A 144179-nucleotide genomic window follows, 5' to 3' on the forward strand; every position below is an offset into this window, starting at 1 on the left:
CAGCGGTAGAGCGTCAGCCCAGCGTGTAGAAGTCCAGGGTTTGATTCCCTGCCAGGGCACACAGGAGAAGTGCCCATCTGCTTCTCCACCTTTCCCCTCTCCTTGCTCTCTATCTCTCTCACATCCAAGGCTCCCACATCCAAGGCTCCATTGGAGTAAAGTCAGCCCAGGCACTGAGGACAGATCCATGGCCTCCACCTCAGGTACTATAATGGCTCCAGTTGCAACAGAACAATGCCCCAGATGGGCAGAGAGTATCGCCCCCTGGTGAGCATGCCTGGTGGATCTTGGTCGGGCACATGCACGAGTCTGTCTGTCTCCCCACTTCTAACTGCGGAAAAATACAAAATATATATATATATATTTTTTTTTTCAATGTTCATGGGGAAGAAGTGTTTCTACAGGGAAGATCACTTTGGGGGGGGAGGGATTTGAACTGAGCCTGGAAGAATAGGAAGGATTTGGATAAAGATGGTTTGTGAGAAAAGACGAGAGTGCAGGTAAGACAGACATGTCTGGGAAATGGCTGGGAGTCTCAGTAAACTTTAGAATACATAAAGGGCAGCCGTGAAAGCAGCAGTAAGAGAGGTGAGCTGGGAACAGATCTTGGAGCAGCTTAAAAATTAAGACCTGCCCAACTTGTGGTGGCGCAGTGGATAAAGCGTCGACCTGGAACACTGAGGTTTCTGGTTTGAAACCCCGGGCTTGCCTGATCAAGGCACATATGGGAGTTGACGCTTCCTGCTCCTCCTCCTTCTCTCTTTCTCTTTCTCTCTCCTCTCTAAAATAAATAAATAAAATATTTTTAAAAATTGGGACCTTATCTAGAAGAGAATAGTCACTACTGAGGATTTTAATCAGGGATTTGACATCTCCAAAATATTCAAAACAATGCTAGAATCAAATGCTCACATAAGCTAGAAAGTTTGTCTTCATTTTCTGTTTTAAAGCTATCATAAAATATAAGAAAATTTTTCTCCCTCTAATTTGAGTAACTAATTAGCATATGGAGGATTAAAATGTTTGAGGTGTCATCAATCCTAGGTTCCACGTCTGCCACAAAAACATCACGCTGTTATGGATAAAGGGCAAATGAAAATATATTACCAAGAAATTAACGACTAGCTCTCCTGCTTCCCTGCAATGGCCAAACTTTATTTAACAAAGGAAACTTTCACAATCATCACCATAAATTTGCTTTCATTCAGCATTTAAACTCTGAACATTTAAACTCTGTTTATTAATTTAAAAGAAGTAAATAAAAATATCTGGTTTGGGAGCCAAGTCCTAGAATTTCATAAATGATCCTGTCTAAAAATTGTTATGGCTGAGCAATAAATCCCTGGAAAATGATGCTTATATTTGTAATAGAAATGTCACCAGAGCCTTAAATATAGCAGCGCAACCTGTCCCTATTACTGTGCAGCAAAGTCAAGTTTGTAGTTGATTTTGACTGGTATCTCCTACAATGCACGCTGAGTTTGGTGGCATTAGACAAGATCTTTTTTTCAATTAAAATCTTAACTGTAATCTAATTAGGTTATAGATCAGTTTTCTCCATTTATAATTTTTACACTCCCATTTTTTTCTTTTAAGAGCAGATGAATGTGTTCTTAGAGTACATTATTAGTAAATAATGGATTCAGCAGTTGTTACAATAGTTATTGGAACTCAGTATCTTCCAGCTACAGTTAGATGATGAGAGGTAAAAATGAAGACATCTCCAAGTCAAATTTTTAACTTATACAGAACTGAAATTCTGATTGTAAGGGTGCTGATGGAGATTCTACAGCTGTTATGAGACTGTGAGTCAACATTACTTAACAAAGTGATGTGATGATAATTGTGGTCTTCGTTATGGTATATAAGTTAGTAAACCAATTAGATATACATACTTAATAAATTTAGCATTCAACATTCAAAATCTAGTTAATTATCTGTTCCTGGAGACATGTGGAAACAGCACTACAGGCTTCTGTGCAGAGTACAATAATAACTGTATTTGGCAGTATGGATTCAAAGTTTGAAAAAAAATTAATTGACAAGTGGTTTCAGAGATTCTACCAGAATAGAGAACAACAGAGTTACGTTTAATTCGTGAGCTGGCAGTCTATGGTAGGAACATTGCCAGCTATAAAAAAATAATAATCAGAGGCCCATGAACTGCTCTTTTAAAATGGTTACATTAAAACCCAGACACCTGTAGTTTTACTAGTTGCTAAAACGGCTTATAATAGCACATGCATGAAACAGATGTGTAACCAGAGCTGCAGTAACTGGTTTTCATTTGAAAAACACAGGTGAACAGTAGACAGAAGGAGGGATGGAAAACCAAGATCAGTACACATTAAAATCTAACGTTTAGACACATTAAAATCTAACATTGCAGACTGCATGTAAACTTTCTAAAGCATTTTTTATTAACCATATATTGGATTGTCTCTTGTCTGCTTTGGAAATGGATAGTCTATGTTTCCCAAAATGATCTGCTGAAATTTGGACAAGATAATAATGACTGATTATCTATTCTCTAAGAAGTATTCTTCAGAATACTAGTCTCACTGAAATGATCATCAATGCTATGTAGGGAACTTAACAGACTTGAAATTTTTAGGATTGATTTTTTTCCTGAGGTTTTTTTTAAACAACATTATTTAAAGGTCTCATAAAAATCGATATTAAAGGATGTTTCCAGCACTTTTGTTTCACTTTAATTTCTCAGAAACAAACAAAAAACCATGAACCAGGGTCTCATTTCTAGCATCCTGGTGTTTGGTTGTTATAAAATTTACAGTATGGTGTGTGGGTTCATTTGGGACTGAGTCACACAGCCCGGGACACAGCGCACTGAGGAAGTCATGTGAAACATTGCACAAATACATTTTTGTCAGTGTTTGGTTGGAGAGCTGGGATTCAGCTAAACTTTAGGGGATTGAATTTTAGTTCCAATGTTCCAAAATTCTGGTTTACAACAACATCTGGGATGTGGAGAGTGGATCACTCATCTTGGAATTCCTTAGAAAGGAAAAATGAAATGCAGACAATAATAACATTCAACAAGAACGTCCTTCCAGAAATCCTCATCACACCTGGGATGGAAACTTTGAGCCAATGTTTCTTTTCAGATGTCTTAGAAAAGAAGTGCAAACAGAATGAATGAGTTGGAGCAAACAGGCGTCTATGTGAAAACCTCTCTGAATTGGGAAGGAAAACAGGATATGTGTTCATGCTCCCATAACTCATCAGGAAAACTCATTCCAAGTCATTCCCAGGGATGATCTACTCCCCCAGAAGACCTTATCTTTCCACATTTTTTCCATTCTGAAAACATATTTTTTTAAAAAAAGAAGTAATTCTTGTACTGGAGATGCAGCCTCTTGCAAAATGTGAATGAAAGATTTTGACCTGGAGATTGGTATAGTATTTTTAAAGGGCTATATAGCTGTTCATTCTGCAGCCCTAACAATTCTCTGGATTCAAATGATTCTTCGGGGACTAAAGCTCCATTGGGGATGAGGAAGATGAGGTGTAGAAAGCACTTGCTAAGTCTTCAAACGAAAGTACATACAGCCAATAGAGTCAACAAGACAAAGCTGTTTGGACATATTGCAAAGTCATTTTGGATATTTACACTCTATCTGTTAAATTTTCATTTATATTCTGAAAACTATGCTTTTGCTTCAGGAGCTTGCAATTTTGGGGCACTCCTAGGAGTGTTATTAATTCTTTGTGACAAATGGTATAGCATTTACTGCTCAAGTGTTCCGTGGTCAATTGGTGAGTCAGAGCATCAAAAAATTTAGCCTTCCTATAGTTTAAGATTGTGCATCTATCTGGTTCTGCTACCATATTGGGTAGTAGTTCTCAAACCTGGTTGTGCGTCGGAATGACAAGTGGAGCTTTATTAAAATACAGACAAAAGGGTTTCATCCCCAAATTTTTTCATTCAGTTGGTTTATGGCCTCTACATCTGAATATTTTCTAAACATGAATGCATACATAATTTTCAATATGTAATTTGAACTGAAAAACAGCAATAAAGAGCTAAATGTTTATCAAAACACTGTTCATGAGCACTTGCAAAATTAAACTTATAGACCCATGAAAATGAAAAAGTATTAAGTTTATTGCAGATTCGTAGGTCCTTACTGACTTGTATGTTTAAAATGCATAGGAATTGATGGACAATCTAGAACAGAGGACATAGTAGGCAATGTAGGGGTGGTTCCCAAAATTCATTGTACCAGTGGCCCTTTTCCTGTCTCACAGATAGTACTGTGATGACTAGCAGTCACAAAGACTATGATGGCAACTGGGTCTCAGAAATGTTCCTGGGAGGGTTTTTCTTTGACTAATCCAGAAGGTATATTTCTAATAGCAATGACTGGGAGATAGCATTCAACAAGGTCATAGAACATAGAACAGAACTGAGTAAGGCTTGATAAAAAAGAATCATACAATCAAGGTCATCCTAATTTAAAAATATTATTTACTTTTGTCAACAGATGGCCGTTTTAAGTCTAATCAGGATAAAAAGAAACCATAAGGTATCCTACTGACATCAAGAGTAAAGGTTTATCTTATCCTCATATGCTCTTCCTATCGAGGTATATGTATTAAGTGTGTCATGGAGATTTTGTTTTGCTGTGTGACCAGTAACCAATTATGAAGCATTTGTTCCTCATCTCACAACTCCTTGGTAGTAATTATAGAAATCCAGGTTAGATCTATAGCAGGAACCAAAATATTCATGCCCTAAGGAAAACATCCAGCCAATCTTTAGACATGTGGTTTGCAGGTTTTTGTTTTGTTTATCCATCAGATACTCTGACAATTAATAAAACCATTATCACATAATCATAACTTTTAAACCCACATAAAGAGGATTAATGGATTAAAATTATTTATAGAAAAAATAGATATAAAACACCTTGAAAATCAAAGATTCTAATGTTACCCAACTCCCAATTATTTTCTTTTCCTTTTTTTCATTAATGGATAGAACAGCCCCTCATTTCTACTTGATTTTTTTAAATTAATATGTTTACATCAAAGTCAGATTATCTTAAAATCTTTTCCTTCCATGAAAAAAAAATTATTTCAAAACTGGAGTTTAATAATTTTTCATTATTGTTAAGTTGAAAGTATAGACTGTTGCAGTCTTTCACCAGCTTATCTTAGAAAGTTATATACATATTTTTATGGTATTGAATATTTCTTTTACCTCCCAGTGAAAACAATCTTTCCAAAGCTCTTACTTCATTGAGGTGCTACGGTGAAGACCCTCTATCTATACCTTTTATAAATGTGAGGAAAAAAAGACAAAAAGACCTCTGCCTGATCGTAGCTTCTCTACCTATGAGCATCATCTGGTCTTGTACAACGTGACCCATTCCCTACATAGTAGCTCTTTTGTAATTGTCTCACCTTGAATTTATCTTAAAACACCAATTTCCATAATAATTTAATGCAGCTGTTAAGACATCCTCTTTCTTTTGATCATTGTTATTAATGACATGCCATAACATACGCAAGGCTGGCAGTCCTGACTCCTCCTCTTACAGCCATTGTGCCTGTGCCCCGTGCTCCCAGCCCCGGCCTGCCTTGGCACCCTCACAGCGTAGAGAAGGCTCATCTCCTACAGAAGTTCATTTCCCAGTTATTAGTCAAGGACTCAAGAGCTCTGCGGGCAGCTCCTCTGTGGCGTGCACAGTCAGAAAAGAAATTGTTCCTCATTGGTCCCCAGAGAAGTGGCTTGGCCTCAGTTAGAGTCTTCTATTTGCTGTTGAGTAGTTTATGGCAGAATCCTTAATGCTGTTTTTTGTATCTGTTCTTCTCCTCGATATTTTGAAATCACTGCTCCCTACGTGGGTTTTCCTTCCCCAAATCTAAATGTGTCAAAATAAATTGGTAAAATCCTTAAGGTTTTAAAATAAAAAAATAAAAAATATTAACCACAAATAAGATAAGATACAATTAGGGGTCAGAGATAAAGCACTTTGTAAGAAAAAAAAATGTATGTAATACCAGAAATTCATACTCTTACCCTAAGGCACAGCCTCTAATGCCTTATTTCTTTCCATATTTTTTAAACAGGTAAAAAGCTTTAAAATTCATTATCACTTTTGTGATCCAGAAGATGCTATTCCAGGGAACTTTATTACCTATACAAATTTTTTATCTGTTTGCTACAAAAAAAAAAAAATCCGGTTGTTTAAACAGATCAGTTCATGAATAGGTTAATGTAGAAAATATTTTATCTTTGGGAAGAGAGCTGTTGACGTTGCAGTTAACACAAAAGTTTACAAACACGTTTATATGGCTTGCATTTGAAGACGTCTTCTTGACTTGGGGTAAATTATTTGATTTAGTGCACACAAATGATTGTTGCAAAGATTTATTATTTGGGAAGTCTTTTTTCAATGAAGTGAAAGACTGTATGCTCCCCAGTGAATTCTTGTGAGGAATATACTAAAAAAAAATTCAGGCTCTGAAATAAGAAAGTTCTTGGAATTGTTTTTTCCGGTTAAAGCCAGTCCAAAAATTATGTCATGTTTTAATCGCAAAGCATTTAGATAAACGACATAAGGTAAATGTCTCTGCAGCAGCCAAAACATTATCTTAGTTCTTGATTTACGAAATATTAATGTCATTTTTGTGGCAAGAAACCTTTTTTTGCTTTAAGCATCTCTTAAAAAAAATGTCAGAAAACATTAACAGTGCTGTAAAAGTGTTTTTAAAGGAGCACGTCAGCCATGTCTTTGAACTTCTGTTTCTGTAATAAGTCAGCCCAGGACACGGAGGTAGGTTGGCAAGGTTTCCGAGTCTGTGCAGAAGGTCACTGCTGATCATGCTCCTCTTTGGCATTTTTTATTGTCAAAAATATTAACTCCAAATAAACTGCATGAAAATAAATAAGTAAGTCCCAGAAGAAAACTAGGGAAAAGGAAAGAAAAGGAATGAAGCTTGGGCTTTCAGGGAAGTGAATATTAGAGGGAGATGGTAATGGCATCAAAACAGAGACCCTCAGTCAGAAAACCGCCTCATTCTACTTGTTTTAATGTGACCATTCAACAGGTCTCATTTCCTTAACACGGAGGAGAGGTGCAATGGTCAGGGGAGAGATCAGATGACCTGGAAGTTGTTTTCTGACCTTGACTTTCACAATTTCTCTCATAGGAATTAGGGAAGGGAAACCAATGGGTTATCTGTGAGTACTTTTTGCCAAAAAGTAACTTGTCTTGTGAATTGCTGATATTTAAAAATGAATGTTACTTAGAAGATTTTCCACTAGAAGAGTGAAGCATGAATGAGATACTTTTCAACTACTTTCTAATTCCTTAAAAAGAAATTGTCCCAGTGCATATTCGTGGAAGCCCTGCATCAACAATTCTTTGCCCTAGGAGTGGCTATCCAGATGAAGTCAATTCCCCATCCAACACCAAAAAGATGAAAGCATGAATGGGAGCATTTTATAGCTAAGCTTAAGAGGAGCTTCCCCAAATAGAAATAAGCTATCATTCCCAAATACATGGCGGACCATGGCAAAACTTCGGGATTGCAATATCAAGATTAATTCTGATATTTTCTTATCCTGCCATCCCACTCCTGAGATTAAATCATGTTCAAGTCTTGAAATACACACACACAAACACACACAAACACACAGGTGTGTGTGCATAGAAATCTGTAGGCATATGTGCATATATTATATATGTCTATGAACACAAACACATTATGTGTTTTCAAGAGTGCTTTAATGTTACGTGCATTTCATTCAAACAATAATGCCCCTGGCATGGGGTTTTCCTGGGGTCTGATGCCTAGCTAGTAGCAGATGATAGACTTTGCCCCATTAATTCCAGGATTTTGTTAATCTCTAGGACGTGCCCTTCCCTGGCATTCTACCATTATGGTATTTTGTTTTTGTTTTTTATTTAAAATACATTCTCTACAAGCCCAAAGGACACAGACTAGTTTTATGGGAGGTGCCATTTCAGATGGGTCCTTCCTCTCTCTGGATGGCTTTTTTTTCCCAATGAAATGGCATGAATTCCATCTCAGGAGATGAATCAATTTGTAATTATTGTTACTATATACTTTGCTTAAACTACTATGAATCAATCTAGTCAGCAGGGCCTCACAGGCAAAAGTTTCCTCTTCTCTATTTTCTTCCCAGGTTTCCAAAGCAAAGGAATGGGATGTGAATGAAAAAAAAAAAAATCCATGCTGCATTTTTTTTTAATTGCTGTACAGGCAAAACAGGTGTTGAAATGTGAAACCCTTTGGAGGAATTTTCTCTGTATAACAAATCAGTGCTCACGCTAACCTAAAGTAGAACTGGCTTTCACATGGAATGTTCTACAAAAGCACTGCCTTATTGACATTAGAGCCATAGACGACTGTCCCAAAAAGACAAAAAAAAAAAAAGTATACTGTCGCTTTAAGAAAAAATAAACTAAAATATGAACTACCAAAAACCCTGCCATTTCCAGCCTGGGCTTGATTAATGATTTTTCTATCTAATAAAAGGTTCACAAACCATCTGTTTTTCTCCCTAATGCCTTGCCCAAAGGTTTTTCGTTCCTATTTCAGGCTCGGGGCCAACTGACATTCCACTCTTTTTTTTTTTTTCCCCAGCCTTGTAAACAAACCCTTCTCTCTTTTTAATCTTCCAGTGCTGTTTCCTACCCATCGTTATGCATATTCATTGCGAGTAAACATTTTTAGTGTCTACACTTAATCTCTTCCACTGGCAATTACTGTTCTATGCTGTTTTGTAATGCAGAAGGGCCAACGCTTTCCGTTCTAATAACAGCTGGGCCGCAGATGGGGCCTGCAGTCATTGTAGAAAATAAAAATTTACAAGATGCCAGTGGAATTTATTTCAGTTTTATGGAGTCACAGGAGGAACCTTTCTGTTATCCGCCTTCAGTGAAATCTGTAGGCACAAGGCAAGCTTTTTGACATTTAATCAAAGGGGGGTTCAGGTAGGGTCTGGAACAACGCAAGGAGGAAAGCAGGTGGATCGTATTAGGCAGTGCCATGGTTAATTTATTTAGAAGTGATTGGCTTAGATGTGTGCAGCCAATATTTGACATCATGTATATATCTTGTTTAGCATCATGCCTCTAAATCGTTACCACTGGAGAGACAGTGAGCTGTCACTGTGGACCGAACCAGGTGTTTGGTCGGGTTGCTACTTAGAGGTGCTGATGGGGATGGCACCGTGCTCACCGAAGACGAAGCGTTTTGAGTGGTTTCGAGAAGTCGATTCATTTTCGCTTCACCGCACCGTTCTCTCAACTGCTGTCAGGACTGCTTCTGCGTGACCTGGGAGTGTGCGAATGGGCTTTGGAGTACAGGCTGCGACCTTTCCTTTCACAACGTGGCCGTGCTGGAAATTTTCCGGCCTCTGCCTCAAGTATGTGCAAGTGGATTTATGTGAAAGGCTTGAGTGTCGGATATACGCGGAGACACCGACGCGGGGTGGGCTGCACGTGGAGCAGGGAGTGGGTTAGGCCCTCACTGCGACTCCCGCAATGGGAAAGAAACTGTCACACAGGCGACCTGTAACACTGCAACCCCGTTCACACACTGGGCTCTCTCTCTCTGGAAGGATGCACTGTGGCTCTTGAACACATCCCACTGGGTGTCTTATCCCGTACCCCTGCCTTACTCCCAGCCCTCTCCCCCAAGATGTGCAAAGGGAATCCAGGGAAAGTCATTCAAAGATATCCCGCGTTTAATTAAATACAGGAACACGGGCTTCTGCACTGGGTGGAACCTATGCCAAAGGTGCTTATGTTTTTACATTTGGGGCCCTTCTTTGCCACACACCTTCAGCTGGTTGCCTAGCAACCATAAGAGACCCACTGAGCATGCTCACTGAGAGGCCTAATTGCTATAAATTTACTTTTGTTGTTTTTTTTTAAGCCCATTAACCAAAATAGGATGTTTTCCTTTTTGAAGGACAAGTAAGGTCTGCGTAAATTTGAAAGGCATGAGAGGATATTTCAATACCAAAACAATTCATTAAAGGCCTGTGCCAGGCATATATGAAAGTACATATAACAAACGTAAAAATTGGAGCAGATCGACATTAAATAAAGTATAAGTTCATATTTATTCAGATTTTTATTGACTCATTTCTTTTATTCTCTCTAGCGTTTTTGTTTGTGGCTCCCCCCCCCCCCAAGAAGGTCATTGCATAAGAGAGGGGGGAAAGTAAAATATTATGTCATATTATCAGGCATAATAAGAAACTTTATTAAAGAATTTAAATATTTTATACGTTAGGTAACACGTTTCTTTTCCATGCCCTTCCTTCCTTCTTTCCTTCGCGCCTTCCTTCTATCTTTTTAGAATCCGCTAATGGTTTCAAGTCTAAAGTTAAGATTTAGCTTCTATAATCTTTTCACAAAGGGCAAAAAATTGTTTTGTGTGCCTCAGAGAGAAAGGCACTTTTTCTGCCTTCCAGACAAAAACACATTTTATGTTAGGTTAACCCGATCACTTACTGAAATCTCCGCAGTTGCTTGATCTTTCCCAACGTTCAGATCTGGAGATAAAATACGCTTAGAACCTTAAGTACCTATTGAACTAGTTTTGTTTCTAAACCTTTTAAATAAAATTTTATATAGTATAGATTTCCAGGATTCCTTCTCTTTTTTTCAAATGTTCCTACTCATTTTGAAAAATTAACTTGACCTATTTTGCACGAATCTAGGGGTTTTAATAAAGGACATGCTTTCTAACTAACTCCATGACCTTGCTGCATGCCCAGTGAGTCCTGTAGAACCAAATGTGACACACATATTTGTATAAAACTGCTTTCAATGCTAGGGACACTCACAGAATACAGCTTTCACTGCCCTCCAGGAACATGTAATATCAAGCAAAGGAGATGAAATAAACTCATGCGGTGGGAGCTGTATGCTTATCTAAGCCTTCGATGTATCACAAGTGCCATCTTCTCCTCCACTTTCCACCCCAAGTCCCCACTCTGGGGTTTTTTGCCTTCAGCGACATGGTATTCTGGGTAGAAAATGTTGTCCTGGTGGTGCTTCTATTGTCTATCCCAGAAGACTACCGAGCTGACTTTAAGTGCATGGTACTGTTTCCCTACGGATAGATGCGCACACGTGCAATGCGCACGTGTGTGTGTGCGCGCGCGCGCGCGCGCGCGCGCGTGTGTTTCCTCAAACACTAATAGGCCTTGTTTATGCATGAGCTAGTACTTTTACCATTTACCATTCCCTCAGAGACAGCCAGCAGAGGGAGCAAAATGTAGCACAGGAGCAGTATTCTCTGATGTTCTAGCATCGGAAAGAATTCTGAAAGACATACCGTAGAAGAAATTAATAAAATCAAAAGAATTCCATTCTATTCTGATTAACCCTATTATGCAGAGAAGCAGGTTGGGCACTGTGGGTAATGAAGAGCTAAGCGAGGCTAATTGGTGTGGTCAGGTGACTTGGGACTAGCGCTGGTGACTACGATGATATAAATGGCAAAACAGCACTTGCTTCCTTTTTCTTTCCAAAAAACTACTAACAAAAAACATAAAACACACACAGACATGTATATACAATATGTGTGTGTTTTTAATTCTGTGGCTGGAAATACTTCTGTTCCATTTATATAGTTTCACATATGTTCTTTAATGTGAATATATATATATGCTCCTCGGGGAAATCTTTCTTCAATTTCATTCATGTCGACAACTTCCTTCTCTCTCTCCTCTCTCCCAGCCCTCTGTATCATTGGTCTCTCTCACACACATATAAAAGGACACACACAGTCACACACACACACACACAAACCGAAACATTTTTAGTCCTCGATGCTTCAGAGTTACTAAAATGTTTTGAGAAGTCAGTAATCTTTCCATTTCTCTTTTATCCCAAACCTAACAGGTGACTGGCCGAAAGTCCCCATCCCCTGCTTCATGTGGCTAGCTCACCACAGCTCTCGCTGCTCAAAATTTAAATCGAATATGAACATTTGGGTATAAAGTAAAGAGCAAGGAGTGCTTTTATGAACAGAAAGAATTGAAGCAATTGTTTGGTCTTTTTTTTCTGCACTCTCAAAGTAAGAACAGAATTGTTTCTCCTCACCTGTAGTCATTTTCCTATTTCAGTGCATTGATGATATCAGGACCCATGTCGGTTTTAAAGTTTTCTCAGCCTTAATCTCTAGAAGTCATGTAGAGTGTGTCAAATTGGAACTCCATTCCAGCAAATACATCTTCACGTTTCCGTGCAGTCAATTCCATCACTCATTAGAATTTAAGGATCTTAAGCATTTTTCCCAAAGTGTATAGATTTTTTCCTTGGTCTCCACTTTCATGCGTTTCTGTGTTTCTTCCTTCCCACCCTACTCTCCTAAATACTTCAAAATTTATATTTTATATCCCCCCCAAAATATTCTATTGGTTCCAACTTATACAAATCTCTATAATATAACTATCCCCAACCATTTTTTTAAATAAAATCTGACATTTTGACTTTGGATAGAGGAAAACTTGTCCACCAGACTGATCTGTAGGACTCCGAAACCTAAGGAAAGAGTAATTAGAACACTCTCCCCTTGGTTAGAAAAGGAAACTCTGTACTTTTCCAGTTCTACACAGAACAGTACAAAGAGAGCAAGTAATATTAAATTATCACATTTCTCTGTATATATATATAATATATATAATATATATATATGTTTCTGACTGCACAAAGGCAAAGGAAAAATTGAAAGTTTCTACTAGATGCTTTCGAAGTCTCCAAGAACTGCAAAGTAGCTTTGCTTCCGAAAGTGCATTGAGCCAGTCCTGACGCTGTCTAGCACCCGTGTTTGTAGAAATCAAAAACCTCCAAATAATTGGCAAACATTTTCTTTTATTAAAAAGGGGGAAGCACATGCATGCCTACTGGTTTATTAAAATTCACATTCCTTTAGGATATGGATAGCTTGTAATTAATGCAATTGTACAATCGTTAAAAGCCACAGATAGAAGAATCTCCCACTGGCTGGATAGATAACACAAATTTTCAGATTTGGGGTAAAATTTGTATATATTTTTCTTCTACAAAAACAAACATTTCTATGCAAATTTCATTAAAAATAGACAAAAGAGAGCTTAACTGGAGAGATGAAGTCAGATGTTTTTTATTATGGGTTTGAACGCTATAGACTTGGTTACTGGATAGGTTTTATGGGGGTTTTTGTAGTAGGAAAAAAAATCACGAAAATATTTTAATAATGCATACCTAATGTTTATTTTCTTATTAGTAATTGTTATGAAACCAGAATGCCTTGCCAGCCTATCTGACTGCACCTGTTACTAGATATTTCCAAGAGACTCGCACACCAATTTTGCCTGAGTGCACTGGGTGTATTTCCCATTGTTTTGATTGTACAGTCAGGGCACAAGCAGTCTGCATTCAAAAAAGAAGGCACATTTTATTCAGAGAGGAAAGTGATGTCCTTGGAACTTCAACCTTAATGAAACACTTTTTAAAGAGGACACACTGATTGGAATGGGAAGGGATCCAAAGAGAGACATCCGGAGAGAGAAGGGTGAGTGTATGATAGGGAAGAAAGAAAAATGGATTAGATCACCAAACCAAAACGATAGTATCCCAAGAGACTTTTAAAAAATCTGTATGAAGTCATTACAGGCACACGGCATAACGCTGTGGGGTGGCTGCCGGCTCCGAGAGTACACGGAAAGTTTGCCCTCAACGCTGGGTTTCTGCAGAATTAATTCTAACTATTCCCTGTAGCCTTAAGAGTTTTCAGTCCCAAATTGCTTAAATGATGATTAGTTGAAGTTCCTCTGACTAATTCTGGCAGAAGTAACATTTCTAGCTGGTTGGTTTGGGCATCAAAATATACCAATGTCTTCGGACAGCTGTACTAGAGAGACACCCTTATGCTAAAACCTGACTCCAGCACTACCCTTAACAAAAATAGCACATTTCCACTCATGCAGAACAGTGATTAGACTTTCCCAACACAACTCATACTTTTTAAAAGGCACGTCAGAATTTTAAAGTGCATTAAATAAAGGGCATTGGCACATTAATGCAGCTCTCCTTGAAGAAAGATGCAGCATAATTTCCGCTGAACCATTGCACAAATCTTGAATAAAGAAAGTTCTTAAAGTGGGGGGGGGGAGACACACATTCTTGATGTTGAGAACAGTGTCCTTGGGAATTAAATAACTTGTATGTATATAAAACTAAGCCTTTGGGGTGCTTTGTTTCACATACTGAAGGCAGAGCATAAGTCCCCAGGGGACGGTTGTTTTGCTAACTTATTTTAAACATTCTCTGTCCACCACAGCTGTTGCCTGCATGGTAGGTGTATACAGGACACTCTGCCCGGTGATCATTTTTAAAAAGGGATGTTACTTGCTTCTACATCAAAATATGCATTTATAAGAAACAAATGGCTTTCTGTATCAAGGGCTTTCAAAATGACCGTGATGTCGTAAACAAGCTGGAAGAGTTACAGAAGCAGTGTGACAGGTGGATTAGCGCCCTCTTAGCTTTGGCTCTGGCATTCTCCTCCCTGGCAGAGGTGAAGATGTCATTTATGCCACAAAAAGATAAGGCTTCTGTGCACACAAGGCACTGGCATTATGTGGGCCCCCTCCCCCTGTCTGCAATTTGATGTCACGATCTTCATGTCTGTTAGAAGTGACACTGAAAATACAAAGTGCGGTGGCACAGGAAATCCAACCCCAATTTTCTCGGCAGTTTACCCAGGCTGGGAGAAACTTCACTGGACGGCTGCAAAAGCACCCGTAGCAGTTGGAGAGATATGTTCAGCACATTTTATTCTGTGGGCAAGCACAGTCTACAGTTTAAATTCTTACCAAAAGGATACCGAGATGAAGTGGGGAGAATTCTTTTTATGAGGGAAAATAGTGACAACCAAACACCTTAAGAGTTTTTATAGCCTGTTTGGGTCAGAAAAGAAATATCTGTTTCAGCTCTACATCTTTTTTCTATTTCCTAAACTGATGTCAGTTATACTTATTGTCAGTTTGGAACACGTAGAAAACAAAACAAAAGAACTTTGCTGCGAGCAATGTTAATAACAGCTCTGGCCTTCTGGACTGTGGATCTGCTCCCAGCAAAAAAGAAAAAGAAAAAAGAAAAAGACCTGGTAGCTAAGCCTGCCCAGATGATTAAGCTGGAAAAGTTACTAAAGTTCATAGTTTGAGTAATGGCTTTCACCTGTGGGCTTCCAGCCACACTCAATAATCTTGCCAGGGAGAAACCCACAAAGTGCTCAATAGGATGCAAGTTAGCCCCCTTGCTAAATCACAGGTGGTACCATCTTGCCTGGTCATTGATGTTCTTTTATGCCAGATAATTTCACTGGCTTCTTGCTCTTAAGAGCTGTCATTTCTTGATTCTTCTCTACTTTATTCCATGTCATTTCTCCACTTATAACTGATCCAGATTTCCTACTAAAATCATAAACTGCCCAAACCTGGACCAACCAAGATAGGGTAAGAGCAGATGAGGTCACCAGAAATATTTACTGGGCACTAATGGTTTCCAGTCCTGGGTGAAGATTTAAAAAAAAAAAAGTAAAAGAATGTGTTCTAGTCCAAATTCAGGCATCAAAGCCCAAAATGGTTATACCCCTAGGGAACAGGTATCTGCCCCATCACTGCGGCTCATAGCCAAGGCAGCATAGGACAGCTCTCTTGTCATGAAAACATGGCAGTTTACAAATAAACAGAGAGAGTTCATTCCTCATGTGTTGAGGTGATGTATAGAATTCGGTCAATGCTGAAGTCACAACATTACAAAAGAAAGTGCTGTGGGTATTTTTCAGCCTGTTCTAAGGAAATGGAGATACTTTTTAAAATGAAATGAAACAAAACTCAAACAGCACCAGAAAGAGCTTCTTTTGAGCAAGCCCTTTGAGATGGCAGAGACCAAGGCTCAATTTCCCTTCCCTGAGAAAACAAATTGCACATTTATCTCAAGGGACAGATTACAGATTTTATAATTCTGATAGAACAACCGTAGCATAGCCTTAGCCTCCCCCATGTGTATATGTTACCGTGGGAGGCGGGGGGAGTGAGATATGCAAGTCCCATTAATAACAGCAGTTGCATGCTTAATTTCACGTGCACTGCACTGAAGAATTACCTCTTACTGTCGAAGATAAGATTCAGGAAAAAGCCTGAGAAGTCGGGAGCTCTAGCTTCTCAGTCCCTATGTGAACAAAGAGCTGGAGGCTCCAGACATTAGCAGACAGTTACTGAGGGCAAATACTGAGGTTAGTGGATACTCTTGGGGTGAATTTGTAAGAACAACTCTGAGGTCAAGGTTCTGCTCACAACAAAGGGAGAAAAGTGTCAAAACCTTGCAAGTCTTTTTACTCACAAACAAGAGGAACACCGATTTCACCAAAACTTCTACTTGGAAATATGTAACGATGGGGCCTACCAATATGCTGATCTAAAAAATGAATTATTTTATTGTTCCTTACACCATTTTTTGACACTGTAAATATGACTGGTTAAGGTACTCTTGGCCATATTCATAGATTCATAGAATTTTAGAGCTGAAAGGTGTTTTTGAAAAATTGTCCTACTTTTAGGTAATTTAAATTTAGTAGTTAATTGAGTAGCGCATTTAAATGAAATATAAATTATTTTATTTTTATAAAAATAAAAGCAAAAACTGTTTCTCCTCTAGGGTGGACAACTCACCCCAGGACCTTTGACCAGGATTTTCCTGGTGAGAGTCCTGCCTTTTAGGGAACTCTTCTGTTCCAGGCAAACCAGGACAGCTGATTACTCTATAGTGCCCCCTGAAGTCCCTGTGCCTATTCATGGCACTGGTTTTCTCTGGCTCCAAATCTCAAAGTCATCTTGGCCTCTTGTCCCCCACATCCAAATACTCAAGAGTTTCTGTTCGTTTTATGTCTGAATGTGCCCTTTTCCTACCATCTTTTCACCTCCACTGTCCAATACCAGTTCTAATGCCCTTGATCTTCATCCAGAATTGCTGTGAGTCCCCTCTCTCTTCTTACTAGTCCCCTTTGTCATTCAGCACCTGGTCTACCCATGAACCTTTGGAGATGACTTTGCTATATGCAAAACCTTGTGATCCTGGAACTCAGTTTAATGACTCTTATCCTGTCACTCAACACTTCAGTGTCCCTACCACAATCTATTTTTCTAACTTTATGATAGAGGAAAAACAGATAGAAAACTGGGTAGAAAATAGAAAGAGTGTGACCCATTCACGATTCTCTCCCACTGACCAGGAATGCTGACAAGGGCAAGCTGCTCCACCTCTCTGGGCTCTAGAAACCTCAGTCGTTCAGTATTGTCACCTTTCTTAAAGGGCATAGCTAGACTAGTTGATCTCCTGAACTTCTGAGTTTGAAAAGCTTAACAATTATTATTGGGTAGCTCTCTGTTCTAGAAACAAGCCGTGTTTTCCCAGCTCCGTGCATTTTTTTTATATGAAGTTGTGCCTGTCTTTATAACCACCCCCCCACTTGTCCCATGACTCCCCCCACCCCACCCTATCCAGTGCTGTCCTCTTCCACAGCCTCAGTCAAATCTGTCCACCTTCCTTGAATTTTCGTGACTCAATGTTTTTATTTCTCGGGACAGTGATTGATTGATTCTTGTTTGCACGATTGCTGTTATGTGCACACCCGCCTTTCCCGAGCTCTTGTGAGCTTCCAGGGACACGGATTCCATCTTCCTTGCAAGGCACCATGACGCGCTGGGTCGGAGTTGTTCTGAACTCAATCGTGTTTCCAGAAAAGCTCAGGGTCTGCCTGTTCCTTAGATTTCCCAATTGAGCCAATAAATTCCCTTTTTTGCTCAAGCTGGTTTAAAAATGTGTTTCTGTCACTTCTACCCAGAACACACTTCACTAATATAACCTTCAAGAAATTCTCATTCCAATGGAAGCAGAGAACATCCAAATTATTGCACTTCAACCGCTTCCACCTGGGGCTGGGGCCCTCTTTTCCATTACTGCGTTCGAATACGCAGGGCAGGGCAAAAGTAGCTTTACAGTTGTTCCTATGGAAAATAATACAAAAGTTAATAGATAATAATACAACAATAAACTCTGTGTTTCACATACTCACAACCGTAAACTTACTTTTGCCTCACCCTATATACATTTCCAGGAAAACAGTAGAATTTCTATTGTTTTAGGAAAACTAAACATTCAACTCTGTTTCTTCACCCAATTCAAATAAACACTAATATTGGTATAGTAAACACTAGTATTGGTATCCACTACTGCATAGCTAACTTTAATATTTTCAAAATGTCTTTGAAATTACTTATTTTTTAATGAAATGTTCAAGGTGGCTTTCCTTTTGTTTAAAAAAAATGATTAAATGTTTTAAAGAAAATATTTTTTCTTGCAGTTAATATTTATGAGAGAAACTTGTCCATTGTGTTCTTAGGTGGCCTTGAACCCTAAGTGGCTACTGATGGCGAAATTAATGTATCTAGGGTTGTTTTGAATGCCTCATTTGAGGCTTCTGCTCCTGTGCCAAGGGCAGAATTCCACAGCCTTGGGCCCCTGCTCAAGAATGTCTTGCTTTCAGGGTGAGCCAAGACTAGGTTAGGTGTCTGAAGAAGGAGCAACTAAAAACAGACAAGATACTTCAGGCTTAGGATCTGGGACTTCTCAAGGCCAAGTTCACACTTAAAAGTGCAGTTGGTGCTAAGACTTCAGCTTGTTTAAAAGGGCTTATCGGAGCCAATGAGAGGCGTTTTGGAACTAGTACAAATGCTAAATTTTGGGTCCATGAGCATGGAAGATTGAGTTGGCTGGTGAAACTCACCAGGCCACTCTTGCCAGTTTGAAAACACTCAAAGGGCAGCACCAGAACCTCTGGGCTGGCGGCAATGTCCCTGGCCGTTCCTGCCTGTTGGCCGCTCCGGAGACGAGAAAGCCATGATGGTAATGTTCAGCTGTAAACCTGCAGGCAGCCTGCTGGGCTGGGCACAAGCTGGAGCCTACGTAAACATTTTCCCGTTCTAAGCCTGCACACTGCGCTCCGCAGTAGTTGAATGCCCGCCCCTCCACGCTGGAACCTTGGGGTCTTCTCCAGAGTTTTCCTTCCTGGTCCCCCCTCTGTCCAGTCATCCTTTCACACAACACCCTCCCTAGCGAAGCTCCCCAGATTTGACTGCCTTCCCTCTTTCCTCTATCAATTCTCTAGCCACGTGCTGGGGCCAAGGTGACAGTCCTCCTTTTTTCTTTATTCACTGCCAGGACCAGTTTTATGCATAGACAAAACTGAAAGCTGCCCATGAAGCCTGATTTCAAGGATGCACGAACATTTTCAGGGACCCAGGACACTGTCATTGCCACTCAACCATGCCTGACATTTTTGCAAATAATAATAACATAATAATAATCACTAGCATAAATATTTTTTGTGTGCCCAGTGCTTGTATATATAGTAATGAGATGAGGTTTAAAGTTTCAAATTGTTTGGCAGAGGTTGTCCCATCTTAAGTTTCTACTAAGGTGGCAATGGCTGACTGCAGAATAATTCCTGTTACAGTGGCCCCTAAACATGCGGAAGAGATGAGTGGAGAAAGAGGAAGACAAAAACATCTCAAGGAGAAGTGTGTGTCTCAGTGGGCACAATCGCCTGAGAAAGGGGACATGGCACAGAAACAACAATTGACAGTATTGGCTATTTCATTCCAAACTGTTTCCCCCTCATCTACCTCTACTTGTTCAAACAAGCTATACACACTGTTTTCCAGGGGTGTTAGAATTCTCCTTCCAGTCCCCCTCTCAGACTGCTGTCACGGCTTCCCCATGAACCGGAGAAGTAAACCTTCAGAAACTCCCAGCAGCCTCAGCGGAACCCCTGTCACTCACCAGCACTTACCTTCCTGTGGATCACAGTGTGTGTTCTTCATCCCTCCTGCTTGTCCAAGCCCACGACACAAGAATCAGAAAGTGGTTCTGGACAGCAACCCTGTGCCTGATAGAGGTCACAGAACACAATATAAATGTATGTATAAGATGCATAACCTTTACATGCAAGACAAACATTAACTTAATATTGCGCTACTGTCTGCAGGATGCTTTAAAGGGATTAATTACATGATGTCTGCAAAGCAGTTTGAGATCCTCCAGGAAACGTGCTATATAAATACAAGGTATGATTATTTTTAGGAGCTTCTACTGCTGACATTCAGCATAGCATGAAAGAATGAAAAATTATCTCCATGTTCCCCGTCATGGTAACAACTTCAGCTTGGGGTTTAGGTTTAGGAAAATCCATTTATAGAAAGTGCTAAAATTATAAAATGTATTCCTTACATGAGCTCATCTATGTAGCTTGATCTATGAAAGAAGAGACCTTTTTAAGCACAAACTTGAAACATTTTTCAAACATGAGGCTCTCTAGGCTAAAGTAAGAAATTTAGAAATTAAAAACTCTTTTCCCTGAGATACTCAGGCCCCGGACTCCATCCAACTCCCTGCCTCCAGGAGAGACTGTATGTTTGGATGAGTGTCGACTCCTCCATTCTTAAAGTTTTCCATGGGGAGAGAGTCCTCAATCAACTTCAGCCACCTGTTTCTGTTTAACAGCCATGCTCCTGGGAAGTTCTTCCTAGTACCTTACTTAAATTTCTATTCTGAAAATATACATGGTTTCCTCCTATTTATCTTCAGTGAACCCAGAGTACCAGCAGTGAGTGACTTTTCTGTGTAATGAATATGGATGTAGTCTTCCTGTTATAATGTTTGTTGATAATTGTCCCCTTGTTTCAACTTTGGACATGAATGGTTCTGCCCCTAGAATTGTTTCCTTCCATGCTATTATTTCTTCCACATTCACCATCATGAACCTACTGATCTCTGGGAATAAAAGCTTCATGAGGACAGAGAATGTTTTCTGTCAGCTCACTGCTGGATGCCCTGTGTACAGAACAGAGCCTGGAACAGAACACATGCTCATTAGTCTATATTAAGCAAGTGAATCGAGTTATCAGGGTGATTCATTGAAGTTTCAGAGTGCTCAGCACATTAGCACGGGGGAAGTGGGCCTGGCTGGATGTTGCTGCTAGCCTGTCGCCATGTCTTGAGCGGTACCATTTACTCCTCAGTATCTGGACTCTGGGGATAGTGGAGCAGAGGTCACACAGTGGCACCCCTAGAGCTGGTTCATATACTTGGACTGTTTTACACCCTCACAACTTGAAATTTTTAAAAAATAGTTTGAAAAAATTTAAACATTGGAAAATATTCCTTAAAATGTATGTTTCTATCTTTTCCTAAAAACTCAGAAGACCCGACAGTAAGAAGACCCCATTCGCACATAACAGCGGCCTAGAGTGAGCAGCAGCTTACCCCTTAAACGGACGTTTGCTCTCCGGTAGCTCCCATCTGCACCAGGTGCGCTGCCTTGGGGTCTCTACACCTGGCCCTGCAGGCAGGTGAGGTGAGAGCAGAGTTGGGGATAAAACATTCAAATAAGCAGCTAAACTGTCCACTTCTCAACCAGATACGGTACCATTCCGGTGTACCCATAATCAGGTTATTTAAACCTCATAACACACTTGTAAGATCGGCACCATCATCACCATCATCACCATCATCATCATCATGACCTAACATAATTACATTATATGCAGAAGTAAACTGAAGTTCACACAAGCCCAGTAGGGCAGCGCCCCAGTCTTCTAGCTCCCTCTGCAGTGAACAGTTTCCTAGTCCAGGAGTCAGCAAACTAAACATAGGAGTCCTATCTGCTCTCCCGCTACCCTTTAGTTATTGATTATAGCCACACTCCTTCATCTACATATTGCCTAATGCTGCCGCCACAGCTTTTGAACTATAAATCTAAACAATTTACCAATTGGGTCTTTACAGGAAAGGTTTGCTGACCCTTGGCCTATGCCTTTGTTTAACATGAATATTTAAAAGGACCCTTAAGATACCATTTAGCACCTCCTCCCTTCTAGGCATGATAAAAGGTAAACCAAATCGCATTGACCATTGTCCCACTAATTCAGAAGCCTACTGTCACCGGAAACTTTACCTCGGCATCAGTGTGACCATGTTGTAATTCTAGTAATTCTATAAAAAACACACTTAGAATAGATGCATAATTTACCCTAGGGAACTTAATCAAAATTTGGACACAGAAAAATAGACAGTAACATAAATATAAATACATTCTATTTATACATAAATAGATACATACATATATAGCATGTATATATATACACTACATGAATACATAAACTAAGTAAATCCAAATGAGCAGAAAACAATTAGCAAGAAAGACTAGGATTGAACAAATCCTGCTAGAGGATGGGATGCCTTTTGGCTGTGTGTGGGTGTGTGTGTATATGTGTGCGTGCGTGTAAAACTAAATCTAGCTTAGAATAGATGTAAGACAGCAAATACAAGGTACATGGGTTGCCACAGACAACTTCCTCTTTGTCCCTCATGACAATAGTAAGGAATTGCCAACCCAATTACCGCCCTTTTACCTGCTCAGCCTTAATAGCCTTCAGAATCCTACCGAACACAGGGCTCCAGAGAGTCCACTAGGTTGTATCAATTGAGCAGAGCTGGCACACTGGAGAAAAGCGTTGACTTCTCTTGAGAAAAGAGATGAGCTAGCAATGCAAGGCAAGAGATTTTGTTCTTACCTCAATCTTATTTTTAGAACCTAAGTCCTTTACACTATTTTTATCCCTTGTCAAGGTGTGGGTAAAACGAGAACAAAGGAGTTAATGAGCTCCTGCTAGGTTACACATGCTGAACAATTGTAAAGTATTATTTTTATGGTGTAGGCACTTAATGAACATAAAAATATGAGAAATAAAATAGCAGGAGCTAGAAAAGGAAGGCTACCCTGAAATAAATAAAGAGTGCAGCTAGACATTTCCCAGAATGAACGCCTTTTATAGATATGAACCATTCAAAATGTCAACTTGAAAAAATATTAAAGTGACTGCTTGGGTTCAAGAAGAAATGAGACAGGGAAGGCACTGAAAGAAGATGATGTCATTGATGATGCAGAATTTAACCTCTTTAAAGTTCATTTAAGACACATTTATAGAATACCATCCACCAGGGAGGATAAACAGTGCTAGTTGCTTTTGAAAATACAGTGATGTATGAAGAGAAATTAGTAGTTCCCTTAAATCCTTTTTTGAAGTAAAGTGGAATGATGCTGTGAGTTTGGAACTGAAGTCAGGTGCTGGCTACAGATTACTACTCTACAGCAGATTAAGCACACAGGGTGTATTTTTGTCATGTAACTTAAAGTCTAGGTCAACAATTTTGATGTTGGTTCAGCCAATTGTTCAGAATGTCAGGGTCAAAGAGCCTCCAATCTTCTTGGCTTTTCTTTTGTGGTCCCAAAATAACTGCTGGAGCTCTAGCCAATACATTCAAATCTTAAGCAAAATGAGAGAAAGAGAAAAGCGGGAACAAAATATAGGAGCCTGCCATGTGAGTTTAGTCTTTGTGTGTGTGTGTGTGTGTGTGTGTGTGAGAGAGAGAGAGAGAGAGAGAGAGAGAGACAGACAGACAGTAAGGGGGAGAGATGAGAAGCATTAACTCAGTTGCGGCACTTTAGTTGTTCATTGACCGCTTTCTCATACATGCCTTGACCAGGGACAGGGGGCTTCAGCTGAGCCAGTGACCCCCTTGCTCAAGCCATAAGTTCAGGCTTTTAAAGGAACTTTTCCAGAAGCTCCTCCCGATGACTTCTACTTATTTTTTTTTTCTGAAGTTGGAAACGGGGAGGCAGCCAGACAGACTCCCGCATGCGCCCGACCAGGATCCACCCAGCACGCCCACCAGGGGGCGATGCTCTGCCCATCTGGGGCGTCACTCTGTTGCAACCAGAGCCATTCTAGCACCTGAGGCAGAGGCCACAGAGCCATCCTCAGTGCCCAGGCCAACCTTGCTCCAATGGAGCCTTGGCTGCGGGAGAGGAAGAGAGAGACAGAGACGAAGGAGAGGGGGAGGGGTGGAGAAGCAGGGGGAGGGGTGGAGAAGCAGATGGGCACCTCTACTGTGTGCCCTGGCCGGGAATCGAACCTGGGACTCCTGTATGCCAGGCCGACGTTCTACCACTGAGCCAACCGGCCAGGGCCAACTTCTACTTATTTTTAATGACCTTCTTTTTCTGCAAAGCAATCTGGGGAAAATGGTGTTTTATGCTTTTTTTTTTTTAAACTGGGCTCATTGCTGTCCAACAGTGTTCATTATTGAAGAGAAAGAGAAAAATGAATATTCAGTAATAATTAGCAATCTCAACCACTTGTATAAATTAATCTAAATAATATACATTGTCAGTTGTTGTAAGAGATTAACTTTTCTTTCAAAGAGCTTCACTTTAAATAGGGGAAATAAGACACACACATACACACACAACAAACTAGATCAGAATAGAAGGCATTTTATCATTTAGATAAACTACAAACTATTCCAAGGATACAGAACTGTATTATGCATACAACAAAATGTCACAAATGCCTTTTATTAGGTAGAGGGAGAGTGGCTAATTTTTATTTCCAAACATCCCACGACAAATATTTACTGAGGTAGAGAGAGAAGGCATCTAGAGGAGGGATGGCATGATTTTGTTTCCCCGTCTATTATTTTATTTTATTGTCATAACTACAGCGTTTAGAAGAATGGGAGGACACAATTAGATATAATAACCATCTTAATAATGACTCCACATGAACTCAGGTCTCATGGAAAAAAAGGCTAAAGAACTGAATGCTTAAAGTGGGTGCTGGGTTCAACCAAGGTGATAATTCTCTACACTCAACGTATATTGAATCATAGAATGCTATTGGGCAGTGAAAGTAATGACTATCTGGATTATCATTTATTGCCTCTCCGTCCAATTCATTTTCTGTTTTCTGAAGTTAGTCATTAGTGGGGAAATGCCAAAAATTATTAACAGCAACATAAGGTGGGATATGACACAGTGTGCCACCTGAATTGTGTGAGTCCAAGAGTTTAGGCACCAGCACCTTCTCAGTGCCCCCTGGCATGTGAATCAAATAGTCCTCTTTTAATACCACGAGCTAACAACTTTTATTACCGCACGTTAACCTGTCCAAATTGCTAATTTGCACTAACTCACACAATATAAGTTTTTCTTGGACCTATGGGTACTTTAAAAATATATGAGGGGCAATAAGAACAGAGTTGGGGACAAAAGCAGGCTGTGGATCCTGTTCTAAGTGCTCCAAAGTCCTCAAATTCTTTAGTGATGGCACCTGGTAGCAAAGGGACTACGTCTGCATGGAGACATAACCCAAAAAGCCACATTCTAAGGAAATGTTCAAACATGAACCATTTCTGTTTATTTTCATGGCGAGTTTATCTTTACCCTTTTTTTTTGTCAGTTCTCTCTCAACATAATAGTGTTCTTGCCATACCCAGCTAGCAAAGCAGTGTCCTCTCGATTTTATACACACACACACACACACACACACACACACACACACACACACGGTCAGGTGCCCGCTGCCCCTGCTGCTCCCTTTCCCATCAGCTCGAACACTGGTCACTACAGCCACTCGTTGGGAGGGCTGATATCCACAGATCTAGTCATCACCACTTCATGTCCTCTTTCTTTGCTGAATCCTTTTCCTTAGCACTTCTCTCTATCTGCACCACAAAGCACATATCATTGAGCTTTCTTGTAATCTGTTTCCCCCACTAGAACATAAGGTCCAGGAAGGCAGAAATTTGTTCTGTTTTATTTTCTACTCTATCCCCAGTGCTTGCAAATGAGGGACTATAGTATATAGATTGTCAATAAGCATTTGTTGAACTGTTGAACACCAACCAATATTTACTGAGCAATTACTACAAGGCACTATCAGCAGAGATAGTTTCTGGAGGGGAGTGATGTTCAATCTAGGAGAAGGGACAAAATGAGCACCAGATAAAAAATAATAATACAAGTTAAGATATGGCTGATGTCATACGAAATTCAGACAATGGAAGTGGAGCACACTTTCGGCTGGGCGGGACCAGGGAGGACTCAAGAAACAGTAAAGAACTGAGCGACACCGTGGAAAATGTATACAAGTGAACATGCAGAGATGGTTAAAAAAAAGACTAGGAAAATTCCATCAAGGGCAATGGGCCGCATGAGCGAATGGTGAACAACAGTGCCATTCCCTCACTGGTGAGAAACATGGTGATGTTAAGAGTACCGGCTTCCGGCTGACAGACTCAGTTAGACAAGTCCTCCTTTCCCACTTAATAACCTTGTCACCTTGAGCTAACCACTTGACTTCTCTGAGCTTCAGTTTTCTCATTTATCCAATTATAACAAAAGTAGCTGCCTCAGAGGAGAGTTCCAAGGACTAAGAAGACAATACGTGTAAAGTGCCAAGTCCAATGGCAAATAACATTTTTTGAGCAGCCTCTATGCACCAGGAACTCTTGTAAGCACTGGGGATCCAGCAATGGAAAATGTTGGACAAGATCTCTGTCCTAGGGGTGTTTCTGTGTATCAGCATAAGATAGATGAAAAGCACATAAGCCAATAAGTGAAAAATTACAGGAACTTACAAGTTTTACAAAGGAAATAAACAGGGTAATGTGATAGTGCAGTTAGGTGCAAGCTTCAACTAGCATGGTATGGAAAGGTCTCTAGGAAGAGGAGGCATTTGTCCAGAGAACTGCATGCTGAGAGAGAAGCAGCTACCCAAACATCTGGGGGAAGTACAATCAAATGCAAAGGCCTTGGGACACATGCAGGGTTGGACTGTCTAAAGTCCAAACTTGAATGAAGCGGTTGGGTGAGCCGCCTTTGGCTTGAGCCAAGGTGAACGGTGGTCTATATGCATTGTCACTGGATAGAGAGCAGTCAGTAGGTTTTACTCTGATTTGGAGGAAGTGTAGAGAGAAATGGGTGTGAATAAGACACTTGGAGGGCTTTATGAAGGCGGAGTGACACAATCTGATTCACGCTAAGGAACCCACTCTGAGGGCACAGCCTGCAGGGGAGCCTCTTGGCGGTGTGGGGAGACTGAGGTGGTAAATAACCCAGGCCAGAGGCTATAGGATTTGCCCCGGGGACATGGCCATGGAAATGGAGAGAAGAGCGGAGTTTGGAGTGTATTCTGACTGCAGGATTTAGGAATGGTCATGATCTGGGGAGCAAGAAGAAGAGTGATCAAGGCTAATTCCTAGTGTTGGAGATTAAATATCTGAGTAGATAATGGTGCTCAATGTATTCAAATAAATTTGGGGTCAGAGATGCATATTCAGAATGTAAGGATTGATATTTCTAATGGGACCCCAGATGCAGGCATTCACTGTCAGTGGGTACATACCTCAGGGGACAGGTCTGCCCTGAAGACATGGGAATCTGCCTCATTGTCAGACATTACCAAATGGAGAGGATCTTAAATGTGTTTTACTTGGGATATGTCTTTCTTGCTGCTCTTCATCAGGATTATCTGATAGACTATGGTATTTGAATTGTCATAAACCTTCATTTGAATTTTCAGGAAAAGTATGGGCCACACCTGATGATTGAGGAGACAATGAGATTAAAGGACATATGGTTAGGTGCTATTATTATTATCATCATCAATATAAAGGAAGGATATTATATTAGCTACCTGAGCACCGGGAAAATTGACAAGGTAAAACATAACACTTGTGAAAGACACAAAATCATTATATTTAAAATTATTCAAGGAGGAAATTTTGCATTAACTTTGGCTAGGCTTTTTCCGATAAGTATCAGCTATGTTGTACAAGGTTAAGCTCTGACAGTTATACTGAGTTTAATTTTGTAGAAATGGAATTCTATCCAAATGCTGCATCCCTTCCAAGTTCTAATCTTTCTACTAATACAGGGTAGTCAACCTTTTCATACCTACCGCCCACTTTTGTATCTCCGTTAGTAGTAAAATTTTCTAACTGCCCACTGGTTCCACAGTAATGGTGATTTATAAAGTAGGGAAGTAACTTTACTTTATAAAATTTATAAAGCAGAGTTACAGCAAGTTAAAGCATATAATAATAATTACTTACCAAGTACTTTATGTAGGATTTTTGCTAAGTTTGGCAGAATAAATCTTTATAAAACAACTTATTATAGTTAAATCTATCTTTTAATTTATACTTTGGTTGCTCTGCTACCGCCCACCATGAAAGCTGGAATGCCCACTAGGGGCGGTAGGGACCAGGTTGACTACCACTGTACTAATATGACATCTGTCTACGGTAAACTTTATAAAGAATATTCTAACTATAAAAATACCAATGGCACCCTGGCCAGTTAGCTCAGTGGTAGAGCATCGGCCTGGTGTGTGGAAGTCCTGGGTTCGATTCCCAGTCAGGGCACATAGGAGAAGCACCCTTCAGCTTCTCTATCCTTCACCCTCTCCTTCCTCTCTGTCTCTCTCTTCCCCTCCCGCAGCCAAGGCTCCATTGGAGCAAAGTTGGCCCGGGCACTGAGAATGGCTCTATGGCCTCTGCCTCAGGCACTAGAATGTCTCCGGCCGCAACAGATCATCGCCACCTGGTAAGCATGTTGGATGGATCCTGGTCGGGTGCATGTGGGAGTCTGTCTGACTGCTTCCCTGCTTCTAACTTCAGAAAAATACAAAACAAAAGCAAATAAACAATGGCAAAGAAAAGAAATATGCTACAAGGAAAGGAAAGCTATGATTCCTATTTGCTCCTGTTATCTAATGCAAAACAACGACCCATGGGTCTAATCCAGCCCACCACCTGTTTTTGTAAATAAAGTTTTATTGGAAAACAACCTTGTTCATTCATTCACGTGTTGTGTATGGCTGTTTTCATGTTTTTATTGTTATTACAGTGGAAACCCAAAAGCAGATGTGAGTAGTTGCAACAGAGCCCGTACAGCCTGCCAAAATTAAAATATTTGCTTTCTTATCCTTGAACAAGTTTGCCAACCCCTGAGCTAAGGTAAAGAGCCCAGAGGATGCAATGGACTCTCTTAGCACAATAGATCAAAGTGAAGAAAATGGAAAATTGGCTTAGCCCTGGTTTATACATGGTAGATTGCTCTGTGACTCTCTGAAGAGAAGAAAAGGTGACTTTTATGTGCTCCTCTCCTGTCCTACTGCCCCAGGCCACCACTGTCCCATTGAGCAGTCATCAGGAAGGAGCTCTAATAACTTCACATCCTCCAGAAACAGAAAATTGGCAATGGAAAAATAATAATAAAAAAAATTATGAGGTGTCTCCGAGGGACCCAAAGCTGTCACATGGGCTATGCACTCTCCTCACAGAAGGATGCAAAAAAGAAGGCTCTTAGCAGAGAACCTCATTGCTTTCCTATATTATCACTTCCACTTTGCACCCTCATAGCTTTAGCCCCAAAAGCCAAGATATTGCATAAATTGTTCAAGTTCCATGGCTTACCCAGGTTTCAGACTTTGGAAATGCTATATACATGTTTTGGTTGTTATTATAGTGAAAACCCATTAATAAGGACCCTCTGGGAGAAAGTTAGTAAAAATGACTTTTGGGGCGAACAACTGGGTCTTTCTTCAACCTCACACCCCTTCATTTATCAAACAAAGATGCTTAACTCTAAACTCAAGTACCAGCATGCCTCAGCCCCAGTCCCCTGGTAAAGGATTTCCTAACATGTCCTGAAAGGTGGGCAGTGAACTGATTTGATTCACACCCCACCCCATTGCAAGAGATTTTTCCAAAGATCTCCTTGCATCAAGGATACACTGAAGTGCTCCAGAGGGAAGAACAACAGTGCCTTTTATTTTGAGGACTCCACAAGGGCGGGTGTCCAGAGGGCAATCAGTGAGGCTGCTTTTATTTCTTAGAGCACGTCTCTGAACAATCCTGGGCACATGCGGAGTTTCCTTTCAGCTTGTTGGTGGCATCCCCCTGATTTCCAGTCTCTGAGCTATGGAGAAACATTGCCTTCATGACAGTGGTTCACAGGAGTGAGAGCTGAGCCTGATTTCAGAGAGGAGGCTGGGACAATAGTGTAGTAGGGAAGATGAGAGCTGGGAGAAGCAGGCGGGGTGGCGGTGAGGGACAAGATCCAGGGCAAAGGGAGGAACCAATTCCAAAGATGTTTGCAGGTAGAGTCAGAACTTGGTGACTAATTGACTCCCCATTTGGTGTGGAATGGTTCGAATGCCTCTGTGGTGTTCGGCTTGTGTGATAGTGAGAAATTTGATGGGTGTGGGTCACCTCCTGTGAATGTGGGATATGGATTAATCACATAGTCGGTGCCAACTCCAAGATTTGGATTGAGTCAACACAGAAACATGCAAAGAAGGAGGCTAAACGTTGCACTGGTGAAGAATCCAGTCACCATTTTTAACAACTGCTGATCCTACTACCATCCTCTTCTCATCTTTTGGCAATTTCATGAGTCACGGTCTCCCCACCAGCCTGGCTGGGCCACTCCTCTAGGTCAAGGACTGTCCAGGCAGGCCTCTAGCTTTCTGGTTAGTGTGACACCAAAATTATTCTTTCCTCGCATTAGGCAGCAATGTTTTGATAGTGAAGAATCAAGCACCCCTGTCTGTCCTCAGTGTGTGGCAGGGTCCCCAGCAATGGGCAGGCCCTCGATAGCGTGTGTCCATGTGAACTGACAGGAGGGAAGTGTGGTAAGGGAGCCACGCAAGAGGACTGTGACAACCCTTGATACAATTCATGCTGTGTGGTCAAGTGAGGCCAAAGCGCCTTCGCTTTTGCCAACTCTAGGAGGGCCAGTTTTGGTGAAACGCTGGTCAAAAAAAAATAGTCAAAAAGATAAACTGCTTTAGTTTCCGTCCACGTGGGCCCTGTGTATTTGCTCCACCTCCAGGAGAGAAGCAGAGGCCCATCATCCACCCCTAGATCTGAGCCACACCCTGCTCTCTGCAGCCCGGTGATCCCACTGCCAGCAGCCAGGCCCAGGTGGCGGGAGAGGTGGCCCCAGGTGCGGCGCAGTTCTGGGGGCTTCTCACCCCCCAGTGCAGGTCTTGGTCTTCCAGCTGTTCATCCAGAGGCGAGGAGACACTGTGGGCCCTGGGCCCCTCCGTAAGCGTGTTTCCCTGCCCGCTCGGGCTGGCACTCAGTTTTCCTCGGCATCCTGCACCCTGAGAGGCGGTCTTCGTTGGAGAGACCCCCAGTGTCTGTTGTTATGTTGGAGACTGACTTTCGTTCCAGACTAGCGGGCTGGGGAGACAAGACGGCAAAGTGACACAGCATGAACAGAACGCCGGGAACATTTTCCAAGCTTTTCTTCCCCCTCTTCACAGAGCTTCCAGAAAACTCCCTCCTTTGTGTCTTCCCCCTAGCTTCTCACCCATCTAGGAAATCTCAGGAGTTCTGCTTTGCTTTTGGGATGGCAGCATGTAGGGAGGCGTCAACAAAGTGACCACCGTCTTGTATGTCCTCACAATTCCTCATCTCCCTTCCCCCACCTGGACTCTCCATTTCCTTCCCACGTTTCCCTCGGGACACTCAGCTCATGATTTTAAACACATATTCTATTGCCCTGGCCCATGTCACCTTCCTCCCCACAGACAAATCGTAGATGCATGGCGTGCTCGCTGCCATCAGCAGGAAGTTTTCAGTTCAGAACACACATGTCTGTTTTTCTCAGAAGAAAAAGTAAAAAAATTACCAGCTTAAATAACACAGATGATGAGGTGTATCATTTTAAGTAACTGCAGTACCACATCCCTGCTCCCTAATTAAGCCAACAACTAGTACTCTATTTGGGGCCCAAATTTCTTTCCTTTCTCATGTTGTAGAAAAAAAAAAAAGTCCACCAACAGCTCCTTTTGACCTGAAAATTATTATGCTTTACTTTCAAGCCAAAGAAAATATCATTTTGGATAGCTTGAATCAAAATTTCTGTTATTCATGAAGGAAAGGTCATGAAAATGCAGTATTTCTGACTTAGGTTTAAAAAAAAAAACATTCAACTTTTGGAATTCCCTCCATTCAAAAATCACTCTTTAAAGAAATAATAAATCTGAACTTTTTATGCCCTTGGATTCCCATAACAAACTAGTCATAAGCTGTACTTGAAAGAATGGTACTTAAAATGTCACTTGAAGAAACTTGCTGGTTATATACCAGGAAATTCATAATACTAATTAACCATCTTAGTACTGCATATTATTAGCTAGGAATGCAGATACTATAAATAGTGGGCAATTGCAAAGTAATGCTTATTTACTACTGGAGTCTCTTACATTCTGGAAATCTATAATTCTTCAAATAAATAATAGGGCCACATTAAAAAATCAAACTCCATGATACATTTCATTCTTTTCCAAATTTTCTGTTAAGAATAAATTAATAAGTCTCATTTAAAAGTTGGTTCATGTGATGTTGTTAAAGTATCCCTTTGCTCTCCATGTTACCCTCTCTTAAACTGTTCCACTGCATGACGGAAATGAGCAGAAGAGACAAATTATGAACCAAATGTGTGCTTTAGTGAACTAACTGTATTTGTAATTTCACATTCCCTTAGGTTATAGGAAGTAATTAAGTGCTTTTGCTTGAAAGGTCACCTGGGGGTTGCGTGCAGTCCAGAAGTAAATTGTGAATAGAGCCATCAAATAATATTAGTGGATGATTTCAATTCTATCAAAAATAATTTAAAATATGAATCACTGAAGGTTAACTCACAATTATAAAGATCCACTTATAGAAAATCAGAAATAGGTTTACATAGCTCTGTATCCATGTAAATCTTGATGTATTAGACACGAGTTTGGCTTTAAGAGCTATCTCAGACCCCCAAGGGTGGACATAGCCCAGATGTGAACCTCAGAATCAGAACTGCTCACTCCTGAATCCAAAGTTGCATGCACACAGCTCAGAGGCTATGGAAGAGGTAGAAATCCTTTGTAAAGATAAATGCCCCCACGCCTGTGCACTTCCTCTCAGGGTTTCCCACCCATAAATGAGTCACAGAGCTCACTTTTCCAGACCCAGTCCCCCAGATCATGCCAACCAGTGAGCACCAACCAACCAGAATATTTCTAGAATTGCTACTTCTGTCCTGAAAGTCCTCACCAATCGCAGGAAACCAAAGTCAGTTTGATTTACATTTAAGTCGGAGCATATAACAGCCACCAAGCGCACCAAAGCACAGCAGGATATGAGAGATCACACCTAGACCACCCAAAACTCCCTGCACATGGCTGCAAGCCAACTGCAGTGCTATCTTAATCTCTCAGTCATTGCCCTACATTTTTCAGAAATGCATAATCACATTATGACAGGTGAACTGATATACTACTCCTAGCAGAACTATGAGCTCATATCCAAGTAACAAAAATGAGAGAAACAAGCCTATCTAGAGGCAGTCAGGGATGGTGGGGACTGCATAAACTGTAGAACACACTCTCCACCTAAAGAAGGTTGTTGGTCTCATTTTTCACCAGGAGATACCCTGCAGAAATACAGGCCCAGTTCGGCCAGACTTATTTTTTTCCTCTAAAGAACTAAAAAGCTGGATTTTTATGTGAATGCTCCCAATTTTTAAATGTTGGTAGGTAATAAAAAAAAATTTTTAATATAGGGTTAATCAAATAAAACACAACTGGGTACCAGATGTGGCCCAAGGACCAACAGATTACAGTGCCCAATTTATATAACTCATTGTAATTATATATAGTTCAAGTTATCAAATACATCAAATGTTATTTTGAATGGGTTTTTATAAGACAGCACGATTATTTTTCTGCCTCCACTAAATCTTATTTCTGTTTTTGTTCATGTTGCACTCTCGAGTAGAATTCAATGTTTTTAATTTGTGGGTTTTGATCTTCCGTTCTTGGTTACATTCTCTTAGCAGTTTGGAAGAGTGCTTCTTATTGTTTTACAACATAATCTTCCTCTTTAAACAACAAAAAAATATTTTATACTCTTTTTCCCCTCAAGATTGAAGGGGGAAAATTCTTCTCATTTACTCTGCCAAAAATGACTAGGATTATCATTGGTGTTAATAGAAGTATGAGGAGAAAATAGGGGTGAAATTAAATTTCTTTTGGTGTTTAGTCTTTTTCATGAAAAGAGAAGTGAAAATTCTGAAAAATGGTTAAAATTGTTTAAAAAATAAAGAAAGAATGTTGTTGCTGGTTCAACACCAGGCGTTTTTGGTGAAGCGATAAGATTTTTAAAAAGCAAAGCTTTTCACCAGGTGTATGACACCATTTCACATCGCCGTTTGGGTTTAAATGGAATGAAACTGGGAAAAGAATGCATTTTGCATTTGTAATTCAGTTAAATAGCTGCAACACATGAATTGGTCTGCTGGTAGTTCCCCATATGTTCCTTTAGTCATTTCAACATTTTCTGCACAACCAGTAAAAATGATCACTTTTCTATGAGACTTAACCTCTTAAAAGTCAGGCTTTTTTTTTTTTTTTTTTTTTTTTGCTTTTGGATGTATAATTACTTTTACCAGAGTAATTATAAACAAGTCTCTGAAAGTTATTCATCAAGTGAACATCATTGAATAATATTTATGTGCACCTGGGGATGACATATTACTCTTCCATGGCAGTGCCCCAAGTCTTAAACACCATACAAATGCTCACATAAGACATGGAAATACCACTTCCTCTTTCTGAGCTGTACTCTAAACTCCAAACTGATAGCTTAGTACCTATTTGTACCATCAAGCCACGAGGGAAAATGAATACATATTATTCCCAGGGAAAATCACTTTTATTTTTTACCTCAATGACTTGTGGTTTCATTTGCAAAACTCAACTTTTGATGTTATAGATAAGGTGTCCAAACCATTACCTGAACATTATATTCTTCAACTCATTTATACTTATAGATCACATACAGTCTCATAAATGTCAACATCGCTTTTACAGTATGATTGCCCTTGGGCCTGCCTTCTTAAAACCTATAAAAACAAAACACTCCATTGCTACATCATCAACAAGGGTATATTTATTACATAGCTAATATTTGGGCTCTGTGCTTCCGGAGCAGACGCACTGCAAAGATGGCATATAAACTCATCAGGTTTCTCTTTAAGTCAGGTTTGAGTCTTCTCTTCCCTGCTTTCCACATCTAATCAGCGGCCAAACCTACTAACTCTACATCCACAATATTTGATGCATTTATCTCTTGCCTTTCTTCACTGCCATTTCTACTACACTAATGCAGAATCCCGGGTGCATTCAGGATAGAATTCAGGGGCAAAGGTCATATGCCATGTCTGGATACACATGCCCAAAGCCAGGCTCCAACCTCAAGCCATGACTAAGCAATAGGTAGTAGAGTCATTTTCAAGGACTCTTCAGGCCCAGCGTGGAGATGATGATGATCAGAGGCTCCTCAAGGCACTTTGGAATGGCCGTCAATTTGAAGGAATATCTGGATGAGAAATCTCATCTTTCCTAAGACATTCCCTAGATGACCTCATCCTTTAAGAGATTGTACATGGGCTGAGGTCAATTGATAGGGTGAGATGAGGATAATTTTCATCTGAAACTACTGGGGGAAGAGGAGATACGTAAGGTTAATTGAAGAAAATACAGAGGGCAAGGGTTTGGGGCTTCTTTTCTGTTTCAGATCTACTTATAATGTAGCCACCTCAAAATCAGCCTGTGGGTCCAGCATGAATGGAGCCCAGAATTCCTAAAGCTCTTCTAAAAGGGGTTGAAAGCTTAGTGAAGAAAAGTGGAATGCCCAGAGATCTGGCATGATGAGATAGAGAGAAACCTTACAGTGAATGCTGGAAGTGATCTCCCAACTAGAAACCAAAAAGAAGTTATGCAGGCAGTAATGCAATGGGTCTGCAGTACCAGCAAGAGCAAAGGAAAGATCATGTTAGCCAGGGAGGGCTGTAGATCCCTAGTCGAGCTCTGACCCCTTGAGCCACAAATAAATCAACCACCAATCCCTTTCCCAAAAGCCAACAGAGGGACAAAGGGACATTATCCCCAAACCCAGAAGAACTGGAGGACTCTGACACCTTTCTCATCAGGGGGCTGAGTGAGCCAAGCATTTCCCCAGTAGACTCCAGTGCCATTTTGAAGGGGAGTTGAGGCAAGGGCAAAAATAATAACATTAATAAGAGGTAATAGTTTTTGAGAACTTACAATGACAGGTCACTTTCTGAGTATTTATGTCAACTCATTTAATTCTCCCAACAACTTTTGAGGGATTCTACTATATTATATTTCAATCTGAGTTCACATATGTAGAAACTGAGACACAGAGAGAGTGAATAATTTGCCTAATGTCACACAGCTCCTAAGTGGCAGAATTGGGATGCAAAACAGGCAATCTGTCTCTTACAGCCTCCATTTACAGCTGTTCTATGATGTCCCTCTTAAAAAAGAAGAAATCTTATCACACGAAATCTTACAAGATAGTTCAGAAAATAAAGCCTCTGTACAAAAACTAATAACCAAAAAATGAAGGAATCTTACCCTTCTTCAGTATACCCAGCACCATCTGGAAGAGGACTTGGAAAGGAAGAGAGGTACAGAAAAGACAATGATGATGGTGATAAACATACTGCAATCTTTCTACATGCCAGGCACTGTTCTGAGTGCTTTAGGTGCATTGATTCATTCGCTCCTCATGACAACCCTGTGATGGAGACCTGTGCTGTCCAATAAAACTTTGTGATAGAAATATTCTATTCTATGCTTTCCAATATAGTAGCCACAAGCTGCGTATGATTATTGGACTCTTAAAATATAGCTAGTGCAACTAAGGCAGTGAATTGTTACCCTCATTTCATTTTAGTTAAATTTCAATTCAAATAAGCTTATGTGGCTTGTGGCTATCACATTGGACAGCGCCAAGGTACGTATATTTTCTAGTTGCTCCACGAGGAAACTGAAGCACAGAGTGGCTATGTAATTTCGTCAAAGGTTAGAGAGCTAACCATTGGCAAGATCGTGGGTTAAGCCCAGACAGCCTGACTCTGGAGCACACTCTTTAATTCCCACATTTCTGTGAGAGATCCTGAGCAATTTTCCCAGAACAGTGAGCAGTACCTCAAAGTACTGTTTTGATGATTGGATAGCATACTTGATTTCTTTCTTCCCTCAGTAGTTGGGGCCAGATCTGTACCTAACAAAATAAAGACATGCATTTTCCTTTAGAAAACCATTATGTCTGCTCTCAACTATAATGTCTGCTCTCTGGTAAATATGATGTGTTATGAGGTTGTCCTGTTTGACCTGATTGTACCTGCATGCCCTGGATATAGAGGGCTGTCCAATTGTTACCCTGAAAGATCTATACTGAGAAGGGTACGACTCATTCATGGGGCAGCTGGGCCTGTCTATTCAAGGATGTAGATCACAAGGGCGAGGACCCTGCAGTCGAGTTGAAGGGAGAAGGGTGAGAGATCCTTATCAGAAATAACGGCTCAGGAAGTAGAGTGCCAGGGAATGATAAAGTAGAGCTCAAAACCCAAGCAAGACACAAAATTGGGGAGTCAAACTGGAAAACTTTCTCTTCAACCAAAGGCAAATCCTAAAATTGGCAGAATGCTCAGAACAGACATACTAAACACAAAATTAAAGCCTGTCCACCTCCCACTGACATCTTGAATGACTTTAAGCAAAAACCTTCCTCTCCATGGTTTAATGTCATCTGTGACCCAGTGACAATAAATATCTGTTTCCTTATTCTAAAGTCAGTGGCTTGTTTGTAAAGGGCTCTTAGCTACCCATGAAGGAAAAGAACAAAAATATACCAAGAAGTGTTTTACAGACATTAAGTATTCTTGTTATAATTTCTTGGATGCTTTAATTTGTTCATGAAAAAGAATGTGATTGTGCCTGGTTTTTCTCTGATTTCCCTGTGTCTCGCTTGGGGTTAGAGACAGTAAAGCTGAGAGATCAGTTTCTACGGATCCCATCTTGAAAATAATTCTCACTGGAAATTAAATCAGGGACCTTTTACTGAGGGAACTTGGGTTGAATAAAGAAATGTTCCTTTTTGGAATAAAAAAAAAAATCATATTAAATTTTTGAGAAAGCGAATCCAATAAGAACACCCTGGAAAACAAGGACTTTTAAGTGCAAGTTTTATCAAAGCAAAAGCAAGTCAACCCACTAACGTGCTCCTGTAGGACTAAATAAAGATGGTTAAAGATTTATTACGAGGCACAAAAACCAGGGGGAAATTGTGTGCCAACGGGGAGAATTTTGTAATTTAAAATGCATGTGTGTATGCGGGTGTGTGCGACATTTGTGAAATTTCAAAAAATGTTTCCGTTTTGCCAGGCAGCGCTCACAAAGCCAAACCTTGGAGCTCAGCACATACAGCACCTAGGCCAAAAGCAATCAGCAGTCCGAGCCCACACAACAGCACATTAGCAAATACGCCAGCTTCCCCTCCATCCCGCAGTCAAAGAAATGAAAATCATCATCTTGAATTGCACAACTCCCAGCACAAGAGAAACAAAAATGAAAGAAAAATAATTTAAAGGGCAAGTTATTCTTAACATTTGTGCATAACTGAGAGATAAGCTTCCATTTCTTTCAGTATAAAAGACAGGCAGACTGAGTTTCCAAATTGGCATCCATACAGGCATCAGCTGCCCTAGGAGAGTCAAGATTTGCTATTGTTACCTACCTTCCTTGGCCTGTAGGAACACTAACATAAGCCCCGGTCACCTATGTCGATGAATGGTGTAGGGCAGCAGTCAGCACCCGTTTTCTGTAAAGAGCCAGATAATAAATATTTTAGGCTATGTGAGCCATGCAGTCTCTGCTGTAACTACTCAGCTCTGCAGCTATAGCATGGAAGAAGCCATAGACAATATAGAAATGAATGGGCAAAGCTGTTCCAATAAAACTTTATTTATAAAATCAGACAGCAGAACTTTAGTTTACCAGCCTCTGTCCTAGTAAATCTGGTAAAGGAAAGAGTTCACATTTTAGATAATAGGACAAAAATAAGATTGATTGATATTTGGAGGAAGACATTTTATTTTTCTAAATCTGTGCAATTTTAATCTACTCTAAAGGTATCTAAGTCTATCTAACATTTTAATATAAGAACCAGAATACGGTGTAGATAAGATTTTAAAATCTCTAGTAAATGTCTGCTTTTGTTTCATCATCTCGTTTAAATGTTTCACCTCCAAAGGAGACTACCCTAAGCAAATTCAGTTATTCAATTTCTCTTTCTGTCACATTTATTCATAGATCAGTGTTACTTTCTCTGAATTCCTATAGCATAATATTTTGCCTAAAATATCAGTAGACATCTGAATAAGAGAGCATTGTCTTTCACTTGAGAAGTAATCAAAATCAGAATCTTAAAATATAGAGTGGAAATGTTAATCAGAGTTTAGGGGGGAAAAGATTTGGGATCTCAATTCCTAAGCCCAATTACTCAATAAAGCCAATTACAGATATTCATGAACTCAGAAAATTTACCACCCTTCAAAAACACTTATTCAAGAGTTTGTACCAGAAAAATTAAAAAACAAATCCAACCAGGAGAAAGACATGAGATTCAAGAAATAATGATAAGGGTTGCACAAAACTTATGATTAGATCTAAATGATTAGTCATGGTGCTTTTAAGCTCAATTCAATTATGAAGCAATAATTCCTTATAAAAAAGAGATAAAACATAAAATAAGTCAAACACGAGGTTGATGTGAAATTTCTATCAACACAGAGGAGGAAGTAGGAAGAAAAGGGGAGGAGGCAAAGTTTTACCATCTTGTCTTCTTTAAGGAAGAGGTGAGACACTAATGTTAGAAATTGATAAAAGGGAACATGTTCGAATATGTTTTTAAAAAATCAACCCCAGATGAATAATAATAGTATGTAAAGCTTTTAAAATAGAAAATAGAAAAAAAATAACAGTAGAGAAAACTCAATCACTATGGGAAAGGGTAAAAAAACTAATTTACATAAAAATGGGAAACCAACAGGGGATGTCAGAGTGAGACCAAATACTTCCATTTCCCTAGTAAATGGCAACAGATAAATTTTCCAATTCAAAGACAGAGAATTTCAGATTAGGTTTTTTGTCAAGCCAAATCTAGGCATATCTGTTTCCAAGAGATACGCCTAGAACAACATGATTCAGAAAGATCAAATGTAAGGGGATGGGCAAAGATATCACAGGCAAATGCTGTAATATAAAGCAGGAGTGGCAATGTGGTAGTTCGGCAAGGCAGGAAGCAATAAATAAGACAAAAACAATATAATCCACACAGAAGATATCAACTCAGTACTTCTGACACTCAACTATCAAACTACATTTTTTAAAAAAATGTTTCAAATCAAAAAAGCAATTGACAAATTTAACATCATAATAAGAAATTTTATTACAATTCTCTCAGAAAGTGATAGAAGAATCACACACACACACACACAAAGAGGATTTGAATAGTACAATTAATATGTTGGATTAATAAATATAAGGAGAACTTTGCAACAAAAGAAGCAGAATAAACATCCTTTTCAAATACCCCTGGAACATTTATAACACTAATGATATGACTACAGAAAGTATTCTCAAAACAATTTAATAGTAGAAATCTCTAAACCATACTCCACAGCTATGATACAATAAAATTAACATTTATTTTTGATTCATCATTGCACATATCTTATCTTTAGAAACAAAATCTTTAAAAAGAGGTAAATCACATTCTTTTTATTAAAAGTGAGAATATGGCCCCATTGCCCTTTGTCTTTTGTTTTGTTTTTTGTGACAGAGACAGAGAGAGACAGAAAGAGGGACAGATAAGGACAGACAGACAGGGAGGGAGAGAAATGAGATGCATCAATTCTTCATTGAGAGCAGCCTGGTCAAGGGAGACCTTTCTCAACCTTTGAATCTGTTGGAGCTGAAAAATAAAATCCTATGTGGCTAAGAAACAAAATGTATTAATGCCTGAAAACTCAAACTTGATATTTACTACATGCATAGGCTTTATAGATTGCTTCCATGCCCTGGGACTAATCTTCAGGAATCACAGAAGAATTTAGAAAATGAAACCTAACTGTTGTGGCTTACAACATATAACAAATGACACAGAAAAGAGAAATGATCACACACGTTTTCAAAAGCAGAGTTGTTTTTACCCTGACAGGGGTACACGCAACACCTTCAGCACTTCCTCCCACAATCTAGGATAAGTAGTTTATTTATTTCTTAAAGCCATTGCCACGTACTTGCGAAAAACAGAGTCAAGGGCTATGAACTTGACAGGGTTACAGACCAAAGGTCAGGGTGGGAGCAGGGGTAGCATTTTAAAATGGAGAATGGTGATAAGGTCGCTCAGACTTACGGGAAGTCACAACTTGTTTTTAAGCCCCAAGTGGCAGCTGTTTTGGTTTTAAAGGTTTACTGAAAGTGAACATTATCTACACCATGTTCATACAAAAATACAAGCAGTGTTTCCTCACCACCTGCGGCAGATGTTTAAGGGGAAAAACTGAGCTCACACAGCCTCAAGAACCATAAACATGATGACTTTTCCCAAAATAATACCTCCCTTCATGGCAGGTCCAGACTCCCATTTCAGGCCGGATCTCTTATCATGATTTGAACTTTGATGAACTGCTTCTTAACCCACCTTTGGCTATGAAAATGTCAGGTTTTATGAGCTAAATAGGTTCCATTCTGGTCAGTGCCTGAATGGACATGCTCCAAGGAAAATCCAAGTGTTGTCTTAGAAAGCAGTGACTCAGAAAGAGGTGTGTGTGAGCCTCTGATCTGGTTCAGGACCCAAGTTCCTGGCTACTGGGAGAAAAATGAAAGTAAATAAATATAAAGAAATATTTGCAGATGACCCTGTTTGGACAGATAACTTATCTTAAGAGGAGACTTCTCAAAGTGTCTTCCCAAGGGTCCTCAAATATAACATATGAGCTCTTGAAGTCTTAGTGTTTATAATATGCCAGTAGCTATATTTTGCCTCCTGGCATAAAATTATTGATTTGTTGCATTCTTCTTTGTTCCTTCATTTAAAACATGCTTTTCTTCCCATGCATTTTGGTCTTGTCTCATTAGTAGATTGATCTGATTTTGCCCTGGTAATTAAGAGTCAAGACTGGGAGAGAGAGTACTCTGGGTTTGTCACTTATGGCTTACAGGAGAGGAAGGGAGGGTACAAGGTGACTTGGTCAGGTGGAAGTGGTCTTGAAGAGCAACACTCTTGAAGGCCACTTTTCCAGGACAAAGGCACTCGTGGTCTCTGAAACCCTATGGTACAATATAATGTGACATGACATCGTATCACTATGATAATATTATGATGCATATATTGACTTTTTACAGAATCATTGGGAGTAACTGAAAGAAGGCAGGCACCTCAAGGTGCCTTAAAACATGCTGAAGACCCTCTGTGCTCCCTGAAGTCCTCGGTTTACCAGTGTCATGTTGGCATCAAAGATGGCATGTGAATTGATGATGGAGGCTTCACAGTTAATAGCCAATCCTCCTTCCAGGCTTCATTCCTAGGTAACATCCCTTCCCTGGACTTCCCTTTTCAAAATCCTTCCTTCTCAACAGGCTCACATCTAAGTGAAGAGAAAATTTTCTTTGTTTATATTCAAAAAAAACTAATTTTCTTCTACTGGAACGTGGTAGTTCAACTCTGGCCCATTTCTGATATGTCTCAGACCACAATTCAGGAAAACACTCAGCTTGAAGAAGAAGAGATTAAAGCTGGAAAGAATTTTAGAATCACTTCTAACTAGCTTCTGCATAAGGAAACTGAATGGGAAAGGGGCCAACTTCGCTCGCTCATTGGTGATAGAGCCAAGACCAGACTTCACAGCCTCTGGCTCCCAGAGCTTTTGATAACTGCATCCTATGTAGAGGTTGTTCATTGAAAAAACAGGCTTTTTAACACACTCTCCTTCCCCTCGGACCATGAGGCAGGTAAGGAAGGGCTTTAGTGCTCTTGATATAGATGTCTTTCTTCAACAGTCCCCTTCTCTGATTCAAGATTTATCATTCAGTTGAGGCTCTTTCTGTCTTGCAGACTTGGGAACTATTTTTTTTCCTTCTGTATGTCTGTGGTAGGGAATGAAGGCAGGAAGAATAAGGCCTCGTAATTACCCTCTCAGAAGCCTACTTCAACACAACTCACACTTGAAAGAAAAACATCTGTGGACACACATTGCACTTAGTGAAATGGTTATCTCTAGCCAATTGTAAAATAATATTTGCTTTGATGCATTATAAAGAAAGGTCAATAACAAGTCAAAATAAATAAATAAAACCAAGAACACTATAGCTTGAGAATCACTAGAAATTGAAATACATGTTAGATTCTGAATAGCTTAAGTAAAGGTAAGTGAGGAAAATAGCCAAGAACTGTTTGCAAAGGAAGTTAAAGGGTGAGAAAAAGGTGACTCCAGCAACTAGGAAGCTCTAGAAAGATCTCAATGTCACTGAGCAAAACGGTTGGATTTTCCCCTCATGTTTTTCTCCAATTTTATTTCAAGGTTGCCCTGATAGTCTTTGAAACTTGTTTTTGCCTTAATGTAATTGCTAGGAGAAGGGTCACCATAGCGATGGCTCAAGCATCATAGCTCAAGTTAGTGATGTACAAGTAAGTCTATACCATGGTTGTTGGTCAAATAAGCAGAATGCTGAAGGAGAAGCCGTGTTGGCAGAGAGAGAGAAGGTGTGCAGATGGGGAACCAGAGCTGAGGGGCTTTTGTGAGCTCTGTTGAGACTGGTGAGGCCTTTTATTCTAGGAGGAACCGGAGAAGATTCTCTTGTTTGTGAAATCAGATAATGTGTCAGGGCTTTGTGAGCTCTGAATGAAGAGGGAAGTGTTTTCCCTGTGTGATTGCTCATCGGCTGGTGTGAGACTTTAATAAATAATGGCCCACATTTTTGGGCCCCACTGTTTCTTTACTGTCTGTCCAAATCTAATGTGAACCTGCATGTGCACGGCCATGATGGTGGCAGTCCTGGCCGTACAAAGGTATAATGACCCCAAATCACCACATTTTCATCCTTTTTTATTTTATTTTGGGGGACTCACTTTATTTCTCACCCATTTTTGTTTGGCTTGCTAAGAAAAGGATTCAATGGCACTGTTTCAGGTCAGCCCTGTTACCTCTCTTTTCTTTCATTGTCTTTTTCAAAAGAGGTGGCAGGCGGCATTTTGGAAGGCCTTCGAACTATGTAGAGAAGAAGACACAGATTCTTCCTGCTCCATCACATACGTTTCATCGGGTGAGCTTCAGATTTTGTTTTCCAGTTCACTCCAGAGATGAGTTGCAAACCATAAGGGACACTGCTACCTGAAGAAAAGAGCAAAATTATATGGAAAAAAAATAGTAGGTCCATACATCTCATAGGCCAGGAAAAATACTGAGTTGAATTACACCCTATGAATTATTTACAGTATGTCTCTTTGCTAAATCTAAGCAAACATTCCACTTGCATTGAATCTACTGTTGGAGCTTTAACTGTTTATTGTAAAAATCAAGCACACAATAGCTCTTTCATGAAACATTTAGCTATATCTTTAGCACTAACAAATATCACACATTTATTATGAATGCTTCCTTATTGTAAAGCTAAACACTCAGTGCACAAAACTTTAAGCTCTATATTCCAAATCACTATGAACAAGATGTTTCCTCTCAGGCAATTTATTCTGGTGATGTGAAATCTTTAAATAAATAGTGACGCTAGTATTTTTAATAGCTGTTTCCCACCACATATTGCAAAGGAAACATTAACAAGGGCTGAATTCATAACTCAGCATTGTACAAGTCCCAGATTTAACAACCTTTATGGTGAACTATAAATTATTTTATACGCGAATGTTCTGCCACTTGCATAATTTCACCACCGTATCATGTTGAACAGAAGAGATAGCCTGTCTACAAAGAGCCCTCAATGATGGTGAGATAGTCTTACAGCAACACTTCAGAAGATAGGGTGGCACATGTCACTCATAATTTAACCAAGCCTTTTCGTTTTCTTTGATAAAATGTGTTTCTGAGATAACTGTGACAATAAGGCAGCTCTACTAAACACTTCTTCCTCCCTACACTTCTTCCTTTTCCAGTCCCATTGATCTGGGTGGCTTCCAATCTAGCAACATCCCATTCTTGTTCCATGCTCTTCTCCAGACGTTTATTCATAGCATGAAGGAGTACTTGTGCTGCTTTTGCTTAAAAGAGTGGCTATCCTCTTTCCCTTTTCAACAAAACCTTCCAAAAAGGGAGACTATTATATTTTACCATGTTTCTCTAAATGATAGTAATAAATTGAATGTTATCTGTATTTTACAATTGCATTTTATTTAGTTTGGTCATTTGAATTCACAGTCTTCGTTAGAGGAGAGTACATTGGTGCTACCACTTTGGAGGATAATTCCCAACATTTATAATGGAGAGCATTTCTGTGCAAAAGGCAATGACAGCTTGAAACATTCCGCCACTCATATCTATATTAGCTATCACAACTCTCAAAACAAAGTATAAAAAGATGTGTCAGCAGCAAACAGTCGAGGAAAGGAGTAACAACTTCATTTCACAATCTTCAAAATGTTGTCGCCAATGAAATAAATAAAAGATGTTGATGCCACTCTTCATCTCTCATCATCACACTCTTACTGTCCAGAAATAAAACTGAGGGGGGAAAATGCAAAAAGACAAAATTCAAAAACATCTCATGAATATTCCCCAATTCAAATAGAAGCATACTGAGGGGGTGGGTACACAGTCTGGGGAATTGGTAGAAATCAAATTCCATGATAGATTCATCCCCCTGAGGAATTCGCTAATGGAAAACGACAGTCACTATCTCTAGCAAGTAGAGTGAATGGAGCATTTAAATTTAATAAAACATATTTAAACTTCCATGTGGAAAAAAAGAAACACAATGAAAGGAAAAAGAGAACCTAATAATCACATGAATTAATTTCAATAAGAGCTAAAGGGGGTATAATAAAATATACAGAATAAAAAGTAAAGGGAGCTCACAGAATTGGGGGAAAATTGAGAACAAAAAACTTGAATTTCAAATTTACTAAAAATGGTCTAAAGAGCAAAAAAAAAATCTACATGCCTGAAAATTATATTGCTCATAGGGGAAATTTCAGCTAAGATACAGATGAAACAGACTAAGACATTAGAGAAAAGAAGGCAGATATGAAGAACCAAAAATAAAAAATAAAATAAAAAGATCCAACATAAAATAATTAATGTTGAATTAGAAATTTTTACACATCAAAGAGAAAGGTATTATAAAATACAATATAAAAACGGTGTCCTTGGCACAAAAGAAGGAGTAAATATGCAGATCATAAATGTAGACCATAGTCCAAGAAAATCTGATGGAAGAAAAATTTCACCAAGACATCCTCAAATTAAATGGTTAAGATCTAATGTGAAAAAAATAATTTCAGGATCTACACAGCAAAAGTAAGTCATTCTCATGGTGAGAAATGAAGGGGAATTGGGAAATATCCACTGCAATTCTCAATTCTAAAAGACAGACAGTCATGGGGATGTGAAGTAGAGCACAGGCAAATGTGTGTGAGACTTACCAAGATGATCACTTAGTAAGTTTTATAATGTCTAATCACTGGGTTGTACACCTCAAATGAATATAATATTACATATCAAGTGTAACTGAAAAAATTTTTACATGAATAAAATTTTTTAAAAAAACAATAAAAGACAGTGATGTCTAAAAAATTCTGAAGGAAAATGGAACCCAAGAATATTATACTCAGTCAACTTGTTCTTCATCTATAAAAGAGGTGAATCATGTTCTCACAAGCATTCAAGCACCTAGAAAAATAGCAATTTGATTCCTTCTTGAAAAGTATTGATGTCAATTAAATCCAGGTAATCAAAAAATGAATCAAAATAAAGAACTCAAAAATAGAAAAGACATAGCTTTAAAAAACTATAAAGTCTTAAGCTCATTAAATATAGAAACACAACAAAGAATAAGGTAATGATTATTATAGATTAGAGCATAAATAGATAGACATTAACAAATTTTTTAAAATAACAAATTTTGGAATTGGATGCCTAGAGGGTAGCAAAATGGAACATTGTGTAAGGTGAATTTCATCATCAATATTTCTAGAATCTTCCTTTTAATTTAGGAGAATTTTTAAAAACTAATATCTCTTGTGGCAATAAAACATCTATATAAAGTCTAGAGATTCTTGGCCCTGGCCAGGAGCTCAGCCTAGTGTATGAACATCCTGGTTCGATTCCTGGTCAGGACAGACATAAGTGACCATCTGCTTCTCCCCCCTCCCTTCTTCCCCTTCTCTCCCTCTTCCTCTTCCATAGTCAGTGACTCAACTGGTTTGAGTGTGGCCCAGGGCACTGAGGATAGCTTGGTTGGTCCAAGCATCAGCCTCAGGTGCCGAAAATAGCTCAGTTGATCCACACATCAGACCTAGATAAGGTTGTTGGGTAGATTCTGGTTGGGGTGCATTCGAGAATCTGCCTCAGTATCTCCCTTCTTCTCACCTAAAAAAAAATTAGAGATTCTTTCAGTTTTACTTCAGTTTCATTTTATTTTGTTAGATACAAATAAAAATGAATATATATATATTTGTGTGTGTGTGTGTGTGTGTGTGTGTGTGTGTGTGTGTATTTTTCTGAAGTTGGAAACGGGGAGGCAGTCAGACAGACTCCTGCATGTGCCCGACCGGGATCCACCTGGCATGCCCACCAGGGGGTGATGCTTTGCCCATCTGGGGCGTTGTTCTGTTGCAACCAGGGCCATTCCAGCACCTGAGGCAGAGGCCATGGAGCCATCCTCAGTGCCCGGGCCAACTTTGCTCCAATGGAGCCTTGGCTGTGGGAAGGGAAGAGAGAGACAGAGAGGAATGAGAGGGGGAGGGGTAGAGAAGCAGATGGGCGCTTCTCCTGTGTGCCCTGGCCAGGAATTGAACCTGGGACTCCTGCACGCCAGGCCAACACTCTACCACTGAGCCAACCAGCCAGGGCATACAATATAGTTTTTAAACTACATATGGGCCTTTTAAGTGAAATTTTATCCATTTAGCTTTCTTTCTACATAAGCACTAATTCAGGGTTTTTTTTCCTAATGTAAAAAAAATGGTTATTTCTAGAGAGTTGTGAATCAGAATATTTTTGCTCTTTTGAATTCTTATTTATTGCTGGAATTTTTATAAATTTGTGTAATTTTTCTCCAAAATTTTATTATGATTTTAAAAATCAATCATGTGTTATCCTAAACTTATTTTTTTTAATTAATCTGGACTAGTAATTTCATTCTACATATCTTTTTGCCTACATACACTAGTAATATCATATATACAAATATGTTCATTGGGACGACCTTAAGTATTCATCAATAGAAAACTGATCAAATAAATAATGGTATATTCATACAAAAATTATGTAACCATTAAAAATAATGAGGTCGATTTAAATACAGTGATATGGGGAAATCTCCAAGATGTATGCCATTTAATAAAATTCAACTGAACAGTGAGTACAGTATATTCATTCCTATTTGGGTTAAAAAGAAAATAAAAGTTGTACCTATACCTCCACTCCTGGTTGTAGGCAAAGAGAAGGTGTCAGCACACACAAAGTCTGTTCATAGCAGTAGTATCTAAGGAGAAGGGCTGGGAGACTAGACTGGGATTCTTTTTTTATTGTGTTCTCTTTGCATCATTTATATATTTTTTCATTAAATGCAATTACTATTTTTACCCTTTTGGGGAAAAATTGTTCAAAACAGAAAAACTTCACTGGTCATTTTGTTTTTCAATCTCTTTACTTAATGGAGGAGAAAGCCGAGGTAAAGGGCCAGTTAAGTGACTTGATCAAGTTCACATAGCTAACTGGAGATTTTAGTTTATATTTTCTAAAGCTGATGACAGTGCTTTCTGTATATACTGCCTCACACTTAGAACAGTATTGTCACTAAGATAACAACAACCATATATATCATCATAATACACAATTTACAGTCTTTCATTGGGATGCTTAGAGTTTTAATAATTCCAAAAGGGGCAAGTTACAACTCCATTAAGCGAGACTCCTGGGGAAACCTGTGGCATGTTAGATGAAACCAAATTGCTGGGAGTGGAAATAAACGTGATCACATTCTCCATTATTGTCACCCAGAACTGAACACACTGGTAGGTGACAGTAAATGCACAGATGGCTTCTACCTAGCTTAATCTCAACAGGCTTTTAAGACCAGTTTATCACTGTCTCAAAAAAGAAAGAACTTGAGAACCCATAAAGAAAGAACCAGTTCCCAATGTGGTTTTGGAATGTTTTCCTTTTAAATCTATCTCCATCCTCAGCAAATTCAAAGAGTCACAAAATTCTAGCATGGAGCATTTTCAAAAAGTGGCATCTTCTGATAAGCGTGTCAACACATGGACTTTACACACACACACACACACACAGTACAGATAAACCAATATGATTTTTTAAAATTATTAACTTTGTAGCCTCCTGTGAGGTATTTTGCAAAACCTTTGCCTGAAAAGAAACAGTCAAATCGTTTACAAAAGAATAAAGAAAGATGGCTTTGTTTGAATTCTGGCTCTGCCATTTCCTACTTAAACGATCTTGGGCTTTTGCGCTTGTTGGTTTCTAGCCATCAGTTTTTCATCTTTAAAATGAGAATAATAATTCCAGCATCTCAGGATTGTGCAGAGAATTGAATGAGATAAAATGTGCCCAGTGCCAAAAACAGGCTGTGTCAAAAGGAGATACAAAATAAATGTTAATTTCCCCCCTTCCCTAGATAAAAACAAGTTTAAAGGAATGTCGACATGTATGCTCGAAGAAAAATTCTGTATGTTGAACCAAATTTGAAAGAAATCAGCTTGAAATGCAAAGGAACTCAATTTATGAATGTGGTCATTCAGAGAATTGAAATTAAATACATTTCTAAATAAAGCCAGCACTATCAACAGAAGGGGAAAATGCATGACTGTACTGCTCGTTTATTTCTTGTTCTTATACTTGCTTCTTTTCTTATCATTATCAAATACTAATGAGGAAAAGTGATTTGGATTGTATAATTAAAATAAAGAAAAGGTCATTTTAGGTAAAGTATGTAAGAAATGTTTAGATAATTAGGTTGAAAGAAATAAGTATTTTCTAGAGACATTAATTGAATCCCCATAATGTGAGACACTAACACTGAAGTATCTCTATCCGACATAGGCTCTCACATTAGACCTAATACTCCATTACTTTCCAACACGAAGTATGTAATATTTAATAAAAATCTCAGTACTTTTAATCAATATATATTTGATTATTGTGCACACATATTAAGCACTACCTAAAGGCATATATTTATTTTACTTTTATAAATACACATACATATATATTTATTTACTACATCATCAATGTATACTCAGTAAACCAAAGTGTGTGTGACTCAAAAAACAGAGTTCTTATATTACCTCTAATTGTATATATAAAGTACTGTACTAATGGACTGATAAAAACCTTATTGTGTAGACTTAACAATCTAGCATGAAAGAAATACATGTCTCTAAAAAGAAAAAATATGGACATAAATAAATAGGAAAAAGAGGCACTAAGTATAAATTGAAAATAGAATTATTTTTCTTTAATATATCAAATTAGTAATATGACTTATGAGATGTGAAATCAAATGGTAATAATGACATGATACAGACCATGATACTAAAGAGTTGCCTTTAAATCTTATCCCAGTTGGCCCTGGCCAGGTAGTTCACTCAGATAGAGCCCAATCCCAATACGCCAAGGTTACAGATTCAATCCCCAATCAGGGAACATGCAGGAATCAATCAATGAAAGCATGAATAAATAGGTGGAACAACAAAACTGATGTTTCTCTCTCTCTTTCTCCCCTATCCTCTCTCCCCAAAATCAATAAAAAACAAATCTCATCTCAGTTGACAGGTCAACATTAGACTCTTGTTCTGGAGTCAAGGCTGTAGACCTGAATGAAAGCTGACTTTAAAATTTCAAAATCTTATATCAGTTGTCCATAGAGCTGTGGGTTTATTTCTGGGTTCTCTGTTCTGTTCCATTGATCTATGTGCCTGTTCTTATACCAGTACCAGGCTATTTTGAGTACAATGGCCTTGTAGTATAACTTGATATCAGGAAGTGTGATACCTCCCCCTTTATTCTTCTTTTTTAAGATTGCTGAGGCTATTCGTGTTCTCTTTTGGTTCCATATAAATTTTTGGAATATGTGATCTATATCTTTAAAGTATGTCATTGGTATTTTAATTGGTATTGCATTGAATTTATAAATTACTTTGGGTAATATAGACATTTTAATGATGTTTATTCTTCCTAACCATGAGCATGGTATATGCTTCCACTTGTTTGTATCTTCCTTGATTTCTTTATTAATGTTTTATAATTTTCCAAGTACAATCTTCCTAACCATGAGCATGGTATATGCTTCCACTTGTTTGTATCTTCCTTGATTTCTTTTATTGTTTTATAATTTTCCGAGTACAAGTCTTCAGTCTCCTTGGTTAAATGCACTCCTAAGTACTTTATTTTTTTGGTTGTAATAGTGAAGGGGATTGTTTTCTTAATTTCTTTTTCCAACTGTTCATTGTTGGTGTATAAAAATGCCTCTTTATAGCAGCACTGTTCACAATAGCGAATATCTGGAAACAGCCCATGTGTCCGTCAGAGGATGAGTGGATTAAAAAGCTTTGGTACATATATACTATGGAATACTACTCAGCCATAAGAAATGATGACACCGGATCATTTACCATAACATGGATGGATCTTGATAACATTATACTGAGTGAAATAAGTAAATCAGAAAAAACTAAGAACTATATGAACACATGCATAGATGGGACATAAAAATGAGACTCAGAGACATGGACAAGAATGTGATGGTAACAGGGAGTGGGGTGGAGGGGTGGGGAGGGGGCGAGGAAGGAGAGGGAGGAAGTTGGGGGAGGGTAGGGGCACAAAGAAAACCAGATAGAAGGTGACGGAGAACGATTTGACTTTGAGTGAGGGGTATGCAGCATAATCAAAGGTCAAAATAATCTGGAGATGTTTTCTTGGAACATATGTACCCTGATTTATCAATGTCACTGCATTAAAATTAATAAAAATAAGATTAAAAATGTCAAAATCTTAACTCAGGTAATAATTTGTTCTATAACACTTTAGCAAGCACCAAGTCAATGAAATTCACTGCCATTATTTGTCATAGGAGATAAAACAGAAAATAAATGAAAGTGTGCATCATCTTGATGTCTATAATCCTTGTTCATGAAGAATTATATAATAAAAATGTACAAAGTAAAAGTGAAATGAGAAATAAAAACAAAATTACTCTAGAATTCAGGGAAGGAAGAGACACTTTAAAAATGAGGTATAGGAGGGCATTGCAAAAGACATAAAATTTCATCAAAAATATGAAGAATTCTACATCATGGGGAAGAGTAAACATAGCAGAAAAGGTTACATGGAGAGGGATGTGAAGGGGAATAATGGTGGATGAAATGACAGATGAGAACAGCACAGTGCTACTTAAACACTGATGTGAAAGTATTCAGTCACTCCAAGGTGGAGCCAATGGAGACTGTAAAGAGATTTGAAAACCACAAGTGGAAGAATTTTAGGAAAATCATTTTGGCAACTGGAGTAATGTCTGGATTCGGGAAATGGAGTCTAGAAGTGGGAAGGATAAGAATAAGACTTCTGTGAGTCATTAAGAGACTGGTTAATTTGGTCCTAGGTAAGTATAAATTCACAATGTCTCCCTTAAATCCAATATTATGAGCAAGTGAAGAAACAGAAAAATGTGGCCCATACCAGAAGAAAAACTAGCCAATAGAAACAGACCCAGAGATGACAGATGATAGAAGTAACAGAGAAGGATATTAAAACAGCTATTATAAATATGTATAATATGTTCAAGGATTTAAAGAAAAACATGTACATAATAATAAATAGAAAATACAAAGAAGAATAACTATAACTTCTAGAAATAAAAGCACAAAACTGAAATAAACAATTCACTGAATGAGATTGACAGATTAGACACTATACAACAAAAAACTGAACTTGGTATGAAAATATAAACTATTCTATGGGAAGCACTAAGGAAGAGACACACCTCCCCCCCTCCCAAATCTCATTAACCTGAGAAAAATATTAATGTATCTAACAAGTGTAATTGGGGTCCCAAAAGGCAGGTAGGATGAAGAATAGGAAAATACATATTTAAAGAAAACATAGCTAAAATATTTCCAAATTTGCCTGAAACTATTATATAAACTCAAAGTTCCAAGAAGTTAAAAAATTCCAAGCAGTGTAGGCAAGGAATGGTGAGAGAACCAAGACATATGACAATCAAATTAACGAAAAGCAGTGAAGAGAGAGACATCTGAAAAGCAGTGACAGAAGAAAGTTTACATCATTAAAAAGGGAACAAAAGAGAAAACTGTCAGATTTCTTATCAGAAAATACGTAAAGCAGAAACTAGATTATGCACAGAAAAAAAATACAGTCAAATTAGAATGTTATGCACAGCACAATATATTTTAGTAATAATAGCGCAATAAAGATTTTAAGAAAAACAAAAACTGAAAGAATATTTTACCAGCAGACTTTCACTACAAAAATATTAAAGAAAGTTCTTCAAGCAGTAGGTAAATGATACCAGATGGGAACTGACTTTACTAAAAGGAATGAAGAACAGCGAAAATGATAAATTTGTGGAGAAATATAAGGAACTACTTTTTCCTGATTTTTTAAAAATTTCTTTAAAAGATAACTGACTAAAGCAGAAACAACAAAAACTCACTACGGGGTTTATAATACACAAAAAAATAATACATATGTCAATAACAGCACAAAGACATAGGGGCAGAAATATACTGTTGTAGGACTGTTGTGTTACATGTGAAGAGTGTAACATGACTTAGAGGCAGACTGTGATAAATGAAAGATGTGTACTGCAAACTCTCTAGTACCACTAACTAACAAACCAGTAATGGAAATAAAATAAAACATTAAAAAATAAGCAAAAAATTATAGGTAAAGAGGCAAAAAGGATAAAAAAGAAAACCCAGATGGAACAAATAGAAACAAATAGCAGAATGGTAGATTTTACCTTGACCATATGAATAATAACATTAAAAAATAAATGGTCTAAAATCTCCAACTCAAAGACATATAATGGATTGCTAAAATGAATAAAAAAATCAAGACTAAATTCTATATTGCCTATAAGAAACTCTAAGTATAAATATACAGATAATTTAAAGTAACAAGATTAAAAAATATACATGTACATAATAATAAATACAAAGAAGAACAACTATAACTTCTAGAAATAAAAGCACAAAACTGAAATGTACAATTCACTGAATGAGATTGACAGATTAGACACTATACAACAAAAAACTGAACTTGGTATGAAAATATAAACTATTCTATGGGAAGCACTAAGGAAGAGACACACCTCCCCCCCTCCCAAATCTCATTAACCTGAGAAAAATACTAATATATCTAACAAGTGTAATTGGGGTCCCAAAAGGCAGGTAGGATGAAGGATAGGAAAATATATATTTAAAGAAAACATAGCTAAAATATTTCCAAATTTGCCTGAAACTATTATATAAACTCAAAGTTCCAAGAAGTTCAAAAATTATAGGCAAATACTAATCATAAGAAAGTTGGAATAGCTATATTTTTTTTATTTTTTTTATTCATTTTTAGAGAGGAGAGAGAGAGGGAGCGAGAAAGAGACAGAGAGAGAGAAGGGGGGAGGAGCTGGAAGCATCAACTCCCATATGTGCCTTGACCAGGCAAGCCCAAGGTTTCGAACTGGCAACCTCAGCATTTCCAGGTCGACGCTTTATGCACTGCACCACCACAGGTCAGACGGAATAGCTATATTAATATCAGGCAAAACAGACTTCATAACAGTAAGAGTAACTTGGTTAGGAAGAGATATTAAGTAATGATAAAGAGTACAATTCATCAAAAAGATATAACCCTAACATATATTTTCCTATGATGGTTAGTTTTTGTGTCAGCTGGACTGGCAATGGATTACCCAGATTAAACATTATTTCTAGATGTGTCCAGAAGGGTGTTTCTGGCTGATATTAGCATTTAAATTGGTGGCCTTGGTAAAGCCAATTGCCTGCCCCCATGTAGTTGGGCATCATCCAATCAGTGGAGGGTCTGAATAGAACAAAAGGAGGAGTAAACAGGAATTTGCCCCTTTTTCACTGCTTGCGCTGGGACAAATCGCCTCATCTCCCATCCTCAGACTAAGATTTATATCATAGGCTCCTTGGGTTTCAGGCTTTTAGACTGGGACTGAGTTACATTGCTGCACCTCCAGCTTGCAGACAGCAGATCATGGGACTTCTCAGCCTCCGTAACCACATGAGCCAAGTTTTCATGTATATATATTTCCTATTGGTTCTGTTGCTCTGAAGAACTCTGACTAATAAAAACTTCAAATTACACAGTCAAAGCTAAAAGGATTGAAATGAGAAATAAATCCACAATTATAGTTGGAGACCTCAGCATATCTCTCTGCCATTGATAGAACAACTTGACAGGAAATCAATAAAGACATAAGTTTTGAGCAAGACTATCATCCAACTGGTTTAAATTGACTTTTATGGACCACTCACCCAACAGCAGCAGAATACATATTCTTTTCAAGTGCATGTGGAGTAATCACAAAGATAGATCATATTCTAGGCCATAAAAAAGTCTCAATATAATAAAGGGATTGAAATCTTACAGAGTATGAACTCTCACATAATTTAATTAAATTAGAAATCAGTAACAGAAACATACCTGAAAATTTGACATACAACATACTTCTAAACAACCCGTAGTTCAAAGAAAATTTAAAAAAAATTAAAAGTTGTTTTTAATAGGAAGAAAATGAAACTACATGTCAAAATTTATGGGAGGCAATAAATCAGTATTTGGGAAAAATTTATAGATTTAAGTGCTTATATTAAAATAAGTCTCAAATTGATGATCTAAGCTTCCCCTGAAGAAGGTAAAAAGAGCAAGTTAAACATAAAGTAAAAAGACAATAATAAAGCTCAGAGTGAAAATCAGTAAAATAGGAAATCGACAAGTAATAGGAAAAAAATTAATGAAACCAAAGTTTGTAATATGAAAAGATTAATAAAAATTATAAACTATTGGCCCTGGCCGGTTGGCTCAGTGGTAGAGCGTCGACCTGGCGTGCAGAGGTCCCGGGTTCGATTCCCAGCCAGGGCACACAAAAGAAGCGCCCATCTGCTTCTCCACCCCTCCCCCTCACCTTCCTCTCTGTCTCTCTCTTCCCCTCCCGCAGCCGAGGCTCCATTGGAGCAAAGATGGCCGGGCGCTGGCGATGGCTCCTTGGCCTCTGCCCCAGGCGCTGTCTGGTTGCGACAGAGCGACGCCCCCGGAGAGGCAGAGCATCGCCCCCTGGTGGGCAGAGCATCGCCCCTGGTGGGCGTGCCGGGTGGATCCCAGTCGGGCGCATGCGGGAGTCTGTCTGACTGTCTCTCCCCGTTTCCAGCTTCAGAAAAATACAAAAAAAAAACAAACAAAGAGTGAAAAAAAATATATGAACTATTAACCAGATTTATCAGGGGAAAAAAGAGAACACACGAATTACCAATATGAGGAATGATAAAAGGAGCCTACAATTATTACAAATAATAAAAGGATAATAAAAGAATCTATTAACAGCTATATGCCAGTAAATTTGACAACCTTGATAGCCAAATTCTCCCTTGAGTTAAAAGATGGAGTACCTGAAAATTTCTATATCAATTAAGAAATTGAATTCAGTAATAAAAGGGTTGGTCAGTGATTTATGCAAAGTGATTTCACACACACACAAAAATTGAATTCATAATTTAAATTTTTCAAAATAAAAACAGAACTTTATCTCAGATGTCATTACAGTGAATCCTTTAAAGTAGTTAATGGAAAAATAATATCAATATCACATAAACTCTTTCAGGAAATAGAAGAGAAGGAAATACTTCCTAACTAATTTTATGAGAGTAACATTACCCTGCAACAAATCAAGAGATAGACATTATTAAAGGAAGAAAAAAAAAATTCCTCATGAACACACGCACAGCCTTCCAAACAAAATATTAGCAAATAGAAGCAGCATGACCTAAAAGGTATATTTTGTGACCTGGTGTAGTTTATCGTAAAAATGCAAGGTTAGTTTAACATTTAAAAATAAATTAATATAATACACCTTACTAATAGGATAACAGAAAAAAAAACATGATTATCTCAATAGAGTCAGTCAAGTATTTGACAGAATTCAATAGAAATTCATGATGAAAGCTCTCAAAAAATGATGTACAGAAAAGTACTTTCTCAATCCAATAAAGGACAGCTACAAAAATTATAGCTATCATCCTAATATAATTAGTGGTAAAAGATGAAGGCCTATTAACTACCTCTTAGTTGGGTTTAACCAATGGGAGTCACTGTCAGGAAACTACTAGACAACAGGGGAGAGTGCCTGACCTGTGGTGGCGCAGTGGATAAAGCATCGACCTGGAAATGCTGAGGTAGCCAGTTCGAAACCCTGGGCCTGCCTGGTCAAGGCACATATGGGAGTTGATGCTTCCAGCTCCTCCCTACCTTCTCTCTCTGTTCTCTCTCTCTGTCTCTCTCTCTCCCTTCTCTCTCCTCTCTAAAATGAATAAATAAAATTTTTAAAAAATGTAAAAGACAACAGGGGAGAGTAAGGTCAGGACCGTCATTCTCCTCATTTCCTTCCTTCTAGAATTCAGGTCTGCACCATCTTCCACCAGAGGCAGCGGCTACTATAGGGCCTTAACCCTGAGATAAAGTGAACAAGTAATGTCTCTCCTCTTCACACCTTCAGGACTTTGCTGCTTCTACCCACTATGGCCCGCAGGTAGGTTTCACAAACCCTGACCACAGCTTTATTAAGTGTCTTTTCTGGAAGCTCAGCTCAATTCCTTTGATGAAGTATGCTATCCAATCCCCAGCAGGCCCCTGAATCTTAATTCGAAATCCACCATCATACATTTACAAAACATGTGAACCAACTCTTTCTGAGCAGTTAGAAAGTTTATATTATTTCTCCATGATCTTATATTTTCATGACATTTTTTCTCATGAAATTTTATCTTAATGGTGCATATTTTATGCTTAAGAATCTTCTGCTGGCATTGTTCACAGTGGCCAGGACATGGAAACAACCAAAAAGCCCGTCAATAGATGACTGGATAAAGAAGATGTGGCACATATACACTATGGAATACTACTCAGCCATAAGAAATGATGACATCGGAACATTTACAGCAAAATGGTGGGATCTTGATAACATGATACGAAGTGAAATAAGTAAATCAGAAAAAACCAGGAACTGCATTATTCCATACGTAGGTGGGACATAAAAGTGAAACTAAGAGACATTGATAAGAGTGTGGTGGTTACGGGGGGAGGGGGGAATGGGGGAGGGAAAGGGGGAGGGGGAGGGGCACAAAGAAAACAAGATAGAAGGTGACAGAGGACAATCTGACTTTGGGTGACGGGTATGCATCATAATTGAACGACAAGATACCCTGGACTTGTTATCTTTGAATATATGTATCCTGATTTATTGATGTCATCCCATTAAAAAAATAAAATTATTTAAAAAAAAAAAAAAAAAAAGAATCTTCTGCTGATCACTTAATCATTCTTCTTTGCAACAGAATTTTTGTATATACATTGAAAAATTTAAAGTGTTTTTATTTCATGCAATAAAATGGAATTATAGACTATTATGAAAAATCTTCTAGATTGAATGAATTATTATGACAGTTATTAGTTCATAATTGATTGAACAATGTAAATATATTATAAAGCTTGATTTTAAAATTATTGAATGTAACAAATTTCTTATTGGAACTGCGTCTTTTAATGGCAATAGGGCTTATTGTCCCATATACTGTATTTCCACAAATAAACATAACAACAGCTAAAATGATATGGGCTCAGACTAAATCAATAGGAAAAAGAAAGGACCGGGTCACAGGAAGTTCAGAGCTTACAAAAGGTGCATAAATCCTTGTTGTTAAGTCCATTTCTTTTAAGAGTAGAACCGACAAGACACTCCTGTAGTAAGTACATGGCAAAAATAAATAAATTAGCAAAAAAGAGGTTAGCAAGAGACAAGACATTTGTATGCTAAAAATAAAACAGAGGTTTACAGTATATAATCATCTGGCAAAAATTAATGAAAATGGTTTTTTACCGTGACCCTGAATAAATAGTCAAGAAAGTATAAACGCTAACTCAACACTAATATATGGTCTGACTTCTGGAAAACATAATACTGCTATTTTGGAAGCAAACAAGGAATTTTCACCCTCTCCTGCATGGAATTGTGGGAGAGAAGCAGCCAAGACACAGGGCGAGGGAGGTCTCGGTGTTTTTGGCTTCAAAGATCCCAGCAGTCCCTTTGTGTGGTGTGCTGGGGTCTTTCTGTCCGGGAGCAGCGTTTTCTAGAGAAGCCCAGGATGAGTAAGCAGTAGGTTTTCTGTCATAAATGGAGGAAGGAGGGATTGAGAAAGGAGAGAAATGAAAGGAGAGTTTAGACATATTCTTGGAACAGTCAGGTTTACAAAAGAGAATGGAATGGGAATTTGGAGAGCTGGGATGCCCCTCCACACTGTGCACCCCCATTCTGGCACCAGTGAGAAACCTTTGCAGGATCCCGAGGGGGAGATCCCAAAGTGGGCCAAGATCAAGGACAGTATCACCTGGAGAAAGGGGAGAAAGGCACTACTTGAGAAAAATCATTCAGCTATAAGCGGTTCCACTTTCCTTAAGACACGTTTTCTTTTTCAAAGCTGCTAATACCAAACAGCCAAAGTATGAGACACTGCTAAGAACGTGAAACTGGATCTTTTGTATATTCTAAGGTTGAGTCTACACAATAGCAAAGTGTCAGATGTTTTGTCTCCACATTGCCAGACATCTGGATTGAATGAAGAGTCAACTAAATGGACTTGATGTTCATCTTGTTTCCCTTCTTAAAGTTGTCTTTCACTCCTGGCTGTGAAACACCCTTTGATATCAGTAGCAGATCTGAGCATGAAATCAACTGTCTGCACAGAAGACAAGAAAGGAAGCCTTGCTCAGTCTCCCCATGAATTTGTGTTTTTTTTTCCTTTCTTTCTTCTTCTTTTTTTTCCCCCTAAGCTTTTAGGTACAGGCCACGTCACTCACCTCCATCTCTCAGAAAAGGGCAATAAGATGCCCCCCCGCTGTCTGCCACCACCACAGTAGGCTCCAGCCTCCAGTGTAGGCTTACTCTCCTTTCCGGCTCAGTCTCCCTGGTCCAGGTGGGCAGCCCTGAGCGGGGAATTTCTCCACCCCTCGGGTCTCTCCCAAAGAGAGCTGAAACAGCCCAGCCTAACTCCAATCCACACGTTCAACAAAGCGACATAATGAGCTGCATTTTGTTGAGGGCTCTCCAGGTCCCTGAAATCTTTCTCAAATGTGATTGTTTATAAAATGTTTGATAAAAATAAATGATGCTTTCAATTTAAACAAAATTTCACACTGTTACTGGTTTTAATAACAGTTTTGACAGATGAGATTTTCATCATCTGTTTTTTCTTTGTGAAGGCTTCTTCAATAAACTAAAAATGCTTTAAACTAACAGATGTGACTATAAAGTAAGGCTTGAGTGTGAGACATCAGGAACTAAGACTTGTCAAATGCTTCAATGTAGAATTTATTCCTAGAGAAAGCGTCTCCTGGGTATCAGGAAAGTCACCAACCTAATGATTGTCGGCTAATGTGTTTTAGCAGCAAGATACCATTTATCCCAAACTGGGAGTATATCTATGTGTGCTCCTCCTATTTGGTCTCGGATCTAGTGATTTCTACTTCTCAGCTCTCAGAAAACTAATAAAAAGTCAACCCAAAATTTGTTTGAGCTGATGTTGATATTTGACAAACTGATGATTACAACTTTTTCCCATCAGTTCAAATTTTTGAATTTTCAATGATATTCTGTTTACCATAAAGAAGTTTATTTTTGCATATATATATATATATATTTAACAGACTTGAGGCTGAGAATTCAGATTGCAGTACTCTGATTTCAAAATAGCTCACTTGCCTCCAAAATATAACAGTTTGAAGTGGTTCTTTTCTCGTTTTTTTGTGATGTCTCTATATACTATTTTTTTTCTCCCATTTTTCTGAAGCTGGAAACAGGGAGAGACAGTCAGACAGACTCCCGCATGCGCCCGACCGGGATCCACCCGGCACGCCCACCATGGGGCGATGCTCTGCCCACCAGGGGGCGATGCTCTGCCCATCCTGGGCGTCGCCATGTTGCGACCAGAGCCACTCTAGCGCCTGAGGCAGAGGCCACAGAGCCATCCCCAGCGCCCGGGCCATCTTTTGCTCCAATGGAGCCTTGGCTGCGGGAGGGGAAGAGAGAGACAGAGAGGAAAGTGCGGCGGAGGGGTGGAGAAGCAAATGGGCGCTTCTCCTGTGTGCCCTGGCCGGGAATCGAACCCGGGTCCTCCGCACGCTAGGCCGACGCTCTACCGCTGAGCCAACTGGCCAGGGCTCTATATACTATTTTAAACAGTTACTCCTGCACAGAAAAAGACAACATTGTGAGGCAAAAGTAATCCTGTATCTTAGTTAAATTAAGGGGCAATATTCTATGAAGAACATTTTTCTTAACCAAGTCTCATTCCAAATAAAATAACCTCTCACACCAAAAAGTGTGTCAAAATCTATTAATATAATCTGAGGATAAAAATAAGAGATTAAGATTTCCGTTTCTACCTCCTCCACTAACATTGCCTGTATTTATCAAGTCATTTAATGCGCAGTTTTACCCTTCCCTTGAAAGGAGCACAGCATTTGGCTTCTGGGAGGTGGGGTTAATGAATGGGTAATATGTCACTTCTTATCTCACTAATCTGCCTCTAGTCCACAGGGTGAAATCTGCTAATGGCCCTATTGTAGGTGCAGGCTGCCCAATGTCTGGGCCAGCCCCAAAAGGAGCAAGATCTCGTTCCTCCCTTTCAAAGGGCACCGAAGGGACGTTTTTTTTGCCGAAAAAAGGTAGGTATTCACAGGATCGTGACAGTGCAGGGGCCTTGGCAGAGTTGGAAGGGCGGAGCTGTCTTACACAATCTCTGGCCTGAGATAGACCAGCAGACCTCAGAACAAGGCAATACATGAGGAAAGGGAGAGCTACACAGAGCAGGGAGGGGAAGACGGGCCCAACTGCCAAGAACAGCCCTGAATGAGGGTAGTCAGGTAGTCCAAAGCTAGTGTGCAAACATCATGGCAAGATCAGACCTGGGTTGGGCAACAGTTGGAACCAAGTGGTATTGGGGCAGAGGCCAACTGAGAACACAGCGTTTCGCTGTATTTGCCAAGGAGGAGGCAAGGTTCTAAGCTTCTGGGAAAGAGAGTGGAGAGAACCAGCTCGAGCTTCAGAGCTCCTACCTGTGCTACAGCCTGGGGTTCCAGACGGAGGGCCCAGGCTGAGAGCAGCCTGGGGGATGAAGCAGGCAGTCGGTCTTGTGGTTTGGGTGGACAGATGTCAGGGCTGGTCAGAAAAGGGAGCAAACGTTGGCTTTAGTGTGGGTGGAGCACACGGACTCATAAATAATCATTTAGGGGTCTCCTCCCCTACTAGACCTCACCCCTTGGAAAGGAGCCCCTTCGGATCTTCCTGACCCTCCTAGCGTCTCCACATGACATGGTTCATGCTCCCAGTGAGTGAAGAAATGAGCCAGAGTGAAAAACTAGGAAATAAACAAATGTGAAACCACTTGAATGTCTAAGAAAGCACATACATTTATATCTGGCACTTTAAACATACTCTTGCAGCAAAATTCTGTTTTCAGATCATAAAGAGAGTAACTGATGGTGACAGTGACATGCTTTTCTAAATGTGAATATTGAAAGAATTAAAATATTACCCCATGATGTTCTTTTCTAGATTGTCATACCGTCTTGATGATTTTCTACCTGTCAACTCTACTGGACACATATTACGAAAATGGAACTGTGAAGAAGATAAATTTAGTGTTAACTATGGCTATTAAAGACCATGTTTGTTTCATCCTAACATATTGAAGACTCACCTGGTATCGTCATCTCATTCCTTTTTCCAGGCTACAAAGGACTGGGATTGACCCTTCACCTTCTTCTCCAGTCGCCTCTCAGCCAGGGTCAAACCACCCTCCTATCCTCTTCAGGTATCGTTTGTCTCTCCTTTGTCTCTCTCTTTGGTTTCTTCTGATTTCTATTTCTAAATATTTCTACTTTTATGGATTCATCAATTAGCCATTCACTCACTTTTTCATTGAACAAATATTAATTAAGCTCTCTGCTAAGTCCAGTCCCAGGTGTTGAGTACGTACAAGTGAAAAAGAGATGATCTTAGCCATCAACGATATCCCAGGAGCAGGGAAGACAAACTCATAAATAGACACATTACAGGATAGCCTACTGCACACTCTCCTTTTCCCAGGGGAGGTTTCAATCTAGCTCCTTGTAATACCACCTTGGCACTGGTGCCTTTTCTTGTTATCACCACCTTGGGCCCCACCACCTAGGGCTATTGTAAATTAGATGAGGCTCAGGCAGGGTTTTAGAGAATCCACAAACTAACTCTCTAGCGATCTACTGAAGACTGCCAAAGATGGCCCTCATCAGTTGGCAATCGGGCAACTGGTTGCTAAATGGACTTCCATTATCTCCCTGGAGTGGGAGACAGGAGCCTTCCCTGGCAGAGACCTGTGGCTTCTTCCTCTCCTGCTCTCCATTTCTCTGCTAGCTTCTCCTTCCCTACCCTGCCCTTGGGGAACTATACCTAATCTTTGAACTAGATTTGTCTCCTAATGCAGAAAAACTTGCTCAGCAAGTATGCAACCAAATCTTTCTGACTTATGCTAAGACTAGAAGATTTTTAAATATGTTCAGCCTTTGTTTGGGGTGATTCACTGTCTAGGCGTTTAGTCCTGCGGGAGAGTATTGGGTCCGGAGGAAGGGAGGGCTGCAGGGAATAAGAGGTGTCCTCAGGATATAAGTAAAAAAAATGTACTTACCTCAAGGACAGAAAAACATCTACAATATTAATATATTAAATATGTTCATGTATTGAAATATAAATCCCCCTACCTTTCTAGTATAAACTGTTAAGTAAGATACTGTGCTAAATGAGAGAGAGAGAGAGGAATCGGGACTGGGGGACACAGAGGCCGGGCCCCTAACCCCATCTACCTTGACTCTGCCTGAGGTTCTACTTCATTTTTCTCACATACTCTCATTTCTATGTCTCCTGCATCACCAACGCTTTCTCCTCATCCTTTTTTTTACTTAATCCCTGCAAGGAGGCTTCCATTTTCACTGCAGAACTAAAACTAGGCTTTTGCTTTCTACCTGGCAAATCCAGGGGACATTTCTGACTCCTCACCTTCCTTCATGGCTCCAAAGCTCTGGGCACTGTGTCACCTGGGCACTAGTATCACCTACAACATCTTCTTAGCTACTCATCGGCAAGATTCCAAGCCACATTACCTTTAGTGGTTTGGTCATGAAAACGATAGGTACCTAAATGGTTTCAATAGACTTGTTTTCAAGCTATACTCGCTTCTTCTAGAGTACAATATGCCATCCTGGTGGAGACAAAAAGGATGGAGCAATTCTCTTCCCTGTCTGATGATCACAGGTCTGCAGTAAAAACTCTAGGAGCCTAAAGACCTGCATTCTCATCCCACTCTGTTGTGTGCTGTCTCGTGCAGCCGTGGTGAATCACCCTGTGGTTTTGTTTTTAAGACAAGAGAGTAATTGTAGTGATGAATAGATGGGTCCCGTGTGGGTGGAGGCCAACAAAGCTGATGTCACAATGCACTGGACTGAAGCACCTGGATGAGGAGGAGCTGTTTCCAGGACCAGGCCACACCAGCCAAAGGTGAGCCAACACACAGTACACCTGCGGGCCTTAGGACCTGCTGCAACAACAACAACAACAACAGAAGTCTCTCAGGACGACTGTGCACCCAGGGCAAGGTTTGGGAAAGAGAAGCCGGAAAAGAAAAGGTGCATCTGTGTTGCAACAGCCTCTGCCTAAACTTCAGTCAATTGTTCTACCTCCTGTTGCCTCTGCGAACAGCGCGGTGGCCATCGAAAGGGACCTCCCACCTGAAATACACAGCCTCTGGAAAGCCTGCTTCCCATTCAGAGGCATCGGCTTTCAATTCTTTGGTAAACTTGCTTGCACCGCTGCAGTAATGGAAACACACCCAAATTTTCCCAACGCTTTTTTCCTTAACTAAACAAACCCACTCCCCTTGCTCACATGAGGAAGAAAAAGAAATTCTTTGTAGTTGAACACAGCTGGCTCAAAGTTTCATTAAGACCCATTTTTTACTAATCAACACATCAGTTCACATACAATGAAATAACTGCAAAATTCAAAAGCATGTACAAATTATTATTGACCAGCAGCAGTGATCTCTTTTGCTGTTTTGCCTTTTGTTACTCACAAATTGATGAATTTTTTTTAATTACTGTCTTCTTGCCTGACCAGGTGGTTGCACATTGGGTAGAGCATTGGACTGGGAAGCAGAGAACCCAGGTTCGAAACCCCAAGGTTGCTGGCTTGAGCACGGGCTCGCCAGCTAGAGCACAGGGTTGCTAACTTGAGCCTGGGATCATAGACATGACCCCATGGTCACTGGTTCGAGCCCAAAGTCACTGGCTCAAGTTCAGAGTTGCTGGCTTGAGCAAGGGGTCACTCGCTCTGCTGGGGCTTTCAGGTCAAGGCACATGTGAGAAAGCAATCAATGAACAACTAAGGAGACTAAGGAGCCGCAACAAAGAATTGATGCTTCTCATCTCTCTCCCTTCCTGCCTGTCTGTCCCTATCTGTCTCTCTCTCTGTCATAATAAATAAATTAATTAATTAATTAACAAACAAACAAACTATTGTCTTCTTCCCTTTTGCCTCTTGAGCTGTAACAATGGATGTTCAACCTGCAAGGCTAACTCTGAGCTGAGAGCTTTTCTGTCTGCACCCACCAGCAGGGTCCCTCCACGCGCAAGACTCACGTTCTGACCTGCACACTGACAGCATCCCAGTGCTGGCACTTACGACCAGGTGGTGCTCCAGTCTGACAGCCCAGGACCTGCGGAACATCCTGGCTGCCCTTGGGTCTAGGTTCCTATTCTATTCAGTTCTAAAGGGGAAAGGAAAGTGAAAGGAACACTTTTGAATGGTCAATCCCAACAGAGTCTGTGCTGTTTTATAAGTGCTAATCCTTATCATCATCCTTTTGGATGGACATCGTTATCCCTATTTTTGAAGTTACAGAACTGAGGCACAGTGGCCGAGTACCTACTGTGATGTGAAACTCTCTGGGTCATGAGTTTTTCCACCACAGTGGACTTTTCCACCACGGTACTTCTCTTGAAAGTTGAGCTTACAATCTTTTCTTGGTTTCATTCGAGAAAGGGGATCTATTACTGTGCATTAAATTCAGTTTACTTTTTTCAGAGTATTAAAAGGGTTTGACAACTTGGTGACTAATTTGGTCCCAGACTAATTTGTTAAATTTAGTAAATATGTCTTGAGAGCCTCCTCGTACTTGAGAGCCAGGCTGGCAAAAACAAACATTCTTCTGGTCTTCAAGGAGATTGTCATATCTTTTTCCTAATTCCAATCTCTCCAACTCATCTTTTGCACCACTTAAATTCCATGTTCATACCCAGGAAACTTTTTTTAGGCACCTATTGGATGCCACGATGTGTGCCCTATACTTGACCTAACAAAGAGATTAGGACACCTCTAACCTGAAGGAATCCACATTCAAGTCTTTCCCTTGTATAAAATCATCAGTGGCTCCCCTATACCAACTATCTTGCATCCAACCTTCTCTCAAAGCACTTACCCCAGTGCTCAATTGTGCTTTCCCACTCTGAACTCATAGACTGTGAGTGCCGTACTGTTTAGTTGTTCTAATTGTCTCTTATGTCTTAATTTTATCGCGGCAATGACACTATAATCTACTTAAGAGGAGAATTGCTGCTTACAATCATTCTTTTCAGTCACACACAAGACAAGGGATTACTTCTTTGGCTTTAAATCCAAAGAGCACTTTCATTTTGTGATGATTTAAAGGACTTTAAAAGACTTGTTGATTGATTTCAAGGATTAAATCCAACACCAGAGAATTTTCCTCCTAGTTAAAAATTCCACTGAGTTCTTTAATACAAAAAACAGCCCTGAGATTTATGATAAAATTTGAGTTTTATAAAAGATGATTGGGTAGAAAGGAGAGAAAACATTGTTAGTCATGTAACTGGAGTTTAATTTGGGGGTTCTTCTTAATTTTTAATTCTCATTTTGGCTTTCCTTTTACCCAATTGCATCTGCAATTTTGCCAATCAGGCCAAGACTGTTTTTCCATGATTTTGTTATTTCAGGGAAATATAAGGCCAAATTCTTATGCAACTTGCTTATAATAACTATACCCTGTGGTCATAGTACTTAACATTTGAGTGTGAAAGAAAGAAAACATCTCACTTGAAGCAAAGCTGGAAAGTAAGGGAGTAGCTATCTCTGCCCTATGGCCAAGCATGAGCCAATAAGCTGCCATTAGACAGAGTCCACTAAGAGAATGAAGAAGAAGTCCTTCATCTATCCACTGGGACAGGCAGGCAGCCACTGATAAGTTTCAGGGGCTAAGATTCAATTTGTCCTTCAGAATACAGCATCTGATGGGAAGACAATGGATCTGGCAGGGAGAGACAGTATCTACTTTCTAACACACAGTCATGGATGAACTGTGGTAACGGAGGATCTAGGAACAGGTGAAAATAAAACTGCAGAGAGGTAGCTGGCACCAGAGAAGAAGGCCAGTTTTTTGGATAGGACCTAGTCCTTGGGCTATTTGGTATAAAGACTTGGAAGTAAATGGCACATCCTTAGGCCTAAGTGCACCAATGAGTTAGCAGCCCAGCCAGCAGATCAGCCCAGCCTGATCCTGGGGAACAGATTAAAAGTTCAATTAAACCAAATAAGGTCTGCAGTAGGAGCAACTTGGGGCTTCAATAATCACTGGAGAATTAAGTAAGGTTGTCTTATAGGTGAGGTACTGTCTGTGAACCAGAGTGTGGGCTCTTACTAGACACTGAGTCTATTGGCATTTTGATCTTGGACTTCCTATCCTCCATAACAATGAGCAATAAAATTCTGCTGTTTATAAGTTACCTAGTCTATGGTTTTTGTTCTAGCCATTCAACTGAGGAAGACTGCAGGTAACTTTTGGGAAATCACTTTAAGTCTGCATGCCCTAACTTTCTCATCCTTAGAAGAGTGATAATAATGTAACTTCCTCCATAATGTAGCTATCAAATCCAGTGCAATAATACATGGTGTGTGCTTAGTGCAATGTCTGGTATGGAGTAAGTACTCAGTAAATATTAACTCTTCTGCTGTCTATCAGGTAAGGGTAGTGTCAGAATTGTATTCAAGCAGAATGTTTCTAATATAGAGCTTATACAGTAAATGTTTCTAATATAGAACTTATACAGTAAATGTGCACTCTTGAGAAAGGTACCCATACAGACACTAGCCAAAACTGGTTCAATCCGAATAAGGCACTTCATTTAATATTGTCAATATAAAAATTTTTAAGAGGATCACTCATCATTCTTTACTGCTACGAATCTCTACAGTATCTTATAAATTGCTTTAAAGGGGTACTTAAAGTTTTTTGTAGGACTCTGTCAAATGCAGATAAGGGTCATGAAGGAAAAAATTTACATTTCATCAGTATTAACAATTTATCAAAACTCATAAAAATGTATACTATTGTGCTTTTTTTTATGTTTTACATTACCATCCCTGGGATATACTTTGGAAAAAAATCATTTCACTTGTTTTAGCTTAAATCTTAAAACATCTCAAATTCTCTCTTCAACTCAGAATGCCATCCATTAAATTCATTCTTCTAAGGAACCATAAATGCAGTAATCTAGACCCTGAAAAAGGCTTTAACATTGTCCCATAGGATACCCGGGGTGGAGAAAGATGGAACATTAGTGTCAAAGAAGCATATTATTTGATTCTCACTATAATTAATAAACTCTTTCTCTTCCCCACAGGAATCTTCTAAATCTCCAACTCTTATTTGTATTGAGGGAGAAGATTTAGTTACCCACCTAACAGAAAAAGGAAAAAAGGTCTGAGAAGGCTTTAAGTATTTAGTGGTTTAAACCTTGCATAAATTGGAGATTTGAATAAAAAATAAGCCCTGGTATTTTTCTATGAAAATGGTGAACAGAAGGAATATATGTGCTCAGAGGAATAGCGTTTTATGCCAAACATCAATCAACCCAGCTTTAGAAGCCTATTTATAATACTGTGGGGGTCCTGGACAGTTGCACTTCACACTGTGAGGACCAATTCATGACATTAGATAGTGAACAATTGAAGTCTTTACAAATAATTAAAACTCTGTTTGAAAATGGAGATGTTTTCCACAGCTTTCCTGTGTATGCACGGTATCATCGATATTCAAGAGTGTAAATATTGACTAGTGATTGCTGGTAGCCAGAAGGAGCAAAATCCCCTTTGAAATAATAATGTGGAGTGTGTGTATATAACATATACATATGTATGCACACACATTTGCATAGAGATGTTAAATATATAGTCATATAGGGAGAGAAAATATAGATTTCACTTTATATGACAGTTGAATAGCTAGACTTTAAACAACCCATGTTCACTGCCAGTACAGTTCTAGTGTGAGTGTGTATGTATGTGACTGTGTGATATGCAATAAAGACGCAAAAATATTTCTGAAATTTTCTTATCTGTGATTTTTTTTCTTAACATGATCATGAAAGATATTATAAAGCATGCCTTTAATCATAAAAAGAAATCCTCTATTGTTTAAATTGGGATCTAGAACACTACAATTTTAGAGCTTGCAGAGACAGAATTAATAATCTTGTCTAGTTTTCATAATATTTTAAGCCCACCTTAAATCCCTTTGAGGTGGAGGCAAAGCACAACTAATATGTAAATTAAAATCCTGGAAATAGCTCCTTAATTTGACAATTTTTCATTTAAGAGACATGGGACTTAAATTTTTTTGAGATTAAAAAAATCCTTCTGGATTATCATTTCAGTTTACTCCTTTATCAAACAACTATTAAAGATCTCAGCACACTTGGGTAGTGGGAAGATACAGAAGAAACAAAATCCATTACCCTTTCTCTGCAGGGCTTCCTATTCAGAGCCAGGGGGTAACATACCCATGTTCAGAGTATGGGGCTCTCTATAATAAGAGCTCATTGCGAAGCACAAAAAGAGTTAGAAAATGAAGCAATTTGTACAGGTGAGAATTGTCAGGAAAGAGATGAGTCTCACCCTAAACATAATGAATTGTAGACACTGGGTGGCGGGGGTAGAGAGAGAATAGTACAGGCCGGAAGAATGGCATCTTAAACAGGTAAAAGAGGGAGGAGCACGGTGTGTTGAGGGAAATAAAAACCAGAGAGCAGAATGAATTGCAGATTATGAACAGAATTAATGAAAGCTTGCTCTGGTCTTCTGAGCCAACCTTGGGGTTTTGTGATTCAGTTCTGAGTGAAGGAATTCATCAGAGGTATCAGAAGGACTGGGATCTTCAGATCCATTTCTGGCTTTGCAAGTTTCCCACTCAGCCAAAATCACACACACAAAACTAAATGACACAAATGTTTTGTGTTTATATGAGGTGGAAGAATCATGATAATATTGACCCATCTATTTTAATGCACACTGAAGCTTGTCTCTTAGCTGATTTGACCAGGTCTTTGCAGGGAGGGATCATGTCTCAAACACCTTGTATACTCCCCACAGTGTGCATCAAGGGCAGAGCCAAGGACATATGCGTTGGGAAACTGATGAAGGCCAGTGAAATGAATTTATCCAGTAGACGGCATGGAATTTCTCCACAACTTTTACAGGTGGCCAGAGCCCACCGAGGTCTCTGACCCCGAGCGTTAAAGAGGCCATTGAGAATTTAGAATATTTTCAGAATAGGAGATATGGTCTAGAAGTAAAGCCCCCACTGGTTGAGTTGGCTTATACTAGAGCCCCATGATCTCTTTGTGACGTCTATCTGCTCAAAGAGATGTGTGTGAAAATTTAGTCAAATGAATAACTGTAGACTAACAAAGAAAACAATTCTGCATGAACAGTAATCCAATTTGATTCTCTAAGAGTAATCCCATCCACTTTGAATTTTACTTTGTAAACATGTCCTCTGACAAGGCACGAATTCCTCCTCCAACTCTTGACAGAAATAACATTGGCTAATAAAGCCAGGTCCACACTAACAAGGTGACATACAGAATCCAGGCCCAGAGCCAGGTGATCTTGATCTGAAACATTCTGCTCATCTGCATGGAAATGGACCTTTTAAAAAGAAAGAATCCCCATAATTTCCTTTTCCTACGCTTGCATAGACATGCTGCCTCGCAATTCCTTTCAGTCGGCCTGAACACAGGAGAGCACCAGGGGGAGCTCACACATCTTCCTTCTCTTCCTCCCCCTCTCACCGAGGTTGCCTCTGGTCTCCCAGAGAAAGGGCGAGTCAAGACAACAACACAGATGAAATGATTCACTGATGTAAGCACAAGTAATTCATTCTGTAAAAATACTTCCGATTCTTTCTGAAGACGCTGCAAAGCATTCTTCATACCCAGGCACACCTAAAGTCAGCATTCAGCCAATTCATCTGGCTTTAAGATGTGGCCTCTTAAAACTCCTGGATCAAAAAAACATTCATTGTAAGGGTCTGTCCCTTAGATGCTCCTATGTCTCCCCAAAGTAATAAAGGGGGTGAACAGAAGGGAATTGCCTCCCTTGCAAATGAAATTGTCCAATTTGAAAGACAAAAGAGGGTAATGGAAGGGATTTGGGTTTTTCTACATTGATTAATCAGATTTATTTTTTTGTATTTTAAAGATAAGAACTAGTCACTTTTCTGTGTGTGTGTGTGTGTGTGTGTGTGTGTATCAGATTAAGAACACGAGGGAAAGAAGAGAAACTCAAAATATAGCATTCACTTTGTATTATCAATATTAGTGCAGAGAATCAGTGGCATTCAGTCCTACGGACTAGATAATCTATATATGACGGGCATTCAGAGTGCAAAGACCTGCTGATAGGGGGGGAAAAGACCCCCTGCTTCTGATACTTGACTCACAGAGGATGCTCTTCCTTTGTTGCTTTAAAGAAATGCTGTATCTCTAAGCCTAAATTTCAGATCTGTTGGGCACAAAATCATAGAGATCTCAGCCAGGAAGATACATCATGAGGTCGTCTGACTCTCTCCTTTAAGGCAGGTGAGATATCACTGTTTGAACTTTTATCTTACAGATGAAATAGTTGAGGTTCAGAGATGAAAATTAAGAGCCTGGGTCACACAGTGAAATGATTTTTGTCCATATATTTAAAATCCACTCAGTATCCAGATCCCCAGCCCCACCTGTCCCTCTTTATATGACTGTAAATAACCTTTTTTTAAAAATATTCCAAGTCTAAACTTTAAACCACCCGCAACCCTAAAGAGGGTAGAGATTTATCATAAGAGAATATAGAATAATTGAAAACTTAGGTAGCTCAACACCTGGGAGAAACGATAGGAATGATAAAAACTATCCCATCAAACGTGGATTTCTCTTGGGTGGTACACGAGGAACCTCAGGGAAGACGCGGGGCCATTCAAGGAGACAGTGCATTTTTGGTCTCCCGTGTCGCGCTGCAGCACGATCAGCGACAAGGCCGGACCAGGCAGCTGCTGCTCGGCGCCCGGGCGGAGGCCCGCGCGACCAGACCGGCGGCGGCAGCGCCTGGAGTCGGAATCCGGGCGGGGATACCGGGGCGCGCGGTTCCCTCAGAGGCAAGACGCGGCTGGAGGGCGCTTGGGGCAGCGCAGCCACCGTGAGCAGCGCGCGCCGAGTCCCACTTGTGGGAAGATTGCATCGCGCTCGGCCGGGAACGGAGGCAGCTGCGCTCCCGGAGGGCGCGGGGCGCGCAGGGGGCGCGCCCGCCACAGGCGGAGGGGCTGCGGTCACTGCCGCCTGCGCGGGGACAGGCTGAGACCCGGCCGCCACCGCCGCCGAACGCGTCCAGACCGCGCGAAATGTTAGTAAAGATGTAACAAGCGGAGGCTTCTGCAGCGAGGTGCAAATTCAAGCCACCTCGTTGGAGTGAATGGAGAGCCGGCCGCCAAGGGACAGAAGGGTTTTAACGGTGACAGTAGCCTTGTGCCTGGTTCAAACTTTTTTTTTTTTTTTTTTTTTTTCCCCCACAGGGTTCGAGCACCGAGGTTAAAATGCCTAGGACTCACATTCAGGGCGGCAGAGTTTCCCTGCGACCTCGGTGGCTGGGGACCCAGCACCTGTGCTTCGTGCCTTTGATAGGGACAGCTGTGCATATCACTCTGCCCAGCCAACCGCACCATCTGACCTGCGGGGAACCAAATCTGAGCTAAGGAATTTGAACCGCCCCGCAGACAGCCATTCTCGGATACATCTCCTAGGAGAGGCGTGTCATTCTCCACTCAGAGATTATTTAGGGAGATATCCCGGTCGGGATAGGTAGACATGTGACAGCCAAGGAAGATATGTAAAACTTTAAATTATAGACACTTAAGCACCAACTGTCTGGAGCCCTTGGCGAATTTTTTAAAAAAAAAAAGGGAGGAGGAAAGAAAGTTCAACAGAAACACCACACTTCCAGGGCCCTGGCATTTTCTAAATCAGTAGATGTACCAACAGAAGAGGGGGGAAGTTTTCTGAACACAGAATGCATATTCCTTAAGCTTTAAGCTCTCCTCCAGCTGTAGGATTTTAGTCCCTAATTCTTTAACCACCAAGAAGAATTCCTTTTAATCAAGCCAGCTAAAGCATTTCCATTAAATATTACTGGGTGGGAAGTAGTCCATTCCTTTAGTTCATCGTATTATTTTCACCACTAATACATTTCTGAGGTCCCATTAGTCATAGGCCAGGTTTCCACAGGAGCTGGGTCCAGGTGCCAAAGGGTCCCACAGCACCTTGTCCCGGGGCAGAGGAGGGACCCTAAGGCTGCTGCAGCTGCTGGGTGATGAAGAATAGGAAGACGGTTAGGAAAAGCTTCTTTTATTCCTTCTTACTTTTAACCTACCCTCTTGACAAACATTTTCTTTGACCACTGAAGGAAGATTATTTCATAGGTAACTTTGGGGACATTGTTTCTCTGTCATTCTGGGTTTGTTGTTGTCCTTTTGAGTTAGAAGAAGAACTGGTTAAGTGAAAAGGGAGATGGAAAAGAGATTTGTTACTGGCCTTATCCAAACCCTTGTTTTTAACGACGTGGAATGGAGATGTTGCAGGAAGTATGTAATTGAAAACCAAGGTCTCTTAGAAAAGAGTCAAGGAATAGGAAACTAGTGTCCTGGAAAAAAAAAAAGGTCAAGAAAACCCTTAGGAGGACATGGTGACCTTTACATAGTGGAGTGAGGAAGTGCACTTTCTTGAGCCCCCATTATCAAAAAGTTGACTGGCGTTATCTCACTCCCCTCACACAACTTTAGGAGAAAGGTATAATTTTTAATACAATCCCTCTTTCACAGACGAGAAACTTGTCACATAAAAGCCCAGGGGCATATAGCTAGTGAGGGGCAGAATTAGAATTGATTAGGGGGTAAAGCAGAATTCCTTAAAAATCAGTGTTTTTAAATCTCAATTAGTTACAGAGGGAAGCTGGGAAATCAGTTACCTTCTGAGAGATTCTTTAGATTGGGGGGGGAGTGTTAAGCTCACAGAAAGACAAGTCTGTGAATTCTCTTGTTATCCATTATGTGGCTTCAGAAAAGGTGTGACAGTCTGAGAAAACTGAATGGCGCCCAAATTCATTTAGTAACGTTCCTTTTCAACCGATAGACCTGCTAGATAGAATTAGGCACATGTCCTTATTCTTTAGGAAATTAGTTGAGAAGAAAACGGAAAAGCTTTAGACTCTTCAAATTTAAGAATAATTTGAATTTTAGTTGAGAAGGAGATGATCTATATGATTGAGTTGAGATGGCATGGAAGAGTCCTAGTCCAAAGTATTGACCCCCACCCACTGAGAAGAACAGCTTCCAATCAGACAGCTCGGGCTGTGGATTTGAACCACGCCAGCACTGGCTAGCTGTGTGGCCACAGACAAGTTTCTTAACCTCTCGGGGCTTCAGCATCCTCATCTGTAAAATGAAGCAAATAACCCTGTGCAAGGTTATTGTGAGGATAAAATGAAACAGTGTGGGTGAAAGCCCTTACCAGAGTGCCTAGTGTCTAGTAGATGCTCAAATGTGTTAGTGCTGCTCAGTGTGATTAAAGCCTGTGAGAGCAGATTTTGAGAGGGTGGGAATGCATCAAACGCTGGGCTGGAGGAAGGAAGCCATTAACTTCAGCTTTTCGACAGTTGTGCCTGGGGCTGGCTCTGGGGGAAAGACGTGGGTTCTCACTAGCTTGTGGATCTATGTGAGAGGACAGACAACTGTAAACACAGCCAGGAAGGTCTGAGAAGGTAGAAGAGAATGCTAATGGAAAGCATGGAGCAGGTGATCCCCACGTCATAAATCTTCTTGATCTTGAGATCAAACGACAATACTTTCAGCAACTGCAAAGAATCAGGCTGAAGGAAAATGCTCCCGTGTCATTTTTTAAGCTAGTTAATGATGACGTAAGACAAAAATGTTTCTGTTCTTACTTGAGCGAAGCAGATTTTATTCTTCAGTTTTTTTAATTGAAATATTTTAACCATTTTTTAAACTAAATATACACAATTTTTGCCTTGTTATTTACTCCCGCACTGCCAAAAAAAAAAAAGTTATTACTTTGGGGTTTGTGTTTGAATAAAACTGTGAAATTTCTGTTTCAGAAAGTATTGCGAAACAATTGATCAAAATATTTTCCTTTGGTTTTTCTATCATGAAAGCTAGATTAATACTAGAGATTTGCTTTTAAAATAATGTGTTTTTCTCTGATTATGAAAGTAACACATGCTCATTGTAGGCAACTTAGCATAATACAGAGAATAGACTATAAAGAAAGCAAGAAGCTCTTTATTTCCACCAATAAAAATTAACCACAATTAATAGATTTCCTTCCAGTTCTTTTTCCTATTTTTAACCTTGGCCAAAACCTATTTCCCTATATGTCACTGAAAATTATTTGTTACTTCAGTTTTAATGATGGTTTAATTTTACATTTTAACAGTATAATGGAATTCTCTCTTGTTAAATGTTTGTGGATTTGGGGTTTTGCTATTGTAAATTATACTAAAGTGAAAATCTGTGTACATAAAGACTCTTTTGTAAGATAGACTTCTATCATTTTATAGGACAACCAGATCCATATTTATAAATTTTTTTAAGGTTCTTAAAATATAGGATCAAATTGATTTTGGGAGTAGTTGTAGCAATGTTCGGTCCTAGCTGCAATATGTAAAGAATGCTACTCTCTCCTAATGTCCCTAGTAATGATTAATATTATTGCCCAAAAAAAAAAAAAATCTTTTCTAATTCAATAGATTAAAAAAAGGGTTTGTTGCTTTTATTTGAATTTATTTAGGCCTACTGTCATCAAACAGCTTTTTCAGATGTTTATTAGCCATTTCCTGTTTTGTGAATTACCTCCTAATGTCCTTTGCCCATTTTTCTATTGCGGCCATAATGCTTTTTAAATCTATTTATAGAACCCTTTATATCAGTCCTTTTTTGTAATGGTGGTAAATGAGGCCCCCACCCTCATTTTATCCTTTGCTTTTTAATTTTGTTCATGATTATATATATATATATATATATATATATATATATATACACACACACACACTGTATATGTATGTGTATACACATATATATATAATTTTACATTTTTTCTTAAAGAAATGTATTAAGCATTTCTTGGTGATTGTTTGTTTTGTTTTCTGTTGCTCTACAGAAAAATAGAACTTTACCTATTTTTTCTACTGGTATTTTAAAGATTAGTTTTTGTATTGTTTTGTTTTACATATACCTTGTATTGCTTCTGTAATTTATTGAGCTGTGAAGGATCTGACTCTCCCTAAAAAAAATAGCTAAGCATTTTCTCAGTACCATCAATTCAGCATCCATCCTCTCCCCATCGATTCACAGGGCCACCGCCTCCGTGACCTCTACAGCTGGAAACCAGCCTTGCAGATATGACTTTAGAAGTTCCTATAAAAAAAAAGGAAGAAAAGAGGTTCTCTTTTAAAGAAAGATCTGTTTAATTGAACTTAACATGTTTAAGAGGGGACTTTTCTGTAAATTCCATTTGGAGCACTTAGAGTTAAACTAACCCTGCTGTGATCACTTGACAAATATTTGTTAAGCCTCCATGATGAGCAGGAACTATTTTAGGATTTTTCTCTCTCTCTTGATGACTCTCTCTAATATTGTCAACAAATGCTACTGAATGAGTAGTAGTATCAATTTCCTATTTTTCCATGCCAGATTTTTCTCCCTACATTAAATAACTGTCACTGTTCTTTGAGCTACACTCCTGGTCAGCTCACCCTCTTCTAATATGACACAAATCACATCTGCCAGTAATTCGGTTAGCTTATCTGCAAAGTTGATAAACTTGTGAGTCTTCAGTTTGCCCATCTGTTCCAATAGTTTGTTCCTTAAAGAATTTGATATTTGCCACTTTCGAGGTGGCTTCATTTTGCACATATTTCTGCATTTCCTTTTTCAGGCTAACCATACCAGAAGGATGTTCCAATTGAAAATTCTAACTTTCCTTTCACTTTAAAATAATTTAAATCACTTTAAGAGAGATTAATGGTGAGATTTTATTTCCGTTAAACTCTTTGTGCAAGTATGTGACTAAACTTTCTGAAATCAAGGGAGGGGATCAGATTTTGTGTTGTTGCCAATGCAATATAGAATGTCATTAGTGTCTTGTGTAAGAATAAGACAGCAGTTGGATAGTGTTGCTGTAATGGAGGCCTTCTGGATTTACTAGGACCCACCTGGGGTAACCAGGGATGTGAGGTTATCAGGGTTCACAGGATCTGACATGTGGGATAAGGTGCTTTCCAGGGGATCCGTCCAAGGATCTGCCTTTGGATGGATGGCCAAGCAGAGCAATTTGCTTGAGTGAAGCAAGGGGTGAGGGATTCAGGGACCAATTATGACTCGAGAGGCTGGCAAGTGAGTGCCAACCATCAGGCTGCTAACAGGACAAGACTTTATCACAGGGAAAAAGACTGTAGAGAAGCAGGTAGGTCCTTCCCATGGGGCCTGGAAGAGAAACAGAGTCCCAAAGTATCTGAGAGTAGACCCTGATTGGGTAAAAAAAAAATACTAATCAGTGAGCAAGTAGTTTTCTGTCACTAGGTAGAAAAGGGATTCAAGATAAAATTTAGTTTGGTAAAAAATACAGATATTTTACATTTCTAGCTGTGGTAATGACTCTGGGGTAGGTCCTGGGCAGGTGAACCTTGCTGTGTTCCACAGTGTGACTCCTGCCATCCCCTGAACACTCAACCTGCTGTTGCCTGGGACTGAACCCTCTCCCAAAGCTTGTTCCAAAACAGCGTGTCAGCTGCCACTGTGGTGTAGTCACCTGCCCCTGACAGTCTAGATACCTTATTTCCCAGATTATATTCCTTTGAAATTAAATGCTGGCCATGATATAACTTGAGTGTACCATTCCTCTTTCAATGTCATGGTTCAAATTTCTAGTTATTTCCCCTCTCGAGAGAGAAAAGATGCCACAAAAGGGTTTAGAACCCTAATTGTTGTTTTCAGGTACCTCTGGCATCAATAGATTTGTATTGCTATACAATACAATCAACCCTGGTGTCTTTCTAGATGGCTGGGCCTAGTAATTTGTACCGGCTTCCTCCCCCTTAAACAACCAAATTATAAGTGCTACTTATTAAACACACCACATTATCTCTACAAAACACAGTGTGACATTTGAAGTCCTACAGACTTAGACTGGAGAACGACTATTATTCTGTTTTGTTCTAGACAATGTAATATGACTTTGAGCTTGTGGTTCACTATGACCCTCAAGTCTTTCTCATAAGCATAGTTATGAAGCTGTTATTCTCCAGACCTTGTACTTGTGCAATTTTTCAATATTTATATAATTATTTTAAAAGTTATTATTATTTTGTTTTCGATTGATTAGGTAATATAATGCATACTGTTGAAAACCTGAACAACACCAAAAGCATAAAAAAGCAAATTAAAATAGCTTACTATGCACCTGCCCAGAGATACCTCGTGAACATTTTGACATATGGTATTTCCTTTCGGCCTCTTCACTTTGCATACATCTTATAACCTTTGAAAACATACTGCATATACTATTTTGTAATCTACTTGCCAGGTGGATCCTGGTCAGGGCACATGCAGGGGTCTATCTCCCCTCATCTCACTTGGAAAAGAAGGATAAAGAAGAAAAGAAAAAGTAATAATACCATGTAAGAAACACATACAACCATATATATCTTGAGTAAATATTATCCCATTGAACTGATTTGCTAAAAACAGAACTATAGATAGAAATAGGAAATTATATTTAAAACTTTTTTTTTTGTATTTTTTCTGAAGCTGGAAATAGGGAGAGACAGTCAGACAGACTCCCGCATGCGCCCGACTGGGATCCACCCGGCACGCCCACCAGGGGCAACGCTCTGCCCACCAGGGGGCGACGCTCTGCCCCTCCGGGGCGCCACTCTGCCGCGACCAGAGCCACTCTAGCGCCCGGGGCAGAGGCCAAGGAGCCATCCCCAGCGCCCAGGCCATCTTTGCTCCAATGGAGCCCTGGCTGTGGGAGGGGAAGAGAGAGACAGAGAAGAAGGAGGGGTGGGGGTGTGGAGAAGCAAATGGGCGCCTCTCCTATGTGCCCTGGCCGGGAATCGAACCCGGGTCCCCCGCACGCCAGGCTGACACTCTACCGCTGAGCCAACTGGCCAGGGCCTATTTAAAACTTTTGATATATTTTGCTAGACTGTCTGCCAGGAGCCTGAAACAACTTATGTTCTCACTAGAAGCAAGCAAGTGCTCGCTTCACCTAGCCCTGACCAACAATGCCATTATCCCCACTAAAGACACTAAAAACAAATAAAAAGTGAATAAACAAGAAAAAGTACCTTTCATGTAGAAAGTATTTCTTCAAATCAATGAGAAAGGATAAGAAAATGCCATCTAGGAAAGAGAAAAAAACAGCCAATAGAATTTTGAAAGATAATAATCTTACTTACAAATATCAATTAAAACTACACAATGAATTATTACTTTTCTTCCATTATCCCATTATCAAAAGATTTTTTTAAAAACCTGATAATAACCAGTGTTAGGCCAAGTTATGAGAAAACAAGCACTCCCACATACTGCCTTGAATTGTGAACTGCCACTGTCTTCTCGAAGGGCAAGTTGTCAGATTTAACAAGATGTAAAATGTGCTAGCACTTTGACCTACCAATTCTATTTTCAAGAATTATGACTCTGTCTTCTCCTAAAAGATGCACACAGATGTTTACTGCAGCACTGTCTGTAGACTCACTGCAGCCACAGAACGGGGAGGAGGAGAGATGGCCTGAAAGAAGGCAATGCACCTGCATTTCGAGCAGAGGAGTGACAACTGGACTTAGTTATTAAACCATCTTTGCATTTCAAAATAATCCATATTCTGACAAGTATGTATTACATTACTGGCTTACATTGGCTAATATTTTCAGCTTTTTTTTTTTTTTACAGGGTAAGAGAGAGAGTCAGAGAGAGAGACAGATAGGGACAGACAAACAGGAGAGAGATGAGAAGCATCAATCATCAGTTTTTCATTGCGACACCTTAGTTGTTCATTGATTGCTTTCTCATATGTGCCTTGACCGCGGGTCTTCAGCAGACTGAGTAACTCCTTGCTCGAGCCAGCAACCTTGGGTCCAAGCTGGTGAGCTTTGCTCAAGCCAGATGAACTCGCGCTCAAGCTGGCAACCTCGGAGTCTCAAACCTGGGTCCTCTGCATCCCAGTCCGACGCTCCATCCACTGCGCCACCGCCTGGTCAGGCAACATTGGCTAATATTTTATTTAGCAAACTTTTCCACCTATACTTGAAAGTGGGATTTGTTCTCATTTTCAAACTTACTTTACTATAAGATCAAGTTTATTTATCTTGACAGTTTCATTTAATTTCAGTCCTTTGTCAGCCTTTTAAGATTGTAAAGTTCATTTTTTATGTGTTTGTTTGTTTGTTTGTTTGGTTGGAGGGTTGATGTTGGAGGTAGGATAGCACTGTGCTCAGCTAAACAACAAACAAAGATTTTTAGCTTCCCTTGCAGCTACGTGACTAAGCTCAATCCATGAATTATGAGTAAAAGTTTGTGGAAGATCTGGGATGGCTTTTTAAAAGCAACTAAAGCAACTGGGAAGTGACCTTATATTTCCTTTTTTCTGCTTTCTTCCTTCTGCCTGAAATATGAATGTATGGTAGGAGCTCCAGCAGTCATCTTAGACCATGATGCTACCTTGAAAATGGGAAGCAAAGACGGTGGAGCGGAGAGACAGAGGGAGCCGGAGCCCTTGATAACAATGGAGATTCATGTCTCTGTACTTTGTGATGTGTGAAATGCTTTTGAAATTTTATTTGTTTTTCTAAAGCATTATCTATCCCTTATAGTTTTATGTCATCTGGAAATTTGATAGGCATGCCTTCTTTGGCCCAATTTAATTTTTTTTCTTCCAGGTTAATTCATTATAATAATACCCTTTGAATTTAATTATTTAACTAACTATGGATTCCACTGATTATACTACTAACTAACCAGTATTTCTATATAGCTTCCACCAAGATGGAAAAATACTCTGTCAGCTGTCTTGCTAAAGTAAAGACAGCTTGGATTCTGTCTATCTACAAATATCTATGGTATAATACAGAATTTGTCTGGTCTTTGTCCCAGGTTCCTGGCAGGGAGCTTCAAAGGCCCTTGGAATTTCCTGAGTGATAGGAGTGTCTTTGTTAGCTAATAGACTCCTAGATAGCTTCAGGACAAGGGCTGGTCACCAGAAAGACTAATCCCATGATTAGAAAGTTGAGAGGATCTGCCTCTTCAACCTCCAGGGAGAGAAGGAGAGGTGGAGATTGAGTTCAATCACATGGCAAATAATTTAATCAGTCGCCTGAACCCCAATTAAAACCAAAGCTTAGCAGAGCTTCCTGGCTGGAGGGTGAACCCATACATGCACTGGTAGAGTGACAGGCCCTGTCTCCAAAGAGAGAGGGACAGAAGTTCCGTGTTCCTTCCCAGACCTTCCCTGGGTGTGTGTTCTTTATAATAAAACTGTAATTGTAGGAGTTGCACTTTCCTGAGTTCCACGAGCAGCTCTAGTGAATGATCAAACCTGAGGGGAGTCGGGGAAGCCTCCTGTATTGGTAGCCAGTTTGCCAGAAGGGTGGGTGGAGAACCAAGGACTCCACTTGCACCCAAAGTGAGGATAATCCTGTGGAAGATTGAGCCCTCAGCTTACGGGAACGGATGCTCAGCCCAGGTGGTTAGCACCCACTATATTGCGGGACACCCAGGTGGTGCCTGGGCATCCCCAAACTAGACATGTATCCAAAAGAACCCGTGTTTGCTTAGTTCTCATAAACCCGTCACAGTTCCTATGGTGACACTTTCTTTGCTAAATTAAATCACCTGTGTAATAATAAGCTCTATAATTCTGCTGGGGATGTTTATCAATCCTACCATTCCATGCCTTACAACATTCTCTCTTCACAGTCCTTGTCATTTCACAAGGATTACCACCTGATATGGAGATTTCATGTGAAATTCCTTTAATTTGTAGGAAACTTGAAAAGATTTAAAGTGATCGGGTAAACCTTCCCAGATTCTTTTTATTTTATTTTATTTAGACAATTAAATTTAACAAGGTGACATTGGTCAACTAGAACAGTGGTCCCCAACCTTTTTTGGGCCACGGACCAGTTTAGTGTCAGAAAATATTTTCACTGACCGGCCTTTAGGGTGGGACGGATAAATGTATCATGTGACTTAGACAAGCATCAAGAGTGAGTCTTAGATGGATGTAACAGAGGGAATCTGGTCATTTTTTAAAAATAAAACATTTCAGTCTTAAATATAAATAAAATGGAAATAATGTAAGTTATTTATTCTTTCTCTGCAGACCAGAATCAAATGGTCCACGGACCGGTACCAGTTTGCAGCCGGGGGTTGGGGAACACTGAACATAGATTTAGAGAAAACATCTCCAGATCATTTTGACATTCAATTATGTTGTATACTCATCACCCAAATCCTTAGTCTTAGTTTCCTGACAGCTTAAGTTGGGAGGACGATTACTGTGGAATAGTTCTGTATTTACAATATATGTATATATATTTTACTAATTTGTCTAAAGCAGTGATTCTCCACAAGGTAGTTTTGCTCCCCAAAAGAAGTCTGGCAATGTTTGGAGATATTTTTGGTTGTCTTAACTAGAAAGAGGGGGCAGAAGTCAAGGAGGCTGCTTACCACTCTACAATGCTCGGGACTGATGCCCACAGCAAAGATTTTTCTGGCCGAAGTGTCAATACTGCCCATGTTGATAAACCTTGCACTGAGATTACCTCAGAAGCAGGAGACAGGTAAGCATGCCACCCAGGCTTTTATGACACCAAAGGCTGATATTGGAATGACCCACATGGCTGTCTTTAAATGCTATTATTTATTGTTTTCACTTGAAGCACTTTTTACTTTAGAATCAGGTTTCCTGTTTAAGAGTCACTCTCCTATGAATAGTTCTTATTTTGGAAACTCTGTCAAAGGCATAGTATTTATCATTTCTTCAACCTTATGAAATGCATTGTCCTAAAATCTAGGATACCCAGGCTTTTTATGATTTGGCTCCAATATGTTACAATCTTTTTTTTTTTTTTTAGATTCCCAGCACTTCCATGTCACCAAAGCTTTTGCAGTAGTGAGCATGGCATCTGCTTTGTCATGAAATGGTCATATCAATGATATTAAATTATCCTAAAGATTAAAGTAATGTTCAATATACTTTATAGGTAATGCAAAGTCTATATAAACACCACTATGTTGATGAGGATTCATTATGTTTCATTGTGATTTTTGTGTTTCTTTCTTTAGCAAGTAAATTGCTTTCCAAACAGGCAGACTCTCATAGCAGATATTATCCCTATTAATTAAGGAGATAGCATTATCTGAATAACAGTTGGATGACTTATAAGGACAGTAGAGTATGTTGCATCTATATTTAAGAAGGACCAAGATATCACTTAGGAAAGCATATCTTACTAAAGAATGAATGAAGTCATACTATCTTGGTCCAAGGACTAATGACTGTTGTGTGATGGGAAGAGTGACTTCAAAATAATTTATGGTATTGCCTGACCAGGCGGTGGCGCAGTGGATAGAGCGTTGGACTGGGATGCGGAAGACTCAGGTTCAAGACCCTGAGGTCACTAGCTTGAGCGCGGGCTCATCTGATTTGAACAAGGCTCACCAGCTTGAGCCCAAGGTCACTGGCTCAAGCAAAGGGTCACTCGGTCTGCTGTGGCCCCCCAGTCAAGGCACATAAGAGAAATCAATCAATGGACAACTAAGGAACCGCAACGAAGAATTGATGTTTCTCATCTCTCTCCCTTCCTGTCTGTCTGTCCCTATCTGTCTCTCTCTTTGACTCTCCCTATCTCTCTCTCTCTCTCTCTCACACGCACACACACACACACATACACACACACACACACTGATGTTTCTCATCTCTCTCCCTTCCTGTCTGTCTGTCTCTATCTGTCCCTCTCTCTGACTCTCCCTGTCTCTGACACACACACACACAATAATAATAATAATAATAATCATCATCATCATCATCGATGGTATTAACCTTTGGTTCCACCAGTCCCACCAAGAATTTGTGTCTGACTGCTAAGGAATAAAGATGATAAGCAAAAGTCTAAATCAGCTTTGTGGAAAGCTGGTGTTGGGGGAGGTAACTATGGGTCCTCCACGGGAGCCTGACACAGGAAGGAGCAGAGCACGTCCTCCTAGCAGGAGATGCTGACCCATGTCACCTGGTCATGACCATCAAGTCAGTCCACTGAGCAGTAGGTGGAATTCAGAGAACCGCAAGGCCAGCCCAGGTGCCAGGGAAAGGGAAAACACAGGTGCCACATAGAAGTCAGCAGTACTCCACTTGTAAGCACAGGTGAACTCTCCTGAGAGTGTGGAATTGAAGATTATTGAAGCATCCCTGGAATTTTACCAGTCGCTCTCGAGAACGGTGAGCTGAGGATGCAGTGCTGTCCAGGGAAATAGGGTAGAGTCGCTAAGAGCGTCTGAAACAGCTGGAGGTCCTTCTGTCCGAGCTGCTGTGTGAGCAACTCCACTTCCGTCCATCTCAGTTCAGTCCACTTGTGCCTACACCAGCTCAAAGGAAGCCTTCCTTTTCTGGACATAAAAAAGGACCATAATGATTTCAATATATCAATTTGGGGCATATCAATCATTGATCGAATGGCTGATCCCTTTCCCCCAATTTTGCCAGGTCTGAAATTTTCTCATTAGACTGTGAGTTATTGAGTCAAAGCTCTGTTACCATCCATGCATTTACTGCAGGGACCTCCAGTGAAACATACAGCCCAAGGATATGAATTTTAAGTCAAACTCAAGTCACCGCTGCGTACAAGAAAGGATATGCATTGACGGCCCGCAGCTGTAAGTCATCCCTCTGTCCTCTGAATTTCTGTAGACACTGCCCTCTTAGATGGCATTACTTTTTATATTTTTATTTATTATTTATATGTCATCATTTACATATCATTCTCATCTCCTCTCTCAGAGCTTATTAAGAAAGCACAAGGAGGGTAGTCCCAGAAGAGCATGGCCTTCTCTCCCTTTTCATGTGCGAAGTCCAACTGTTTACCACCAACATGATCATGTCTACTTTGGTTCACTGACCATACGTCCCTGTTGGCAATATCTACATGAGGTCTCCAGCACACTCAGGAAATGGTAGTCAAATCACTTCCTATGGACCAAATATCCAAATTAAATGATTACTTGCTTTTCTCTCATTTTTCAACCATTTCTATCATGGCGCATTTTGTTAAATTAAATATGAAAATGCACATCAGAGACCTTTTCAGTGAAATGAAATCAGTTTGAGCACTTCTCTTGATAGCTATCATTACTATATTTATTTCTGTGGAGGGTGAAAGATCACTGTGGGGCGGTGTCTCTATGGAGAAGCTCGCACAATCGATTCCTACTTAACTTTATTCCTAAATCAGCTATGCCAGCTAGACGGAGCTCTTCAGGCTGTCCTAAGCTCATCTTTACGCAGACATTTTTGGTCACCAGGATTTCACAGATGGTAATGCCTCCCCCTCCCCCTCCCCCCTTTAAGCCCCACCTATCCTCCAAAGCCTATTTTCCCACCACCGCCACACCAGGCTCCACCAAGTTGCCCCTTCCCTGACCTCTTGCTCACACAGTGTATCTCTTCACAGTTCTCTAATTGTTCCATGTTATATTGCTGGTGTCTTCCCAGGTGGATCATAAACTTCCCGGTATCTCTCCCCTACAAATCCTAGCACAACATGGCACTTTCTTTTGTGCCCAATAAATATTTGTCATTGACCAGTTGGTTCAGAAACCACAGTCCACAGTTGGGATGGGGGACGGGGTAGGGAGAATTAAAAGCAATAGGCAGATTTCAGAGAGCATCATACATAGATTAATCTAAACCTATATGTTCCTTTTAAAATGAGCATCTCAATCCTTGGCTCTGATGCTAGCAGATTGGTCCACTGAGCCTCAGATTTCTGGGTGTCAGTGTTTATTTGGCTTTCCCGAGATGTAACTCTGAGAAGACGGATTATAGTGTGCTCTTCCTCCACTACACAGCCTATTGATTTTATATGTCATCAATGTGTATTGTATGTCTACACTATTACCGGGAGAAGCAGGAGGTGCCTGTAGTTACACCACCGCCTCAGCCCCGTCATCCCATGCTGTGCCCTATGGGAAGCCACTGATTCTTACACTTGGAGCTGGGACAATGCAACTTAATCAGACTGACAGGAAACAGGCAGCAATTACAGTGTGCTGCTACATCTGCTGGGTTCCACTTCACTGAAGGAAGAGTTATCTCAATTTTAATGTACATCCCTTTTTCATGTTTCATTTAACCTCTGCTGTATTATTAAACACATCAAAATATAATGACACTCGTTAAAGAAGAAAAAGAGGACAGTTGGGATATTTTGGACTGGATTCCTATATTTGTAACTTAATTGTATCATTTTTGCTTCTCTTCAGCATTTCCCCCTGGTGAATAACTAATTCAGTATATAGGTATTTAAATAGCGAGCTGGGAACGGCTGTTTAAACACCTACATCAACACTGAGTTCAGCTACAATGAAATGTCCCTCAATCATGTGTCTGTTTTCACTAGGAGTGTTTCTCTTTTCAGAAACATTCTTTTGCAATGTGTCAAAATAGCTAGTTTACCCATTACTGCAATGCACATAAACTGCTTTAAAAGCAGCTCAATCAAGTTCCCCAAGAATGTATTTGTAATATGACTCAGGAGACCTCTGTAACTTAAACTAGCAGGTGTCTCACTCACCAGCCCGTCCTAGAAGGGCCTGAGCCTTCTGACCTGCAATGCAGGACGCATTAAACCATTCATTTCTGCAAGAGAAATGGGATGATGTACCCGGCTGAGCCTCTCATCTGGAGGGATTTCTTCCCCTCCACTTTGATTCTCTTATCCCCTATCCTTCTTTGAGCTCTAGGTTCATAACTGCATCGGAAGTGTTTAGCAAATCTCCCTGAGAATTAAGTGTCCAACAGAGAATAACTCCAAGTAGAGACTTCTCCCCTACACCAGTTTCCAGAGAAACAACCGAGATAGGATACTGAGCTTCCACTTAAACTTTTAAAATATTCTTTGATCAATAGAAATGGCAAGCTATTTGGAGCATTTTGTGTATACTGGGGGAAATGGAGGAAAATGTCAATAGTTCAAAGCACGCTTCTACATAAACAGATATGTAAGCAAAAAGTTCCAGGGCCCAATTTTTTTTTTTAATTCTTAGATTTTTTTTTCTTCCAAGAATAATCTAGTCAAAGTATTACAGGCGCGTTCCTAATCAGTAACAAGTTGCTATGAGCTGGAATGACACAAAGTGTCCAAGAAGGAGTCTGTATCTTCAAGGAACTAACAATCTTGTTGCCAAATCAAAACAAATTCAGAAAAAGATAAGGCAGAGCCCAGAGAGGGTCCTATCTATCAGCACTGTGGGACTACTTACAGGGCGACATTGTACTGGCTCGTGTTCCTAGTTGCTTGAGCAGGAGAAAGATGAGGGCCCTGCATTTGCCTTTGGGATGAAGGTAACCTGCTGTCCAGCCAGGGAGCGCTCACCTACACAGGCCTCCGGACTGTCTGCCACATGGTTGCTAATAGGTTAAATATTATTCCTGGATAAAAGAGTTTAGTAAAAGCAACACTTCTTAACTTCTGTTTGCTTAACATGCTCCCTAGAGTATTCATGATCGTCGACCTTAAAAAGGCAGAATAAATATCGTTAAGAGAGAAGGAGAACATAAACTTGGAGCAGTGACTGCAACTAGCCAGGTTGACGGTATTATATATTCTGGCCCCAACAAATTATGTCCCCGGATGCCCAAAGGGCTTTGCAATTATGATCACAAAACCAACGGCAAAATCTTTGGAGAGGAGGAGAGATACTATAATTAATAAAGATATATTGTCCTGTCTTTTCAAAAAAAGAAGGGGAAAAGAAAAATGCAAATTTCAGGAACTTTCAGTTTAGTGAGTTTAATGCTTAACTTCATTAATATTTTCTAATAAATTATTAAGAAGTGACTTGGGCTCTGCCTGGCTGGCTCAGTAGATAGAGTGTTGGCCCAGTGTATGGATGTCCCAGGTTTGATTTCTGGTCAGAACACAAGGGAAGCGACCATATGCTTCTCTTCCTCTCCCTCCCTCCCTCGTTCCCTCCCTCCCTCCCTCTTCCCCTTCTCACCTTCTTACCCTCTTGCAGCCAGTGGATCAATTAATTTGAGCAAGCCTCGGGTATGAAGATAGCTTGGTTGATTCAAGCATTGGCCCCAGACAGGGGTTGCTGGGTGGATCCTGGTCAGGGTGAATGCAAGAGTCTGTCCTCCCCTCCTCTCACAAAAAAAACCAAAAACAAACAGTTGACTTGAAGAGAAGAATAACTTTGAAGAAGTGATCATTGGGAGTTAACATAGGTTCACTAGAAACAAGAGAATCTTATGCTGAGATAACATTACACTCCTATTAGAATGGCCAAAATATGAAACACTAACAAGATGTAGACTGACAGGAACTCTCATTCATTGCTGGTGGGAATGAAAAATGGTACAGCCAATTTGGAAGACAGTCTGACAGTTTCTCACAAAACTACACATACTCTTATAAAATGAGCCAACAATCACACTCCTTGGCATTTACCCAAAGGAGCTGAAAATATGCCCACGCAAAAACCTGCGCATGAATGTTTATGACAACTTTATTTAGAATTGCCCAAACTTGCACACAAGCAGGATGTCCTTCAGTAGGTGAGTGCATAAGTAATCTGTAGTGTCCATGCAAACAATGGACAGTACTCAGTGCTAAAAAGAAATGAGCTATCCAGCCATGAAAAGACATGGAGGAAAATTAAATGCGTATGACTAAGTGAAAGAAAATTTGAAAAGGCTACATACTGTATGATTCCAACTACATGACATTCTGGAAAAGGTAAACTATGGAGGTAATGAAAACATCAGTGGCTGCCGGGGTGGGGTGACTAGGTGGAGCAGAGAGGATTTCTAGGGCAGTGAAACTACCTGTACGGCACTGTCACCATGGATTCATGTCACTAAACATTTGACCAAACCAATGGAATATACAGGGTAAGGCAAAAGTAGGTTTATAGTTGTGATACATGACACAGAGTTTATTCTTCAATAATTATTAATTAATTATTGTATTATTTTTACATGAACAATTGTAAACTTACTTTTGCCCTACCCTGTCTGTCAAGAGCTACTTCACCCAATACCAACTAGAGACTTGGGCGATAATGACATGTCAATGTAGGTTTCTCAGCTGTAACAAATGTAGCACTCTGGTAGGGGACATTAGTAATGGGGGAAGCTGTGCACGTATGGGGCAGGGGGATTTATGAGCACTCCCTATATCTTTCTCTTAATGTTGCTGTGGACTTAAGAAAATAAAGTCTTAAAAAGAAAAGGAAAGGAAAGAAAGAGGGAGGATATGATAGAAAAAGGGAAGGAGAGAAGAAAAGGGAGAGAGAGAGAGTGAGAATGAGAGAGAGATAGAGAAAGTAAGAGAAGGGAGACTTCCTTTAGCTTTCCTCTGCTTTTTTACGTTTGGGTTTGTTGGGGTTTTTTTACTTAATTTTTACCTTAAATTTGCAAATTTCCTGTGTGCATCACATGCCTTTGTTTTACGTTCCATCCTCATCTGTAAGCGACCCCACCTTTCCTACTCAAACACCTGGACACCCACGGAGTCCCAGTGGATTCTTGCAGTGCAAGGAAAGATACTTCAGGTTCATGTGTTTTCTCTTCTCCTAGCGACCATACATGTTTTTCAGTAAAAGAATCGAGTTCACGGTGGTTGACTGACCTTGACTGGCAGTGGTCGGCAGAGATTTGGAAGGAGAGCCAGCATTTCCCCACAACAGCCTTCTTCATCTCTGCTTCCTGCTGACTCTTCCTCCACACTCTACCTCCAAGATTTCCATTACATCATTTATATTTCAGTTTTCTTTTAAAGAAACAATCATTTTTTTCTTCCCTCGTTCTCCCCCCCCACACTCCTCACTTTAATAATAAATGTACAATCTGTAGTTCTCAAAGTGGATCTCTTCATTGTGTGACAATATGGTGAACATTTACTGGTATACAGCCTCATTTACAGTCTTCCAATTTAATATTATACAGAAGCTCTAACCAGACCCGAACTTCTATCATAAGGCAGTAATACATTAAAATCCAGCTCTAAGGGAAATCCCCTTATTTGAAAAGAATTCATTTTGATTTATTTTTTTGGCTGATTTATTTTTACGTTGTCCTGGGTTAGTCACTAACTGAAACTTATCCAGAGAGGACACTGTCGGAGAGTAACATGCTGCTTAGTCAGATTGTCTTGTCACTAACAGGTCATGTTCAAATAAGTCTATTCAGACAAATCTAATTTAAAAAACGGTGCAGGATGGTACACAGCATTGCAACATTTCCAGCAATGTTTACCAAAAAATATATCTGGGGGCCATTCCTATAATGCACATCTAATCATTAACTTCTAACTATTTAAGGTATGGGGGGAAATCAGTTATTTCACAATGTAATGCATGCTGTATGGATACTTTGCATGTGTTTCAAACATTTGAGAAATGCCATTGGAGAAGTGTCTATAATTTGAATCGCACATGAAATGGACGTTCAGTTAAGGTGGTCTAACAAATCTACTACAAAACCAGTTGGTAAATTGACAATGTTGAACCTAAACTCAATTCAAATTAAACCTAAAACTTAAAACAAAACAAACAAAAAAACCCACACTAAATCCTGTTATATGCAATAAACTTTATATAATTCTTGTATTTAGTAAAATGCAAAAAGAATGGTTTCTAATAAGAAGCAATTGTGAAACGTTGATTTACTAAGTGCTTTATGGAGATGTGACTGAAAAGGGTAAATGTTCAAAAAACAAAGCCCTTTCACAGGATTACTATAATGATTTATATGATTAGTACTTCAACTTTTGATAGACATTAACTATAATTGTGAAATTATAAAAAAGGATTAAAAGTAAATTGAGTTAAAATCCAAAGAGTGCTAAAGGATGGGTAAATAAGAAATAAACTAAAAAGGCAATGGAACATACTATTTGAAAAATTGGTAAAAGAAACCTTGAAAAATGCAAAAAAAAAATTGGCAACCTGTGAAATATTTTTCAAAAGCAGTTAATATGAACTGAATGAATACATATTTGAAATATAAAAAATTTTTCATAATGAAATATATTTTCTGAATATTAAATATTTCCTTAAAAATTAAACCACCCTATGTCCACCAGCAATCTACAATTAGAATATGTCTTAAAGTACGGCAGTGAGGACAGAATGAAAAACAACTGACATTTTAGAGAATCTTTAAAATCTGCTAAAATCATCCCATTGAATATGAATTGTTATAAATAACAGTGAAAGAAACATATTTTTGTTAAATATCCAAATTCAGCATTTTGATAACTGAGAAAATCAATTTGGGGCATTTTAATCCAAAAATGAATTTAAAAAAGAGGCTTTCCGTGTCTAGCTCACTCTAACATTTCTTCAGCATTCTCCTCCGGTCACTTCTTCCCTAAACCAAACTCTCTTGATTCTTTCCATCTTGACACAACTCTGTGGCCTCAAGAATTACAGAGTTTGAATTTCACCCATTACAGAGGGACAGAGGCTTTGACCTGGATTTGTACTGAGTTAAACTTATTTATATATAAAACCACCTCACACCCATTAGAATGGCTATAGCCAAAAAACACACTAACAAGTGTAGGCGATTGGGGAAATTGTATCCTGAGAGTTTGTGTTCTCTTTACCAACCTGAAAACTCAGAGGATTTGTTCCTGTTGCTGCTTTTGTGGCATCTATCTGATTATTATTGAGGTTGAATATCTCATACATACTTTTTAGCCATTGATCTTTTTTTATTTTGTAAATTACCTATTGTATATCCCTTGATCATTTTTCCTGTTGGAGTGTTTGTCCTTTTCTTATAATTTGTCAATTCTTTTTGTAGAGTAGGATCATTAATCCTTTGTCAGACATGGTGAAAATAGCTTTTCCTGCAGAAAATGGCTTTAAAGTTTTAATCCAAATAGAAGTTCATGATTAGCCAGAAAGAGTTAGCATTAGTGTGACCCTTGACTATGGAGTCTAATGAGATGGGAAGAATGGAATCGGCTACCTTAGGAGCTAGCGAATTTTCTATCATTCGAAATATTCAAATATAGGCTATTTTACCACCTAGCCAGGATGCTGTAAGAGGTGATTCAACATTGAAAGGGTGGTTGGAATAGGTGTACTTTTATGATCCTTCCCAGCCCTGAGACTGTAGGAGTTTGTAAGTGAGACAAATATTTAACTTCATGAAAAACAAGCCAGTGCACCTGTGATAACAAGTGAGGAATTGATTCCTATTACACATACAGACACACACACAAGCCCTCATGAGAGCAGAATAGCCTGGGCAGAGATGCCAACAAAAGGTGTGTGTGCGTGCAGACGTGTGCCTTTCTGTGTGCATCTATAGTGCATGCGAGGGAAGGAGACACAGAGGAGAAAAAGACATGATGACTGAACAATTACATTTCAGTGTGTTGTAATATTTTCTGATGTAAAGAACATTTTAGGGTGAAAAGTCAAAAGAAAGACAGGCTTCTGTTATTAAAGAAAAAGGGAAATAGATATATTTCCAGCCAAAGAAATACTAGAAGAACAAACAAGACAACCAAACAAGCATACATTGTTTTCTTTTCTTTTCTTTAATAGTTCTCCTAGCTTCCACATGTTTAACGTGTGAATCATCTGGATAATTGCTTGGACTCTCCTTTGCTTTGTTTCCAAAAGGCAGCAGTCACAATGGAAACAAAATTATTAATAGCTATCATTTATAAAGTAGAAATTGATCCTTGTGTACCTGCATGCCCACGCAAGAACACACACGCAAACATTTTATTTTCCCAATTCCATGAAATATATACTATTTCTAATCCCATTTTACACATAAATGACTGAGGCAAAGATAAATTAAATAACTTGCTTATGTCACACAACTAGTTTAGTAGCAGAGTCAAGATTCAAACTCAGGAAGCCAGGTTCCAGAATCCAGCACCTGACCAGCACTCAGTACTGCCTCTTCCCTAGCATGATGGGTATGTTAGGCTTTGGAAACCATAGTGGACCTGACTCAACCTCATGCTCCAATGCCTAAAAGCCGTGTGACTTTGGAGAAATTATTTCCCTGCCTTGAGCGTCAGTCTCCTCATTTATGTATCGGCACTGGTGTCTTATAGGCTAGTTGTGAAGATGAAATGAGATCATGTTGGAACCTGAAACATCGGAAACACTAAATCACAGCTATTATTATTGCTTGCTTTAGACATAAGTGCCATAAAAACTTGAGGCAAGAAATTTTCTAAAGACAGTTAAACCATGTTACAATACCAGGCCCTTTAGAAATGTTGAAAGTGTATCAGGAAAAATACCACAGTGGAAATGAAAGCCTCCCCAACCCTTCAAGTGCTGTGAGGGTGATAAGACCACTTGCTACCAGAAGGGTCCTGTTATCCTCCACGCAGATCCCTAAAGCTCTGGTAGGATTGGGTAATCTTAGGTGATAAGAGAGATGTAAGGAATTAGGGCTCCTGATAAAGCACTGTGGTTTTGTTTGCCCATCCTTTGAGGAGATATGGGTGGCACAGATAAAGTATTGGCAAAAGCCCCAGGTGGGCTTAAAATGACTCCTCATGCTCTGGAGGGTTAGATGGCTATGACATTGGGGTTGACCTGCTACCGTGTTTGTTCTGCTTATCTCTGAGCCGCTGGGAGCCAACACGGACCAGGTTACCTGGCAGCACACTATGAAGAGCAGAGTGAGAGCTTTGGGGCTTCATTGTCAGTTGGACTCTGAAGGGAGGAAGTGCTCCTTGGCCTTGAAATGTCATTTTATGTCATCATTTGAAGACACATGCAAAGGTAGAGGAATTACAGATAGGACATTCTTCCAACACACAAGGACCAGATGTTGTGTAGAGGAGGAAGGCGGCTAAATCAGACCAGAGACCGTCACCGGAGATGTATTGTGAGAACACTGAGAATGAGTGTTAATTCTGATTGGATGAAATGGGGAAAGGGGGACAGGGAAAGTCTTCCTAGGAAAAATGTCTTCATTCAGAGACCCTCTGAACAGGTCCCTGGATGAAGACTAAATAGGCTGTTGATAGGTAGAGCAGAAAGGATTACTTCTCCAGGCAGAGGGGACAGCCATCACAGAACTGTGGCAGCATGAAACACCCAGGTCTGTGCCCTAGTTCGAGAAGAATTCTGTAGCAAGCAAGCTTATCATTTAACCAGACTTCTCTGTCTCCCTTCCCCCTCTTCCCAAACTTCATATTATACAACAGAAAAGTAGCCCTGCCCATTAATATATGCCATACTTACAACAACTTGCTGAAGGGTAAAAAGCATTTCTAAAAATAATGTTGACTAGAATGAGAAGAATCAGAATGGGTTGTTTTTTTTTGGGGGGGGTTGTGATAGAGACAGAGAGAGGGACAGATAGGGACAGACAGACAGGAAGGGAGAGAGATGAGAAACATCAATTCTTTGTTGCGGCTTCTTAGTTGCTCATTGATTGATTTCTCATATGTGCCCCCTGACTGGGGGGCTACAGCAGCCCAAGTAACCCTTTGCTCAAGCCAGCGACCTTGGGCTCAAGCTGGTGAGCTTTGCTCAAACCAGATGAGCCCGCACTCAAGCTGGCGACTTTGGGGTTTTGAAAAGGATCCTCCGCATCCCAGTCCGACACTTTATCTACTGCTCCACTGCCTTGTCAGGCAGAATCAGAATGTTAGTGGGAATATAAATTAGTATAACTTTTGGTAAAACAATCTTCCACTATCTGGCAAAAAAATTAATTCATAGAGCCGTGACTTGGCATTTTATAATTATAACTCTATCCTATAGGGGAAAAGCTATATGCAAGGGTCTTACTCATTTATTAAACAAATATTTCCTGAGTCCACATGTGTGGCAAAACACAGGTGTCCCTACTACAGATACAATAGTGAATACAGCAGACAAAAACTTGCCCTCATACAACTAACATGAACAAATGAGCACATATTTTATTTAATTTCAAGAAGTGAGAACTACTATAAAATAAATTTTAAAAAAAAAGAATGATAGAGGGAGGTTCACTCTGAGAAGGTGACATTTGGACAAAAATTCATATTATGGGAGACAAAGGCCCATGCAAAGATTTAAAGGGACATAACCTTAGGCAAAGAGCATATTTAGATTAACAGTAGGTTACTCAATGGAAAAATAAATCCACAATCAGTAATAATTGAAATAATATGATGTTCATATTTTCAGATTTGGTTAAGCTAATATATGTATTCATGAAATAGAATACTATTCTCATGTATTGAGAATAGAATGCTCTCTAAATTGTATTAAAATTTTATTTTTTAGATCATTTATTAAATATGATGTGATCTTATTTGTGTTAAATGAATAAGAATAGAAAATTTCTAGAAGGCTATGTAAAAATCCATCTGTAACAAGAACATGTTTAAGAAGCAACTTGAGCCCTGGCCGGTTGGCTCAGTGGTAGAGCGTCAGCCTGGCGTGCAGGAGTCCCAGGTTTGATTCCCGGCCAGGGCACACAGGAGAAGCGCCCATCTGCTTCTCCACCCCTCCCCCTCTCCTTTCTCTCTGTCTCTCTCTTCCCCTCCCGCAGCCAAGGCTCCACTGGAGCAAAGTTTGCCTGGGCACTGAGGATGGCTCTGTGGCCTCTGCCTCAGGCGCTAGAATGGTTCTGATTGCGACAGCGTGATGCCCCAAGATGGGCGTGCCGGGTGGATCCCAGGTCGATGTATGCGGGAGTCTGTCTGACTGCCTCCCCGTTTCCAGCTTCGGAAAAATACAAAAAAAAAAAAAAAGAAGCAACTTGAATGTGAGTCTGAAGATGGGAGGGAGAAGGAAGACTTTATGTTTCATGCTACTGAATTCTTATCCATATATGTACAACTGTTATAGCTAACCATATTTATTCTTAAGAAGCTTAATTTTTAAAAAATTTCTACAAACAAGCAAAGGAAATAAATCTAAGGTATCTCTGCTCTTTTCTTCAATGTTTTTGAGAATTTGTTCATTGCAATCCCTTCTGGAACAACAAGTCCACTTAGAATAGTTTTAGGGTACTTTATCTTTCAGGGGAACCACTCAACACAGTTCCTGAGTCATCCGAATACAAAGAAAGGTAGCCCTGGGATCCAAAACTACTGTCCTCTTATGCCCAGGCTGGCTTCATGAGGCCCATGGTTACAGGGGCTTTGTATTTGGTTCAACGTTCTGCTGTCGTCATCTTGACATTCTTAATCATCATTGGATAAGAGGCTCTGTATTTGCATTTTGCACTGAACCCTACAAGTTATGTAGCTGGTCCAGCCTACATCACAGGACCATTTGTGGAGACCTGAGGTTTGGAATAAGCCACACTGATTGTCCCTGTCCCTGCAGCATGTGTGAATAGCTGGAGTCAGCAGGCACAGAGGCGCCCAGACAGATGAACAGAATGCCTCCCCTCCTCTTGAGAGCTGCACTAAAGGACTGTGGGCTCAAATATCACATCTTCTAATTGTTCAACAAAAGTTGGAAATCCAAGTTTTAAAGGGAAAGTCCTAACTTTTTAATGTTGCTAACTAATTTATAAGGAATTTATAAATTGAATATGTCTATCCATCAAATTTGGTTTTTATGTTTCTAAGTTTCAACCTCTGTTGTCTCTCCTGAAAGCATTTGTCAAAACAACTGTAAGCAAGAATTCGCCGTCCAAGACTTGCATATCACACATGAACCAGGCACAGAGTCTGCCCCCAACAAAATGCGTGGGACTGAACGAGCACCGTGTACAAGTCATAGCGGAGCCTCGTCTGATTATGTTCAAGGCCCAAAGTCAACGTGCCGGCCACAGCCGTACAGGAAATGCAGCGTCTTTCACTTACTGTTGTTTGCCTTGGTTTTGAATGTTCTAGTCCCTATTGTTACAGGGCAACCTGGAGAACTTAATACTTGCTTTCTATTTTCAGAATGCTTCTCAATCATGATGTGAAAACCAAACAAAAACCAAAAACCTTTCAAGCGTTTGTTCGGAAGGTTGTGTTTTTGAGCAGGGCCATTAGAGAATTTCACAAAATGAGAACTAGCCCTTGGACATTCTCTCAACACATAATGTGTTTGGCAACTCCAAACACTCAAAAAGTCTTTTAGAATCAGAGGATTTGCAAAAGGGATGAAAGTAATGCTAAAATTAAGAACCGTGTAGCACAAATAATTTAATACGTCTTCAATTCCTGGGTTTTAAATGAGCCATCCCTTAGAATCCTACATTTAAATAGTCTCTTAATGGATTTCCCCTCCCAAATCCCAGGTTTTTCTGTTTCAAATCGGATCTTCCCTGGATTTGAGATTATTTTTTATTTTTTTCATGGTTAAAAAAAAATAAAAGCTTTAGAATCTTAAGAAGAAAGACAATACTTTAAAGGGCCAGGGAAATGCTCTTGGTCTATGAAGTCCCCACCTCTGTGTGGTTTATAATAGACACATACCTTCTCAGTTCCCCACGTCCCTTGCCAACCCCAGTGCACTATGACCACCAATATAGAGGACTCATCAAAATGGCTTGTGGCCTGACCTGTGGTGGCGCAGTGGATAAAGCGTAGACCTGGAAATGCTGAGGTCGCCGGTTCGAAACCCTGGGCTTTCCTGGTCAAGGCACATATGGGAGTTGATGCTTCCAGCTCCTCCCCCCTGTCTCTCTCTCTCCTCTCTAAAAAAAAATGAATAAATAAAAATTAAAAAAAAAAAAAAAAAATGGCTTGTGCCTCGGTGGTTGACAATGTTGTTACGGTGTCCTTACTCAGCTTTACCCACTCAGCAAGTCCTCAGTGGTCACTATAAACTTTAACTCTTTACGATCAAGCAGTTCAAGTCAGTTTCCAATGATTATAGCTGTACCAGGGATACTAACTTCTGGTGGTGAAAGGATTAAGCAGTCTAAGCAAATTAGCTAGAGGATTGTTGAGTTTCCTTTGTATTTCAAGAAGAAATGTTCGAGGGGTGGGGGCATTCTCTCCATTTGCTCCCCTGTTATTAGCTAATGTTGCCTGTCTTACGGTTGGGAACACGTTCAATGGACAGGCTTACTGCCTTCGTGCCAGGCATAGAGATTTGCCCAAATGCTTTAAGTATAAAAAAGAAGAATCTTGCTTTCCTCCCATTGTCTAGAGGGTTACATTTTACTGTTTGCAATGAAAGCGAGCAGTTAGCAGATCTATTTCTCTGCCTCCAGATCTGTTGATACCTTTCATTGTCAGCAAGCCAGATTGCTTTTGAGTTACAATACCTGAAATATTTGTAGTCTCCACCAACATAGGATTGCGATGACTTGATTGCAATAAACAACTTCATTAGCTTTTTGTCAGCATTATATTAAAGCTCAGAGTTGTTAGACAAGAATGTGTACTTCCATATTTTCCTCTATGCATATATACACGTGAGTAATCGTTTTAGAGGCAACAGCATTATCTTGATTTTCCAGAACAAAATAACTTCGCATGCAAAAAGCCAAATAACTGAATATAACACAAACTTAACTTTCTTGAAGCAATCACAGTTCTTTACACATTTGTTATTCTGTTTGACATACACAATAAATCGTAATAGTTACCAAATTACTGTTCGGTTTCAAATGATGTGCACACATCTATAATCTCAGTTAGCTGCTTGCTGGCCTGCTTCAAGAATGTCATTGCATCCTCCAGGGTAATTCTATATCAATGACTTTTCCAAATAAATCTAGTTTCTGGTTTATATTAATGAACTGTCACAGTTTCTATTGTTTTCCCATGGCCTTGCAGCTGTATTCCTTCACAGGTGCTTGGCAAATTAAAATGATGCTGGTTCGGGGCTTCAGCTTAATACAAAATCACTCCTCCAGCAGATTGTTCAGAAGTTATTCATGCAAGAAACACATCTTTACTCGAGACACTCGGCTCTCCTGCATATCCAATACCCAGGCCTTTATTGACACTCAGCATTTCTCTTTTCCTCACCAAAGAAGTACAAAGAGAGATTGTCTTTCTTGCTTTGAATTTTTCTATTAAAGCATCGCAAGCACTGGAAGCATTATTTTTAAAGTAATGTGTTCTTTTCAGTCAATCCTAACACTGTGTTCACAGACCGCAAACATTAATTACTCATGTTTGCAGATTATATATCTTTTTGGGCTGTTTTTGTTAACATCCATTACCCAAGGGATCGACAGACAGGAAGAAAATTATTACATGTGAACTATTCAAAACCACATTAAGTATTCCCTTTTGGAGTTATTACAGCCTTTATTTGAAAATACTTTGCTCATGACCAACTTCTACCAGTGAAAATGAGAATGGTTAACATGTAAGTATCTACTTAATTAAATCCCCTCGGCTCCCTGTGATGCACCTCCCTAAACCCCCTTTCTTGACTGGTGGATACCATCAGAGCATTTAGCCCTAGGATGTCCTGTGTTACCCCTCCAAAGCCACCACAGTATTAATTCTCTGAGTTCCCCCCATTCTGCATGTTCACACACCCACTCACCTTCCAGGGAGATTCCATGTATTTATTTACTTTGATCCTTAACGTAATACCTACTGCCAAATTGCTACGTACTAAAAAGTATATATGACCTCTCCATTTCCATATTTACAATTTGTTCTGATAGGGATGAAAATGTTAATGCTTTGGGGGTAAGGCAAAGACATCTTTCAACTTCCCTCAAAAACACACGTGGCATAGACTACCTAATGTCTACCTAATGTCCAATGTCCATTCTATCCATCGTTTATAGTAAACCTTAGTAATAATTAATTACTTATGAAGATAATGTGACTGATATTATTTAGCAACAACAATTAGTAAGAATTACTTGGGGAGACAATGGGATGCTATTAGAGGAAATAATTTCCTCAAATGGATAGTTTTATTAGATTAATCTGTTGCTACTGAGTTGGATGTCTTGAGGGACAAAAAAATAAAAAGGCTATTCCAGCGATCCTAGTTTAAAGAAATTCCTGACACTAGGAGGAGAGCTCCAGGAGCAGAAAGTGAAAAGTAGACACAGTGATTATTGTGAACAGCAAGAAGGCAGCAATCAGAGTAAATTCACACAGCAGGGAATGAGAAGACTTTACAGAGGACATGGAGGTCTTGCGATAAAGCAACCAGAAGAATAATGGTACTAGAGGGGAAGAAATGTGAAAATGAAACATTGGGCCTTGTTTCAATGAGCAACAGTAAAGTACTGGTTTACACTCATCAAGTAATCCTTGAGACATTGAAGTGATAATGTCTAACAGGAAATTGGAAATGTGATAATATATTAGAGTGTTTTACAATTTTTACTACTGGTGAATTTGCATTCAATATTCTTGCTTTGTTTTTTTTTTTGTTTGTTTGTTTGTTTTAATTCAATAATCAAAATTCAAAATGTAATTCGCTCCATTTTACAGATGAGAAATGAAGCACATTGAGATTGAGTCAACAGCCCAAAGACACAGAGCCAGTAAGTGGCAGAGCTGGGATTCAAACTCTGGAAGCTCAGCTAAACGGTCTGCCTGTTCTGGGGGGACTCAGATCTTGATGGCAGCTGTCAGTGGCATCTACTCAGTCTGGACTGTCATACTTAGAAGTCAGTTTCCCACCAGTGATTTTTTCAAGTTCTCCATGGCATTAAGGTATATTGCCCCCTCAAAAAGTGGGAAGTAGAGAGTAGCCCAGAGGGTGGGAAGTGCTCAATTAGGTAGAATTCTGCATTGCAGGACTCCTCAGGGTCTTTAATATGCTAGTAAGCACTGTGAATCATTCAGATTAGAATACAGATCCTTCCCAGACTTCTTGACCAAAGAATCCTTTATTATTCAACATCTCAAAGGGCTGGTGTGCCATGGGACCTACTTTTGGAGGGATTTTCTCAACTCAGTACTTTATGAAAACAACAAGAGTTTCATTGAAGAAGTCTGATCCCACAGCATAGAATAAAATCGAAATACTCTTTAGAGTGGTGGTCCCCAATCCGACTAACCTTAACTTTATATATCTATCTATATCTATATCTATCTATCTATCTATATATATATATATATATATATATATATACATACCCGCACTGAAGGCCAGGCAACACACCCAGATACTCTCATTTCACTGTTTTGAGGTGAGGCCTGGGCATCAAGAGCATGTAGGATATTTTTAACACGTAGCCAAGTTTGAGAAGACCTGCTCTAAAATAATCTTAAACATAATGATATGCATAAAACTACCAGTGACCTAGACTGGGGTTTCAATATCAATTTCCATTTTCCTATCATTAAGGAATGGTCAGCCACCACTAGACAATCATCACTCTTCTGATCAGAACCTGAACCTCTCTTCTTTTGCCTCCTCCAGATCCTTCTACGTTCTCCACTTTCCATTCTGTCGTGCAATGATTAATGATGGGTGTCATTTCCAATGGTCAGATTCCTTATTACATTACATTGCATTCTCTGTCCATTCAACTGTCCATTGTTGACAGAAGTACAGTGTTTTTCATCAATAGCATTAAAAGAGTTGGCTTCTTCCAACTCATAGTTTGCTAAAAGCTTGACATCAGTTATTTAAACTTCTCCCATTTGCACAATGCTGTAGTTCTGTTACATTTCTTCCTCTCTCTCATTGGTGTTTCCTGCTGCCTCTGTGTTCTGCCCATGCAATGTGTTCTGTCAGCTAGAGATGAGATGGGGGTCTTATATTGTTTTTATTTTTGACTTTCAGACTGAGGTGGAGGTAGGAATGGATTCCTCATTTCAGAAAGAAGGCTTTGACCCTAGAACATATCCTGAATATGTCTATCAAACATTCTTCTCAATTTGCAAAGCTCAGCCATTCACTGTCTCAATGCTTTGCTACCATTTCCAGGTAGGCGATTCTACAGTCTGAGATGACTGCTGCCAGCCTTCCCTAGATCTCGGGTGATCTGCCCTGTAGAGAGTAGGGGAATTTCTGGTCCCAGAGATAGGCAACTTGCTCTACATGAGAAGATTCAGGACCATTGAAAGCTCAGCCATAACTCCATCCCTGAGAGATGTCAGATGCCCACAGAAGCCCACCAGGCTCTCAGCAATTAGGGAGGGTCAGCAGAGAAAGAAAGAGTGTAGAAGACTGGATAAAATTGAGAGCAAAGTGGGGAGAGACAGGGAACAGAAGAAAAAGAAGAAAAGGAGAAAAAGAGGGAAGAGAAGAGGGAAGGGAAGAAAGTCTGAAAGAAGGGGAGAAAGAGAAGGAGGATAAGGAGGAGGGGGGAGGGAGGGGAGAACCAGGACAGAGTTGCAAAATATCATAAACCATTGCCTCAGGTACCATGTAACTCCGTACTTTGACTAATCCTTCCCTAGACATCAACCAGATCATACATTGTAACTAATCTCTGTTCTCCAAAAGATTATAATCAACAATAGCTTTAAGATGGTGGTGATATATAGTTAAGTGAAAGCCACCAGCATTTGACTGGAATTTAGATAGTAGTCACCCGATTATCTGTGGAAAAGCAAAGCTCAACTTTTAATTCTCGTAAGACAATACCTCATGGAATTATTAGGAGGGCTTTGAGGTTACCAGCACAATTATAATCGGCTCTTTTCCATTGGTCAAATGGAAAAATATCTCCTGTCTACAATGTCTTTTTATGACTTCGATTAAGCCTCTCCCATGGACTTAATTGCTGGGGCTCTTTCATCAAGCTTCTTGTTAATATTCCTTGTAATATTCCCACCTGTTCTGATATCAGTCTGGTTCATTCATCACCCCTGCAGGGATATTGTTGCAAACAGGGCTCATTCTGCACCATGGCAAGCACTCTAACACAGTTAGAGATTTATTACCTACCTCTGATTCTATCATCTCAGCCTGGTCCAGACCTTTGACTCAGTCACTGTACATCTTGATACGGTAACTGTGTTTAAAAGTTTCCCTTCACCACTGGCAGAGTCTCACTCCAAACAATGGAGAAGGGAACTATTTTCCATGAGATCTGAAACAGGCTCATCTTCTTTGGGTCCCCTTGAGCAATTGGGACTCTAAGCAAATATGGAACAAATTTCAGGCACAGATGGAATGTGCATGCATACACCCGCAAACACACAAACCACACTCTCCCTCCTCCCTGTTTCCTCCTCTCTCGCTTTGTCCAGTTATTGAAATGATTCTATTTTTTCTTATTTCTTCCATATAAGTTGACTTCTCAGTTGCTTTGAATTTATATTTCTCAGATGCTTTGAATTTGTATTTCTCATTACCATTTCATAATTTATAGTCGCTTATGTCACTAGGAATGTTGGTGTCTTATTAAGATTAACTCCCTAAAAAAGATGTCCACATAATTAATGCAATCTTCCTGTGAGTAAAGTTTGGCTTCCTCCAATCAGGCTACAAATTCTTATATTCTCAACAAAAAGAGATGAGCAGCTCTTCCAGCAAGGCTGTGATAAGGCTCGTTAGTGGCTCCTGATTGATCTGTGGGTAGGAGAGGAGTAAGAGTCAACTAAATGTTGGAGAACTAGATACCGCACTTGCATTCTGAGTTTGAACTCAGTTCGGTAGTTAGTTCTTCACCAGTGTAGCCAGTAATGCTTTACCTGCCTTATATAGAACCCACATCCTTTGTGTGTGAGCAGGCCAGGTGGAGAACTGGCCACATATAGAGGCGGTCCGTGGATTCTGTTTTGCTGTAGCACCTCAAGGAACAGGTCCCTTTGGCGTGGATGTGCTGCTGGTTGTTGATTCGGTCTCAGCTTCCTCCAGTGACAGCCTGTCTCAACACTGTCAATACCTCTTCAGCATTGACAATAAGCAGACACGATGGCAGGCTGTTCTTGTCTGCTCACTTAATGACTTCACTGATGACATGCAGGTGTGCACTGCTGTTGTACCTCATCTCGGAGCTTCGTGTTCTCCTGGGTAGCTGGAGGGCTGGCTCCATTAGCTCCCAGCCTTGTGAGAATATATAAAACTGTTCTGGGCACTTGCCAGCTCAAGACGAGCAATGTGTGGTCATAATGAATCTCTGACTCATAATTTTCAAGACAGCATTAAGGAAATACTAGGTCACTCCACCTAACAGACTGAAAAACATCAAGACTGTGCTTTCAGTTACCAGCATTGGAGGAAACTCTACTTCGCTTGATCTATTACAGCTGTAACATTGTTCAGACCTTTTAAACATGACTTCAAATATTCAATAACAAATTGGCGTCATACATTGTGTGACGTTTCAGTCATCCTTCTAGAGCATGCTTGTGCATATGAACGCTGCAATTAGGCTGTCCTGATTGGGATCCCAGCCTTGGGCACAGTACTTAACCTCCCGTAACTCAGTGTCCTTGTATGCGCCGTTGGAAAAACTAATGGTACCTGCCCTCTAGGGCTATCACTAAAATCAAGCTACGCCTGGCATATAGTAAGTGCTCAATAATGCCGGGCTGTTATTAATGAAACTGAGGACAGAAAGGAAGTGAAATGATTTTTCTTAAGTCTAGAGAAAAGGCTCTGTGACAGTCCTGGGAATCCAAAGTGGGTCGTGAGCTCACCTCTCCACAGCTGCATCCGCCAGATAATATCCCCCCAGACGGTGCAGTTCTCAGTGGTGATGGAGTGATTGATTCCTTCATATGCGTCTGCTTGTTTACGCTGCTGCTCACCACTTCTAAGGACACCTTTCCCCTGCAGTTGTTTGTTCTCTTTTTTCCTAAATGTCGTCTTGGGTGTCTAGTGCTGACACTGCTGCTGGGGCTGAGGCAGACTGTGCATCTGTCAACACAGAGCTGACTTGGCCCCTGATGAACCAGTTACCAGTGGCTCCCGAATAGAAGGTGATGAAGGGACACTTGTGAGTACATTAATTTGCTCAGTTTCCTTGATTGAGCCAACAGGACTATGCACATTTATGTAGGGCTGGACGTAACTTAGTCAGTCATCAAGTATGCACCAGATATTTATTATATGCAGGTAAGTAGGACGGGGGGAGGGCAGAGAGAAGGCTAAAGAGAGGAAACAGACATTAATTCAGGGCCTTGGATGTTCTAGGCACAGTGCTAGGCCCTATGAATGAATTATTTTATTCAAGTCTCATCCCATTTTACAGGTGAAGAAATTGAATTTCAAAGAGCTTGTGCCAGAACCAATCAAACCTAGGATGGCTGACTCCAGAATTGACCAGGCACAAGTTTATAAAGGGACCTTACTGGCACATGAGTGAAATAAACATCACTTGGGTCCCTGAGTGTCAACGAGACCCATTTGCATTTTCACTCAGTTAATGAATGTCCTGTCCCTTCTCTTTGCTACAGTTCATTCCTTCATCCATACATTGTATCTCACCCTTTCTAGGACCATCCTAGTCTTCCAGTCCCAGGTCACCTCACCCTGCCTGAACCCCACTCTAGACGTTCTATTTCTGCATATCATCACTTGCAGGTACTGCTAGCCTTCTCTAGTCCTGGGTCCCCTCACTTGTGACCCTAAAGAGAGTGCATACAAGCCACAGGCAAGATGCATCAGAAAGGCAAAGTTATACAGTGGCCAAGAGCTCACGCCGTGGACCCAGACTTCCAGAGTTAGATCCTGGTTCCACCATTTACTAGCTCTGCCCCAGTCTCCCCATCTATAAGAAGATGGGGACAGCTCTACTTGTGTTGTAAGTTTGTGGTGAAAATTGAAAGAGTTAACACAGGTGCAGTGCCTAGAACACCGCCCACCACTTCAGGCATGCTCAGTAAATGTTTACCATTCGACGAAAAGGTTGGTCGAGGTTCTCTTCTATGTTCTTACTCTCACATCCAGCTTCTATTCTCTGGCCTTCCAGCTAACAGTGGAAATGCCAGTGTACACCCTGCTTGAGTATATCAACTTCAACTCCCATCTGATTTCCAACGCAAACACAGTCCCAGTTCCAGCACTAGCCACAGATCTAGTGAAAGCTTTTTTCTTTCTTTCTTTCTTTCTTTCTTAATTAATTAATTAATGCTTTGACAGCCTCTGGCCCTATTGGCACTGCTGGCCAGGTCTCAGCCCAGGCAGGGAATCATACTTGAGGCCTTAGGTCCTAAAGCCTTAGTGCCCTTTACCCAATGGCCATGCAATCAATGCTGGGAGACATGAACACAATACCAAGAGGAAGACTCATGATCCTCAGAGCCCAGCCAGCAGAGCTAGCCATTCCAGTCTTCCAAATGTTCATACCTCCTGCTTTTTCATACTCCATACCCCTGAGAGATGAGGAAAAAACCCATCAGACTGCCTGGCTTCGTACTAGTATAGCAGCTCTACGTAGGAACAAACTGCTCATTGTTACCAATGGAATCCTAACAGGTAAGAGGAACGTTGTGTTGGGCTGGTCTGTTGCCCTGACTGCTGTAAAGAACATACTTACAACCCATGTAGCATATTCTGTCTTATGACCACAAACATCAAATCTTTCTCTCCCTCTAAATTATTCTGCTGAAGAAAAAATCCTAGCCCAAGCATATACCTCATCCAAGGGTAAACGACATGGATTGGCTGACTGATGTGGCATGGTATGAAGGTGTGGCCCCTTATCCCAATGTGGGAAACTCTGAAAGGGCCTCCCATTCTCCAAACTTCTCACAGGATCGGTTGGAGCCTACACTGAGATTACATCGCAACCCAACTTCTTCCAAATCCTGCTTCCTCCCCTTTCTCTCCCTAGGTGCTGATCACAAAAGCAGTCTCATAAGCTCCTACATGCTAACCTCCATTTCAAAGTCTGTTCCTAGGAGAGCTAATCTGAAATACCCAGATCAATTCATACAGTCATGCTTTGTGAAGTGGGGACCTGTAACTAGTGAGGATGACTATGTGTGATTTCCCAGATAGAAGAGTAATCAGTAACCTAGCGAGTATTTGTATCTGTTTGCTGCCTGAAGAGTCACAGGACCCCCATTTTTAAACAGATCGGGACGAACTATAAAACCATGGCTATGGGCCCCAGGAATGCATATACTTTCTTACCTTGCTCACTGTATCAGAAGGCCTGCAGCAGGAAGGTGTAGACTATCCAAGAGGTCCAGGGAGCGCTAGTGTTCCCGGGGCTCATTAGGGATGATCGTGTCCCACTTCTCAGTCACATTGACCCAATAGCAAACTCTTCAAGAAAGAAAAGAAGTTTGTGTGATTCTTGGCTATGGTTATAACTTCTCAGCACCTGGAAACTGTCCTCTCATATGCCAGTCATCTTAACCAACCAAATTCATCAACCACTCAAACCAAACCTACTCCTGAAACCAGCGTGACCATGTTTCTAGTGTGTAATGACCAAACTGGAGAGAAGTAACATGTAAGGGGTGGGCTTTATTCACTGATAAAGCTGCTGCTTTTTAGAGAATGGAAACAGCCCTTTCAAAAATTTAGGGGACTTTTCTCAGCACTCACATTTCAAGGCTTACTGCAGTTGGAATACGTTCCTTTGAAATCTGTAGTGAAGGCTTTGTGATTGTTGGAGATGATACACTCACTCAATTGTTCCCCTCCTGATGTTAATCCATTCATGAAAAGAGGAGAGAGTAAAAGACAGTGGCCTTTCTTGAGAACACTGCACAGCTGCTCAGGAAATCTGCTCTTGGGACCCTCCCAAAAAAGCCCTGAAGGCAATTCACAATGGGAGTGAGGTCATTTGTTCATGGCATTACCTTTGCTATTATTACATATTATTGTTTGCTACTGGATTGTTGTTCCAACTGAAAGAAACAGCTTGGTCTCTAAGATGTGTTTTCTTTGAGATGATCTGAGTCATCTAACTCCCACAGTCCTATGGGAGTGGAGATAAGAGTTTGTGGTTGTTGGCAGCTGTTTATGTGAGGTGGAGAAGAGGACATGGAGGGCAGGTAATACTTTTTAAAATTTTTGGTACTGAATGAACAATAGCAATCTGCCAGTTCTGTTTGTGACAACTCTCTCTTTTATTCTTGCAGATTTTCAACAATAAACAAATCCTGAGCAACTCTAACTACATTTTCAATCGTTAACAATAACATGTGAATGAAACAAAAGGAGCACACATTCTTGATACATGTTCTTTTTGTCCAAGATCAACAGAAAAGCATCTGTGTGTGTTCCACGGAAAAGAAAATACCTGGAAACTGCAGAGAAATTTTGGTGATTTCTTAAAATTCTCTAGACAAGGTTTTTCATATATAGATATCACTGGATATATATATCATCTCTTTGTCATCTGGCTGCAAGTTTAACTATTCAGATTTTGCACTACAAATCAGTTAAAAGTGATTTGGATTTAAAACTGAGCTCCCAATTTGTATGTTACAACATGCACTGTTTGTATCTTGGAGAGTTCTTGTCCTTATCAGGTCATGAATGGAAAGTCACCTAAGCATTGGTGGCTTGCTTCCATTGGTGGGCGTGATTGACATCTCTCACTGTAACCACCTGGCAACCTTCCATGACTACTCCCTTGCTCCAATGGAAAATAATCTGGGAAGGGCAAGGGAAAATATAACTGTGAATAAGGTTGCCTCTTTTAAAGAACGGGCCTGAATAAGAGCCAGAACTTTTCATCACATATTATTTGATTCAAATGAAGCATAGAAACACAAAAGAAATTTTAGAATTTTTCACACAAACTTCAGATAGAAGGCTATACATTTTTATGGTAGAAGGGAGTCTGATATATATGACTACCAAAATCTTTTATTTTCCTCAGAGAAAATCCTTCCATGTGTTTATATTTTACATTTATTAGAAAGCACATTGGAAATTATACATCAATCTTACTTTATGGAAGACAGTTTATGAAAAAGAAATTTTCATACAAGATAAATTTGATGAATAAAATTCACTTAACAAAAAGGATTTTTGGATCTCAAAATCTACTGAAAAGTTACAAATAAAAAGTTTAATTAACAAAAATGGGATTTGTGCGACATAGTACAACATGGTGGTGGAGCAGCGACCATGAAGCCAGGTGGCCTGGGTTCAAGTCTATCCTTGGCCATGTGACCTTGGACAAGTTACCTAATTTCTATATTCCTCAATTTTCTCATTTTAAAATAGGATCAGTGGAAATAATGCTTAACTCACAGAACTGTTAGAAGGATTAAGTAAGTAAATATTTGTAAAGTTCTTACACAATTTCTGGTGCATAGAAAGTGCCATTAGGTGTTTGCTAATTAAATAGTAAAGTTTTTAACAACACACTGATTTCAGAAATTAAGACACACTTGTATATTACATTTAATTGCCCTTATGTTAAGATGTAATGTGAGGATATATTATATTTTATAATCCATAGATCTGTCTCCATATCTGATTTTTTTTTTTTTTTGGTAAATATTTTTCTGAAGCTGGAAACCGGGAGAGACAGTCAGACAGACTCCCGCATGCGCCCAACCAGGGACCCACCTGGCACGCCCACCAGGGGGCGACGCTCTGCCCACCAGGGGGCGATGCTCTGCCCCTCCGGGGCGTCGCTCTGTCGCGACCAGAGCCACTCTAGCACCTGGGGCAGAGGCCAAGGAGCCATCCCCAGTGCCCAGGCCATCTTTGCTCCAATGGAGCCTTGGCTGCGGGAGGGGAAGAGAGAGACAGAGAGGAAGGAGGGAGGGGGGGTGGAGAAGCAAATGGGCACTTCTCCTATGTGCCCTGACCGGGAATCGAACCCAGGTCCCCCGCACGCCAGGCCGATGCTCTACCGCTGAGCCAACTGGCCAGGGCGAAGAGCTCATATTCTTAAGACTAAAGCCTCCAGTGGTCCAAGGAGACGCCAAAAAAATTCAACTCTCAGTCCAAACCTGGGAACTGGTAAGAATGATGAAAACTCCAGGACCTGCAGGAAGCATGAGAGTCGAGTGTAAATCTCTTATTTGATTGAAGGGTTCGCCTTGCCTTTTCTCCTTGTAAGAAGACTGTGGATGGCCATTTGGATTTACTTTTCCTGGAGAGACAGACCAAAAAGTACCTTTTTATGCTCATGTGTTTGTTCATAAAAGGGTTAAGACTTGTCCTACAAAAACTAAACTGTTTCCAAAATGTACAAGTGAATAAAATTTAGGAAGAACTTATCTTGAAAAGCGAATGAGAAGAAATGTCGTGTCCATGCTATACTCAGCATGTAGGAATTATGATATAAAAATTCCCTTCCTAAACATAGGGTAGCTGGAATTGGATAAGAAAGGATTTCATTTGTGTATGCATCTAAACAAGGGTTTTTATGTCCAACTGCTATTTATCTTCATGTTATTCACTCATCTAGTCTTTTCGCTTACCTTCGGGGTTAGAAAACTTGTCCTTTTCAGTTCTCACGTGGTCATTTCTTGTTTTGGCCCTGTTCCTTGTTTGTTTGGTCTTTTTGTTTCATTGGTTTTTTTTCCCCTTAAGCCAATGTTTTCTTTTATCTGTTTGTTTTGTTTTGCTTTTTAATGTACTATCCCAAACCAAGAAAGGATAAAGAAAAATAAACTTAGTACAAAGAGATGCATGGAGAACCAAAAAGGGTTTATGGAAGTTGGGCTTCAGCAGAGAAAAGAAAAGAAGGCAATGATCTAATTAATAGGTCATTCTATTAGAGAAAATCAGCTTTCAGATACCACTCTTCTAAAATTATAATCATATCATACATTGCTTCACATTTACTGAGCACCCACTGTGCACCAGGCACAGATCTGAAGACTGAGTATACAGTAATAAGTAAAGTATAGTTGATATCTCTCTCTTCTTTCTCCATCTTAGTTTACAGTCATAAAGAGAAGACAAGCACTGAAAAAAATAATGAATTATAAAAAGAATGCACGTTGGGAAGAATAGGGTGCTATGGTTACATATAGCAGGAGCCTGACTAATCTCGAGACTGGGGAAGATCTCCTTGGAGGAGTGTCCTCCAGGTGGTACCTCATGAATGAGCAGAAATTTGCCTAGTAGAGAGAAGAAAGGAGCCCCTGAAGAAAAGGAGAATGAAAGAGATCAGATTATTAAAGCCTATGTTAAAGATACATTGGATCCTAAAGGCAAGAAGCCACCGAAAGCTAACTCTATGTCAAGTACAGTCCTACACATGCTATTTGTGTATTTGGATTTAATCCTGATTAACACCAGGTAAATATTACCATCCCATTGTTTTAAGTGGAGAATAAAGAATTCATTAGGTAGAATTAGTGAATGCATAAAGCATCATAAGATAAAATTCTAGCTCTGCATTTTCTAAATAACTTAATCACAAAATCCCTTCTTTTTAAAAAAATGTAACACCTTCTTATTAAAAAGTGATAAATGTTTTTAGTTTTGAAAACACCTTATTGTTTTTAAAATAAAAGGGGCAAGAAAATGTCAAGTAGAAAAGAAATTCTCTTTTGATGATTTCTAAATACTCCAAGCTGACAATGAGAAGAATAACCTGTGCTTAAAAGTTTTGTAGATTTTTGCCCTGGCTGGTTGGCTCAGCAATAGAGTGTCGGCCCAACATGTGGAAGTCCAGGGTTCAATTCCCAGCCAGGGCACACAGGAGAAGCGCCATCTACTTCTCCACCCTTCCCCCTCTCCTTTCTCTTTATCTCTCTCTTCCCCTCCCACAGCCAAGGCTCCATTGGAGCAAAGTTGGCCCTGGTGTTGAGGATGGTTCCATGGCCTCCACCTCAGGTGCTAGAATGGCTCTGGTTGCAAAGGAGCAATGGCCCAGAAGGGCAGAGCATTGCCCCCTAGTGGGTTTGCCTGATGGATCATGGTCGGGTGCATGTGAGAGTCTGTCTCTCTGCCTCCCTGTCTCTCACTTCAGAAAAATACAAAAAAAATTTTTTTTTTAGGTTTTTATTGACCAGTGTAATGGGCTGCTGGAAGTTCTTTCATGTGTTTAACACATACAACAGGAGATAGAGTCATCACAATCAGGTTCACACAGTCCTCAAAACATTTATGCAGCAATTAAACCCTTGTAGGGCTGCTTCACAGCAAAGAGAAATACAGGGTAGTTTAATGTCCTTTAGTAAAGTTGTCTCCTCCAAAAAGAGCCTAACATATTCTAGTTCCAAGCTTTATAATACTTTATTGCTGTGGAATAGGATTTATGTTTTTTCCTCAAGCTTGGTAACTTGTTATTTTTAGCATGTTTTCTTCTTTTATTACATTGTTTATTTCTGAAAGAATATCTAATCCTCTGCACATGGTGGGTAGTTTTTAAGTGTTCCTGACTTGCAGTTCTTAATTTCTCAGGGTTTTTAAAATTAGATTAGGGGTTGGTCTGTGGGTTACCTTTTAAGAAATTATTTAAACTCATATATTTTTTTTTTATATTATGGTATAGGACACTCAAATCAGTACCTATCACTCTGATAAAAGCGTGTGTTAAGACAAGGCATATTGATACATTAAGAAATTCTTGACAAGACATTTTTATAAAAAAGCAATAAAAAAGTAATCAGAGAACTGAGTTTTAGGCATGTACTAGTTTAGAAAGTAAATTTTGTATCACCTATTTATTATGTTTCCTTCAATACTAATGGATAAAATTGAAACAATTTATATAATAATACAGATTTTTTAAATGTCAAAATAAGAAGGCTTCAAAATAATATTTACTCCTCATTGAGGGGAGGGGAAGAGGGTCTACAAAAGGAGAATTTATTTGACAAACTTTATTACTTATAATTTTGCAAAGTAGAGACCTTTTGATTAGGAGATCTGAATCTTTTCTAATTAGTACTTTTGATGCTTTATGTAAAAGAGTTGTGACTAAAGGGATTTTAAAAACTTGAAAACAGTTTAGCCAGGCTAAGCATTCCTTTAGCAAACTTTATACTTTAAAAATGCTTACTGTTGAAATTCTTTTATTTTTCATATATTGTGCAAAGATAAGGCAACTTCCACTTCTACTCATTACCATGGTATAGTTTTATGATATTTATTGCCTCCATGAGCAGGTGCTTTAAATCACTAACAACCTGTGCAACCTTGAATAAATCACCTAGTCTCTCTGGACCTGTTTTCTCATTGACTACAGGAGAAAGTTAGAATCCATGATGGCAGAGATTCCCATTAACTCTAAATTCTAAAGGTCTTGAAGGGAATGAAGAGGTGCAAACTCCCAGTTATAAAATCAGTAAGGTAGCCCTGGCCAGTTAGCCCAGTGGTAGAGCATCAACCCGGTATGTGGAAGTCCCAGGTTCGATTCCTGGCCAGGGCACACAGGAGAAGCACCCATCTGCTTCTCTACCTTTCCCCCTCTCTTCCTTTCTCTCTATCTCTCTCTTCCCCTCCAGCATCCAACTCTCCATTGGAGCAAGATGTTGGCCTGGGCGCTGAGGATGGCTCCATGGCCTCTGCCTCAGGTGCTAGAATGGCTCTGGTTGCAGTGGAGCAACATCCCAGATGGGTCAAGCATCGCCCCTGGTGGGCATGCCAGGTGGATCCCAGTCGGGTGCAGGCGGGAGTCTGTCTGCCTGCCTCCTCCCACTTTTCACTTCAGAAAAGTACCCCTCCCCCCCAAAAAAATCAGTAAGGCATGGGGATGTAATGTACAGCATGGTGAATGTAATAAATTTGTGTTGTAAATTTGGAAGTTAAAAAGGAAGCAAATATTAAAAGTTCTAATCACAAGACATAGTTTTGTAACTTCATCTAGGGAAAGAGGGTACCTAGCATTATTGTGGTGGTCATTTCAAATTGTATACAAATATTTAATCTTATGCTGTATGCCTGAAACTAATGTAATGTATGTCAATTATACTTCAATTAAAAAATCCTAAAAGTCTGTAACCTGAAATTGCATGCTGAAGGCTATCATAATTGGTATTCTACTGCTTGAATTTAGGATTTATAAATTTACAGTAATCAAGAGAGTATAGTGTAAGCATAAAAATAGATAAATAGGTCAAATAGAATTTAAAACCCTGAATGGACCCACAGTTATACAGTAAATAACTTTTGACAAGGTTTTGAAGACTTTTCAACAAATAATGTTAGAATATCTATATGAAAAAAAGAAACTCAACCTCTATCATATATTGTACAGACAAATTAAGTAGATTATAAACCTAAATATAAAATCTACACTTGTACGCTTACAGAAAAAACATGAGAATATTTTTTTACTCATACTTGTCAAAGGTTCTTCAGTTTGAGCACAAACAGCAATAAATATAAAAGAAAAATTGACAAATTAGACTTCATTAAAAATGCTTACTTCCTGCTTATCAAGAGATACCATTAAGGAAATAATAGGCAAGTCAAAAAATGGGAATAAATATTTTTAAAATATATTTCTGACAAAGAATTGGTATCAAGGAATATAAAGAATTTATACAATTCAATAATGAAAAGACAACTAGATTTGTTAAAAATAGCAAAAACTTTGAACAAACACTTCACAAAGAAGTAAAGGAACTCAACAGCATTAGTCACTAGAGAAATGTAAATGAAAACCACATGTAATACCACACAGCCACTGAAACTGCTAAAACTAGAGATTGACAACACCAAATGTTGGCAAGGATGTAGTGCAATCTCAAATTCCACACATTGTTGGTGAGAGTGTAAAATGTTAGCACTGCTTGGGAAAGTGAGCTGGCACTTCTCATATAACCAAACATACACCTATCCCAGTAATTCTACTCCTGGGTATTTATTCAAGATATATGAAAGCATATTACACACAAAAAAAGACTTGTACAAGTCTTTTGTAGTTTTACTCATAACATCAAAAATTATAACCAGCACAAATGTCCATCAATAAGAGAATGGATAAACAAACTAGTAAATTTACACAGACACACACAAACAATATGGATGAAATTCAGAAACATCATGCTGATTGAAAGAAATCTTTCCCCAAAAGATTACATACTGCATGATTATGTTTGTATAAAGTTCTAAACTAGGCTAAACTAAATCTATCATTTTAAGAAAATCAGAATAGCAATTGCATCTGAATGACTTTAGAGGGACAAAAGACAACATAGATGTTACACATTTGTCAAAAGGTATTAAACAGTTTTCATACTAAAGTATGAATTTAACAAAGTTGTAAGATACAAAGTCAAGATACGAAAATTAATTGTCTCTCTATACAAACAAAACACAATTAGTTAATATTTTTACAAAAGCACTAAAACCATAATATACTTAAGAATAAATGTAATAGAAAGTATGTAAGTCTATACACTGCAAAGTAAAAACATATTGATAACAATTTCTTTTAAGTTAAGTGAATGAAAAAATATACTTAATATTGTTAAGATATTGATTCTTCCCATACTGATTTGTAGATTTAATGAATTCTCAATCAAAAGTCCAGCAAGCATTTTTTAATTGATAAGATGATCCCATGAGTTAAATGGAAATACATAGAGCCTAAAATAGCCAACCATTCTGAAAAAGAAAAACAAAAAATTACATTACCTCATTTCAAAATTTATTATAAATAATTACTCTCATCAAGGTACAGGAGTAATGGAATAAGCATAAACCAACAAATTAATGGAGCAGAATCCAGAGACTAGAAATAGATTCATATGTTTATGTGCAATTGAGTTTTGACTAAGGTGCCAAGATAATTAAATGGGTAAAAGATAAGCTTTCTAACAAATGGTGATGATACACTCTACATTTATATTTTAAAATATGAACCCTTTTACATCAATACATACACACAATTTAATTTGAAATGGATACTAGACCAAAACATAAAAAGTTAACTACTAAACCTCTACAACACTTTTAGGGGGGAAAAAAATCTTTATAACTGTAGTAAGCAAAGACATACGTTTTGGGGACACAAAAGAGCACCAATTATATTTTAAACGCACTGGTAAGTTGAATTTCATCAAAATTAAAACCTTCTGCTCTTCATTTGTTATTAAGAAAATAGATTAAATAGATAAAAAGGAAGCCACACCCTAGGAGAAAATATAAGGTCTACTGGAAAGTTCTGTCCATTTCTATCACAACAAGTTTTGACACGTAAGCACATGTTTATTTGGCGCATGTGTGCCTCTCTATTTTTATCACTTAATGTATACATACTGACGTAGCAAATTAACTAAAACAAAGTTGATTCACGTTAGTCTTATGTGTGAAGCGATAGTGTACTCATATCTACTGATAAAGTTCATTTACGCCACTGTAATTTTTACGAATTTCAACAAGGAAGAAATGCTACAGAAGCATATCTGTCGCATCCACCATAGTCCCCGGACTTAGCACCCTCCGACTATCACTTGTTTTTGTCCTTAAAAATTTTTTTGAAGGGCAAAAAATTCAAAAATGAAGAAGATATCAAACAAGCACTGGTTCAATTTTTCACATCAAAAGATAAAACATTTTTCAATACATATTTTAAAAAAGGACTTGTATTCAATATATACAAACCATTGATAAAACTCAACATTAAGAAGATAATCAATCCACTTAAAAAAAAGGCAAAAGAGTTAAACCAAGACCTCAAAAAGAGCCTGACCTGTGGTGGCGCAGTGGGTAAAGCGTCAACCTGGAAATGCTGAGGTTACCGGTTCAAAGCCCTGGGCTTGCCTGGTCAAGGCACATATGGGAGTTGATGCTTCCAGCTCCTCCCCGCTTCTCTCTCTCTGTCTCTCTCTCCTCTCTAAAAATGAATAAATAAAAAAAAAAAAACTTAAAAAAAAAAAAAAAAAAAAGACCTCAAAAAGATGATATACCAGGGGGCCAAGAGGAATAAGGGGGTGGGGGAGATATATTTGGTGGGACACTTGAATCTATGTAAACACAAATTAAAATCATAAAAAAAAGATGATATACCAAGAGCTAATAAAAACATGAGATGGACAATGTCATTGGATATCCAGAGAAATACACATTGAAGTCACAATGAGATATCACACCACACTCACTAGAAACGCAAAAAGTTAAGACTGGCCATATCAAATGTTGGTTGGAACTCTCATACACTGTGGAGGGGAATCTAAAATGATAGGACCACTTTGGAAAATAGTTTGGCAGCTTCTGACAAAGTTAAATATAGACTTGCCACATGACTCAGAAAAGAAATATATGCCCACAGAAACCTTCATACAAATGTATAGCAGTTTGGGCCATAATAACTAAATATTCAAAATAACCCATATGTCCTTCAACAGGTAAATGAATAAGAAAACTGTGGTACATTTATAAAATAGAATACTATCATCAATTAAAAGAAACAAACTAATGATATACTCAACAATGTGGAAGGATCTCAATAATGTTATGCTAGGAGAAGAAAAGCCAGCCACAAAAAGAATACTATCAGATTATATGAAGTTATAGAACCAGCCAAACTAATCTATAACTGGTCGCACTCAGTATGTGGACCGGGGGAGGAGAATTTGACCTCAAAGGATTAAAGAGAATTCTCTGGAATGATTGACTGGGTTGGTGGATCTATATATAAAATGTCAAAACTTATCAAATTGTGTGCATATAATATAAGGATCTTATTGTACATAAAGAGCACCTCAAAAAAGTTTATTAGATAATAAATATTTAAATTTTTAAAATAAATATTAACAGCAATTAAGACAAATTTTTTGAAACAATTTTTCTTGGTAATAAAGAGACTTTCATAGTTTTGAATCCATTTTTTAAATGGGTGTTTGGATTGTACTATGTGAAGTTTAAAAGCTTATTAATGCTGAAGTAACATCTTAACCTCTTCCACACATTAAAACTGTCAATCAAATTTTATTACATAAATGAAATACTTTACCTTAAATCTGTCAAGATAATTGCTAAGATTAAGTTAAATGGAAAGAAAAATAAAAGTAAAATGTGGGAAGTTATTTTTAAATAGAGAGACGTTTTTATAAGGAATTGTAAAGCAGTATGGTGATGTGCTATATTGGTTTTTCTGCCATATCTTTCCATCTCAGCAAATGGTAGGGAGGGCTTAACTCTTACCATCATACCCAAGAAACCAAATGTATCAGTTGCAGCGCCTTTAGTTGCAAGGAACAGGAACCCTGATTCAACTGTCTTAAACGATAATGCATTTATTATCTCACATAACAAGTTCTCCCCGCATGATTAAGTCCCTGGCTCTGTAGCACTGTCTTTCCATTTTGCATTGGTCCTCAGCACCCCTCAAAGCTCTGAGAGAGTGACTGTGGGACCAGGACTGCATTTGGGGAAAAAGACATAGTATCTTTCCGCTTGTCCTGTTTACATCATTAATTCTTCCCAGCATCCTTTTCACATTTCTCTAACCAGAAATTCATCACATGTCCACAACTATTTTATTCATTAGTAAGAGAAATGAGATCAGCAAGATGGACCTAAAACAGCTCTTGTTAGCAAGTGGTCAGAGGGAGGAGGGTGGAGATTTGAATATATATTTACAGTTCTCTAAACCAGCGATTTCCAATCTTTTTCATCTTGTCACACATAAACTACCATAACTACTGAAATTCTGTGCCACGCCAAAAAAATACAGTATTTTTTTTGCCAACTTGACTAAAAAGGGTATAATTTTTATTGATTTACAAAAAAATAATAATAGTGGTAATTACTCTTTTTGCTCCAAAGTGACTTTTTAAAAAATCAAAAACCTATACTTGTATATAAGGATTTCTGGTTCTACGAATTAACCAATCAGACGCAATCTTACTATGTGATGTGACCAATCAGATGCAACTACAGTATATGACCTATATAGGTAGGGTTCAAGACAGAGTATTCACACCTGATGTTATTGTTGTTAGCTGTTGTCATTTTTTCATTTGATTGACACTGTATGGGAAAAGAGGGCAGAGCTCCAAATAAATAATCAGGCATTGCCTCTTTTAAAAATTTTTGCTGCATAGCAGTTGAAAATTGCTGTTCTAAATGATTCTAAAACAACTGTTTGAGAACAAGTTGTTTAAAAGCTTTCTTAGTCCATGTCTTAATAGGAAATGATCACAATGCCTGTGTTGGGAATGAGGAACACTGGGCTCATGCCACTATTGCCATCTCTCATTTTACAGTTGATGAAACTGCCATGATCTTGCAATCCTATTTTCTCTTACACAGGAGGAAACTTAAGAACACTTTTACGGTCTGGGGTGACTGAACGCACTGAAGCTAAAAGTTGTCCTAGGATTGGCTGAGTAACATTTAGTACACAATATTGGTAATAATGGAATGGCTAATACTATTTCTTTCAAGAGTAAAGAAAGAAATGGAGAAAACTGTCTTGGATATTGATTCCAAACACAATCAGACACCACCAGTCATCATCAGCATGTGACACAACTTCATTTGAGAGTGAGGATTTTTGCAAGGGTTTACTTTCTGTGCACATAGAAGTGATGCCATGATGGGAGACGGCATAGTGCCTCACAGAAAAGTAACATGTTAAAGGACGACACAAACATTTTACCAGGCAAAGACTATCTAGACTTTGGCTAGTCGCATGTAATATGTAGAGGAAACACTACAGAGTGTAGTATCTGTGCCACTATGTAAAGTTGTCGCCTGTCTGTGACAGTGAAATAGCTTCCAATCACCAATCCTATACATCCTGGCAGTCAGCACCGGAGAAAAAGCCCACAGCCATTACCAGCATTGATGGTCATATAATATGCTCCACTGAGAGCAAAATCACTACTAATTTCAGGGGCAGGAAAGTTATTTGCTGCCTGGCACCTACTCTTCAATCGCTGTGCGACAAACCAAGAGATAAATATGGTTTAGTGATGTAGAGAACAGCAAATAACACGTAAGGAGTGAGAACTGCTTTAATTTCCTCTGTGATAAAAAGTCAGCATATGTTCTCAAGCCCCTGAAAGGGGGTAAAGAATTTCAGTGACTAGCGATGGCTGCTGGTGGCTTTCAGTCCGGTTTTCCTTTACTGGTTGAAAAAGCTCCCAGAGAGAGATATTCATGTGAGAGTAAAGCGAAAATTTAATGTGAGAAACAGAATTTCTTTGCTTTTTCTGCCCAGTGTTGCACTCCCTTCCTTTTGTCCCTTCCTTCAAGAGAGCTCTATCTCACTATCCCTATCTCTGCCTCTTTGTCTCTAGAAAAGCAGGAGAAGGGGGAAGGTGGGGGGAGGGGAAGATGAAGCAAATTGTGAGATTTTTAAGACGAGGCAAAGCTTTTTCTCTTCTCTTGGTTTCTGGAGAAAGTCATATTTAGAATCCAGTTTTGTTTCTATGTTGTAATTCCCTCTAGTTACTCTTCTTTTCAGCGACCAACCTTTAATAAAGGCTGTTGTGTAGAAAGTTGCATCCAGGGATAATTAGAGCTCAAGGCAATAGGAGACACAGGACCTTCCTTCCTTGGTTGGAGCCAGCATGGCTGTAGTAGCGTTGTTCCATGGGTAATTGTCTCAGCATTCCAAGAAGTAGACTTCAGCAGAAAAGCAAGGAGAGGCCCAAGGTGAGCTGAAAATAGGCGGCAGAAACAGGCAGCAATGGTCAAGTGCCTAAGGCGTCTATATTCACTTAGGAATGAAGATTTTAAAGTTATCTGATCCTTAAGGGAAAGGGATTCCTGACTGGGGAGCTGTCCTTGAATTAGAGTAGAGATAAGGGTAAATAATGCTTTAATGAAAGGCCCCTTTTCAGTTAAAAAGTTTTAAATATTGCATAATATGCATTGTCATCATGCTTCTCATGTGCTAGAATTTTTGTGTGGATGGTGTGATTTTCATCACTTCCTCCAAGGCTGTAAAATTGGGACTTTTTGGTGGTAAAAACCACTTAGAAAAATGAATTGACCATGCAGTTCCAACATTTACAAACTTTCACAGAATTTTCTACAAGTGCTGATACAATTTTTATCTCATCCATTGTCAAACATATACAGACAGAATTTCAAAAAGATACTAAAATGTACCTCCAAGTTCTAACATATTATTCCCACATCGCTATATATCACGCAGCATAGCCTCTGAGGTGCTTGCCCTGGGGTCCCTGATTTGGAAGTAGAAATGGTGGGACTTTGTCAAACAAATCTAGATTAGAATCTCAGTTTAGCCTCTTACAGGCTGTAAAACTCTGAATCTGGTTTCTTAATATCCCTCAAAGGGGGGGGGGGGGTTGAAAAAAATTTGCATAAGTTGGTGTTTACAGATCATTTCGCATAATTTTTCTCCCTACCACATAGTAAGGGCTCAATAAATGCTGGCCATTGATACTGGTCATCATGACACATCTGAAGCCCTGCTGGGGTTGTGGGAGCCAGGACCATGTCTTTTCCTGTAAAAACAAACCAGTAGAACATGTTTCTAGGCAACAAAGGAGTTAATGAAAAGTCCTCATTGATAGATAATAAAGAAAAACTCACCAGGACAGACAAAAGTGATGGTCTACGGGATGCTTAGTAGTTACTCACTGTATTTATTATCCAGAAAGGAATACAGATTATATATTTCATGAGCCAGATGGGAATAGTTATTTAATCCACAGTAACGACTCCTCTAAATGGTTCTATTGAATCTCGGCTTGAAAGAGTACTTCAGAAGAGTTGCAGGCTATGAGGGAATAAAGCAAGAAACAAATGTAACGGTTAAAGGATATTTTTGCTAAAGCTTAATTAAACTTTAGATTTTGTGTCATTCTGTGTATAATCTTCAAAAGATTTTTTTTTCTGGAAAAGAGAGGAGAAAGGGTGCTATAAAATTAGCCTTAGAGCTATGTAGATTTTGAAGGACCCTTAAGGGAAAAAAAAAAGAAAAGGAAAAAGAAGAAAAACAAATACAGATTTTAATTTGAAGCAAAGAACCGAAATTGCTTTCTGGCACCTCACACTTCCAGCAACATTGGTACCTACTTGAAATGAACAACTGCTGAAGGAAACAGCTGGTAGAAAGCTGTTAGTGCAAAGCAAAGTACAATATGCATGCTGTAATTAGTTTGCAATCATTACTCAGGCCACTGTTGAAGAAAAACCTTTATTTGATCACACCAAAAACATTCCTATTACTGAGCAAAATTCAGAACAAGTCTTCTCCTCCAAACCAGATAAAACCCTCATCTCCACTATTGTTGATGATAACATGGTGTTTTTTCAATGTGGTCAGAGTGACAACTGGACCGTAGAGAAGTATGTAAAACAAGTCTTTTTTGTTTACATGAAAGTGAGAAGTACCCTAAAATAAAAGCGGAACATTTCTGAGTATTTATTATATGTTAGATTGGTGCAGTCCAAAAAAAGTATATAATACAAGTCTCAAATGTGAGCTGCATAAGGAAAGTAAAATTTACTAGTAATCACATTTTAAGAAAAGAAGTAGAAACTATATCTTAGTTTAAGCTACTATAACAAACTATTATATACTGAATGGCTTAGCCAACAAACATTAATTTCTCATAACCTGAAGTCTGAAAGTTCAAGATCAAAGTGTCTGTTGAGAATGCTATTCCGGGTTTGCAAAAGGCAGTGTTGTAGCACATTCTCACATGATGGAGAGAGAGAGGGCTCTGGTCTCTTCCTCTTCTTATAAGGGAACTAATCCCATTATAGAGCTCCACCTGCATGATCTCAACTAAACCTAATTATCTTCCAAATACCATCACATTGGAGGTTAGGGTTTCAGTGTATGAATTTTGGAGTGGGTTGGGGGATAAAAACACAGTCATTCACTTCAAAACAGCAAGTGAAATTAATTTTAATACTGTATTTTATTTAACACAGTCTACAAAAAACCATTATCTTTTCAATATGTAATTGATTAAAATAAAAAACTATTAATGAGGTTTATTACATAAGGTTTTCTTACTAAATCTAGAGCTGGTGTGTAATTTATACATATAGTGCACTACAATTTGCACTAGCCACATTTCAAGTGCTCAATAACAAATATGGCTCGTGGCTTCCCTACTGAATAACACAGTTCTAAATGATTTACATGGATTAGAATCAGGGGTCTCAAACTCGCGGCCCGCGGGCGGCCCGCCCACCAATTTTGTGCGGCCGCAGACTGGCCCGCAGACTAATCCACGAAGTTTGATTAGTCTGCGGGCCGCACAAAATTGGTGGGCGGGCCGCACAGCTGCGAGTTTGAGACCCCTGGATTAGATCCTTAATTCTTTTAATCATTTTTTGATATTGCAACTATTGTCCTTTTTTATAAATAAGAAGATGGAAGTACAAAGAAAATAAATAATAAAGCTAAAAGGGCAGGCTCAAGAAAAATCCAGGGAATCTGCTTTTAGAGCCTGTACTCCTTAGCCCTGTAGTGTCCTGTGTCATGTGCTAGTGTTCTGTGTAACTAACAGACTGTTATTCCTGCCCAGCAAGAGCATTTGAAAATTATAAAGATTTCTGTGAAAAGTTCACAATAAAGAATAACAGTAGCCTTCATTTTTTAGCTCTTTCCATAACAACCATCACATAGGGTAAATGCTATTATGCGTATTTTACAGATCTGAAAACTGAGGCACAAAGACATTAACTCACTTTCCCAAGATCACAAAGCTAGGATTTGTTGGAATTGTTATTCAACTCTAGGTTTTCTGACCCCAGAACCTAAGCATTAACCACTAGTTTGTTTCTGTTCTTAGATCAGATACCAAAATTGGCAAAGAAACATTCCACAGTAAGTGGAAATAATAGCCAGGCCAGACTAAAACAAGGAAAGTGAACCCAACTTCAATAATTTTAGAACAAAAATAGAAAAGATAACATATCGTAGAAGATAGTTATTTTTAATGAAGATTAAAATGTGTCTGAATTTGCTGGGCAATAAATAATGCTTGGCATGGAAAAAGACATGAGTTTTCACATAAAAAGGCAAGTTGTTGCATGGAGTTTGGCATAGAAAGAATGGATGGGCGGCCTCCCGTGTTGCTATTTTATGGCTTACCATGGTGTTATCTTCCAAAATTTTGACCATTAGAATTCCCATGTAGAATGAGATGATAAAGACCACATCAAAGGGAAGACACCCACATACTGTAAGTGAATAAAACAAGTCACAGAATAGTACATATGTGGTATGATAACAATTTTTGTTAAAACAATAATAACAAAAGTTTAGAATCCACACAGAAAACAGTGTGGAAATAATGTCCATCAGTGGTTCTGGGAATGTAGAGGAAATTATATGGAATATCAATTTTTACATTATATATTTTTATAATATTTTAGTTTGTGTGATCAGCACAGGTTACAGTGGTAAAACTCTGTAAAAAGATATAGATAGATAGATAGATAGATAGATAGATAGATAGATAGATAATAGATAGATGATAGATAGATAGATAGATAGATAGATAGACAGATGATAGATAGATAGATAGATAGATAGATAGATAGATAGATAGATAGATAGATAAACAAGCAGATTTTAAATGCTCCCATGTTAGCTGGAAGCCTCCTGTGTACGGTGGACTTTTCTCTGCATCTCTTACTGAAAGTGATGCCTCAAATGTGTTTCTTCTTCCTTGGAAGACAACTGAGTAATGGAGGCTGAGAACACAGTTCTGTGGAAGCAAAGGTTAGAGGTGGAGAGAGGAGACTTAAGACATTCCCTAACAGGAGAAACCAAAGGCAAGTCAATGGGAGAACAGAAAGGAAGGGAGGACTTCAGAGGGCTGTTCAAAGTCACCTTCCTTCTGATACATTAAATGTGATAAGAAATTGTATCTACTAGAAAGTACTTTCTCAGACTCAACTTTCAAATTTTGTCATGGCTCTGACCTAAATCCTTTGCACTATCTGCCTATCTAATCTTGCGTTCCAATGACAAATACTAAAGTTATAGTCCCAAAACAGACCTCTCTTTTGTCTTCCAAATCCATGTAACAGCTAATGAAAAGTCATTTGGAAATCAGCACTTATGTGTGCACCAAATGATGTGTACAGGAATGTGTTTAGCAGCACTAGTCATGAGAACCAAAACTGTAACAACTTAGACAGGAATGAAAATGGATAAACGCCACGATGCACAGGAAAGTAGATAAAGCTTACACACAAGATATTGAACTGGAGGAGACAGGCTCAAGAGTACGTATTGAATGGTCCTATCTGTATCAAGTTTTTTAAAAGGACAAAACTAATATTTGGAATTTGAAATCAGAGTACTAGTTACCTTTGGGTAGTAGTGCTTAGCAGGGAGCAGGTAACATTTTATTTTTTGATATGGGTGCTGGTTACACAGGCTTGTCAGTGTGAGGTAATCCGCCACGCTATACATTCTTTGTGTACATTTCTACTTGTATGTTTTAGATTTTAAAAAAGCTTTTAAAATATATTTGAGAGATCTCACAAATTGACTGGTAAATATATTTTCACATAAAGAATGAAAATTAAAATTTTTATATTCCCTAAAAAGAATTGCATACTTGCCAAGTTCCACTTAGCCTCCTTTGGTCTTAGAAATTTGGGTCAGAACACCTTAACTTCCTTCTAGTTCAGTGGTTCTCAACCTGTGGGTCGTGACCCCGGCGGGGGTCGAACGACCAAAACACAGGGGTCACCTAAAGCCATCGGAAAATACATATCTATTATACAATACATTTTTAAATAAAATATGTATTTCCGATGGCTTTAGGCGACCCCTGTGTTTTGGTCGTTCGACCCCCCCTGGGGTCGCGACCCACAGGTTGAGAACCGCTGCTCTAGGTGCATCTTTGTAGTTGGGTCACCTGCTGCCCCCACAACCTCTTCAAAGCCTGATACTTTGAACAATATTAATAATGCATGTTAATATTTTTATCTCACTTGTTCAAGATAATCTATAATTAACTAGTTATTCCTTCTATGATTCCAAAGAAATAAAAAAAGTTTTACTTTCTAATTTACATGGTAGAGAAGCTAAGATTAAAAAATGAAAACTGATTTGCACAAGTAGTCCAAAGGGCAAGGTAGTAGACGAAGAGCATAAGGGGGAAGGATAAGAGAAGAGAAGGGGAAGATACTGGAGGCTGACGGGGAGAGAGAGTGGGGAAAGGAGAAGGACAGGTAAGAGGAAGAGGCTTTCTATCAATCTACAAAACAGGAAGCAGACAGGTTCGTTTGGAAATGCCCTGTAATTTATGTTACTAGGTTGGTGTGCTGGCTTCTCTCCCTGAGCATGAGCGAGCCTCTGGGAGTGAGCTATGAGAATAAAATCAGAAGCAGAAAGAAGGCCATGGCTTAGGGTAAGTCAAATAATGCCAGGGAGGAGATGCAGAAGAAATATTGTCCTACAACCCTCAATGCCAAGCCCTGACCTAGGGGAGTGACTATAAAAACATGAAAATGGGTCAAAAGAAGCCTGAAAATACTAGGGTTGGTGAACACTACAGGATCCTTGAAGTCCTGATGCTTTTGGCTGGACCGTTTGTTCACCATGGAAGTGATGGTGAGAAGAGGCTTGGGGAAATGCCCCTGAGACAGAGCAGAAAAAAGGCATATTCTCCCCTTGCAGCCATAAAAGGTCTCCGAGGTGCAGAGAGTGCTCGAGGACCTGCCCCATGCTTGCAGTGAGGGCACAGAGGCTGCAAGGTGTGCAGTGACCAGACGCAAACGAGGTCACAGTCTCCAGCTTCAGGGGCCCACTCACTGCCCAAGGAGCCTGCTCAGACCAGCACTGGTCACTAGCGCGGTCACTCCAAAACAGGGAGATGCAAAGGTTGGCCTCTGTTCTCCCCAGGTATTCAGTGCTCTCCTTCCTTCCTACTGGTTTCATGTTGCAGAAGAGACAGCAAATGGGGCGGATCTCTGAAAGTGTAGCCATTTTCTCAGAGCGGTCAAGTGCAAAGATTATTTAAACAAAGACAGGTGAACTCTGGATGGAAAGGAGGCTTTTTAAACCAGAAGGCATTGAGCTATTTTTGATTGACAGGTATAAATTCCTGAGACCCCCATGGAGTGTGGGCTCTTAAAGAAAAATGGCTTACTTGGTAGGAAATGCAGAAGCTATATTTTCTTTACACATACAAGCGCAGTGTCAACACAGTGACTTCCAACCTCTTTCATCTCATGGCACACATACACTAATTACTAAAATTCTGTGACACATCAAAAATATATTTTTTGCTGATCTGACCAAAAAAAAAATAGTGGTAATTATTACTCCTCCACACCAGACGGCTATTGTTGTGTTGGCTGTTGTCATTTTTTAAGTTGACAATCTAAGGAAAAAGAGTGCCCCTGAAGAAATAGACAGGTACTACGTGTTTTAAAAATTCTTGTGGCACACCGGTTGAAAACCATTGTGTTAGCACATTAGCGACTTCAAGGCAATAAGCAAGAACACTCCAAGGAATAAGCACCTAATTAAATATTCCAAGTTGGGAACCCTCCCCCACCAATAACCAGCATTTCAAGGGTTGTTGCTTCTAGGGAATATATTTGACCTAACATCCAGAACACAATTTCCTTTGCTTTAACAAAAATGATTAGTGACCTCCACATATTTTTCTCTATTGGCTAAGATTATCGTCACACTGGCAGCGACAGGAGTTAAGAAGCATTCTGAAAGGAGACACCAAATACAAAAGCCTGTATCTAGGATAAAACCCAGTTGTGTGGATCATGAAGGGAAAAGATGATCTCTCTTTTTAACACTGTTACTGTGAAATATACATATATTTATGAGTCTAAATATAATATATATTCTGCTAGGAGCAACACTGAGTTATCAGATAAAAGAATTCAGTTTCTTCAACTGGAAAATGAGTGATATGAAGTGGAAAACTACCAGAGTCCCCTCTAGTTCTAAAATACAATGGCTTGATGTTAGAGCACTGAAGACGGAACCATCATGAAGTACTTCCAATGTTACTGCAGACACTCAAGTAGGGTGGATACGGTAGCACTACCTTTGGAGTCAGTCAGAACCTAGCAGAGTATGGTATCTTGGACGTAACAGATATTGGGTATTATTTAGTGCTTAAGGAAATCCCTACAAATTGTGATTGTGTGTTCTGGTGTGCTCTTAATAACCAAATTCCCTAACAAAATACTGTGAGCCTCTGGGAAGGAGAACTCAGCTCAAGGGACTTTAAATATTTGACTTGTATTGTGCTTTACAACCAGTAATATTTTTTAATTGATTGCTTTGAGAGAGGAAGGGAGAGATAGAGGAAGGGAGAGAGAGTGAGAGGTAAATATTTATTTGTTGTTCCTCTTAGTCGCACATTCATTGGTTGCTTCCCATATGTACCCTGACCAGGATTGAACCCACAACTTTATTATCTCGAGACAACGCTCTAACCTACTGAGCTAACTGGCCAAGGTCTACCACCAATGAATTTTAAAAACTAATAATAGATAGTAAATGAGTGAGATTTCATGTAAACGTGCATGTGATGTCAATTTTCTAGTTCAATTTTACTCACAAAATCAAAGAATTCCAGAGCTAGAAGGCAAATTAGAGACTAACCAGTAAAATTCCTCAATTTGAAAGATGAGGGAACTGAAAAGGTATGTAACATTCCTAACGGCAATTAGTTCATGATGGAACAAATCTACCTGCTCTTTATCCAGTGCTTGGTCCCTCACTCCCTATGACATAAGTCATCTCACAAGGACGAGCTATCGGCCAGATATTTCTGTCTGAAACCTGTTATTATTGGTTTTACTAATAACCAGAAACCAGGATACTTTGGTCCTAGTTCTATTACTAACTAGTTGTGTGACCTTAGATAATCGCTTAACCTGGTGATATTTCAGCATTTCAGTTTTCTCTTCTATAAAATAATGGGTTTAGTTCAGATCACCAGTAGCATATTGATATATCTTTAGGGTTACAGATAAAATTTTATCCCTAAAAACAGCAACCTTTTCCTTGTGAATACAGAACAAGCCTGTGCCTACAGGGAGGAAGTAGAATTTACCTTTGATCAATAAAGACCTTGAATACAGCAATTTCAGACAAATTAATCCTTTCTTGTCTTACAAACTGATAGGTAGAGACCATTGTCAGTGTGATCCAGATAACTGTCTTATTGTCCTTGTCTTTCCATTGAAAAGCCAGCGTTTAGATGCAGCAATTATCTGGTGCATTTGTAGTGTGTAAACTAATCCATAGCACCAGGTACAAAATACACACTCAATTGTTTCTGATGGCTTAAAATCCTCAAAAATTCTGAATTTATATTTGTTGTCATACAGACCAATCTTGATTTTTGAATGCTTCCCTTACAAGGAAAAAAACTCAGATGCAAAAAATTATGTATCATTGATGTATACTAGTTATTATAATTGATTTAGGATTATTTCTTTAAAACTTAGTAATATAAACATTGACTGACATTTATTAGTAAAAGTCTAGTCCTCCTAGGCACAGTACAATGTAGGCTATTCTCATCCCAGAGCATTCTTCTAAGTTGCAGTAAAAAATCCAGATGTTAAACACTATACCCTAGGTTTACCAATTACTACAGAAATCCAAACAGCCTATTCGTTTTTCATTGCACTATTATTTTAATGAATATAAGTCACCCAGCTGCAATATGTGATGGGAGCCATTTGTGAACTAATAAATAAACAAACATATTTCAAAAGTTCTATATAAAAATAATGCCTTGCAAAAAAAATGGAGACTATTATCCAAAAACTGTTGGGTTATTGGTTTATAAGCAAACAAACAGTGGGAAAAGAATGACAGTGAGAAATTTCAAACAGTAACCTCTCTGGAGAGAAACAAAGCAGTTCAATAGATGTCTATAGCTGTACATAAAAGACTGAGTTAAGGGTAATTAAAAAAAAAACCTGAGGAAGTGATAAGCTCCGTGAATATTCTTTCAAAAGAAAGAAGGAGAAAGAGAAACCCAGAATTGAAATAATACCTCATGGTTTTACAACGCTTTGTATCCAAGGACCCATCCACTTTACAAAAACAAATTCATTACATTTCTACACACCCTTTTGATTGTGTGTAAGAGCTATGTTATTGCAACCTTTTGCAGGCATAAGAAATGGAAGCAGAGGGAACACCCACGGCACAGATCAGCAATCAGCTTGGAATGGGGCCTCGGATGCCTCTGTCAAATCCAAGCGCTCCAGCGAACCTGCTTTCACACTCTGCTTGGATGAGCACAGACTGATGGGTAACTAAGATGAAAACAATGTTACCATAACTCTCAGTATTTAGTATATTACCGTTCTTCCAGGCTGCTCTGCAGACATTACCTCATTAATCTTCATAACATCTTTAAGGAAGGAGGAGGGAACGGTCTCCACCCTCATTTAATGGACGGGGTAGCAATTGCTTAAGGCCAACGATTCAGTGTCATGGCCGAAAACATTCCCCAAACCCTCAGGTCAGGCAAGTGGTTGAGGAGTCAGTGTTGTTCTTTGGGGTAGCCAACAGCATCAGCAGACACGATTCACGTGTTATTACAAGAAATGTTTATCCAGGGTAGACTAAGAGCACCTTGCTTTGGAAGAGAAAAAAAAAAGAAAATGGGGGAAAGCATGGAAGAATGACATGGACACTCCATCCAAAAAGTTCACATTCATTCATTCACTCATCATTTATTCAACAAATAAAAGCGTGCCAGGTACCAATCCAGGTGTGTGTGTGTGGGGGGGGGTGTGTGCAAATAAGCACAGTGTAATACGTATTAAAGTTATGACCGGATTGTGATGGAAGCACAAAGGAAGGATATTGAATCAGCTTAAGTGAGTCAGGGAAGGTTTCTTGAAGTCCTTGTGGCTGTCTTGAAACCTGCAGAAAAACTGAAGCTTAATGCTGGGGAGGGTATTCAAGTTAGAAAGATGAGTTCTCAAGTGGGTGTTTGACCCTTAGCAGGTGGCCCTGCTGGTTGAGGACCAGGTTGCTCATGGAGGAGTACCAGCAGCCCTGAAAACATAAAGGTGGTGAAGTCAGAGCATGTGTCAAGTTCAGGGGTGTGGACTTGGCCATAAAGGCTTTGGGGACCTACCAGGATTACAAGAACATTTAGTAGGATGGTTTCTGCAGTAATGTATAGCACATGGGCTAGAATGGGAGGTACCAGCCATCCCTTTTGTTGACTTGAGCCTGGGTATTCAAAACTCATTTACCTGGGTATTCAAAACTCATCAAGGCTGGGGTGATGGGAGCCCCAGGAAGGAGGAGCAGAAGTTCCAGAGACAGAGGTTAACGTTCCTACCTTCTGTTATGACTGCCCTGCCTTTCTTGGCTAGATCAGAATAAAAATCCTGAAGGTAACACAGAGCAACCAAGTAGGAGAACTGTAGAATAGTAGACCAAGTATTTCCCCGTGTTTTATCCTGAAGGGGACATGAGGCATTCAAAGAGCTCAGCTTCTTACCGAGAACTTCGGGGCATCTTACTGCACTCTGAGCACACCCATGGCACACGAGTTCTCCATGCTGTTAGAGTTATATATTCAGACAGGGCGGCACAGGTACAGCAAGCAAATCTGCCTCACGGGAGGTAATTGTGAATGAGTGAGACTGAACAATCTGTTTATTTGTGAGGGTTTGTATAATGTTTTACATACTTTACAAACATGTTATCCCACAAATTATCTCATTTTGATCTTTACAACATGTCTGTGAATATGCAGGACATGTTGATGCTGTGTCTGCTGATGACTAGAGAAAAGGAAGCTTGGAGACTTCAAAGGTTTGCCTGGATTAAAACAAAAAATGTGACCAAGAGCAAGACTCTACCTCACAAGGCTCCCTGACTCCTTTCCTGTCCAGACGTTTGCTCAGATGCCCCGTAAAGACTGGTGATAGGCGAAATCACTAGTTGACCAAAAACAAGAGAGGTCTATGGGAATCCCTCCCCCTTAGTTGCTGATGTGTTCTAGCAAGTTCTCAGGTATGTCAAAGACTGGACAGAGTTAGGAAATCCTCAAACGGAACCTGCAGAGGGGAATGGAACCATGACCGGACCACCTTCAAGCTCTCCTTCCCTGTGTGGTGGGAACAGGAAGCCAGCTCTGCCTGGGCACCTCTGACCCAAGCATTTCTAGTGCCTGGGGTTCCGGCCCACTTCTGTGTACAGAAGGAAACACCACCAGCACCAGGCTGTATTCTCTCTCATTGTGAATGGCAACAGCCCTTGGAGAAAATTCCACGCTACCCATCACAATATTTGCTTAAAGATGTGCTCACGCTGAAGTCAGCATGGAGAAGATGAGTGTAGGGGAGCGTAATGTCTGCGTTACACATCTTGGTAAATTAAAGGAACAGCACCATTGTCCAGGGCTTAATGTGAAAATATCTTCACTCTTAAAGTTCCTTCAGATTGTACTTAATTGCATTTGATTCTAATCAATGTAATAAATCCTCAAAAGTGTTAAATATTTCCATAATCCAATTTAAATTTAACCTGCAGAGGGTTTAACAGTTTCAGAACCCTACTATAAATAGGAAAGTGACTTCCCAATGGAACTTTAGGTGTGCTTAAAAAATAAATCTGCAAACCACTGATATATAGATTGTCCAAGAAAAATACAGGACCTCCTTCAGTTAAATTCTAATCACAGACACGCAACAAATACTGCATTGTACAGGCTTAAACTACTTTTTTACTTGTGCATTTGATATTATCATTTACCTGGAAATATGGTTATTTTTATTTGCTAATTCTGACAACCTAGTAACTTATAAAATTATTTAGCACAGTTCTGAAGGGACAGGACACAGAAGAGTCAAGGTTTTATAAAGGGGACAGAATATGAAGCTGGCAATGGGAGGAAGAGAGATACAGACAGGTAACTGCAAAAGGCTAGGAAACAGACTCCATCAAGTTCACGCTTTTGTTCAAGAGTGGCTAAGAAAATACTCCAGCACCTTCCTTCCTAAACTGCATCTTTCTTGCACTTCCAAATGTCCTCTGTATTGTCCATGTGCTCTTTTAAAAGTTGAAGATACCAAGGCACCCACAGGAGGAGGAAGAGGGGCATGCAGCATTGCTACCGGCATCCTCAAATCCTGCCTTCCCGACTCCCAATCTGGGACACTGGGCTGTTTTCAGAGGCAGAAAGTGTTCCTCATCCAATTAAATAAAATGAAGCAGAAGCCAGGTGGAATGCTTCCAGTTAAATACTTGCTCCTCTTATCTTCGTGTTCACACCCTTCCCCTCATTATCACAACAGAGCACATCAACGCACCCTCCGTTTCTAATGAAGATGTTTCCACTGTATTCCTAATGAAAACAGTGTGCACAGAAGAGCCCCTTTCCTTTATGAAGGGTATGAGTGACAAGGAAGCCCCGAAGTTGCCTGGAAAACCTGGCATGTGGCTCAGGTTCCTTCATGAATTCCTGGTTACAGTGAAGAGAGGAGGACCTGGGTTGTTGGAAAATTCCTTTATTAGAAATTTGGTTCAGCAGACACCATTTCTGGTCCCAACTTATAAACATTTTTAAGAGTCAAAGAAATTATCTTCAGAGTCTCATGAGAAGCTAAATAGAAATACACAATGAGAACAGGTTAGGAAAACCTGTCCCTGTAGGAATACCTAACTGTCTCAGCATGTTGAGTTGAAAATTGAAGCAAAGACCATGTTGCATTGATTCAAAAGAAGGAAAACAAATTGGAACATACAAACAACCAAGAGTGTTGCTGATATTTATGAGCAATGTGGCTTATTATAGGAAAAGCCAAGCCTGAAATACTCTGTTACTTGTGAAACAAAATGTTACCTGTGCAGGCAAACAGAAGAAAACTCTTACAGAATTAATGACTCACTCGCAAATAGATTTTTTTTTCAATTCAATGATGGAATAGATCAGGATGTGGGAGGTGGAAGCATGTGAAGCCATCTCCATTTTATCCTATTTTTAGAGTAGGAGTGGAAATCACTCAGGGAGATGGGAAAAAGCTAGAGCACAGTTTTGCTTTAATTGCCCGTTGAATGACTGTACCGTTCTAGGTTACTTAAAAATTACTCTCCTCCCAGTGGACATTGAAACATGTTCCATGATGCTACAAAATAATTGTTTCAAAAAGAAATATTAAAAGCTGATATTTGATTTTTAGAGATTTTGGAGAGATAGGCTCTATCTAGCTACATCTATCTATCTTGATCAACAAAATATGCAGTATCTCCAAGCCAGAGAGACAGGTACACAGATACAGAGATCTATCTGCTTCTAAAGAAACATTTGCCATCTAATGGTAAAGAGAACTCTCAAAATTTCTAAATAATAAGGCATTTTAAGTTGTGACATGCACCTTCTATTAACTAACCCACCAGCCAAGTCTGGCTTTTTAATGTCCTTACTGTGAAAAAGGTTTTCTCTCTTTTTATGTTAGTACATGGATTTCTGTTCCAAAATAGATACAGTTTAGTTAAACTAACTTCCTGTGCCCTGCTGGGGGTCTGTGTGATGAGAACTATTTTATCCAAACTTAACACAATTACCCTGCTGCTGGTCATGCAAGGCTGGAGTAAACAAAAACATTAAGGGAAGTTAGGATGTTATTAGCCAAGTGTTTCCCTCCATTTCTGGCTAGGCATGGAGGCAGCCACCCAACCTGAAAAAGATCAAATGTGTTCAGACACATTTCTTGAATCAGCAGACATCAACAGTCAATGACTTCAAAGTCACTTTCTTTTGACATCACTTTTGGATTTAAAAAACAAGGATTTCCACTTTTATCATGAACTGCTATTATATAAACAGCCTCATATCATTGATCACATTTGACAGAACTGCAAGGTTAGATACACATCATTTTTAAAGAGTGGCAAAAATTGATGAAATTAACTTGAAATTACCATAACAGGAAGTACCTGATTTATTTACTTTCTTGTGAAATTCATTCAACAAATATTAATGAGTTGCCTACTAATATGCAAGTTAGTATGCAAGGCTCTTGGGAGATTAAAGAACAAAATTTCTATTAACAAGCGCAGCTGCACTTTTATGGAATATTGACCTTCACATACGTTCATTGATTTTTTTTTCCCCAAGATTGCCAGAGTGCCTACTCTGTGTTCATCTTAGGCAAACTGAGGCATTGGAAAATTCTAGAATTCCTTCTGCCCTCCCTGGAACTGGAAGGCGGGTCAACCTGGAATCATCTTGTCTTCTTCAGCCTTCCCAACAGATTTGAAAGCATCTAATTCCCATTCTCTTTAAGTTATCTGGAGCAGTTCTTTCTTTTTTCTTTCTTTCTTTTTTTTGCTCAATTCTGACTGATACAGAATTTTATTGTATTCTAATTTGAAATCTATGAATGGGATACATGGCAATGCTCTAATTCATTAAGCAGAATATTGTATGAAGTAAAAAGGCTGAAGAGAAGCATTTATTCTCTTTCCTCTGCCACATAGGGCCCTCATCTCAACTCAGCAAGTCATATTTCTGCACACCTCCTTGTCTTTGACTGTGGCTGATTTTCCAAAGGTTTACATGCCCTCTGCCCTCTGGCCTGTGTCATTTTTCTCGTAAGAGAATTTTATTTGCTTTTCAAAACAAAAGTCAAAACTCCTCCTTGAAGTCCTTGCTGATCCTGGCTGGGATCTGAATAATTTGGCTCCAATGTCTGCACTACCATGGAGCCCTTTTTGCATCTCTACTTAGCAGTCTTCACTCTAACCTCACCTTATGTTGTTCTGGGAGAACTGTAAACTCAAAATTATGTTCTCTTAAAACTGGAAAAATATATATATATATCCATTGACATAATAATTGAATCCCACTCCCAATATGTGGCACTGGGGCCAAAAACCTTCAGCTGACAACTCTGGACACAATTTGGCTGCCTCTGGTGGGGAGGGGGAGGGGAGGATTATAGGAGGTTACGGTGAGTAAATTAGAGCTTTGTTGGCAGCTGCAGAGCCCATCATCTTGCCCCTGACTACTGCCTTGACCTTGCAGCCAGTCAGCCTCTGCCTTGTATCCAAATTGCACAAGGAGTGAGTCGATTGTCTTATATTATCCCCCAAATTCCCACTAGGATGGGATATCTCCCCAGGAGAAACCTCCCCATGCTCACTCTCTCTTCACTCTCATTCTCACGGGGACTTACATCTTAGCACTTACACGTATCCTACCTCACTATTTCTTTTTAACATGATGTCTTTACATAGACTTAAAGGTAGTGACCATAACATTATTTTTGTAGCTTTCATGTTTAATGCATAAAAATGCTCATTCACTGTTTGTTAAATAAATGATTAAATATAATGCTTTTCAAGTATGTCTCATACAACTCAACATGTTATTTGAAACCTGCTTCAATCAACAAATAATTCTTAATCACCTACTATGGACCTAGTTTCCTAGAATACAAATATCAATTGGACTCAATTATTGAGGCATTTAAAACTGCACTTAAGTCAAATCCTTAAAGTCTGTTAGATATTTTAAATATGTTATAATGTATTTTTTATTTGTCTCCAACAATGGTCTGTAAGGGAAGAGCCTCCCCCTTATTTATCATCAGATTTCCAGCTCAATATTTATCATAGAATTTACCAGCTCAATGCCTGACAGAACTGGGATACAAGAAGAGATAAACTAGAATAACAGTTCAGTTATTTTGAGACTCATTCATGTTGCAGCATATATAAATAGTGCATTTTTTTACTTTAAATAAATGTTTGTTTTTCAATTACAGATGACATATAATATTATATTAGTTTCAGGTGGACAACCCAGTGATTAGACGTTATATAACTTACTAAGTGATTATATTGATAAATGTAGTACCCATCTGACATTATATATAGTTATTATAATATTATTGACTATATATCTTATGCTGTACTTTACATCACCGTGACTATTTTCTAACTACCAATTTGTACTTCCTAACCCTTTGAGTAGTACAAATGTTCATGTACGTCCTCATGCCTCCTGACCATCTAGAGTATGATTGGTTTATTTTAAAAATATGTAAGGCAACATTAAAAAAAGGCAAATGTATCTTCTTCTTGTTTCCATAAATGGTTATCAAACAAACATGATTTTAAGTTAATAAAACTGTAACTGGAACTAATTTCATTTTTTTTTAAAATACTCACTCCTGGGGGTCAATGAGCGTGAAGAAAACTCACTACTCAAAGGGTTAATCTCTTCACCTTTCTTACCTGTCCCCACTGCCCCCTTCCCAACTGACAACCATCAAAATGTTCTCTGTAGCTATGTCTGTTTCGGTTCTGTTTATACTTTTCTATTATATGTATATACCACAATGTGTTTACAGTTCAGCTACTGCTCAACATTTGAGTTGTTTCTAGTGTTGGGTTATTAGAAATAAAGCTGCTATAAACATTTATTACAAGCATTTGTCATTTCTTTCATATAAATATCTAGGAGTAGAATGTCTGGCTCGTATGGTAGGTATATGTTTAACTTTTTAAGAATATTTCAAACAGTTTTCTAAGGTGGGTACCATTCGACATTCCCATCAGCAATGCAGATTTCCAGTTGCTCAGTATTCTCATCAACACTTGGTTTGGTCAGGTTTTTTAATTTTCATCAGTCTAATAGTTGTGTAGAGGTATCTCACTGTGGTTTTGATTTGTGTTTCCCTAATTACTGATGAGGATAAAAATCTTTACATATGCATAATAAAATCTATACATTTTCTTTGGTGAAATATCAGTTTAAATCTTTTGACAATTATTTATTTGTTTGTTTGTTTATTTGTTTATTTATTTTAGAGAGTGAAGAAGGGGGAGAGATTGAGAAATGTTGATTTGTTGTTCAAACCATTTATGCATATATTGGTTGATTTTCCTATGTCCCCTGACTGGGGATCAAACCCACAACCTTGATATATTAGGATGATGCTATAACTAACTGAGCTATGTACCCAAGGCTTGCCAATTTTTTTAAGTTGAATTACTTATTACCAATAAAAATTGAGATTTCAATATGTAGTCTAGATACAAATCCCTTATAAGACATGAAATTTACAAATATTTTTCCCACTCTGTAGCTTGTCTTTTCACTCTCTGACAGTATCTTTTGAACAGCAGAAGCTCTTCATTTTGACAAAACCCAATTTATCAGAATTCTAAATTGACAGTTCTTTTTTTATTAGCACGTTAAAGATATCTTCCATTGTCTTCTGACATGCATTGTTTCTGATAATAAATCTACTACCATCCTTATCTTTCTTTGTCATAACTTGTCTTAGATTGTTTTAATATTTTTATGTTATTAATTTTAAGCAACTTTATTTTGCTGTACATTGGTGGGGTTTTTTAGTGCTTCATCTGCTTGGGGTTTGTTGAGCTTTTTTTATCTGAAGGTTTATAGTTTTCATCAAACTTAGAAATTTTTAAGTTATTATTTTTTCAAGTAAGTTTTTCCTCTTTTCTTCCCAATTAAACATATAGTAGACCACTTGAAGTTTTCCTAGTATTTTTACATTTTCCATGACCTATTTAATTTGTTCAATCTCCCTTGTAGTTTTTAAATATATGAAATAGAGTCATAATAAGTGATTTTTAATGTCCCTTTTTACTAATCTATCCTGTGTCGTTTCAAGCTTCATTTCAAATTATTGATGTTTCTCCTCGTTATGGGTTTTTGGATTTTTTTATTGTTTGATTATTTTATTTTTATTTATTTGAATGCCTAGTAATTACTATCAGCTGCCACTCATTATGAATTTTATCTTGTTGGGTGCTGGATCTTTTTGTATTTTTATTGCAATATTTGAGCCTTTTAGGCTGCAGCTAAGTTACTTGAAAAGTTTAATGCTTTTGAGTCTTGCTTTTAAACTTTGTTAGGTGGTATATAGTCCCTGCCCATGCTGGTCGGGCTGTGGGGATTGTACCATGTCCTTTGTAGTCTCAAATGATTGCTTTCCTTACTATTAACCAGTACTCGTTCCAGCCTCACATAGTTCCCGCACCTGCGCAAGTTCATCAGTAATCAGTTGAAGACTCAAGGACTTTCTGCAAATCTCAAGAATGTGTTCTCTTTCTCTCTCTCTCCCTCTCCCATACCTTGTCTTCCCCTCTCCACTCCTCTCTTCTCCTCTCCTCCATTATATCCTGTGAACTTTAATCACACTGGCCTTCCCAGATCCCAACTACATCCAACAAACGCAAGGAGACAGGCAGGCGTTGCCAGGGTCTCCTCCAGCACTGTGCCCTGGAGACTTGATCAAGGCAACAAGCTCAGGCAGTCACACAGCTCACCTCATTTGTTTGCTGTGTCTCTGTTGCCTGATTTCTAATGTCTTGAAGACTATTGTTTCATAGATTTTGTCTGGTTTCTACGTTGTTTCATGTAAAATGATAAATTGGGTCCCCATTACTTCATCTTGGCTGGAAATAGAACTCTTCGCTGTCTACAATTCATTTTCTCCTGCCTTCAGATGCTTTTATATTCTGTTATATTAAAGTTTTCCTTACTCATAACTGCTTAGATCATCCCCCACCTGGGGACATACAATTAGCATTGTAGATCTGTTGGGATTTAGAGATGTTAGAAGCTGTCAGTCTAACTTTCTCTTTACAAATGTAAGGAAATGAAGAGCAGGATGTTTCAGTGGATTCCCTGGGGTCACGCAGCTGCTCGATTGTGGTGGACCCAGGAATAGACCGCAGGCCAGTTTGTGCTTGGCCACGCTCCTCACTGAAACCTATACGACATTACAAGTCTCTTTTTATTCTGCCAGAAAAGCTGCCATGGAGCAGAGGAAGCCTCCAGAATTACAGTCCAGAATGTGGTCATTGACTTATCCTGAAAGTTTTAGTAAAATTTAAAAATGTGCCAAATACTCTGTTCCTAGTATGAAACGACGACCCTTAGCCCCAGTGGAAAAGTAAGGAGTCCTTCCTTGTAAAAGAGATCTGATGTGGCTGCCCACATGTCCCACGACCCTTTGGTATACTTTACTCCATGGAACGCTTGGGGAGCTATCAGCCCCTCCATTGGCACTGGAGTGTGTTTGTCTTTCCCAAATGCAGCTTGTCTTGGCGTCTCGGACTTCTGACCTTGTCATCTGGATCTTCAGCACAGCCAATGAACATGAGTAAGTAGGAAGAGACAGAGAAAGTCTTTACTGCTATAAACAATTTTATTTTTGAAGGGAGGCAGCAAGTTTTTCTCTCTGTAATCAATTTCACAAACACTCCAGCTACAATCAATGAATTGTTTCCTGGAAAATGTGTGATACCACAAGAAATTATATTTTTTTGGCATGTTTCCTTTGGAATATATCTCTTGGTAATGATAAATCCCCCCTTAGAGTATAATATGTATTTTCTTAAAGTTAATGAGGACACATTAGCCTCCGTACCATGTAAAATAAAATATACCAGGAAGTAATGTTCTCTCCTTCTGTGTCAAGAAACCTCTGATGTTTTATGCTTGCTCCACATTATCTTACACAAGTTGCTTTACCTCATATAAAGTTAATTTAATTTTCAGTTGACTTAAGCTTCAGTAAATGGCAATTCCCACTTGCTCAAAGGCAATGTCTTGAGAATCAAAAAGTTATGGTTAGAACAAGTCTTTGATGCTGTTAAAATGTGCGGTATAAAGGCCAACGGGTGTAAGAAGCCGCTGATAGAACTGACGTCGATAGGGCCATTTATTGGGACTTTATGATTCAGACAGCAGATAACCTGGCTGTAAAAACTGAGAACGAGGTAGGTGCAGACGGTTTCGCTTATTTGTGAAGATGATTTTAGTTTTCAGCTCTATCATTCATGAAATTTCGCAGAAGCATCCACCTAAATAAAAGTGGCCTGCTCCCAATGAACAGATGTTAATTTATGACCAATGTCGCCTCACTGCAGCAGTTCTACCTTACTTGATCAGGAAAGGACACTTATATGGACTAGTCTGAATACATGCTACTTGGGGTCAAGAGAGATACCCAGAGCCAATTCCAAAACCCCAACCAATATTATGCGCTATGGCAACAGAGCACATAAAATTGAGATAGAAGGTTCTAATCCTTTCTAAATAATTGTGCAAAATAAGAATTAGTCTATATTTTGCTCATATAAGCACAAAACACAACCACATAATAAAAGTTAACAATATTGCTTAAAAATGGGATACATACATAAATATATGCATACATGTATATAAAGTACTATGAAACACATTGTAAATATGTCAAAAAAAATTGTTGTAATGATAATAAAGGACACCCAAAACATTTAATAATTGGAAAATCCAAAGGCCTGGGATTAAAGACCCACTTTCAAACTCTAGCTATATCCTTCATTAGTTGTCTGTCCTTAAGTTAAGTCACTTATTCTCCGTGAATATCTGTAAAATGGGAATTACCGTGTGTTCCAGGATTTTGAAGCTGAGAACTAATACAGGCAGAGCACACATCACAGTGTCCGGCTCTGGGCATAGTTGCTATGAATGGAAGACACAGTGTAGGTTGTGTGTGTGTGTGTGTGTGTGTGTGTGTGTGAGAGAGAGAGAGAGAGAGAGAGAGAGAGAGAGAGAGAGAGCTTGGAAACCATACAGACTCAGGCTGGGATTCCAGCTCCAACACTGCTTTCTCTGTGTCTCGAGCTAGTCACTTCACTTCTCTGAGCTTTATTGAAGTCAATGAAAAGAATTATAAAAAATATCTTTCTAGCAGTGTTGTTGAAAGAATAGACACAATATTTGCATTAGAAAAATGTTCCTTTCTCAACTTTCTACACATAATGGGTCCATGGATTATGAGGGTGAGGACCAATGGAGGAATAAACATTTCCAGTTGTTTCCTGAAAGAAACACTCTCTTGCCACGCAATGGGGAGGGGCTCTCTGATGCTGATGGAGTTAAATGGCCCCAGTTCTTGGAGGTGGGGCACTCAGAATGTTGGGTATCAGTATAAAGTGTGGATAAATGTTTTACTGTGCACTCCTCTCACCACTTTGGCTGATGAGTCTTGAAACAATCTCTGGGGTCAAAGCCATTTGCAGAGGTCTTGAATATACTTCAAAAAATAGGACAAGGCTCTCTCTTCAGTCTTCTTCTCTGCCTGGCCCATGGATTCTTACACAAAGCAAAGCCTGTCTTACTCCCACTCCACTGGGATCTCACTAATGCTGGGAGAGCAGAGGTCAGACTCGCATTCTCCCTGCTCCTCCTGTCTGGGTAAACTGTAAAGTCCTGGGTCAATGGACTGAGTTGGTTTGGCCAAGACATTTCCCCTTGAAGGTAAACCTCCAAGCATGTCTTGAAGTTTAGATTTGTCATAAAAGATAGAAGGTCTCTATTTACCAGTCATTATGTATTGTGGGGATTACACTGCACTTGGATCTCATTACAAAGTCAGTAGTTTTATCTGCAGTTTAACAGTGTTAAGTGTATCCTTTATCATCCTGATCTCTGGAAATAGTGAAAGGGTGACCTGTTTAACCCCAAACTCTTCCTTTCACAGTCATAGCAAAAGTACAAGAGGAGAGCTCCACCAAGTCAGCCTATTTCAAATCTTTGCTCATGTCACACCCACTGGCCAAGCCCAACATCAATGGGGCCAGAATTATGCTCCTGGGAGGAAGAGTTGAGTGACCATTTGTTGAGCAAATATTCTTAAAAGCTCTAAAAATCATCTATGTATGAAGTATATATCTGAGATATCAAGTACGTTGTTGATATGTCACATTTCATGTATATATTTGCCATACAGAGAATTTCTGAGGCAAAGCACACATAAAATTAATAATGTGTTGTGTCGCCTGATCAGGCGGTGGCTCAGTTGGATTGGGACGCTGAGGACCCAGGTTCAAGACTCCGAGGTCGCCAGCTTGAGTATGGGCTCATCTGATTTGAGCAAGGAGTTACTCGGTCTACTGTGCCCCCCCCCCCCCGGTCAAGGCACATATGAGAAAACAATCAATGAACAACTAAGGAGCCGCAACAAAGAATTGATTCTTCTCATCTCTCTCCCTTCTTGTCTGTTTGTTCCCATCTGTCCCTCTCTCTGTCTCTGTCACTAAAATAATAATAATAATGATGATGATGATGATAATAATAATAATAATAATAATAATGGGCTGTGTCTAGGGGGCAGAATTGGGACATTTCAGTCAGGACGAGAGTGAAGCTTATCTTTCTTCACCCTTTTGCGATGTTTGGATTTGCATATGTCATTTTCACAAAAGAATCAAGCACTACCTTTATATATCTCTTTGGTCCACGAAGCATTTATTTTCCTATTGATTGTGGATTTGACTCTCACTCTAGATAAAGTGAGGCAGGCAGGAAGGGGATTAGACTCCCTCTGACCCAGAAAAAATACACAACTCTAAATGATTGGTAAAGCATATAGCACATGGTTAGTGGTCAGTAAATG

The sequence above is a fragment of the Saccopteryx bilineata genome, chromosome 11 (assembly GCF_036850765.1).
Source record: "Saccopteryx bilineata isolate mSacBil1 chromosome 11, mSacBil1_pri_phased_curated, whole genome shotgun sequence".
Classification (NCBI taxonomy): domain Eukaryota; kingdom Metazoa; phylum Chordata; class Mammalia; order Chiroptera; family Emballonuridae; genus Saccopteryx; species Saccopteryx bilineata.